Below are 121896 nucleotides of genomic sequence, written 5' to 3' on the forward strand. Positions count from 1 at the left end.
TCCCATGAGGCACAGGGTCAGACTGATTTGCATATGGCCATGTCTGAACTGGGGTGGCTGAGTGAGCTAAAGAACGGTGATGGATTAAACCCAGATCAGTTGACTGGGGGTGAGTGTTTGATTGGCTCAAACGCTCCGTCCATCATCCCCTTTTGTATCGCTTTGTTCGCCCTAAGTTGGCAGGGTATGCTCAGACGTGAGTCCCTTGCTCACTTGGCCACTGGATTCAAGATAGCCTGGCTGATGAGGATTATGAATCCGAAACCGGTCCCAGTATGCTTGTTTCCGGTCCAGGGAAGACATGGCTTAGCAGTTCGGGCTGGACTGTTCCCATGAGGCACAGGGTCAGACTGATTTGCATATGGCCATGTCTGAACTGGGGTGGCTGAGTGAGCTAAAGAACGGTGATGGATTAAACCCAGATCAGTTGACTGGGGGTGAGTGTTTGATTGGCTCAAACGCTCCGTCCATCATCCCCTTTTGTATCGCTTTGTTCGCCCTAAGTTGGCAGGGTATGCTCAGACGTGAGTCCCTTGCTCACTTGGCCACTGGATTCAAGATAGCCTGGCTGATGAGGATTATGAATCCGAAACCGGTCCCAGGATGCTTGTTTCCGGTCCAGGGAAGACATGGCTTGGCAGTTCGAGCTGGACTGTTCCCATGAGGGACAGGGTCAGACTGATTTGCATATGGCCATGTCTGAACTGGGGTGGCTGAGTGAGCTAAAGAACGGTGATGGATTAAACCCAGATCAGTTGACTGGGGGTGAGTGTTTGGCTCAAACGCTCCGTCCATCATCCCCTTTTGTATCGCTTTGTTCGCCCTAAGTTGGCATGGTATGATCAGACGTGAGTCCCTTGCTCACTTGGCCACTGGATTCAAGATAGCCTGGCTGATGAGAATTATGAATCCGAAACCGGCCCAGGATGCTTGTTTCCAGTCCAGGGAAGACATGGCTTGGCAGTTCGGGCTGGACTGTTCCCATGAGGCACAGGGTCAGAATGATTTGCATATGGCCATGTCTGAACTGGGGTGGCTGAGTGAGCTAAAGAACGGTGATGGATTAAACCCAGATCAGTTGACTGGGGGTGAGTGTTTGATTGGCTCAAATGTTCCGTCCATCATCCCCTTTTGTATCGCTCTGTTCGCCCTAAGTTGGCAGGGTATGCTCAGACGTGAGTCCCTTGCTCACTTGGCCACTGGATTCAAGATAGCCTGGTTGATGAGGATTATGAATCCGAAACCGGTCCCAGGATGCTTGTTTCCGGTCCAGGGAAGACATGGCTTGGCAGTTCGGGCTGGACTGTTCCCATGAGGCACAGGGTTAGACTGATTTGCATATGGCCATGTCTGAACTGGGGTGGCTGAGTGAGCTAAAGAACGGTGATGGATTAAACCCAGATCAGTTGACTGGGGGTGAGTGTTTGATTGGCTCAAACGCTCCGTCCATCATCCCCTTTTGTATTGCTTTGTTCGCCCTAAGTTGGCAAGGTATGCTCAGACGTGAGTCCCTTGCTCACTTGGCCACTGGATTCAAGATAGCCTGGCTGATGAGGATTATGAATCCGAAACCGGTCCCAGTATGCTTGTTTCCGGTCCAGGGAAGACATGGCTTGGCAGTTCGGGCTGGACTGTTCCCATGAGGCACAGGGTCAGACTGATTTGCATATGGCCATGTCTGAACTGGGGTGGCTGAGTGAGCTAAAGAACGGTGATGGATTAAACCCAGATAAGTTGACTGGGGGTGAGTGTTTGATTGGCTCAAACGCTCCGTCCATCATCCCCTTTTGTATCGCTTTGTTTGCCCTAAGTTGGCAGGGTATGCTCAGCCGTGAGTCCCTTGCTCACTTGGCCAATGGATTCAAGATAGCCTGGCTGATGAGGATTATGAATCCGAAACCGGTCCCAGGATGCTTGTTTCCGGTCCAGGGAAGACATGGCTTGGCAGTTCGGGCTGGACTGTTCCCATGAGGCACAGGGTCAGACTGATTTGCATATGGCCATGTCTGAACTGGGGTGGCTGAGTGAGCTAAAGAACTGTGATGGATTAAACCCAGATCAGTTGACTGGGGGTGAGTGTTTGATTGGCTCAAATGCTCTGTCCATCATCCCCGTTTGTATCGCTAGGTTAATCAGATGCCTGATTTGGCCTTGCAGCTGTCCAAGGCTCTTCTGTCGGCAAAGCCGGATTTAACAATTCAACATAGGTTCATGGAAGCTCGAGCTGAGGGGCCCTTGTTTAGGTTTTTTGGTCACCAAACTCTAGAACCCCCTTCCACTTCAGGCTTGTCTTAGTCCCGACAAAGCATTGTTCAGGAAAAATCTCAAAACATGTCTCTTTTAGGACTGCGTTAATTTGTACTGGGAAGCCCGGGTTGGTTAGCTATGTGCTTTATAAAGACTAAACATAACTGAGCATACCCCCTCAAAAGGGAAATGAAGAACTGCTGATTTCTGAGACAAATCAGTTTGGTATTCTTTATGGAACAGATTTCTTGTAGCCACTACATTAGCTCCTTTGGATAACGTTGAGGTACAAACCACATCAAATGGAATTCCGCCTGTTTCTCTATAACTTCCAATATTGTAAAGCATTCAGGCCCCTACTGTTTTGCTTTGAATAATTCTTTGAGGGACTGACTCGTATAAGCCATGTACATTCCTGCTCTCATGGCAAGGTGAGCGCCTGCATAACTTTTCTTTTTGTTTTTTAAACATCTTTTTATTGTTTTATAATAAGGTAAACAAAAACAATCGGCAATGGCACAGTCATTTTGAGACAACCCAATGGTGACAGCATCAAAGAAAACTACATGATGCATTGGTGACAAATTATTTTTGAGTTGTGTCAAGGGGATAGCAATTCCTCCTCCGAGGAATGTACAGGCGCTACACAGATTACTCCCCTGTAGTCGTTCCACCCAGCCCACACCGCAGACCACTTTCTGGGGCATCTTCGTGCTACATACACAGTCTTCTCCCTGAGCATACACCAATCGAGACTCTTCTCCCATGAGGCTAGGGTAGATGGAACAGCCGCTTACCACTGCTGGGCTATATCTCGTTTGGCCACCATTGCCCCCAATGTGGCCCAGAGCCTCTCCATACTCGTTAAGTCAGTGGGACCCTACATGTTAAGAAGACATCGTTTAGCCTCAGGGCAAATGGTTTTATGTAGCACCTTCTCCATCACCTTATGTATTGCTCGCCAATACCCTTGTATCTGATCACATTCCCACATTATGTGTATGAAAGTACCCGCTTGCCCACAACGGCGTCTGCAGTCACCCTCTTCACTCCTCCCCATATGGACTAGTTGGGCCCCGTGACATCTGTCCTGTGGAGTATCTTTAGTTGAACTAATCGTAGACGTGCTGAGATCGCCACCTCTCCGGGGGAGGCAACTGCTTCACGCCACTCCTCGTCATCTAACTCTAAGCCATCTCTTGCCCAGCACTCATACAGGTGCCCCAGTGGGTCAGGGGCGTGGTTGAATAGTTTTTTATATGTAAGGATGATCGCTTTTTGGGAAGGGTAGCCGTCCAGCAAACGATCTTCTAATGGTGAGGATTCTGGGGGGGTTGTCCCTCTCTGTAGGGCCGTAGTGATAGCGTGTTTAATCTGCATGTATCGGAATAGTTCTGAGTCTGAAAGTTCGTACTGCTGCTGAAGCGTGGCAAAAGGGACCATAACACCCTTAATCCAAAGATCACCCAGGCGGGATATACCTATCAAGTCCCACTTATCAAACCCTTTCGTAGACCAGAAGTTACCCAACAATTCAGCATCCCACAGCGGTGTAGCCAGTTTGAGCTTCCTGTCCCAACCTAGGCTCTTATTCACGGAGTGCCAGATAGTCACAGAGTGTTTGGTGGGGCCGGTGAGGGGGAGTCTCCGGGGGGTTTGAATACAAGGCTCTATTATAATTCCCTCTGGGCAATAGCTACCTGTCCATAGTAAAAGCAGGGTCATCTGGCTGGCGATATGTACATTGATTATTAGCTGCTAGGTGGGATGCCTAATAACATCTCCGAATATCCGGGAGGCTAATACCCCCGTCATACCAGTTCAGGACCAATTTGTTGAGTGCTATCTGGGGCCTTCCTTCCCACAACAGCTTCCTCTGCAGCCCTTCGAGTTCTCTAAAATACCGTGCCGGGACCGGATCTGGATAGTTTTGCAAGGCATATAGTAGCCGGGGCAGCAACATCATTTCAAATAGCGCCGCTCTGCCCAACAAAGAGAGCGGTAATGTCTTCCAACTGGACACATCCCTCTTAAGGCGCTGCAAGGATGGGACTAGGTTCCGTTCATATCGGAGTTTAGGGTCTGCGGTGATAAAGATCCTGAGGTAACGGAAACCATCCCCCACAGCCTGCATCGGACAATTTTTAGGAAATGAGGGAGCTGAGCTCCTAACACATATATAAGTGTCTTGCTCCAGTTGATCGAATAGCCTGAGTATTTACCAAATACAGTAAATATATCCAGCACACAAATTAAATACTTTTTTGGGGAGGCTAAGTAGAGGAGCACGTCGTCCGCATAGAGCGAGATTCGATCCTCCCAGTCTGCGGACCACTGCAATCCGCAGACCATACAGTCTGAACGGATCCAGGCTGCCAGTGGCTCGAGGGCAAGGGCAAACAGCAGAGGTGACAGAGGGCACCCCTGCCGGGCCCCACAATACAGCTGGAAAGGATCTGATCGCCTATTGTTGACTATTACTCGAGCCATATGTTCCGAGTATAGAAGCCTAAGCCACAATATAAAACCGTCCCGAATCCCAGTTTGGCAAGGACAGCCAGCAGGTATGGCAACTCTATGGTATCAAAGGCCATGGAGGCATCTAGTGACACTATCACCGCAGGCTCATCGACAGTATCCGCTCTCCCCAGGACTCCTTGGAACCTGCGCAAGTTGAAGGCTGTGTTATGGTGGGGCATGAAACCCGACTGATCCGGGTGAACCAAAGTCGTTATCACCCGAGCCAGCCGTGTGGCAAGGAGTTTGGCTAGAATCTTGGGCTCTGCATTCAAGAGGGAGATCGGTCTGTAGGAAGAGCATTTGTTTCTGGGTTTCCCCTCCTTGGGAATGACAACAAGAGAAGCGAGCCTCTGATCAGGGGGAAGGACGCCCACAAGTCTGCTCTCTTCAAATATGGATCGGAGGAACGGGGAAAGGCCATCAGGACGCAGTTTGTAAAGCTCAATAGGTAGGCCATTGGGCCCAAGCGCCTTCCCCGAGCGTAGGCCCCTAATTGTCTGGGCTATTTCATCGTTAGTGATGCTGCTGTCAAGGAATTTAGCGTCGTCCTCAGAGAGAGTGGGCAGACGGATATCACGAAGGAGACCCATAGAGTCCTCCTCAAGGACCGGAGAACTAGATTGGTAGACCCCGTCATAGTGTATCGCAAATTCACAAACTATATCAATGGGATCGGTGTAGACTCCCCTCAGTGTCAGTCGGTTCCGGAACCATCTTGTTAACCCGTTCCTTCTTGTCCAGCCAGGCCAGTAGTTTTCAAGCCTTGTCTCCCCACTCGTATATCCTCCCATCTTTCTCACTCCCCCAACTCTTAGCCCTATCAGTAGCAATACTCTTGTATTCGTCTCTTTTGAGCTGCAGGAGATTAATTGTTTGTGGGTCTAGGTCCCCAGCAGGATTTATTTATTTATTTTATTTTATGATCTTGTATAGCGCTGGAAGTCAACCCTCGAAAGGGTATCTCCGCGCTTTCGTATAACCAAAGAGCCAGAAGCTAGGAATTATACAGTAAGATAAGGGAGAACTAGTGATTATGCAGTGAGATAAGGGGGAACAGACCTAACAGGCAACAAATAAAAAAGTTTTCAGGGACTTCTTGAAAGATTGAAAGTTGGTTGTGTTTTTGAGAACAGAGGGCAATGAGTTCCAAAGGATGGGGCCTTTATAGGACAGGGCTCGCCCTCCCTGCCTGGCTTTTTTTATCCTAGGAACCTGGAGTTGTTGCTGGCTGCTGGATCGCAGAGTTCGACTGGGTATGTAGGGTTTGAATATTTCTTTTAGATATTTAGGTCCATTGCCATACAGACATCTGTGAATTGTGCAGCAGATTTTAAATTTTACACGCTGTCTGATTGGCAACCAATGGAGTTTTGTCAGCAGGGGAAGTGAGGCAGACCTTGGCTGGGCGTTGAGGACTAATCTCGGATTGCTCTCAAAGGAGAGAATATCTTTATCGATGGCCTCAAGATCTTTTTGTTTTTCTTTTTTAACTCCAGCAATTAATGAAAGAGCCTGTCCCCTGATCACGGTCTTAAACGCCTCCCACAAAATAAGGGGGGAGTCAACTAAGTCCTGATTCTCCCAAAAGTAGAGGTCTATTGCAAGCAGAAGACCCTTGCAGACCGCGGGGTTATGGAGGAACCAAGGGTTTATGGGCGCAAGAACACCCACACACATATTTCCTAGGACCAGGCGAGTCCGCACCGGGGAGTGGTCGGAGATTCCCCGAGCTAGATGTTGGATTTCACGGATATGTGTGGCCTGGGCCACGGGAGTCAAGAGATAGTCAATGCGAGAGAAGCTGTGGTGCGCTCCTGAGAAGAATGTATATTAGACGTAGCTAGGGTGGAGCGTACGCCAAACGTCAGATAGGCCAAAAGACTCCAGAAAGTCCGGAAGCCAGCGATGTGAGATGCAAACGTCTTGGGGTGGGGTGGGGGGGGGGGAGGTGACGTTCGAAGGGATCCAGAGCAAACACGGTTGCAATCGCCTCCTAGCAGTAGGAGACTGTCGGGCAGGGAAAGCAACTGAGTTCCCAGGTCAGCATAGGTTTGCGCCTGCAGGCCTGGCGGTACATATATCGACATCAAGGTGAGTGTGTTGCCCACCCACTGGCCCGTCACTGTGGCTTATCTGCCCCATTCGTCGGTGCGTGCTGTGTGCATTTGAAAAGGAAAAGCATTTTTTTTTATTTCAAATCGTTTTTATTTGGAAAAAGAAATAGAAGGAAAACAAAACAATAAAATACAATAAAATACAATAGATACAATAATAAGGCAGACAGAAAAATAAAGAAAGGAAAAACATTTTTGATAAGGATTCCCACCCCCTTAGATCCAGAAGTGAAACCAGAATGAACTACCAGCTTGTAGCCCCACCTGTTCAGTGCCCTAAAGAGTTACCCACGAGGTGCGTCTCCTGAAGAAAGACAATGTCTGGAGAGTGGCGTTTAAGATATTGGAGAACTAAGGTGCGCTTAACCCTGTCGCTAAGCCTGTTGACATTCCAACTCATCAAGGTGAAACTCCTATCCCACTGAGTGTCCATAGGTAGTGTCAAGTGTAGACCTGCCTTTGAAGGCAATCACAATTAGTGCTGCAGAGCGAACAGGAACAAACAAACCCCACACCCACTCCCAAATCCAAGCACCCCCCGCCCTGCTCCCCAACACCTTGGGCCTAAAACTACCCATAAAATGACCTGCAGAGTTCCTGTCGCCCAAACCTAAGGAACTAAGAGTCTAAATGTGGGAAGAGAGGAAGACGCTCCATCCCTCCGCCCAACCACCATTGTCAATGTCAATCAACATCAAACCCCTCATGGGACAGCCCCCAGTGCCCCCTTATAGAAAAAGTGGGCCAGCGAGATGTTAAAAACAGTCAATGTACGTTTTGTCCATTAGGGCCACCCCAGGGGGCCGGCCCAAATCTGCTCCAGATCCTGGACACAGCTCATGTGCGAGACAACACGGGTAAGTCCGTATGTAGTCCCACCAGAGCAAGCTCAATGGGCATTGTGTTCAGCTACGTCTCTCCAGCCTTCCAACCAGTTTGCCACATCTTCAGGATGCTCAAAGAACCACGGTTTATCATTTGCCTCGACCCGCAACCTGGCCAGGAAGAGCATGGCGTATCTAAGACCCTTATCTCTAAGTTTCTTTTTAATGTCAAGGAAGGATCTTCTTTGTTTCTGGACGGCCTGGGTGAAATCCGGAAAGAAGGAAATGACTGCATTGTCGTATTTATGGGGGAAGCTGCCCTGGCGCACTGAAGAATTGTGTCCCGGTCATGGAAGTTAAGCAGCCTAGCCAGGAGGGGACGGGGGGAGCCCCAGGCTTCAGACATCCCCCGGGGACCCTGTGCGCTCGCTCCACCACGAAGAACTTGGACAGGCCCTTGGGGCAAAGATGCTTGAGTATCAGTTCCTCGACAAAGAGGTCAGGCGACTGCCCTTCCGCCCTCTCCGGCACACCGATAATGTGCACATTGTTGCTCCGGGAGCACCCCTCGTAGTCGCCCAGCTTGTCCTCCGCGTACTTACAGAAGGATTGCAAGTTGTGGAGTTCGGTTTGGATCTGCGAGACGTCCTCGACCCGGCTAGACGTGGTCACTTGGAGATGCTGGACCTTCTCCCTCATTTTTGCAAAGTCCGCCCTGATGAGGGTCATCTCCACTTGTATGGCATCCGTTCTCTGCTCCACCGAGGCGCGAACCCCAGCTATCGCCTCCATGACATCCTTCAGGGAGAGGCCAGGAGGGCCATTTTCCACAACTTCTGACTGCTCATCACGGGAGGAGGCCATAGGAACATGCGCTCTGGAGAAGGTGTATTTGTCCAGGCTGCTTTGCTGTGACTGCTTAGTGCCCTTTCCACTCATGTTTACTGTGTATCCACTGTTCCGTGCCTAACAGCCTGTTTGTAGGACGCGCCGGTCCCGCCTCAAACCCGCAAGTGTGACCCAATCTGCAGGTAGTTCAAATCTGGGGCAGCCCTGGCTGGGACAGCGCAAGTCCTCATCCCTTCCACCACACCCCAACCAGTGCTGCGCCCTTCGTAAGCGATTGTAAGAGGGTGGCCACCCATGCACCCACGGATATCAGTGTTATATGTCCAGGTGCAGGGTCCAGCTCTGGGGGGCCGACCCGTATCTCCGCGATCTGTGTACTTGGGTCAAGTCGAAATCCGCTGGGTCCTGAGGTTGTGAGGCCCGAGGCGTTTACTGACGTCCGGGTGTACAACAACCAGGTCTTAGCCTCCACCTCCTCCACAGGCCGAGTGTCCCGTTGGGAGTCCTCGGCCGCAACACACAGGGGCACCAGTTTGCTCACAGCTCTCCTCCCTGGACAGCATCAGCCTCAAATAGGGCAGTTGCGCTCCTCAACGTGATACAGCAGTGTTCAATCACACAGGCGTGGGCCGGGGCAGGGGGGGCGCTCGATGATTCAGCCGCCCCAGATTCACCCCCGAGACAGGTCACAGTCCCCAGTGCAACACTGCCGCAGGCACACCAGGGCAACCATCCCAGCGGGCGCCCGATCGGCGCTACCGGAGGCTCCAACAGCACCAGGGCGCCCTACTCAACTCAGGAGAGTGACAGGAATAAATGTACAGTGAGAGGTGGGGGCACCCGATGACTCTGCCGCTCTCTGGATTGTTGAGGGGGAGGGCGCTGTCACAGCGACACCTCCGACGCCTCTCCCCCAAGATCAGGCCTCAATCCCCTGATTGTCGCACCTCCGCGGACGTTGGTGCTCACAGGACATGCTGGGCCTCGCCGCCACCATAGGCCCAGGATCCACACTGCATGAAGGCTGCCGAGACAGCAACGCGTCTCACCTGTCCCTCGGATCAGGAGCGGCCACCGTGAACTGCCAGCGGAGAACGGAGCACTTCTGAAGGCTGTCCCCGCGATCGGGGCTAGGATAAATGTAACGGATGGTGTGGTTAAGGGTTTTTAAGGACGGAGCTGCTCTGTTACGCAGCCATCTCGCTTCAGCGCAAAGTCACCCCCCCCTGCACAACTTTTCCTGAGGGCTTTGTCGATCTCTTTGATGGTCTAGTCTTTGATTATAATGTCCTCAGTGATGGATGTGCGCCACACCAAGACGGAAACCACTGAATCCATCATAACATCTCAGGAACCTTTATACCCATATCTACTAGTAAATAAAGTCTAGGCATGAATCTTGGGACGGAAATATTTTCTGGATGATTCCACTCTCAACATAACTTCCATGATATGTTGATGAATGGGTAGACCAGGAGAAGGGTTCTTTAGAAACTGCTAAAGAACAGTGTCTGAGGATGTAACATCTGTTTCCTCTACTGGGAAACCCATATTATGTCTAATTCTAGAAAGACTTTCTGACCTAACCTCTTTATCCACATATTTCCCCTGTTGTTCTGCCACAGACTTTTCTAATTCTTTCTCAGAGACACAATCATTAGAGGGAGAATCCTGCTCATTTAGAGAGCATATTTTAATAGTTGAAATTCACCATTATTGTAAGGCGGAGTTGGTACAAAACCATTTAAAGCAATACTTCACATATTAACATTTTTTATCAAGGGAGGAAGGAAAAAACAGTTTTTGGGTGGAATAATCCTTTCCTTTACAATTGCTTGGAAATGTTTCATTCTATGTCTGGACTGGGGGCTCATATTATGCTGGTTAAAAGCTTACCCACCACCAATGTCAGCCATTTCTGAAATCGTTTTGAAGTAGAACTTCATGAAAGTGGAATCCAATGATCAATCCACTGCTCTAAGGATATCCTCAGGTCTATCAACAAGAAATTCCTTTCTGTGTGATTATTCTTTCAGTTGGTGACCATGAGGCCTACACATATAAATCATTAACCTTTGATTTACAGCTGTGACACTGGAAAAATATTATTGCTCCACACTAGAATACGTTTTTTGTTCTCTCAAAATTTATTTCCATAGAATTTTTTTTTTTATATTTAATAAAACCATGTTCAAAAATGCATTCAATATATACTTGAGTGCTCTGGTACAATATTGCACAAACTGTCTAACAATTCCGTATTACGGTATCTACCTCAGAGTCACTCATTAATACTATAAAATCATATAATTTCAAAATCACAAATTAAATAATGAACAGATACATTTCATATACATTTAAAAAGTCCCATTGTCGACGCGTTTCGGTGCGTTGGTTACAATTATAGCACCTTCCTCAGGACGGACAGAGTTAAAAACCAATTTAGTTCTTCTTTCTAAATAAAAGAATGCATACAATTAATGCACTGTCCCTATGGAGAGTTACTTCTAGTTGTGGGCTATTTTAGTTGTGTCACTATTTCGAAATTTTTACAAGAACTACCCTTACTTGTATTGGTAGGGTTGACGTCCTTCTATGAATTGTCAGGACGACTGTATCATCACTAGTAAACTTTGTGATAAAAGCCACTTCAATTGTGGGCCAGAGAAGTATAGAGTTCTAGAATTGACAAAAGCATGGAATTAATTGCCATACTTTTTAAGACTTTTTAGTTTTAAATGTGTCTTACAGAGTACACTTACTATTAAAAGCCAGGGTGACACGTGATCAAAGGTGTCTTCATTCAAGCAGGAGCGTCTTTAAATGTGCGCCGCCTATATTCAATCGTTTGCCGTGCCTGTGAGATACATAGATAGTACCATATAGTCTAGATAGTAATATCCTAGATCTAAAGTCTGTTTTAAGCAAGGCCTGTTTATACGTACTAGTAAGGTTTATGCCTAATGATTAAAGTCAGGCTGTCTACTTCTGTGCCTTTGCTAATGGTATCTTGATGCCTATACAAAATAGACATAACGTGCTGGTTCAGTTAACAAATGTACATAGGCCAGTGGCTAGTAATCCACCTATCTATCACTCCTCCTATTATAGAGGGGTCAATACATACCGGTTAGAGCGTGCGCTGTAACTTGGCAGCCTGAATGTGACAACGCTATCCTCTTTTCTGTAAGTGCTGTGTGCACAATGATGGTAGTGTCGATCTTGGAGTTGTTACAATGTTCTCTTGCCCTGTATCAGTAAAAGGTCTTACTTAATAGATGTTTGTTATTCATCTCACATTTGTAATTTTTGCCCAAAGATACTTATTTATATTTATGTCAGGGCATTATTTTAAAACAGGGTCTTATGCCACATACTTAATTTGCAGGGATTTCTAATGTTAGAATTAAATTTCATAAAGAGGAGAAACACGATGGTCGAACATAGATATAATCTATTCTCTGCCTACACCTTGTTGTTTATTACTGCAGCACGAGAATGAAATTGAAAGTTCATGTCTGCTGCTAGGTTGATTTATAAGCCAAGGGCTTTCCACCACAGAGTATTGCAGCGCTCTTCAGTTTAAAGGAGCGTTGCGTACTACATTGTTGCGGCATCGATGTTGCTAGGGTGAGGTTCACAGGGCTTTGGCGTTAAAGTTTTAAATGGAAGTTCTTAACCTTCCCCCTCCTTAGTTTTAGTGAGACAGGGGCCACATTCAGAATTTAGGCTCTCTGCCACTTTCACTTGCAAGAGTCAGGGTCCCGCTTTCTACCCCGTCCTCCCCAGGCCGCTTCTGAGTACAACAAAAGCCCGAGTCCTTACCTCGAAATTACGGCGAACCCGCTTCTGGCAACGAACTGCTTCCCAAAGGCTGGTGAAGACAGTCATTTCACGTGGACTTTAAATACTCACTCGAATGAGTAGTTAAACGCCAATTAGCACACAATTAATGCTTAAACAGTTTAATTTGGCGCCACGGCTGTGGGCGCCATTTTGGTAGTTTGTTGTTTAGACTTCTGAACTACAGGATCGCGTAATCGATCCCGAGTTTCCATTGCGTGCCGCTTTTGCTTTTAGTACTATTGTAAAGCCGTCATTGTGTCAGTTTATCCAGTATCATGTAAATACTGACACTAATCTCAGGGCATGATTATATTTTTTACAAATACTCGTCATAGTGATATTGATAAATTGAAGAAGGTGCTCACTCTTGCATAAGGCTTATAACACACGCTAAATAAAGTGCAATCTTTCTTTTATCTTGACTGTTGTATTTTTGGCTGTTTGCACTAGGTTAACCAACGCCATTTTAATTGTTCTTGTTACACAGTCCGGGTTTCATGCACATGATTCCAGCATTTCTAATTACATGAACCTGGCAACGCGATCTGTACAATAACAGTTTAATCAAAAAAAAAAAAAAAAAAGGGAAAACAACTAAAATGGCGTCGGTTTTTCTTTCAGCTCCGAGATAGGACTGTGAATTTCACCATAAACCATAATCGAGGTTTCCACCTGTTTAACCTAAAATACAACAGTCAAGATAAAAGAAAGATTGCACTTTATTTAGCGTGATTTTGAAACTATATGATTTTATAGTATTAATGAATGAGTGACTCTGAAGTAGATACCGTAATACGGAATTGTTAGACAGTTATTGCAATATTGTACCAGAGCACCCAAGTATATATTGAATGCATTTTTGAACATGGTTTTATTAAATATAAAAAAAAATTCTATTGAAATAAATTTTTAGAGAACAAAAAACTTATTCTAGCGTGGAGCAATAATATTGTTCCAGTGTCACAGCTGTAAATCAAAGGTTAATGATTTATATGTGTAGGCCACATGGTCACCAACTGAAAGAATAATTACACAGAAAGGAATTTCTTGTTGATAATCATTTGATACCCTGTCCTTTCTGGTCCCTGGGAAACTCTCTTTTTTATGAGATTATCCTTAGGTCTAGCCACCAGGAACATAGTCTTGGGATGCACAGCACTCCTGGTCGAATGGGAACCAAAAGATGAAGGGTTGATCCCCGCTTCTTGCATCCTCTATTTCACCTATCTAGCTAGGTTAGGAGAGGATACTGCTTTGTGAGGTTTCATGATAGAACTAAGAGGTTGATTGACCCCCGGCACCAGGTCACAGGGTCCTGGACACATCCTCATATTCCCTCAGACACCTAACCCACAGAGGTTAGGGTTATCCGGAAAGGCAGGGTAGTGCATTGTGCGTATGTTTTATTTGTGCACCTGACAATAGTAAAGATCCCACCGTATGGTGTGAAACTTTCAAAGCTCTCACAGCTGAAACCCTTTTGCTTGAGACCAGGCACAATAACATAATAAGTTTGCAGAAAGTTGTTTCCGTAAAAGATCGCCATTGTCAGGCCAGTTGATAAAGAGTTGTAACACCATGAAGACATACAAGTCCTGGAGTATCTAGGAGTAGAGGGAAGCAATAACTTGATGCCTCTGAATAGTATACATATGAGGGGATGACAACCTATCGGGTTGTCAGCTTTTGGGTTGTGCCCCACTGAGATAGCTGATCTGAAGAAATTAAAGGTGGAGTATGCTTTGCCTACCACCACCAACTGGGCTAGGAAGCTCACCACCAGGTCAATGTCTGCCCCTACGGGATCCATCTGTCTCTCTACACACCAGCTACACCATGTAGACCAAGTGAATCAGTATTGTTTGTGGGTGCCCATCTCAGCAGAACTGTTGGAAGAAAATGGAAGCCTCCTATGAAAGACCTTGAAAACCCCATTGTTGCCTGAAATGTGCCAGGCCATCAGGTAAAGCTGGTTGTCCATAATAATAGGGTGGAGTCCCAAAGGATCTGAGAGTGGGATTGAAACTGCACCAGAAGGTCGCAAGCCAGTTCCAGAAGCAGTGAGAACCATGGTTGTATAATTCACGTGGGAGTGACCAGAATTATCTCCGCCTGAAGATCCCTGACGTGGTTCGCTATTCTCGCTATCATTGGGAAGGGTGGAAAGGCATAGTTCAGACCATCTCTCCAGTCCTGTAGAAAGGCATCCACTTGCGCCGCTGCTTAGTCTGGCCTCCAGCTGAAGAATAGTAACACTTGTGCATTCAGCCTTGATGCAAACAAAGCTCTGACTGGGACACCATGCCTGCAGCACAACTACTAAAAGGCTTATGGGTGGAGTTGCCACTTCAGGAATCGAGAATTCTAGTCCGCCACCATATTTGATTGACCTGGGAAGGGGATGGTGGTGACCCTCATATCTTGCTGCAGGCAATATTTCCAGAAGTCCCTGGTGAGCTCTGTAAGTAGTCTTGATCTGGTACCCCTAGTTTGTTGACTCACTGGAATGCGTATACATTGTCCATCTTCAGTAAAAATGAAAATCTGACTTTTTCCTCCACCAAATTCATGATGGCAAAAGATCCTGCTAGGAGCTCCAAGCAGTTGATGTGCATGCTCAGTTCTTCTTGCGACCACCGACCTTGTGTGGGAGTATACCTGCAACGCTCCCCAGCGGCTGGCATCAGACTCTATGACTACTTTCGAAGCTGATCTGAAGATGACATGGCTATTCTACCGCTTTATGTGGTCCAACCACCGTGACATCTATGTTTTGGCCTCCTGGGTGAGAGAGACTTCATCCAAATAAGATATCCCCTTCTTTGGTGTGTGATCTTGAGGCGTTGTAAGTCCTTGTAGTGCATGCGTACACGGAAAGATTGCTTGTATCAATGAGGACAGTAGGCCCACCATCCTTGCGACTGCTTGTAAGGATACCGTCTGTCTTGAGATATGTTTGCAAAGTTCAATTTTTATGACACAGATCTTGCGGTTTGAAATTTCTAAGGTGGCACTGATGGAGTCTATTGTGAACCCCAGAAACTCAAATTGTTGTTTGAGTATCACGTCTTACTTCTCTGATTTTATGAGAAACCCTAAGTCCTCTAGAAGGGTAACTGCCATTTCAGCTTGTCGTAGGAGTACCTGAGGTTCATGATGATATCATCCTGATAGATTATTAGCCAATAGTCTTGAGAATGAAGCCAGGCCATCAACGATTTCAGCATTTTAGAAAAACACTGGGGTCCAAAGGACAGGCCAGAAGGGGAGAACCTTGAGCTCCCAGACCTGTCCTTTCCATATTAACTGGAGGAAATGATGATGGGTTGACATATAGGGATGGATAGGAAGGTGTTCTACAGATCCAAGTGGATCATCCAGTCGCTTTTCCTGAGGATATCTCTCAAAAGATGGATGCCTTCTATCTTGAAGTGTCTGTAGACCAGCCATCTGTTGAATTCTCTTAAGTTTTTTGCCGGTCTCAATCCCTAGTCTTTCATGTTGACTACAAACAGATTGCTGATAAAACCCTGCTGGTGTTGAAAGGACTCCTCTATATCCCCTTTGTCTTTCAAGCTCTCAGTCTCCTGATCTATTAGAAAGATAATCTCCTGGGATAATAATATTGGGTTTGGTCTTCAGGGTTGAAACAGGGAACCTCAAAACTCTATATAAAACCCATGAGCTGTCTGGAGAACCCAAGCATCTGATAACCTTTCCTGCCATTTTATCAGGGATGTGGCAGTCCTACCCCTTAGATTTGAGAGGGAAGGAAACCAAACTCCCACCTGCCAAAGTCTGCTTTCCTCTCCTGGAAACTCTTCCTCCATATCCTTATTGGGATTTGTTTCAGGGAGAGAATAACTGGGTATAACCCTCTGGTCAGACCAGTTGGATCTTTTAGTGCCCTTTGCTCTCTGGGGACAACCAGAAAAAGCACAGCCGGACACATGTCCCCTGCCACATTTAGCTCATCCAAAAACCATAGGATATAAGGGAAGACTAGGCCTTGACCAGTGCTGTGAAGCCCTGGACAAACTTGGACAAGTCCTTCACGAAGGTTTCCCTGAAGAGGTTACCCTTCGCTTCTACCCCTGCTTCAGTAGTTGCCAATTTTCCTAGCTTTGCGTTGAGCCACAGGAGTATGGAACATTTCCGCTCTTCTGAAATAACGCAGTTTGCATAGCAAACAGCCCCTTGGGCACAACCCAATAGAATCTCCGGGTCCGCTGGATCTCCAGACTCTTTGGCTGCCTCAAAGAGCTTCATAAGCTTAATAAGGGGACCATCTAAGTCTAGGAGCTTGTCCTGGCAAGCTCGCCAGGAGCGATTAATTCCTCTCTTGGGGATCTTAGTCAGTTTCCCTAGAAAAGTGACCATGGTTGCATCAAACTCTGGGGTTGTGGCCACCTGTCCCTCAATCGCTGGTTTGGGATATTCTACTTTCAAGTGGTTTCACACTGCTTTATCTAGTGGTTGTCTTAGTCTTTTTTTGACATAAAATGCTACCTTGTTGGAGGGTTCCCACTAGGAGGAGCGGGGATGCTTAATATTGTCAGGGTGAAACAGGTCTTTAAGTTGACCCTGGTCTTCAGAGAGTTTGTCATAGTCCCGTTTAGGTTTTTTGGTGACCTCTTATGAGAGATGTCAATCCCTAGATCGTGTGGACTCTGATAAGAGTCATCAGGTGTGGGACGGCATATTTCCCTTGTCAGCTGCCCTGTTGCCCTTATGAATTGGGAAAAGCGATGGCACAGAAGGCAAATGTCCACTAGGACATGGCATTTCTCCAAAATTTTTATCCCACTAGGCCATGTGGGTGAGGTGCTGCAATTTGACGAAGGGATCAGCCTTCTGTGTGGGACCCTGTGGTCCTCTGTACCTGGTGAGGTCCTGACCTGTGCTCAAAGTCTAGATCAAAACTGGACCACTCTGCGAAATCTGAGGGGACGAGGCGGGAGTGTCCAGAATCTGTTGACGAGCCCTTTCCTAGGCAGATTCAGAAGATCAGGAGACTCTAGGTTCAAGTCCTGAGGAAGGAAACTATGATCCTCAGCCATCGGTTGATTATGATTAGGAAAAATATTGATTAGTATTGATTAATCTGGCCTTGTCTATCAAACTGTGCACCTGGAGATATAAGGGGTATGCAATACTATTGGGCTTGGCCATTTCTGCAGGGTCATCCCCAAACGTTTTGCCTTCACCCTCCTGGTTTCTGAACCTGTTTTTGCTGGCTTTTAGGACCCTGTGCACTTTACCACTGCTGACTAGTGCTAAGGTGCATGTGCTCACTCCTTATAACATGGTAACATTGGTTTATCCCCAATTGGCATATTTAAATTACCTATAAGTCCATAGTAAAGTAGAACTATGTTTACCTATGGCCTGGAGATTAAATGCTACTAGTGGGCCTGCATCATTGGATTGTGCCACCCACTTAAGTAGCCCCTTAAACATATCTCAGACCTGCCATTGCAGCCTGTGTGAGTTAGTTTTAAACTAAATGTCGACCTGACCTGGTAAAGAAACCTTTTTGCCAGGCCCACACCTTCCTTTTTTAATATATATAAGTCATCCCTAGGGTAGGCTCAGGACAGCCCCAGAGGCAGGGAGCAGCACATTAAAATCAAGTTGAACGTGTACTTTTAAGTTTTACATGTCCTGGCAGTAAAAAACTCTTACATTTGTTTTTCACTACTGCAAGGCCTACCTCTCCCGTAGGATAACATTGGTGTTACCTTATTACATTTAATGAGCTGTAATTTCCAAATGGGAACAGGTAACCAGTACATGGTTGGTGTAATTGTAATTGTAATGAACAATGTTATCTTATGCTAAAGTCAGAATTTAAATTGGAATTATGAAAATGCCACTTTTAGAAAGTTATAATTTGCCTGCCTTAGCCATTTGGTGCTTGTAGCCTGTCCCTGGGTCACATGACTAAGTTTAACTGACAGCTGGGCTTTGTGTATTCCTCCTGGACAGACACACACAATAACGAGCTTTGGTGTGCCTGGCTAGTCCATCACTATCAAGATGAGAGGGTGGAGCTGGGCACAGTCCTACTTACACTTGAACAGGCTGTGTCCTGCGTACTTACACTTGAATAGGCTGTGTCTTGTCTACACACAAAGGACTGCATACCTCTTGTAGTTAGTCTGAAGCCAGGGCAGGGAAGGCACCTGTGGGCTTCAAAAGGAAACCTCCAAAAGCTGCTCCCACTTCAAACCAGAACTGGGTATAAATATTGGATCTCAGACACCAGCCCTTCAGTACACTTCTGAACCTGTGGACGCTCTGTCAGGAAAATGGACTGCTGTGCTGCTGAAAGGTGTTCCACTTTGCTGGACTGCTGGCCAGTTAGACTACTGCCTTGCTGGACTGCTGTCTAGCTGGGTCAACCTGCTCCCGGGTGAGAAGCACTGGAACTGCATCTGTTGAACCCAGGACCCCGGGGTGTCTCCAAGGGTTCCGGGGCAGAAGGCTCCAACAACCTTGAACCCAGCGCCTGGACTCTGCCATCTGTGAGTTCTACTGTGCCACACCCAAAGTCTTGGACCCTTAGAAATGGGCCTAAAGGTGCTCTACTAGCCCATCTCTGGACCCAGAAGAACTGACGCATCTCCTCTGCTGCGTTGCGCAATCCTGAGCAGAACAGACGCATCGCCTCTTGTGCAAGGGTTCTCTCAAAGCAAGGACTTCACATTGACCTCACAGCCCACAGTGGAACCTCTGCCTGTGCAAAGCTTTTTACCGACGCAGGCCCTCACTTTGCATATCTCTCATCAAAGGCAGTCTCGAAAATGAAGCAGGTTCCCGCATCGCGGCCTCACAGCTCTTCAGAATCAATGCATCACCTCGACTGTGCGATGCATCCTTGATGCCAGACTTCACATCTCAAGTCCTCGTCGACACAGGACCTCGCATCGCAGCTTCGCAACTCCTAAGGAAATTACGCATTGCCTTGGCTGCGTGACACATCCTCGGTGCAGGACCTAGCAACCAGGATTGAAGGTACTCCTGTTCAGCTGGCCTAAGTGGATCCCTGTACCCTGCCCACCCACCATCACGGTTGGCCTGGACTTGTGACTTTGTCCAGATCAGGTGCCACCAGATACCCACTGTTGGCCCTTTGTGGTTTTTTAACACTATTTTCACTGAAATCTTTCAAATTTCCTATCTCAGGTTCTGCCGATTGGATTTGTGTCATTTTGGTAATGTTTTATTTATTTAAAATTACTTTATTTTTCTCATCTGGTGTGGAATCCTTTTATGGTGTATTTTCACTGTGTTACTGTTTGAAGTGTTGCACAAAAACTATACACATTGCTTCTGCCTTAACCATGATTGCTCTGTGCCAAGATATTCGAGGGTTGAGAAGAGGTTGATTTAGGGTTTGCTAGTGATTTCACCCTGACAAAGATTGTGGTTCCTGCTGAGTAGGGTGCACCCCCACAACCAGTAACCCTTACACATACTAACTGCCTAAATGCTATTTAAGTTATGAGGAGCATCAATAAAATGCAACAACTATGAACGTTTCCAAATTACAAAATTTGAATATCATACCTGAGGTCGATCCATGACAGGGAGCACAATGGTCAAAATGCTGAGAAAGTAGCTGCTGTCCTCACCCGAGGATCAAGGCAGAGAGAGGACTAAACGCTTTAGGGGGAAGCGTGCAACTCTTACTGCACCGCCGGTGAGGGATTGGCAAGCATCCTGCGGTCCAAGTGGCCCACATTATCTACTGATAGGAACTGTCATCAGAGGAGTGTAGTTCGAGTGTCTACACTGGCCCGGCTGCAAAAAAGAGCGGTGAGGCCGGACAGCTGGATGCAAGGCGGCAAATCGCTTTTTATTAAACAAGTAAACACCGTACAAATACTCAAGCTGTTTAAACAATTAGCAATCGTTTTTGGTATATGGAAAAAAGCAGCGAAGAAAGAGGAAGAAAGATTGAGACTAGACCATTTATGGGATTAACAGAGCTGTGATTAGATGTCGGGTGTCACATGTTTATTATAGTTAAAGTTTATTGGCTGCTGTGAGTATCTGAAGAGAAAGTTAAGCATAATCTGAGCCTCCGGTCCTGAAAAAGAATAAAAGATTTGCAAGCAGTCGCACCAAGAATTTTCAATTCTATTAAGGACACATAGGAGAGGATTATTGTTTCTCTTTCCTTTACTGCAAAATGTCAGCCACCAATGAAAAACGTTTAAACATTATAACAACGACATATTCCATGATGCCCTGCTGTCCAACCACCTATCACAGTCCCTCATTCCATGTAAGAGTATCTTTCTTTGCACTGAACAGTTCATCAACATCTACAGTGACAAAATCCACAGTGTCTGTGGCCCATCCCAGCGGCCATCCTCCATGTAAGAGCAACAGCTCAGCATTGAACCAGGAAACAAAGTGCCAACATTAACAGGAAACTTGAAATGGGATCACTCTGCCTTTTGATCTGAACCTGAAATGAAAAAAGAACCAGTAATATCAGTGGAATCACCCACTGCACAAGGGGGGGGGGGCAAAATGCATCATAACAATGATTATAAATGACATAATGGGTGGGATAATCCTCGCCTATGTGTCCTTAATAGAATTGAAAATTCTTGCTGCAAATACTAGCAAATCTTCATTCTATAGCAGGAACTGAGGCTCTGATTATTGCTAGTGTAACGCTTATCGAAAACCACAGCATTAATATCACCCCCATGGTTTATAATAAAACTGTTTAAAAGTTGATTCAGAAGACCAATCAGCAGATTTCATTACATCATGAAAAGTAGAACCTAACATATGACTTAGATGCCATCGCTCCTCTGATAGAGTAAGCACCAAACACCTGCGTATCAATACCAGCCTCTGTCGTGACCGATTACAGCCATCTAGCAATTGTGGCAGATGTAACAGATTCAAATGGCTTTTGTAAAGCGATCAACACTCTTGTACAACCTTCAGGTATTAAAGTACGTGTACATTCTTTGTACACCTTTAGGCATTGAACCACACATAATTTATCATTATTAGGAAAAGCATTATACTCAATACAACGTGAAAAGGTTTTAGTTCTACGGGAAATAGTCAACGAGACTACTTCCGGAGTGAGTACTCTACCTGATAAGTTGAGAAGTTTGACATCCGAAGTGCATCGACAAACGGATAAGCATAATAGCATGGCCAGTTTGGTTGACAACTGTTTCCTGGACAACTGAGAATTGTTTGGCCATCTTTCGAATAGAAATAGAGCTAAGACCAAAGATATATCTTCCTTAGCCGTAGGAGGATTCTCTACTCAAATGCCTTTAAGCAGTTTGCAGATTAATGAATGCATACCTACCTGTGTACTGTCAACATGGGCATGCCCTGCAGAAATGGCAGATTGAAAATTATTTACCGACCTGTAAGATAAACCCTTTCAAGCCTTGTGAGAAAGAAAATGTATCACCTGGGATAACTCCGCCTCCACTAGATCCACGTGTCGTTCCAGGGACCAACCTATCCAGCATCACCATGCTGAAGAGTACCGCTTCCTACTGGAAGATGCACAGGCCTGTTGAATGAAGCCTGAAGCCGCTTCCGAAATGCCTGGCAACATCCACTGTTGCCTGAAAGCCTCCAGACCATCAGGGACAACTGCCAAGACGGTATTAGTGGATGCAACTACCCCTGAGGGCCCTGGATCATCATCTGAGACCAAGACAGGAGTAGAGGGTAGTCGCATAACAGCTCCAACAACATCGGAAACCAGGGTTGAGTCGTCCACAGTGAACAACACCACTTCTGCTGATTAGCGAGTGATCTGAGTTGCCACCCTGGTAATAAGAACAAACAGGGAGACGTGTAATTCAGAGTTACAGACCAGTCCTGCGAGAAGGCATCTGTAGCCCTCGATAGAGGGTCCAGCCTCCAGCTGAAGAAAATCTCTAGCTGGCGATACAGTCTGGAGGCGAACAGGTCTGTCATAGAGGACCCCAAATTTAATGAATTATCTGAAAGAGGGATGGATGGAGCTGCCATTCGCTGTAAATTCTGCAGGTCCCTGGAATTCCAGTCCACTACAGTGTTGGACTGACCCAGAATGTACTCCGCTATCACTGAAATCTGGTGACGAAGACAATAGTGCCAAAAATCCTTGGAAATCTCCACCAACAGTGGGGACCTTGTGCCCCTCAACTTGTTGATGTATCTCACTGCTATGTTGTTCATCTGAAGAAGGATGCAACAAGGTACTTTCTTGGGAGAGAGGGTCCAAATTGCAAAGGACCCTGCCAAAAGTTCCAGGCAATTGATGTGATAGGACAGTTCTTGAAGGGACTATCTTCCCCCTGTGGATACATCTCCTTAAACGAGCTCCACGAGCCCCAACGGCTGGCATCTGATTCTATCACTATTTCCGGTTGGGACCTGAAGATAGCCCTGCCGTTCCAGGCATCCATATGTCCCAACCACCAATGGATTTCAGGCATCACATCCTCTGTTGAGGGAAACTGATCCGTGTACAACAAGCCCTTATGAAGATGCTGTATCTTCAGGAGTTGGGGGGCCTGATAATGAAGGGGACCCAGAATAATGTCAGACGGCCAACCAGTCAAGCAATATCCTGCAAGGATACCATCTATTTGGAAAGGGTTCACTTCAGTTCCTTCTTCAAATCGCGCAAATTGGATTTGGGAAGTTTCAGTGGTGCAGATTGAGAGTCGATCAAGAACCCCAGAAATTATATCGACTGGGTGGGACAGAGAACTGACTTGGTTTAATTGATGACAAACCCCATCTCCTGCAGTATGGAAATAGTTATCTGCAAATGAAGGGAGGCCAGAGTGTGTGACGGAGCCATGATAAGAATATCGTCTAGGCAAATTATCAAGCATATGGGGGCGTGGCTTGGTGAGCCATCATGGCTGATGCAGTCTAACCGGGCTCAGCGCGTCCACGCCATAATCCTGCTATAATCCTACCCGAATCCTGCTCAGAGGTGCTCCATCGATACTGTGGTGCCCACGACTGCGAAGTGTGGTGGGATTCCTTGCTGCCCAAGGTGGCTGAGCTGTAGTGGGAGTTCTGCAGGTGGGCACACTCGGCGTGGCACAGGCCAGGCCTCCCTCTTGGTGCCCCAGCCACATTCTGAGAGATCAATGTGGTGCTCGAGGCCAAGTCCCGACTTGCAGGTGAGGGCTGCGGAGGGGTGGAAGGCGGCCGGACACCTGGCACCCCTGTGGGCGGATTGCTGAGGCGAGCTTGGACTTGGCGGCTGACGCTGCCTGCCCCTACCCTCCACCCAGGGCTCCGCCATCTTCTACAGACGCCTGCCGGATGTTGTGGCTGAGGCTCCCCTCAGCAGCAGAGGTGTTGGGTGCCCGAGTTCCTGCCTGCTGTGGAGCTGCTGTGGCTGCTACTGCCCTGCTGGCGACTAGGCCCCGGATCATGGGACTGGCCGAGAGAGAGGCTGTGTGACCTTGCTGAGCTCAGCCGGGACTGGCCTTCGGAGAGTGACGCATCTGGAGGTGCAGAGGCAGGGCTGCGGCCCCTGGAGGTGAGCACTTGGTGGTGTAGATAGCCTACACACTCATCGGCCGTCCTCCCACCCATACTGGCCTGCCGTGGTGTCTCCCCCCTTCCTGGTAGCAGCTGTGCGTAGCCGGATGCTACAGAACTGGAGCCCCCCACAGATTCCCGCACCTGAGTCTCCTGACACAGCCGGCTGAGTCTCACGTAGATCCCGAAGGGAGGGAGCCCAAACTGTGGCATATGCGACCCTGTAGATATCCGAGTTGGTGAGGAGACTCGGCCTGCCCCGAGATCCCGGCTGGTGGAGGCCTGAAGGGGACTCACGGCATGGCTTCCAAACCCAAATGGCTTATGGTCTTTCCGCATGTTGGGATTGCCGGGTGCGCTCACTGAGGCCCTCACTGAGGAGGCGGCGTGATTCTTCGAGGGCTGGCACCTATTGCTAGAGGAGTGAGTGTGCTGTGATAGCTTCTGTGGCTCGTTCCTGGCCGGGCTAGTGCCCCCCCCCCCCCTCCCCCCATTTCTGCAGCATCAGTCCTGCGGCCTGGCTCGAGGCATATCCAGATCCCACAGATTTTCTCCTACACTGTAGCAAAACATCCTGGGGTACATGTACAGGCCTGTGTTACCTTGTGCGGCCGCAACAAATTTAGACTCCCTAAGCGATGGGCAAAAATAAGCCCAGTGCAGCTGGCCCTTAGCACGGCACCTTGGACCAGCACACTACGCCCACTGGGGCCCCACGAGCGGCGAGGGGACAAGTTTGGCACCTGACAATGCAGCCCTCCTAGCAGTGATAAACAGTGCCAGGAACATGCTAGATGCCAAGATTGGAGAAGTGGGGTCGAAGGTCTCATTCCTACATCAAGACCTACCTAAGGCTGTCGATCGCCTCACAGAGGTGGAGACGAGGATCTCGACAGTGGAAGATACGGTTTCCACCCTCCAGAAAAAGGTAAACAAACTCACTGTGGTGTCACAGGAGCTGGCCTCCAGGGTGGAGAATGCAGAGGGTCGAGCGAGATGCAACAACTTACGCTTTGTGGGCCTGCCAGAGGGCTGTGAGGGTGCTTCCATGACAGGTTTAATCACTCGGTGACTCACAGACCTCATGCCAAAGACCTCCTGTCCTTCGTAGTGGTACGTGCCCACAGGGCCTTGATTCAAAAACCTCCTCCAGGAGCAAATCCCAGGCAGGTGATCACCAAAATCCTGAACTACACTGACCGAGATGCAATCTTGCGATATGCCAGGACACATAAGGACATTATCCAACACGAGTCTCGGTCCATCGTGGTGTTTCCGGATTATACGCACCTGGTCCAACAGCAACGCCAGTCTTTCACCTCAGCGAAGCGAAGGCTGCGAGACTTGAATATTCAATACATGCTGCTTTATCCAGCCAGGATGAGAGTGATCTACAACTCCAAGTCGTTCTTTTTCGACACTCTAGAGGCTGTCTTTGCTTGGACAGACGAGCGCCCCCAGCTCCAGTCAGGTTCAGCGCCATTAGTGGATTCGGACTCTTCACGCAGCTCCCAAAGTCATCGGCCACGGCGAACCAAATCAAAGAAACAACCGGGCCCCGGATCGGACAGGATGTCCGCGAGCGGAACGGTCCCCCTGAACTCTTTGGAGAATCGTTGTTCTCATGTTTATTGGGTGGGTAGGGTCCCCTTGGTGTGGGGGCGCGGGGTTTCCCAGTTGGGAGCCTGGTGCGCCTCACACAGCGACAGATACTCCTAGTTTTTGGCAGTGTCGGGTGGGGGGTGGTGGGGTTTTAGGGGAACGTAGATTTAGGTTGTTAGTGTTTTTATGTTATATGCAGACAGACCATTCAGGCTTTGATCTCTTTGCTGTTATTGTCTTCGGGCCAAGAGAAAATGGTGCTGGGTGATGTATCCCCTCTCGGGAACCTTACTGTGGTCTCATGGAATGTCAGGGGCCTATTAAACAAAGTGAAATGGGAGGCTGTTTTGCATCAGGCAAAGAGGTATGGGCAGATATTCTACTTTTACAGGAAACCCACCTCTTAGGTACCAAAGCCCCATGTCTTGCCCGCTTTGGCTTTTATCATGTATATCATGCAGGGTTCACCAGGGGTTCCAGGGTTGTGGCCATCTTAATACATCGCAGGGTTCAGTTTCAACACATAGCACACAAGTCAGATCCCGGAGGTCGATTCCTCTTTGTCACTGGCACGCTGTACGGGGAAAGCATTTACACCCCTCCCCCGCTAGGGACAGCCTTCATTGATAAGATTTCAGGGGTCTGGGGTGATGTGCCTGAGGGTTTGACCCTTCTGGAGGGCGACTGGAATGTTACAATGGGACCACTGGACCATTAACGCAGTACAGATAGCCCACCACTACTGGGCCCTACTAAACTGAACACATTGGTTTCCACCTTGGGTTGCGCTGACGTCTGGCAAGAATACCACTCCACAGTACATAGCTACACATATTTGTCCGCAGTCCATGGGTCACAGTTCCGTTTGGACTATCTTTGCCCCTTGCATATTCCTTCACCGATTCTCACAAGTAACACATTAGCCTCGCGGGCTCTCTGATCACTCCCCGGTCCCTTACAATTTCACACATGCTCCCGTAAACCCCCATTCCATTGGCGCATGTCTTTCTGGCATCTCCGATGCCCGGATTATCAGGATATGCTTCGCACGGCAATCACAACATACCTAGACGACAATGGCCTCTCTGCCCAATCTCGATGTACCCTATGGGAAGCCCTCAAACCTACTGTTCGGGGCACCGAAATTAGCTATCGCACTAAAGAAAAACACGCACGGTGGGAGCAACTGGAGGCCTTAGAGTTGCACCAGACGGCCCTGGCTTCGCAGCTTAACTTGGACCCTAGCCCTATTATACGCTGCAACCTGATACAGGTGCAACAAGAACTGCAGCAATATTTCATGGGTGAGGCCAAGGAGATTTGGGAGGCGTCAATGCATCGGGCTTATCAATGGGGCGACAAGTCCAGCAGAATGCTCCACCAGCTCTGCCAGGTGGCTGCTCCCGGCGATTGTCCCCACTATTCAAGGCGTGGATGGGTCCTCACATACTTCGCCGGAAGGCGTTGCCGGGGAATTTGCGCAACATTTTACAACTCTATATGCACAACATGAACGGATCTCGGCCGAACTAATAGCGGAATTCCTCACAGACATTACGCCGCGGAAGCTCCCCAATCATTTACGCGAGCAATTGGAGGCTCCAATTACAGTGCACGAACTGACTGGTGCCCTCAACGCGATACACCACGGGCGCGCCCCCGGTCCTAATGGATTCCCTACTGAATTCCTACGACCGAACATTAACCTCTTAGGCGCCCATTTGTTGGCGGCAATCCAGGAGGCCACGGAACTAACCATTCTGCCCCAGAATTGGCGACAAGTGGAAATTGTGCTATTTCTTAAGCCTGGCCACCCTCCAGACGATCCCTCCTCCTACCGCCCATCACCCTCATTAACTTTGAACCCAAACTGTTGGAGAAAGTTCTTGCAGATCGCCTACGTGCATGTGTCACAGATCTGATACACCCCGACCAGTCGGGTTTCATGCCTCAAAGAGCCACCGCCACAATATCCGGAGGGTACATAACGCTATGGTAGTGGCCCCAGCGCTCAGTCGTCTGGCCGCCTTGCTCCTGACCGATATTGACAAGGCTTTCGACTTGCTGAGCTGGGTGTACTCCTTCCAATTGCTCGAAGCAATCAATTTAGGGCCGTGTTTTATTGTGTATGTGTGCCTGCGCTACAAAGACCTAACGGCGTCAGTGCCCATCGCGGGGCACCGCTCCCGCCCCTTCCCTATCCAAAGAGGCACTCAACAGGGTTGTACCCTGTACCCGTTATTGTTTGCCCTTGCAGTTGAGCGTGGGTTAGAAGTGACCCGGTGCGCCGTGGTTTTGACTGGTACGAGTCGAGATTGGACTGTATTGCGATATACGCCGACTATGTCCTCTTTTTCATAACTGATCCCTGGTACTCTGGGCCCCGCATACTAGAAATCCTCAGGGTGTTTGGGGGAACTACAGGCTTACACACAACTCCTGTTAAATCTGTGCTGTTTCCTGTGTGCGGTCACCAGGGTCGCGTTACGTGGGCCTCACAACTCTCCCGGGCAACGGATGGTTTCAAATATCCCTGCATTTTTGTGTCCCCGGGCCCCAAAGTCTCCTGGGCACATAGTATAACCCCATTACTAACCAGTCTCACTGGCAAAATGGCAATATGGTTGTCTCTTCCCCTGTCCTTATACGGGCGCTCAGCCATCTTTAAGATTGTGTCACTACCCCGGATACCTACACCAGGCTTACTATACTCTGGCGAATGGCGTTATCCAGTCTCCGAAACGCGTCGACGCATAAAAAAAAGGGCTTAAATTTGGAGTTGTCAACTAATAGTTGGATATAAGAAATGGTTTATTTCCCAATGTTGCCAACAAAGTGTCCGAATTAAGAAACACCAAGGCAAAGTTTAGTGTTTTGGGTTATATTTCTCCTAGTCCACATTAGGTGGTTTTAACATTTATTTTGTTTGATTTTAATGAATTTGTAGATCGATTTATGTTTTATGGAAAATAAAATTGTATATTTTGTATGGTATATATATTTGTTTCTTTCATTGTTAAGCCTTTCCCAAACTTGTTGACAATACAGAATTGAGTGAGAGCTTTCTGACTGAGTGAAGTGAGTGCCTGAATTGGTAAAACTTTGTTTTACCTAACAGTTATCCAGTCCCCTACATGTTTGCGGTGTGACTGGGAGGAGGGTACATTCTTACATATGGTATGGAGCTACACAGCTTTGCATCTCTTTTGGCACAGAATTTGGTCCAGCCTAAATAAGGTACTATTGTGGGTGCTCCCACTTGAACCGCGGCTCTTCCTCTTACATAGCACTGACATTGGGGGGAGCAGGTATAAGCAACATTTACTGTTTCTGGCTCTTACTATTGCCAAGAGGGACATCGCACAACTATGGAAAGCGACATCTCCCCTGACCCTAGGTAAATTTAAAACCAAATTAGATAGATGTATGGGTGCCTAAATAGCTGTATTTTTTCTTTTGGATGCCCTGCAAACCTTCGAAAAATCTGGACCCGATGGGCGACATATGGATGGATAAAACTTCCCCCCTCCCGGAGGAAAACCCCTGAATGATGCCCCATGCTCTCCACTACTCTCTACTACACCTGGACCGTAATTTTCTGCATCGTCGGTATATGAATACTGATGCCAACATGCCCTGTTTTCTTGTCTTGAGATCGAGTATTGTCTGCATTTTGTTTCTTTTGTATCACTTGCATGTTCGCAGGTGTTGGTCAATAGTAGAATGATGGTTATTTGTATGAGGTTAATCCTTTTTCTCCTACAGGTCATTGTAGGGCTATTGCCCATCCTCTCGACGAATAACCCAATACAATTTGTTGTTAAAAAAATTATCACGCGTATTCCCTCCTCCCATAGATGGGCCACTTCTGGCTTCATCAGCTTGGAAGGAAGGACCAAATATTCCAGCCACCTGCCCTTCCACTGGAATTGAAGAAAACACCGGTGCGGTGGAATGATGGGAATGGTCAAGTATGCATCTTTGAGGTCCAACTGGATCATCCAATCCCCTTCCCAATTAAGTCCACTAACAGATGGATGGATACCCTTCATCTTTAAATGCTTGTACGTGACGAAATGGTTGAAGTCTCTCAAATTCAAGAACGGTCTGTGTCCACCTCCCCTCTTCTGCACTAGAAAAACGTTGCTGCAGAAGCCCACTGAGCTATTGTCGCAGTATGCCACTGCGCATTTCTGCAGCAAGTCTCCTATTTCTTCGTCTATAAAAGTGCTGTCTTGTTGGGAAAAATGTAACTGGAGGGGAAGGGACTCCTGATGTGGACTCAGATAAAAATCAAGGTGGATACCCTGAACTGTTTGCCGGATCCATGCGTCCTGTGTAATAGACATCTACTTGTGAAGAAAATATTGGACACAACCCCCAAAAAAATGGAAGAGGTATCGTAAATCCTTACCTGAGTGACCTTGAGACTGAAGCCCGCTCAGTGGCCGCCTCTAATGAAGCTGCGGCAGGAGAATCTCTGTCTGGTGGGGTAGAACATACCATCTCTGGTAGCGTAGCGCCATTCTCCTGTGCCATGCCCATAGACGCCTCTTGGGGGACCTTGATAATAGTAGCTGCCTGGCGAGTGGCCCCTGCCTCGCCCGACCCTACCGAAATGGCCAGCTTGAAAATCTTTCTTGAGATTCGATTGGGCCTTATCAAGGGACATAAAGGTACCCACATACTTAGACACATCTTTTTTTGATTAAATCATTTTTATTGTATTTCAAACAAAGAGGACATGACATCGGTCATACAAGGTGCAGATCGGGAGCACGCCCCCCAGTTGATTTGCAGCCTCCCCCCCCCACAAGAAGCCAAAATCGTTTAGTAAAACATTGTGTCCGTGTGGGCGGGTGTGGGCTGGATGCAGGCCGGTCACGTACCAAACAACCCCCCCAAAGTTCCCTTTCCTCCCCTCAGCCCCGCCAACTCCAACCCTCCCCTTGCCCCCTTCCCTCAATCCCCCCCCCCACGGTGTGGGCAAGTGCTGCAAAGCTGCGTGTCAGTATTTCAGGCCGTGGGGCTAGAAGCGGGGTACCCAGAAGCTGTCCGGAACTCTTCAGCCAGCCTGAGGACCTTGAGGTATTTCAGGCAAGTCAGCTCGTTAAATTCCTCGGCCAGCAAGTCTACCAGTGGCTGCCAGGTTTCGAGGAAGGTGTCTTGTGTCTGGGTTAGGGAGGCCTGTATCCGTTCCATTCCCATCATGTACCACAGCCTATGCAGCCACCCGGTTTGTGTGGGTTTGCGCGAGGAGCCCCACAACGATAGTATATGTTGCGTCGCTGCCCCCATTGCTAATCCCATTTGTTTGCCTCTGGGCGAAGTGGGAAAGTGATTTTGTTCAGCAGGCATAGCAGTGTATATGCTGGGAAACGAGGGATTTCAGTGTCAAAATACTTGTCAATGTCCCTAAGCACGTGGACCCAAAATTCTTGCACCTCTACGCAATCCATAGTATGTGGGTCAGAGTGCCCGGGTGACCACACCCCCTCCAGCAGAAAGGGGTCTCGGCGTGGATTACCCCGATGCAGTTGTGCCAGCTTTAGGTGCCAATAATAAGCTATCTTGACCGCTGACTCTTTGCTAGCGACGTTCTTAACAGTGTGGTGTGCCCTGTAATATATGTCCTGCCACTCCCTGTTAGTGAGTGTGTGCCCCAGTTCCCATTCCCATCTCTTCTGACCCGCCGAGCGCGATGTGGAGGGTATTAGGGGGTGTAACATAGCGTACAGTTCCGTGATCGCCTGCTTTTCCGATTTCTTGGTGTGGAGCCACTTTTCAAAGGGAGTAAGGTGTCTGCTAATCTGTGGTAACATGTCCCTGCTCGTGAGCCAGTGACGAATTTGGAAGTACTCGAAGCGTGGGAGCTGTGGGAGCACGTAGGCATCTAGCAGCATCGGCAGCATCATGAAGCCCTCGAGGTCGAACAGGTGACCCGCAGTTGGACGACCGCCATCGGGGAAAGGATCCATGAACCGTGCCGGGTGTAAAGGCCGGATTGTCGAAGAGGGGCGTCAGGGGTGAGGGGGATGTGGTGAGGCCGCGGGCCACCGCCACTCTGTCCCACACCTGCAAGGTAGTGCGAGTGATGGGTGATTTTTTCATGTATGCGGGCCGATCCTGTCGCCTCAGGAAGGGAATCCTCTACAGTGGCATTTGGGCCATTGCGCGGTCCTGAAAAAGCCATCACTTCTCAGACTCAGGGCGGTTCCATTCCAGGAGGTACCTGAGTTGCGTCGCCTGAAACTATTGGAAGAAATCCGGAACTCCCAGGCCTCCCACCGACGTGGCCTGACTCGTGAGGTCCCTGCGCAGTCGTGGTCGTCTGTCCGCCCAGACGAACTGTCTGACACCGTCCTGGAGTTTTGTGAGTAGGCCTATAGGGGGAGTGACTGGCAGCGTCTGGAATAGATATAGGACCTTCGGTAGGAGAGACATTTTGATTGCTGCCACCCGCCCCAGCCAGGAAAGTGAATGTTGGCGCCATCTCGTGAGGTCGCCCATTACTTGGCTTAGGAGGGCAGAATAGTTCTGCCTCACTGTTTGCGCCGTGGACCGCGTTAGGGAGATGCCCAAGTATGGCACGGACATGCTGGAGGAAAGCCCCCCCAGATTGCGGGGAAGTATGCTAGTCGCCCTGGCATTGTGTCCAAGCCGCAGGAGCAGCAACTTCCCTACGTTCATCTTAAACCTTGACACCTTCCCGAATGTCTCCATTTCCGACAAGAAGACCGGGACCGAATTCAAAGGGTCCTCCAGTGCTGCGAGGACATCATCTGCGTAGAGGCTAATGGTCTGCGCCTCCTCCCCGAACCTGACGCCCGCAATCGCAGGGTTGTCCCTAACCTTCTGTGCGAATGGCTCTATGTAAAGGGCAAAGAGCAACGGGGAGAGGGGGCAGCCCTGTCTCGTCCCTCGTTGAATGGTAAATGGCGTGGAGCACACCCCGTTGACCCTGATAACCGCCTGTGGGGCAGAGTAACATCCAGCCACCCAGGCGCGAAAGCGTCCCCCGAATCCGAAGCGCGTCAGGGTAGCGTCCAGGGAGGCAGGGGCCAAGTCTCGCAGCCAGGATGCCAGTAAAGAACTTTAGGTCGAGATTGAGCAAAGATATGGGCCTGTAGGCTGCGCAGGTGGCAGGATCATTACCAGGCTTCAGTAAAACTATGATATCGGCCTCCAGCATATCGCGGGGGATGGAGCCAAGACCCCAAAAGAATTAAATAATCTGGCCAGGACCGGGGCTAACAGAGGGAAATTTTTTTATAAAAACCCGCAGAGAAGCCGTCTGGTCCCGGGGATTTGAGTGGCTTGAGGCGCGCTATCGCAGATATTACCTTCACCGTCCTGAGCGGCAACTCGATGGAGCATGCGTTTGCCTCGTTAAGGGCTGTGACATCGGCCGTGGTGAGATAGGATTCCGCAGCCCCTCCCACCAGGGTGGTCTCCGCGGCATATAGTGATGCGTAATACGACCGGAACGTCGCGGCTATCTGCTTGTCGCCTGTGTGGTCCTGCCCCGTGCTATCCTGGATAGATGCGATGGTCGAGCGCAAGGCCCTCCCCACGTAATAAGTGTGTCGTAGACGCAGTGCCGCGTATTCAGCTCGATTTAGGTCGAGGCTCGCTAGCTGGGCCCTGGCCGCTTTGAGCTTACGCCATATCCTCGGAGCCCCAGTTCTACTATGGGCTCTTTCGAGTTCAAGCACCTGGTCGGATAGCGTTTGCTTCTTCTCTCGTCGCTCCCGCCCTCGTCCGCCGCGATCGCTATCAGCTCCCTTCGCACCACCGCTTTCAACGCCCCCCACAATGCCGCTAGTGATACGTCTGCTGTGTCGTTCGTGGCCAGGTACTCCGTAATGCGCGCGTTAATTTGGTGCGTCACCCCTTTGTGGTGTAGTAGAGCCTCTTTAAGGCGCCACTTGCCCTTCCGTACTTTTGGTTTGGGGATCTGAACATGTACCGTTAGCGCATCGTGGTCAGATAATGCCGCAAGGATGATCTCGGTGTCCGTGATCAAGGCCGCCACTTCCGCCGATCCCAGAAAATTATCTATCCGGGCATATGTGTGGTGTACATGGGAATAGAACGTATATCCCGGGGTGTTGGGGTACCTTGATCTCTAGACGTCTACGAATCCCCTACTCTCCAGCCATTGCCCCCCCTCTGTGGAGATTGCACCCGAGGAACCGAATCTCTGTCCTGATCTGTCTTTGTGGGTGTCCATTACTAAGTTGATGTCGCCCCCGACGAGCATGGAAGCAATGTTGGGAGCGAGTGTATCTGCTAAGGCCCCGGTGAGAAAGGCTTCCTGCTTGGTGTTGGGTGCATATATGGAACCTATCACGGCTGACCACCCTCCTACCTGTATTTTGTACGCAAGGAGCCTCTCCTTAATGTCCGCAACTTTGTCCCCCACTGTGCCCCTAAAGTGATGCGCAAACAGAATGGCCACCCCCGCCTTCTTCTCAGTGGTGGATGAATAGTGTTGTGTCGGAAATGCCCTAGATCGCATGCGGTGCCAGTCCCTAGGCAATAAGTGTGTTTCTTGTAGGAGACAGACCTCTGCCCCTGAATGCTCCAAAAAGGATAGGACCGCTCTGCGTTTAATGGGATTGTTCAGCCCCTTAACGTTGAGGGAAAGGATCTGCATAGTGGGTTCTGTTGCCCGGAAAGTGTTAGTGTCCATCCCATCCCGCCTAGCCATACTGAGCTGTGTCCCCTCTCCTGCACTACCTGCAATGCACCACACCGGAGCCCTCCCCCCCACCAACCCAACCCCCCTGCCATCCCCCCAACTGCCCCAACCTCCCCAACTCCCGAACTTCCCTCACCCCCTCCCCTGCTCCACCCTCCCCAACAGTAAATCCCCAACAAACGGTCATTGTCCCAGGCCTATACAATCTCAGTCCAGGCCTGTAGTAGAGTTACGAGTTACCAGTGGCAACCCCATAGGCCCCCCGTCCCGCCCCCCCAACCCAGTGCTGAGATGGTGCGTGTTAGTTCCCTCATAGATGCCGCATCAAGTCCTGTTTTTCGTGTCTTTGGAGACCTCCTGTATCGCTGCTGCGTGTTCTTGAGCCATGGTCTTGGGGTCCGGCTTGAGACTACTTTTGGGTGATCGGCGGCGTCCCACTCGCTGCCATCCGTCCCCCGACGTCCGCGGGGATCTCGGCTGGTAATTTTGCGTGGATGAACCCTCCTCCGTAGCGTTTCCCTCATTGGCGATGCCCAACAGTTCCCACGTTTCCCTTAGGGACCTGAGCTGGTGGATGGCTCCCTTCCATTTGAAAATGAGCCTGAAGGGGTGGCCCCAGGAGAATTTTTGGTTGACAAAGTTGAATACTTAGATTATGAAATCTCTGCCTCCCGCACCTTCTGATAAGGTCAAGTTAAGATCCTTATTGGGTCTCATTGAGTATTACTCCAAATTTGTACAAAGATTTTGTGAAAAAACAGATGTTCTCAGATTACTTTCAAGGAAGGGAGCTACTTTGTGTGGGAGGAGCAGCAACAGCTATGTTTTGATAACATCAAAAAAACATTTGTGAGGTTGGCATCCTTACCCCTTTTAACACTAAGCTATAATCTGTCCTCACTGTTGACGCCAGTGCCACAGGCCTCGGAGCAATCCTTGCTCAGGTACATAATAGACATGAAAAGACTGTGGCATGCACATCTAGGATGCTAACTAATTCAGAAACTAATTATTCTGTCATTTAATGAGAGAAGGGGAGTGGATTAAAGAAACAGACTCTGACATTGCAATGCAGGAAGTTAAGCGCTTAGTTCTGCAAGGTAGCAGGAGGGAAAGTACAAGGTCTCCATGTGTTAGACCTTACTTAACAATTTGGGACAAACTGTCTGTATGTGGTGATGTTTTTGTTATGAGAGGGGAACTATTTATTCCTCCTCAAGCTGTGAGGAACAAACTTATTAGACTTTCATATGAGGGGCATTTAGGCCAAACCAGAACCATAAAAAGGTTGCATATGAATTGGTGGTGGCCTAGGATGGATGCAGAGGTGGAGAAGTGTGATGTTTGTAAAGAGGTGAAAAACGTTTGAGAGTGGGAGTACAAGCGGTAATGGGACAAATAGCAGATACAGAGCAACCTTGGCTCACCATCTGCTTAGATTTTATTAGTCCTATGAATTAACTCAAAAGTGATTATAGATTTGCCATGGTGCTGGTAGACGTTTACACTAAAGGGTTAACTGTAAAATGTATGAAAGAAATTACAACAAAGGCATCTGGGAATATCTTGAAGGAGATTTGGTGTGAGGAGGGACTAACCTCAGTGGCTATCACTGACAATGGCACGCACTTCGCTTTACAACCCCCAGGGTAATGGTATGGTTGAGAGAGTGAACCGCTTGGTCAAAGGCACCATTCAGATGGCACTGACTTGTGGAGGTGATGTGGGTTGCATGGTTTCTGACATGTTTTGGGTGTATTGCTCAAGCATATATGGGATGACTGGGAAAACACCTTTTTAAATGATGCGTGGGAGGTTGCCAAATACCAAGCTTGTTCCTACTTGGATGAGGGAAGTTGTACGTAGAAGTAATTTTCCTTGGTCATTTGTGGAAGACAAAACCCCTATACCAGAGACCTGGAGGAACCCCTCCTCGGCACCCAACATTGGCAGAACCATCCCGGATGGCTACAAGATCACCCGCAGGGACAGCACGCACGGAACAGGAGGAGGAATCGCCATCATCCACAGGAACACCCTCAGAATCTCGACCAGCACCGATGACACCCTCAGCGCCGCCGAACACCTGCACTTCCAGATAAACATCGACCCCAACACCACCCTCAGAGGAACCCTCGTCTACAGACCCGCGGCCACACTTCAGCGACTCCATCACCGACTTCGTCAGCACGCACGCTCTTGCATCCACTGACTACATCCTCCTCGGAGATCTGAACTTCCACCTTGAGAACACCAACAACAGCAACTCCATCACCCTGCTCGACAACCTCTGACTCAAACAGATCATCATGACTCCCACCCACTCCGCCGGATACACGCTCGACCCCATCTTCTCCGCCAGCCACCACGTCACCTTCAGCCACACCACTGATCTCCACTGGACCGACCACCGATGCATCCACTTCACCTTTGAGAAACGCACCACACACAACGGACCGTCCCGCCGCAGCTGGAACAAGGTCACCGAAGACCAGCTAATCGCCACCCTAGCCCAAAAGCCACCAACTGACACCGCCGACACTGCCGCCCGCAACCTCTGGCAATGGATCGACGACTGCGCGAACACTCTTACTCCGGTAAGAAACCCTCAAACAGCCGCACCGACAGAAAATCCATCTGGTTCCCGCCAACCTCCAGGCATCCAAGCTGACCTGCCGAAAACTCGAGAAGAAGTGGCACCACGACCAGATACCGGACAGCAATGCAGCCCATAAGAACGCCATCCGCAGACACCACCAACTCATCTGAACCTCAAGGAACGCATCGACAACAATGCTCACAACAGCAAAGATCTCTTCAACATTGTGAAGGAACTCTCCAACCCCAGCTCCAACTCCAACGACATCCTGCCATTGCAAGACCTCTGCGACTTCCTAGCCACCTTCGTCCACCGCAAGATCGCAGACTTCCATGACAGCTTCAACGACCAGTCCCCCCCAACAGCCACTGACACCTCAGAATCACCACACCGACCCCCTGCTCTCCTGGATCCACGTCAATGACATCATCAAAATCATGAACACCATCCACTCCGGCTCACCATCAGACCCCTGCCCGCACCACATCTTCAACAAAGCAAGCCCCACCATTGCACCCCATCTCCGGAAGATCATCAACAACTCCTTCGAGACACCCACTTTCTTGGAGATCTGGAAGCACGGAGAGATCAACGCCTTACTCAAGAAACCCAAGGCGGACCCTAAGGACCTCAAGAACTTCCGGCCCATCTCCCTACTCCAGTTCCCGGCGAAAGTCATCAAGAAGATTGTCAAGAGGCAACTGACCAGCTCCCTCGAGGAGAACAACATCCTGGACCCGTACCAATCCGGATTCTGCAGCAACCGCAGCACCGAAACTGCCCTCATCGCCGCCACCGATGACATCAGGACCCTGCTGGACAACGGAGAAACCGCGACCCTCATCCTCCTGGACCTCTCGGCCGCCTTCGACACCGTCTGCCACCGCACCCTAGGCACACGCCTCCACAACTCAGGGATCCGCGACAAAGCCCTAGACTGGACCACCTCCTTCCTCACCGGCAGAACCCAGAGTGTCCGCCTCCCTCCATTCCGATCTAAAGCCACCAAGATCATCTTCAGCGTAACTCAAGGATCATCCCTCAGCCCGACACTCTTCAACGTCTACATGGCACCGCTCGCCCACATAACCCGATCGCACGACCTCAATATCATATCATACACCAACGACACCCAGCTGATCCTCTCCCTCACCAAGGCCCCCATCACCGCCAAAACCAACCTCCATGAAGGAATGAAGGCCATCGCCGAATGGATGAAGAACAGCCCCTGAAACTTAACTCGGACAAGATGGAGGTCCTCATCCTCGGCACCACCCCCTCCGCCTGGGACGACTCCTAGTGGCCGGCCACACTGGAAGCTGCACCGACCAAGCACGCAACCTGGGGTCATCGCTATAATGACCCAGCAAATCAACGCTGTCTCCTCCTCCTGCTTTAACACCCTACGCATGCTCCGCAAGATCTACAGATGGATCACCACTGGAAACAGAAGGACGATCACCCAGGCCCTCGTCAGCAGCAGACCGGACTACGTCAACATCCTCAACGCGGGAACCTCGGCCAAACTCCAGAAATGACTACAACGCATACAGAAAGCCTCTACACGCCTCATCCTCGACATTCCCTGCCACAGCCACATCACATCCCACCTGAGAAACCTGCACTGGCACCCTGTCAACGAGAGGATCACCTTCAAGCTCCTCACCCACGCTCACAAAGCACTCCACAACGCCGGACCAGCATACCTCAACAAACGACTCACCTTCTACACCCCAAACTGCCAGCTTTGTTCCACTGACCTCACCCTCACCGCCGTCCCCCACATCTGAAGAGCGACTGCCGGCTGCAGATCATTCTCCCACCTCACCACTAAGACTTGGAACATCATCCCCATCCACTTGCAGCAAACCCAGGACCTGCTGACCTTCAGGAGACTCCTCAAGACCTGACTGTTCGAGCCGGCAGTGGCAGCAACCCCCCCCTCCCCCTATTCCCAGCGCCTTGAGACCCTCACGGGTGAGTAGTGCGCTTTACAAATGCATGATTTATTTATTGTTACCCATCTGCTCTGGTGATTGGGTGAAATTGTGTCGCGACAGGTGTGGTGGAGGCTTGTCCAAGTTCAAGGGGCTTTTCAAAGTTACACATACTTTCCCTCATGCAGTGGTACTGGAGAATGGAGACAAATGGAGTGTAGCACTCTATCAGAACGGGAGTGTTGGTGATGGTGTTGTTGAAAACCACTGCGATCAGTCTCTCAGCAATACTTTTATGTTTATGTTTGATTACGATTTGACTCCTTCCTGACAAGTGGGCTTGGGTGCATGTGGAAGCACTCAAGGCAGTGGAGACTCTCCCACTCACTGACTTTGAATGTCTTAATCCTGGTGGAGGGGAGACGAGGCTTAGAAGGGGTCGTCATCCGCCAGTATATCTCAATGATTATATTTGTGCTTAAATGTCTTCTGGTTCATATTTGTATACAATGATTTGTGTTCTAATAATTTCTAGGTTATATTTTTATATCATGATTTTTTTTCCGTGTTAGCAAAGTTATTGTTGACTTACTGCTTATCACTTAGCTGATGACTTTTAAGTTCCAAACATGTCAGTTGGCTGGCCGATGGGCAGTCACGTTTGTACTGCAGGGAATACCCCTTACAATAAAGACGCTTCCTATCTACCTAAGTTGCAGAGAGTCGTCTTTCCAGATTCCAAGAGCTTCCATGAATAGAAAGAAGCACTAGTATAAATTTATCACGACTTTAGATCAGCGTTTTCTAACCGTGAGGTTTCTTTTACTTGACCGTCCTTAAATTCCTTAATTGAAGCGTTTCCAACATATTCAGTTACTGTCAGTAATACTTTTGAGAACCTTTTCCTTAACATTGATAAGAATGAGTGAAATGAGTTCGAAATTATCTGATTCCCATAGTTAATATCAGCAGATTTCTTCCAGAAACGAATGGGAGTGAGCCCCGTTTCAAGATGGTCGACGGGATTCATGGACTGACCGGCTATGTATTGGGGCGCCACAATCCGCCGTCTGCGTCATTACGTTGCTGATTGAATTCATGTGTTTGCCTTTTCGGAAATATAATCTATGCTGCAATTTCTTGTATATTCCGTGAACTTTGTCCCGTTCTAATATGACATTTAAGGTGACTCAGTTAAGATAACCTCTAGTAGTTACGTTTATTGAAATGAAAGACGGCTATCTTCGTCCATTTTCTCCAGTTTCCTCCCGATCTACGATGGCTGGCTTATTAGTCCTCTTTCGTTGGCTGTTGCTGTCTGGCTCGCTCACTCAGCGTTTGCTTGCTTTTCCTATCCGCCGCCCCTCTGGTGCCGAGTCTGGGCTGCTCTGTCTGGGCTGGCGGCGCTCGGTGTGCGGCACTGCTCCCTGGCTGACAATGAATGGCCGCGGCGGCTGGAGCCGGAGGTGGTGCCGCTGAAAGCGGGCGGGAGGCTGGGCCCTGGAGTCGAGCTAGGACGCTCCGGTGGCGGGCCGAGAAAAGGAAGGTGCCTCAGAAGGTTCCAGGGCCCCTTAGGGCCACACAGTCTTGAGTAGTACCCTGGAGTGAAAAAAACAGGGCCCGAGTCCAAAAAGGGGCCCCAAAGGGCCACAACACGACAGCAAGGTCTTTCAGGACTTCGAGTTCTGAAGCCCGGCCATTGAAACCTGTTTACTGTCCAGAAGAGAGAGCAGGGCCCTTGAGGGCCCATACCCGGAAAAGGGCCCAAACAGGTCAGGGTATAAAGGGCAGGCCCCCCGGAGACTAGATCGTGAAAGCAAGAGTTCCTAAAGGCTTTATACCGAAGAAAATACCCCACCTGAGAGCCCTAAGTGAAGGGATACTGAATCCAGACGGCGGAAAAAAGGTAACTTGGTGGCCACACAGCTCGAAAGGGGGACTCCAGACTTTTAATCGAGAGCCGAGACCCCGTCCTGTTTACTAAACTGGGAGCAGATTTCCTGTGAGACACGTTATCAGCGCCCCAGACTTGAGAAGAAGGCTTACGAGGGCCACAAACTTGAAAGAGGGTCACTGAGTGAAGAGCACGAGTCATCGAAGTACAGAAAGTAATAGGATAACTGGATGTCAATAGAGAAACGGGCACCTCTCGAGAGCCCCACAAGCAGGACCTGAATCACTTTGGGCCCCTAGTTGAAGAGCAGTACCCCAGAGAGCCACAGTGCTGAGTCTAGGTTCACGTGGACAAGAGAAGGCCCAAAAGGGCCACACAGTGCCTTACAGGATCGGATATTTACACGGGACTCACAAGAACCACAGAGCTCAGCACACATCCCTTACTGGCTACACTGTTATTGAAGCCTACTGAAATACAGCCCAAACGGGCCCCATCAACGAGAACTGTGCATCCCAGGGCCAAACAGCCCGGCCAAGGGCCCCCAAGAGCTTCAAACATCTGTGAACCAGACAGGTGAGAAACCACGTGTGAATAGGGAATACGCACACCCTACCAGGAAAGCATAGACAACCTTTGTATGCGCTTTGGGGGTTATTGTGTCCCTTACGTACATGTTGAATGGGCAGGCTGTGTGTACAGGAACTGGAGGGACATACCACGCACTGACCCTGGAATGTGAGTGGGTAGTATATACGTATGATGTATGGAAATCTTGGTTTATGTTTTCCAGGGTAGAAGAGACCACTCATTGTCTGTGCTGAAGTGGATGTACATGTTCGGTGTTGTGGGGCGGGTGCCACTTAATTTAGGTGCTCTATTGTTGCAAATGGGATTAGTGGACCACTTATGTATGCACTTCTGTGGAAGATTTTAATGTAGTTCCTGGACTTAAGGAAACGTATATTGCCTTTAATAGTAAGGAGGAGCCTGTATACATTTACTGGTTTGGTAGATCCCGGTTTATATGTCAGCTTTGAGTGAGAGGGCCTCGTTTTGTATACACTGGGAGGAAGGGACTTATGTGTTTGCTGTGAAGCTTGACAATCCTATTTATGTGCACGGAAGTGTCCTGCAAATATATGCTGTAGGGAAATGGTACTTGGTATATCCTTCAATCTTAGTATACGTAGGTGGGAGCCCAGCCGGAATGTACCGCGTTTCGAAACCTAAGTAGGAATGGATTGGGAGGCTCCAGCAGCATTAATGTTTCGGAGAGACCGGTCTTTGAAACCTGTTGACTGTCCAGAATGAAGAGCAGTGCCCATACCCGGAACAGGGCCCAGAAAGGTCGGGGTATAAAGGGCAGCCTCCCCGGAGACTAGATCGTGAAAACAAGGGTCCCTAAAGGCTTCATACCGAACTAAAGACCCCACCTGAGGGCCCTGAGTGAAGAGAAGGGCCACTATCCAGACGGCGAAAAAAATAGTCTTTGTGGCCACACAGCTCGAAAAGGGGACGCCAGTTTCATAGTCAAGAGCCGAGTCCCCAGCCCCTGCCCTGTTAACTAAACTGGCAGCAGATTTCCTGAGAGACAACTCCCCGAATCGGCTCCTCCAGCAGCATTAATGTTTCGGGGAGACCGAGCACCGAGAGGGCGGGTCATGTATGTAGGTGCTACAGAGGGAGAGGCCATGGTATATGTCCTGGAAAGTGAGAGTTGGGTGTGTAGAATTATTTACTGATTATAAAATATTTTTGTTCGGAGTACTCCCCTTTCAGATGTAAGCACATTCGAAAAAATATTTAAAAACTTACGCAAAACGTAGCATTTAGACACAGAAACATATTTCATTTAGGTTCATGTTATACAGGAACTCTTAACTAAAATGGTTGTCAGGGCCCTTAACACAAGGCATTTGTGATAACCAAGACTTGGTAAACCATTGCAAAGAGCAACAAGCATTCACAAAGTCGATAGGTGTGGTATAGGCAAGCTGGTGCAATGGTTCATTTAAAAAAAAAAATGTTTTCATTGCAAGCATAAGCAGTACAAATAATAAGAATTTGATATGATCCTAAACGCGACCGCCATACGATTGCATTAAACATTTGAAAATATATAACCATTGTTTATACTTTTAGTATAACAGTACTGGTGCTTACTAGTAGGCACGGGTACCTATACTAGCAATCGAAACCCTGATTTATTTTCATAGACATCATGATAAAATGAGTCCTGTTGAGGGTGCCCTTGGCTTCGAGTTCCTGAAAGCTGAAGACAAAGTATTAACACACAGGAATGACTATAAAAAAGATAAAGAATGACAAGAAAAGTTCATTAGTAAACTCTTAGCCTTCAGTCATGGGACAGAAGTGCACTCTTCTTTTAGGTGGATGTGCCCGTGTGATCCTCATGTCAACAACACTCACAGTTGCAATAGAGCTAGTGGGTGAAGTGTGCGGCCCCATGGCTTCCACGCTTGGGTGTGTGGAAGCAAAATCTGAAAGCCAATTAGACCAATGGTTTAAGAGTTTTGACACACAAGCCCTCTATGTGTAGATTAAAGTGAATTTTTTTGTTGTAATTCTTTTTATTGAAACATGCATCGGTTCACATAAACAATACAGAGGACACAAATAGTAAAAAGATAATAAAGTGCACATTTCTAATTTGATTCATTTTGATTACACGAGGGTGCCGAGATCTGAATCTGTCTGCACGCCAACATTATACATTCTTAAGCTAGAGCTTAATAAACATTCTAGAGAAATTACTGAGGAAGGGGAAGAAAAAAATGAGCAATAAAGAAATGCAAAACAGTTTAGTTAACTCTTTGGCCAGAAGATTCTTCTGTTAAACTGATCAAACGTATAACTACTGCTTGAACTATATGTAAATTTAGTTCAAAAACTTTTTTTTCTCCAAGTATAACTGCATTGGCTTTCTCCATCAAATCCATACTTCATTTACATCATCACATCTCGGTTGGAATTTTCATCACTGTCCAACTATAATTGTATATAACAACGTGGGATGGCTCGATATGTGGTTTGCCTTGAGGGGTTAATCATATATATTTCAGGGGACTGTCTAGACGATTTGCGCTTCTGTTAAAATTGAAATGTGTTTTTTATAGGAAAGTCCACTTCTGGTTCTCTAATAACTTTGTCCCATGCCTACTAATCTTTTCCCAAATCATACCTATCGTTCCTCTCCCTCCAACTGTAGAGGGGGCACCGTTACAAGGGGACCCCAAAAGTGCCATCTTGCACTACAACAGATATATACTACAGGTTTTTTTCTGAAAAATAGCTAACCGGCAGTGCACCATATTCGGTAGGCACAAGGTAGTTGGATGTATTCGATCCCTTGGGATCCTTTGATATATTTTTATTTAGATGTTAAAGAAAATGGCTGTAATCTCCATGTTATGTATATATATTATACAATAATATATATCTTCTAAAAAAGTTAAATTCTGCTTTGTTTGGTTAACATTTGGTAATGTTAGTCAATAGCTGGATGTGCCGACCAATCTGGACATTGCCGCCAGTTTTTAGTTGGTGGGCGGTTCTTTTTTTCTAAACGGTGATCTTATCGGATCTTGTCTGTGTTTTGGATCATAATTAGTTTGAACTTGATGCGAACCTGTAACGCAGGGACCTGCTTGCTTCTCCTCTTGTGCACACATTTAATATCAATTATTTGCCTTTTTACGGGGGCGTTTGCTATATTAATGATCTTGATCATTGTATGGCTGCCATTAATGATCTTGTTAATTGTATGGCTGCCATTTTGGTTTCTTGATAGCGGCCACTAGCATCAATTGTTTTGTTAACAGTATAAATCGTCATTGGCCTGTGCAACTCCCCCGCCCAGTCTGTGCCCAAATAGGGAATATAAACAGTCTTATTATTAAAGTGTTTGAAGTATATTGAAGTGTAATGGACCACAATCACTGTATTGGGGGCATGTTGAGAGTGCTGGAGGCCAGGAAAACGTCAGAAGTTGGTATGACATCACAAACCCTTTGAAATCCTCTGAAAAACTTAAAACACTTAGGGGAAGATTTATCAAACTTTCAGGCAGCGCAGAACAGCAAGCCAGCTTCCTGCGCTGCGTGAAAGGGCAGGCATGTGCCATATATAACATTATACTGTGCATTCCTGTCTTTTCTTTTTGGTAGCGCACTATGTGCTGTCTAGTGCCAATGCAGGCACCCTTGCACCATGGTGCAAAGGGTGCCTGTGTTGCAGTCAGAATTGTATTTTCTACTGGAAGGGTCACATTCCTGCACAAAAACAATCCTCTGAGGCATTTTCCTCTTTCTTTGTGTGCTGCAGAATGCATTACACATAGCAAGAGAAAAAACAATGAAAAATTAAGATATTTGTTTGTAACGCCTCCCTGGGGATGTATAACATTTTCACACAGTCCCAGGTCCACCAGTAATGGTAAATATGGGAATACGCCATAATTCATAGGTGGATGCGTGGGAACACCCACACTCCACGCATGGAACGCCACCCTCGGGCAGAGTAGCGTAACTCAGCTATTTGTGCTGCTTGCGTTACTCTAGATTTATCAAATCACTCAGAGCCATGCAAGGTGGCCTTGTGTGGCTTGATAAATCTAACTTCAGTGTTGCCTTGCCCTTGCGCCCTTTTGCGTAGTGAAAGGTCAACCCAACACTGATAAATTTGTCCCTAAAATGTTCCATTTGGGTTACCAACAGAACCTTGCCTCCTACCCTCTATAGTACGCATTATGACACCCATGGCGTTGTCTATGACAACTTCGAAGACGTCACTTATATTTACAGAGTGTTGTAAGTATATTATATGTTCAAACCGTTTCAGTGAACAAACACAATGCTTACAATGAGGATCAAACTATATTGCTCAATTTCCTCATCCTTTCATTACTGACTCACTGCTGTTAGTCATCTATCATTTAGACTTGCAACCTCCCTATTCAAACTTGCGTGACCAAGAGGAGCTGAGGTTGCACCAATAAGTTAACATGGCAATTACAGGTGTTTTTAAGCTTTATGACATACACTCCATATCAGTGTAGGTTTGCTCACTGTATTCCGCTTGCCCAATTTGTCTTAATCTAACCTTAAAAAGGCTTCTAATTGAAATATATATTTTGGATTAATATCACATAGGACCTCTGCTCTTTAGAGAGAGGAAACTGTAATGAGTTACTGGAGTAGCAAGGTACTATTGATGTAATGTAGTTAAAGGGCATTGTATATGTGTGGAAGGGTAGGCAATCCTGTATGCGCTACATTGAGGAGCCCTTAATATGTGTGTACTTGAATAGATGGTTAGTGGATTAGATGAGCCCAGCTCTGTATGTAAAGTGATGCACAAACAAATGATGGACGGAATGCTGAATGAATCAAACATTCAACCCAGCCAAGAGATCTGAGTTAAATCCATCGTTCTTTTGCTCGCCATGCCACCCCAGTTTAGACCCAGCCATATGCAAATCAGTTTTGACCCTGCTCCTCATGGGAACAGTCCAGTCCGATCTGCTAAGCCAGGTCCTCCCTGGACCAGAAACAAGCATCCTGGCACCGGTTTCCGAGTTTCAACCCTCATCAGCCAGGCTAGCTTGAATCCAGGGGCTCAACAATCAAGGGACCCACGTCTGGGCATACCCATCCCACTTAGGGCGAAAAGTTTCCGCAAACAAATGAACACAGCATTCCGTCCCATCATTTGATGCTGTAGCACTTTTCGCCCTAAGTGGGATGAGTATGCCCAGACGTGGGTCCCTTGCTCGCTGTGCCCGGGTTCAAGCTAGCCTGGCTGATGAGGGGTGAAACCCCGAAACAGGTCCCAGAATGCTTGTTTTCTGATCCAGTGAGGACCCAGCTTGGCAGTTCAGGCTCGACTGTTCCCATGATGAGCAGGGTCAAGACTGAATTGCATATAGCTGGGTCTAAACTGGAGTGGCATATTAAGCAAAAGAACAATGGATTTAACCCAGATCTCTTGATTGGGGGTGAATGTTTGATTTACTCCGCATTCCGTCCATCATTTGTTGCAGTAGCACAGCTCTGTAGGTATGCACAGTTCCGAAGAGGTCAGAGTATATGTTAGTTTGGATTTGTTGCATTTTGTCACTTTATATTGTCTCACAGCCTTCAAATTGGATAGGAGAAATGGTAAAGGGGACTAAGAACTAGAATAAGAGGACAGAAACAAGGAAATAGCAAAGGCGTTTGTGGACAGAGTGCACTCCCTTAAAACTATTTTCTCACTTGGCGGAGCTATAGTGCAGTGGGGATATATGACTTTCGGTACCTGGCCTGCAGGGATGAAGGAAAAGTAGTAGTGAAAGATGCAAGCTTGATAGCTCCTGAACTATGAGGATGGTTAGGGGAGAAATGTAATCTGAACAGTGACCGTGAGTGGAATGAGTGCCTGATGGAACATTAGAAATGTTACACTGTGAGAGATAGTAAGGCATGCACAGATGGCAATTGAGAGGCAGATGAATATCCTTTCAGTCCCAGTTCACTCCCCTAATGTTTACAGTCTGTTCTCTTATACAGCCTCTCCTAATAGATGCATTTTCCTTTCGGCTTTTGAAAGTAGGATTGGAAGGTTGGGGATCTTAAGTTTCTGAGGTAAGGGGGGCATGACTCTGCCATGGACAGTGAGTGAAGCTCATGCTTGGGGTGTAAGTTGAGGAACTCTGCACTTTTGGTTAGAGTATTTATGAGACAGAAGCAAGAGGGCAGACTTGAAGCACCTGAATTTTGTGTTTAGAACACTGTTTCCAACGAAGTCGGAGAGTCAAAATACTTTAACTTTACTGGCCTAACAAGTCTTGCCAGAGTAAACCTAGGTACATAAAGAGCAAGGTATCTTTACCATGACAGTTGCGTATTAGTGGTATAGAGCAATGCTTGTATCTCAATTGGCAATTCTCTTCCTCGATCATCCTTTATTGGCTTTTGGCTTCATGCGTGGTAATCTTCTACTGTAGAAGTAGTGATACTGTTGATTGGTATGACAGAGAGAGGCATGCGCAAGATATTAAGACTCTCTGTGGTCCAGCAGACTCTAGGCACATGCATCCAGTAGAAATCTGCGTGCAGGATCGTTCCAGCACTGTACATGTGATTACCGTTGATCCTCAAGTTTTTAGTACTATATTGTTACTTGTCTTATAGATGCTCGCGGAATGCCTACCCAATCAGTTTTGTGGTCTCTTTCACCATCTTAGCAGTGACTGGTACTTAGCACTCTCCTGCACCAACCTTCATGTGTGTTTCAAAATTATCTAGAAGTTTGGGGAAGAGGAAGGAGTCTGCACTGTTACTGTACAGGGGTTGGTACTCTCAGAGGAGATGAAGGGGATTTTTGAGCTTGGCTTTGAGAGTATATCTGTGTAGGTAGCATAAGCCTATGCCCTCTTTCCACTACGTTGTGAAAGGTTTTATGGTGCTGCTGGTAACATCTGATTGGTCTTGAGAGAGGTCCTGGGGGAAGCAGCCTAACCATGGAACCTTGCGCCTGGATCTGTGGCATACTGGATAGACTTAAAACGGTCAGTGAAGATTCATCTGTAAAATCTTTTGTAGAGGGCTTGTACAGCACTGTGGCCAGTGCTTCAGGTAGTAAATTCAGGTGGCTGTCTATTGAATCTTGCTGCTTCACTATGTAGTTCCTTGGAGTTCTGCGTGCGCAGACACTTTAAGGAGTAGAGCAGGCAGCTGCTTTGAGCCCAGCTATTGAGTGTTTGAAGGCTCCAACGATTCTAGGAGATCACAGCACTTAAATTATTGTTTTTAGCTAATAAAATCACAGCCAGGCTAAGCAGATACAAAGGAGCATGAAACAGCATTCTCAGCTAAGCCCAGCAATCCAAATTCGTAGGTAGGGTTCGGAGCACCCATCCCTACAGGATGCTGATGGATCACATTTGGGTTTCGTTCTTGGGTAATCCTCATCATGGTAGTAGATATGGGCTCTCTGTGAAACTAATTATTGCCACAGAGACCTTGCATTGGGTACTGAATGAGTTATGCTCACCCAAATTAGTTTTAAAACTCTGAGGAACTACAATTGTAGCCCAGTCAAGCTTCGAGGCTGTCCCTCGATGTATAAAGGTAAGACAACTAAAGTTTTGCCAAACTAATGTGAGTTAAACAAAGTGTAAACTGATTACATTTCAACAATTAAATCACCATTGATTTGTTATAACATTGTGAAACTGTCCTTCATATTGAGTAATTTGAATATCACTGACCAAAATATTTCACTTGTCATACAACACATATGGAATGATTGCAAATGAGATCAGCCTTCTGAATTGACCTACAGATTGTCGTCTCTTGCGAAAGACCTCTTGTCTACAATGCAGCACATCGAATGGGCTTGGGGTCAGCCCCTTGCTCGTGATTAGATGGAATTCTTCTCTTTCAGTTCCATTGTCCTTGTTTGATGGCATTGCTTGGTGTTTTTCTGCTGGTATCACCTCTGAAGCTTCTGCTGGTATCACCTCTGAAGCTTAGCTTGTTTTTGCCATTGTTTTGTTTAGCTCGCTTGTAGCCTTCCAGTAGTGACATAAGTAAACACCTTTTTTATTTTGCTTGTTGCACTCCATGGGAGCGCATTGTGTTCCATGCTCTCTTCGCTGCCCTCAATCTCGGTACTTATTTTATTTATCAACTTTTTAGGTCTGTCCTTTGAGACAATTTTAGCCATTGCTCTAAACTATTGATCTTTCGAAAACGTAGTACGTAATATACATACAAAAATAAGCTTTTAGTACGCAGGCTTTATCCAGTGGTCGAATAAACTGTCATTCACATTTTGCTTCTACCTACCATAGTATATAATATGGAGCAACAGGTGAGCCCAATTAACTGATTGGCTCCCTTCACTTTGATTGACTGCACAAAGCTTGTGCACATTGTTCACAGCCACCTAAAAGTTGTTCCTTTCTCTTCAGTGACCAAGCTGGTTCAAAGTGTGCTATTTATTTTAACATTAAAATCCAGATATGTATTTTGACTGCATTCCTGCTTCCTGTTTAGACGGGATTTGTTTAATTTGTTTAATTTGCTGCTATATAGTGTTTAAATTACATTGTGACATTGCAGCTGGCTGCGATTTGAGGTTTTGAGAGCTTGGTTGGGTTGTGAGTTATTCTTGTATGCATTCCAGACTCATGAGTTTACTTTCAAAATAAAATGTTCACAAATGAATGAAACTAGGTAAAAAAGTTTTGCTAAATTATTTTGAAATTTTAGGTTCCATTTCTTTAAAGCATCAGTAAGTAAAATGTTTTAATACGTGCTAGTATTTACCAAAAATGTCCATAATGGGAAATCTGTGTAATCCGGTTCAACAAGATTATGGGAAACATGAAAATAAACAAGTGTGGCAAAGCCATTAAGTCTGACATTGGTGCTCAGCCTTTTGGTTTTGTCAATCCGTGTCTTGTTCTGGCATGGTTTTTGTAAAACATTGTTGTAGGAGCTGCCTTTCCCTCGCCATTATAGCAAATGGCAAAATGCAAAAATATTTTTGGGTCGGAACAAGCACACATTGCGACTGTTGTTTGTGGCACTTAACAAAATTTGTGTGCTGATATGCTTCTTGTGAAAGAGCAGAATGCTGTCACGATGAAGCCAGCCGATAGATAAAGAAATACACTTTCAATAAAAACAACAGATCTTGGTTAGCACCTGGCCAAATTAGGTGCCTGTTAGCTCCAGACCTAATTAGATGCCCATTTCTCAAATAAAGTCACAAAGGTGCATCCACGGTATATGCCCTTGCATTAGTTCGGATTTACTCCTTTCATTAGTTCCCAAGAATTTACGGAAGTAGGCCAGGGAAACATACTCCTAAAAAATATTTGGGAACTCCATTTTAGCAAAAGCAAATATGCAGGTCTCATGCGGTAATCTTTTGAGCGTTTACAAGTTCACTATCTTGCCAACTTCTTTTTTCCATTAAGTTTTACTTCTGCCCTTGTCCAGGAGTAAATTTCCAACCTTTCTCAGAATGGAAAAAAATTACAGAAGAGTTGGTGAAAACCCCTAAAACATGCTAGTTAGTAGGTTTGCACATACCCAAAGGGTATTCTAACCCTGGAACTATTCTTTACTGCGATCTCCCAATGCCAGTATGCAGATTTGGGGAAAAGTGGCAAAATAAGGGAATTGCAATTATTCAGACTCTAAAATAGTATGAGCCCTGACATAATCGGAGAGGCTATTATCCAATCTCTTACATAATGACATTGCTGCCATAATTTCTTTTCGCACTACATGTCGCCAAAGGGGCAAGTGGATTTTGTTACAGGTCAAGTAGATTTAAGTCCCATGGACAAGTAGATATTTGATTAAATTCCACACCCCTGGGCCCTGCAGCTTACTTTCCCTCCATGTGCATTATTTGTATATATTTTTTTTACGGGACCATGTACCATCTTGGAATTCATTTTTTAAAAGCATAATAAAAAAACAGTCAAAGGTGGCTGCCACACCACATGCGCATGGTGGCATTGCTTTGAGAAAAAAAAATAATCCAAGATGGCCTCAATGTATGTGTGTACACATATGTCAGGGACTTCTTAAAAAATAAACTTATTCTTAATTTTATTCTTAATTTATCTAGATAGCAATGTGCCATCTCGGAATGGTAAAAACAAGCATTGTCAAATCCAGTAGGTTTCTCGAGCAGGAGTTAAAGGCTATAGCAGTGCTGCTTATTATAGCCCTTTCAGAGTCCTCTGTGAAAGAAGGTTTGAGCACACGTGTGGAAACTCACTTTCATAACTTTGCCTCAATGCACATCGGGCTACAGACCGATGTTCATTTAGTTTGGCAAAACAATTGGACGAGTAGGTAAAACTCATTTATTGGAAATGGGTTGCAGATGGGTTGAAGGGATAAATTACAGCCTGTCAAAAAAGCCTCTTTATCAGATTAGGTAATTAGCATATTTTGCATTGTCTTAAGTTTTGAACAGGTGTTTTGCAGGTGTAGGCTAACATGTATATATGATTTGTTGGGGGTTCACAGAATAATACCCGTGGAAAGTGTGTATGTAGTTTCATGGTATTTGTAAGAATAGTTTGTATCTGTGCAGTGTTTATGGGGGGAAGTGTGCACTGGAATTTGAGCTATGTATGCTTAAGCATTCGAGATATGTATTGGTCCTGTGTACGCGTACATTTGGAAGTGAGATGCTACCCTTTTTTTTCAACCCTCAGAAATCTGGGTCACCCTAAGATGGGGGAACCGGTGTGCCACGATTCAAGGGTCTGTAGAAATGTATTCAATGCTATATGAGCTGGTAGGCTTTGTGTGCTTGTGTCAGGCCCTCAATTTCGTTGATTCTTGCAGTGGATTGTCCAGTCTCCTCCCGAGTATAGAGGTTTCGGTGACCTGGCAATGCGGTGTTGGTCACTGCTTAAATAACCACGGGGGTATTGAGGTGCTTTGACAGGGCTATCTATGGTGGCCGCAGTGCTGGAGAAGCAGGTTTGCTGGTAGTCAGGCTGAGTGTGCACTGTCATATTCGTGCTCGTTACGGTACTGGAATAACAGGTGTGCTTCAGGATAGAGCTCGCATGCATTTTAGGGTACAGGTTTGGTTACCATACTGAAAGAACGGGTGTGTTGATAGTTCGGATGGAAGTGTAGTGGCAGTACTGTGTGTATGCGCCACCACTGGAAAAAAATAGGTGTGTTGCAGGTTAGGTGAATGATCCCTGTGCCCAAGTTTCCACTTCGGGTTTTTTGAGAAGCCCTTGTCGGGCGCCTTGATGTTTGCCCCCTGTCGGTGCTGCTCCTATGCCCACTCTGCGCCATGCCGCCGACTGGTGCTCCTGGTCCACAGCCTGTGAGTGAAATCTGGGGCTGGAGCCTCCCGCAGTCTGAGTGTTTGAAGCAGGCGGCTCATTAGCATAACTGCAAAACAAAGGCAGTCTGGCTGGTGCAGCCGAGAGGTGCAGTGTCTGATGGGTGCTGGCGGGGGCGTCTGTCCTCCTTCACCCCCGTTAACCCCTCGCTCTGGAGGCCTGGCGCCTCCCCCCGCCCCTGACCCGCACTGCAGTGTCTCCCTCCCTGTCTCGTGTGTCAGTAGTTCCTTGGTTACCTCCCGAGCTGCCTTTCGGAATACTTAATTCTGCTGCCACTGTTTACTCGGTCTGTGGCACAGCCCTGCCCAGACACACTGCAGCTGCCTGCTTTTGTGTCTGTCTGCTGACTCTGCGAGGAGCGCGCCTCCCCCACTGCTCGCTAGTACACCACTGCACCAATACCCCACAAATATCAGGGTTTTAAGCTTCTCCGCCTGTCTCGGAGGCAGACCCCCACTCCCAAATTAGAGAAAATGTGTAGGTCAAAAAGCCTGGAATGCCTTTTTTATGTTATTTTATCAGTTTTTCAATCCTTGCAAATGCGAGAATAGAGAGGGTCTGCGTACATTTTCCATAGGTGGAAGTTCGTCTATACTCCCTTCAAGGGGCAGGCGCTGTCCCTCTCAGTCCTAATAACAATTGAACTCTTGCGTCAGCGGTCACCAGACCCACATGGAGGTGCATTGGGAGAGCGCTTTGGCGTTACCAGTACGCTGGCCGAGAAACGACGGCTGCACGCCAGAATGCAGACCCATAGCAGGAGCTGCGAGACCTCTGCTTGAACAGCAGGGGGCGCAGCAGGGGTCTGCGTTGGCGGAGCCGAGTGTGACTGCCAATAACTGAATTGCCGAAAGTGCTGTAGGTGCTAATATTGACACAGCTGGCGTTGCTTTTGTGGCCTTTTCTGTGCATCATGGGGAGCAGTTGCTGCTTCTGGGCAGTAAACCTGATAGGGATCGTCGTTTACCACTGGTATCCCACTGACACAACCTTGGAGAAGCAAATGCTTTCCTCCCTTTGGGGACTTGCCTACCTAAAGGTGGGGAGGGCGCCCTTTAAGGGTTCGATGTTGGTCGTCGTAAAGTGTTTGGAACTGAGACACTCGATGACACAAGGAGTTACACTTTAGCGTTGTCCAGACAGAGCTTGAGGCCATAAGCATGAACACATTTTCCCATAGACACAGAATGGGCAAAACCTTTTGATACATCTGGCCCATAGTTTCTTATGGAGATTACTTCCATTTGAATGTAGGAAAGCTGGGTAGCTAAAATCATGGCCAATACAGAAGCCAGAAGACCCTAGCATCTCCAACGGCTGAGGTACAACTGAGAGCCCTGCAATGTGACTAGCCTTGGGCGTTATGCTCGGAGCTAATCCAAGGAGACCTCTGCTATATTTGTGAACATTCGGGTGTAGTAAGACCTGTTTAGCCAGTCAAAATGGGAGACTTGTCAGTCTTGCTGCAGTGTATTATGCTGGCCATGATACAACCCCGCCCGTCCCCTTTCCTAATTTCTTTGCGATTCTCTGTGTAAGGATGGTGGGCCCATAAGGGTCAGTGGTGGTTGTTTAGTGTGCTGAGTGGTACGGTTTTCGTCTACACTGTTTCAAAAGTATACTGTCAAACACAGGAAGACTGCTGGTGCAGGAGTGGGTGTAGGACTGAAATCAGTGGTCGTTAAGATTTTCAGTTGTCACCCCAAGGGAGTGAGGGCACCACCTGGACCTAATGGTTCACCTGTTAGAACGGAAGAACTGGGATCTGTAGTGTAGGACCAGGCACAACTTTAATCACACAAAGGCGATGGGGAGAATTCTTGCAAATAGTCTAACCACTGGCAACTGCTCTGGGTAGCAGTGCAACCCGTCGTTTTAACCCATTGTACCACTCTAGACCGCCTTATGTAAATCAGTACTGATCTTGCTTCTACAGCCTGTCCCGAACTGCCAAATGAACCCCCTCCAGAAAGGACTTGCCAGTCACATACAGCTTGGATCCTATGGCATTGTGAGCAAGGGACCCATCTCTGGGCATACCGGTGGGCACTTGGGGCATGACATCGACCACATAAAGGTTGATGGAAGGAATGCTTGTTAATAGTCTTAACTACTGGAAATTGCTTGGGGTAGAGTTCCAACACATTGTTTTTCGCCCACTGTAGCACTCTAGGCAACGGTACGTGGACAATATATCTGAAACTGGCTAGATACAATATTAAAAAAAGATTCATGATTTAAAGGGTGACCATGTGCAGTCAAAGAACACTGTCGCAAGGCCTGAAATTGAAGGTGAAAGCCACTTGTGTCCATCTGAAGACCCTGCATTATTCCTGACCTGCTCAGTAGATGCCACGTCCTCTTCTTCCAATGTCACCCTTTAAGGCCAGGAGCACTTCCCTTCAAGTCCTCGACCTCGACATATGCTCTTCAGTTTATTCTGTGTTGTTGACTTTCAAGAACCTTGAAGTCCTGGCTGGCTTAATTTGTCAAAAGACTACAGGGAGTTAGGCCTTTTCTTTTGTCCTCCAGACCGAACACCTGCATCTCCTCACACATCTCGTACTGTAGCTTGCAAATCTTTAAAGACTTGTCTCAGCAGCAGGTCTTCCCATGTTCCTAGGCCTGGTCCCTTTTTTTAAAGAGGGAAATGACAACCAGCAGAGTCCTGTCTCTGGTAAATGGTTCTCCGGACTGATAAATAGTCTCGTTTTGAAGTTTACCATCAGTAACCAGTGTTTATCCTCATTTGATTGCAGTGGTGGGAAGCCATGTGCAACCAAAAAGCGAGCCTTGTTCAAAACTCATCCACTCAGAACAGAGTACTTTTTCTGGGTAATTTACGTTGTTTCTGGAAAGACCAAGAAGAGGCTGAAAGCAATTAATCAAGATGAGCTGATTAGCTCTGACAGTAACTAGACTCAGGTAAGCAAGGCACTGCTCAACGTAACACATATGGGGAAGGCAGACTGTGGTTGGCAGACAATATTCTTCCAACCCAGTAGTCAGCAACATGGTCTTGGAGGAAGAATGCAGTGGCAAGAGTGCGTAGGTTGTCATGCCGTAAAGGAAGAACAGAAACAACCTGATCGGCAGTAGTTGTACAAGAAACACACATAAAGTACCCAATACACGCACTTGGCAGGAAGTAGGAGATGGGTGCTGCACAGATTTTGTAGTGAATGGTCCAAAGTTTACTTCTCCTTCGGGGATGGGCAAGTACTGCTATAAACCTTACTCTGCTGATGCTAAACTCCATCCCTCTCGGCATAGCCTGGACAAAGTAGTTGGACTTCAAGAATCTAACGTCGCCACCAGAAAGGGGGAATGGAGATAGATCGAAGGAAGGATTTGGAGGGACCAGAGGGGAAGATTTAGGGGTTGGGAGGCTTAATGGCATTGTTGATACTGTTTACGGAAACTGTGTACAATTTCAGAATGCAATGGTGGATGAGGGGAGGGGATGGGTATGCGCAGTTATGTGTTTGTTTTGGACTATACTTCAGGGACACAGATGTTCACATGATGGATGCACTGTTGATTTCTCGAGGATGCTTTAATTATGATGGCGGAAAGGGTCTTGGATGACGTGATAACCTGTGATAATGCCTCGGCTAGGGCTCCGGTGCCCGCCCTGACTTTGATCTCTTGGAATGTACGAGGTGTGGGGGACAAAATCAAGAGGGGCTTAGTGTTGCAATATGTACGTAGGGCAGCCCCGTCGCTGGTACTGCTTCAGGAGATGCATTTGGTGGGTGTGACATGTAAGGCATTGGATCGGTGGGGATACATGATGGTGATACATTCTAAGTTTTCCTCTGGCTCTAGGGGGGTGGGTATCCTACGTGTGGAAGGATACACTAGGACGATTTGCAGCTATCTCTTGCCTATGGGAAGGTCGGAGCTTTAATGTGGTGTCAGTCTACATTCCACCTGCCTTACACTCAGTCGCCCTCCCCGCACTTAGTGCATTTCTGCTCACATTACCCGAGGGCAAGCTCATACTGGGCGGAGATTTTAACGCGGTTCTTGATGAGGCTCTTGACCGCCACCCCAGCAGGACGACAGGGAGACATAAAGCTCGGCTGATGGGATATATATAGAGGCTATGGGTCTTACGGACGGATGGAGGTATAAACACCCTGGGGATCGAGGATATACCTTCTACTCGGGGGTACACAATAGTCTATCACGTATTGATCATTTTTTACTCTCTGCGGATAGTTTGCCCAATATATAAGAGGTAAAGATAGGCCGAGAGGCATTTCAGACCACTCCCCAATCTCTATGGTATACTCCTCACATGCAAAGGCCCGGAGACGTTTCTTCCCGATTGCACCTCATTATTTGCAGGTTCCCAAAATTAGAAAAGACCTAGTCCTGGCTACTAAGTGCTACTTTCAAGAGAATGTCGCCTCAGTGGATTCTCCTGGGATCCTATGGGAGGGATTCAAAATGGTACTACGGGGCCAAGCGATAGCTTCCATAGCAGGTCATAGGCGGATAGTGCAGGAGGACTTAACAACTCTAGAACTTGACCAAGAATCTTTACAGAACGAACATGATTGAGACCCCAATGAGGAGGTTAAGCGTCAGTTGCACCTAAAACAGACAGAGTTAGCTGAGTATCAGCAAACGCAGGTTTGTCAACGGATTCTGCGCACCCAACATACTATATATGAGATTGGGGATAAGGCAGGAAAGCTTCTGGCATGGCTAGATAAGAAAGATAAGGTCCAAAGGACGATAGCGCAACTTCGCTCCACCAATGGCACGATGCACACTTCCCCCACGGACATAATAGATACGTTAGCTGACCACTACGAAGCAGTTTACACTTCCTCCTCCAACATGACCTCTGTGGAGGCGCAGACGTATATCAAAGATATCCGGATGCCCTCTATTTCGGGGGCTGACGCCAAACTTTTAGAGCCTGACTTCACGGCAGAAGAGGTTATCAGTGCTATCCACTCCTTACAGTCAGGCAAGGCGGTGGGGCCTAATGGGGTCCCAGTAGAATTTTACAAGAACGTGTCAGATCAAGTGGCCCCACATTTACTGCGAATGTTTGACGATAGTTTGGCTAAAGGTGAGCTGCCTAGGGACCAACGCATGGCTACCATTATAGCTATACCAAAACCTGGTAAACCCCCGGACGAATGTACATCATATCGCCCTATTTCGCTACTGAATGCGGAGGCGAAGAAACTGGCTAAGATGATTGCTGTGCGCCTAACACCACGTTTAGAGACCCTGGTGCATCCGGACCAATCCGGATGTATGCCAAATAGGAGCAGTGCTCTGAATTTGAGGCGTGTGCACGCGGTGATGTCGCAGATACCAGTTTTATCGGAACCGGCTGTGATCTTGTCCTTAGATGCGCGAATGGGCTTCGACATGGTCGAATGGCCGTATCTATTCGCGGTACTGCGACATCTAGGTTTTGGGCCAAAGTTCTGTGCCTGGGTCGAACTCCTGTATACTAATCCGCTGGCGCATGTGGTGGCTAACGACCATATTTCTAGAGATTTCAAGCTTAGCCGCGGTACTAGTCAGGGGTGCCCCATCACCTTAACATCGCCCTCACAGACCATCTCTCGCGCACTAACATCCTGGATGATACGCAGAATGGATTCCGAGCCGGCCACAGCACGGAGACAGCCCTCCTATTTATGGTGGAGCATCTTCACGCGGTGCTTGATGCGGGTCAAACGGCGGCGCTTGTTTTATTAGACCTGAGCGCCGCCTTTGACACAGTCTCGCACAGGATTCTTCTGCAGCGCCTGGAGGAAGCGGGCGTGGTTGGCTCCGCTCTTCAGTGGTTCTGCTCGTTCCTGGCTGACCGTTCTTTCTGCGTGGCTGTTCCGCCCCATAGGTCCAAATCACATCCCCTGACTCTTGGGGTCCCGCAGGGATCCTCGCTGAGTCCCACGTTGTTCAATCTTTACGTGAGGCCGCTGGCTGAGGTCGTAAAGCAGTGGGGTATGACCATGGTGTCATACACTGACGACACTCAGCTAGCGGTCACGATCAGCGGGGATTCCGGGGTGGAGGCCCCAAGATTCCGGGATGGACTACGGGCGGTTGCCAGTTGGATGACGTCCAACTGTCTCCAACTTAACGCTAAAAAGACAGAAATTATGGTCTTTGGCAAACAAGCGGAACTTTGGGGCGACGCATGGTGGCCCTCAGAGCTGGGTCCCACCCCTACTCCGGTCTCTGAGATAAAAAACTTAGGGGTGTGGTTGGACCCCACCCGTAGCTTTGTCTGCCACACCAAACGCATTGCGGCCTGCTGCTTTGGCATCCTGCGCAACCTGAGACCTGTACTTAAATTCTTCGACGCCTCGACCAGACAGCTCGTGGTACAGGCAACGGTGATGTCTCGGCTTGATTATGCCAGCTCCCTCTTGATAGGGATAAATCAGGCCGAACTCACCCGTCTCCAACGTGTGCAAAATGCAGCCGCCAGAGCAGTCGTAGGCTTACCCAGGTTCTATTCCGTCTCAAACACCTTGCGCTCTCTTCACTGGTTACCAATCAGGCAGAGGATCCAGTTCAAAGTGCTTTGTATGTCCTACAAGATCCTTAAAGGTTCCCCTGCCCAGATTCTTCAGAACCTTCTGTCTCCCTACATTCCAGGTTGCTCTCTACGTTCATCAGACCTCGAACTAGCAGCAGTTCCACGGTTTAAACGTAGCCGGGCTGGGGGACGCTCTTTTCGTGTACGTGCTGCTGCCCTGTGGAATGCTCTACCATTCGAAATACGGACCCTTGCTGATCTGCTCTCATTTCGCAGGGCGGTTAAGACTTTCCTGTTCCCTTAGTCTTTTCCCTTTTACCTGCCTACTCTTTTAAGTTGTTCAATCTGTACGTGAGACCGCTGGCTGAGGTCGCCAGGCAGTGGGGCCTAACCTTGGTCTCATATGCCGACGACACACAGCTAGCGGTTACTCTCAGCGGGGATGCGGAACAAGATGCCCCCAGGTTTCAGAATGGACTGAAGGCGGTGGCCAGCTGGTTGACGGGGAGGAACTGTCTCCAGCTCAATGCCACTAAGACAGAGGTTATGATTGTCGGAAGGGGAGTGGAACTAAGGGGTGACCAATGGTGGCCGCCAGAGTTGGGACCAACTCCGACTCCGGTGTCGGAGCTGAAAAACCTGGGAGTCTGGCTGGATGCTGGTCTTACCTTCGTAGGACACACCAAAAAAACAGCTGCCTGTTGTTTTGGCCTGCTGAGAGGCTTACGACCTGTCCTCAAATACTTTGACGCCCCAACCAGGCAGCTGGTAATCCAGGCCACTGTCATTTCTCGCCTGGATTACGCTAGCTCTCTCCTGGTCGGGGCAATCAGGCTGAGCTTACCCGCTTGCAACGGGTGCAAAATGCTGCGGCCAGAGCGATTGTCGGCCTGCCCAGATTTTGCTCGGTGTCAAGTGTCCTTCGCTCCTTGCACTGGCTTCCAGTGAGGAAGCGTATCCTCTTCAAGGTCCTTTGTTTGACCTTTAAGATTTTGAGAGGTATAGGCCCTGAAATTATGTCCAGCTTTCTTTATTTCTATGTCCCTACGCGCACCCTCCGTTCCCAAGGCCAGGCCTTTGCTGTGGTTCCTAGATACAGGCTTTGCCATGTGGGGGGACGTTCCTTCAGCGTCAAAGCTGCAACAACTTGGAACTCTCTCCCGGTTGAAATTCGCCTGCTGGAGGACCTCACGGCTTTCCGGAAAGCCATAAAAACCTTTCTGTTTTAGTTAGCCCCCTCATGTTTAGTTCCTGTTATGTTCTACCTTGTCAATGCGCCAGGACGCTCCTTAGCTGGAGTAGCTGTGCGTACAACAAATAACAATAACATAACATAACATGTGGCTTCCTTGTCAGGCGCCGGGACGCTCCTTTGCTGGAGCAGCTGTGCGCGTAATAAACGCTCGTAACATAACATAACATAACCTCTGCTTTTCGCGCTGGCTCTGGAGCCATTGGCGGCATGGATACGGTGGGACCCCATGAAAAAAGGTCTCAATTGGACTGAATCCTGGGAGGATCGTATATCGTTGTATGCCGACTATATTCTCCTCTATCTGACTCACCCCAGGCGTTCTCTTATGGTTCTTCTGGACATCTGTAAGATTTTCGGGCGAGCCTCGGGGTATACCATCAATTGGTCCAAGTCAGTGTTGTTTATCCTTAACGGACCCCTGCCGAATCTCCTAAACGGCTGCCCTCTGACAGTCACTGACAGACCCTTTAAATATCTGGGGGTGTGGGTGACGCTGATTCCGGAGGTATTTCACCAACACAACCTGCAGCCACCACTCGAACGGTTTCGCGCGGATGTGCGGCACTGGCACACTCTACCTTTAACTTTGCTAGGGAAGGCTGCGTTATTTAAAATGATGACGTTACCGCGACTGCTTTACATACTGGAGAACACTCCATTTCTAGTGCCTCCCAGGTACTTCCAGTCCATAAATGCGTTGGTTTCTGGTCTATTATGGGGAGACAAACCGCCACGCATTTCCCAACAGAAGTTAGTAAGAGGATGGTTTAATGGAGGCTTCGCGCTCCCAGATGTTCAGTTGTATTATTGGGCATCACAAATGAAGATTATAAATCACTGGCTCCATGCACCGCAGACGGATCCCGCAAGGGAGTAGGCATAGGAGGACAAGCCCTCTCCTGGCTTGAGAGCTTTCTGTCCGGGCGCTCACAATCCGTCAGTCTGGGACCGTATCGTTCCCCCTCAAGAACACTCACGAAGGGGGTGCCACAGGGCTCATGCCTAAGCCCCACATTGTTTAATGTGTACGTGGCCCCCCTTGCCGAGATTGTGAGAAAATATGGATTCACCCCGGTGTCCTACGCTGACGACACCCAACTCCTCTATCCTTTCCACTCCCTAAACTCCAATGTCAGGGACAATTTCGCGGAAGGCATGAGGGCCATCTCCAACTGGATGGCTGTCAACCGTCTCCAGTGCAACGTCGGAAAGACGGAACTAATGCTATTTGGCAAAGCGTCCATACTATGGTCCCCCGACTGGTGGCCTCTAGATCTGGGCCCAGTACCCACCCCAAAACTCACAGTAAAGAACCTGGGGGTGAAGTTAGATCAAAATCTAACTTTGAAGGAACACGCCAGTGCAGTTGCAGGGGCATGCTTTCACACAATTGGTCTGCTAAGACGAGTCTTTCCATATTTATCTGATATCCACAGAAAGACCCTTGTGCAGACCATGGTGATAAGTAAAATTGATTACTGCAACGGGCTCCTGATACAAGCCAACGAGGATGCTATAAACCGCCTCCAGGTAGTCCAGAACACAGCGGCAAGACTGGTTTTGAACGCCCCCCCCAGAACCCCCTCCAAACCTCTGCTCCGAGAACTCCATTGGTTGCCAATACGACAACGCATCAAATTTAAAATCGGCTGCATTGTTCATAAATGCCTGTTCGGAAAAGCCCCCACTTATCTGACCCAAAAGCTACCCCTCTACAAACCTGACAGAGCATTACGTTCTAGCAATCAATTACTAATAAAAACTCCACTGGTAAAAAAAACCAGACAAGGTGGCAGAGCCTTCTCTCTGATAGGACCCAATCTATGGAACAACCTACCCCCCTGCATCAGACAAACCTCCAACCATTCCTCCTTCAGGAAAAAACTAAAAACTTGCTTGTTCCTGGAAGAATAAATAACTAGCCATCAGTCAACGACTCCACCCTCTGGTAACACCTGCCATACCTCATTGCGAGCAAAAGCGCGGAGATACCCCGTATAGGGTCGATTCTTGCGCTATACAAGAAATTAAATAAATAAATAAATTCAAGGCGGATAGATACGACCTGGGGGATGGAGGAGTGCTGGCTGCACTTTACGATCCTCGAGGCGTGGCGTCACTGCTGGGCCCTACGGCCCACACGGTGAAACTCTGGCACATGGCGTCGGCCCGCCTCAAATGTAAAGACGCAATTACACAGATGACACCACTCTGGGTGTCACGCCTCCTCGCCCGTCTCTGTAAGAGTAAGGGATTTGAGGCCTGGGACCATATTGGCATCTCGACAATTGGAGACCTCTACGGGCGAGGTAAAATCCTCACATTTGACCAACTAGCAGCCCAATTTTCCTTGGCAGAAACGGAACGTTTTTATCTGCAAATCAGTCATGCCCTTAGGTCGGTGCTTCCGGCCGAAGGAAAGCTACCGGAATCCACTCCCCTGGAGGACAGACTACTTACGGAACACATGCTCAACAAGGCGACCTCACTGGTCTACCGTAAGTTGATTAACAACATGCCTGACCCCATGGACAGACTTAAAACTGCTTGGGCTGCGGAACTAGGTGAATTTGAGGAATCACACTGGCAGACTGCGCTTTCGTCACCCCGGGAGGTGGCGGTGTCATCTAGGCTTAGATTGATGCAATTGAAAGTCCTGCATAGAGTCTATTTCACGAGAGTTACACTACACAAGATTGGGAGATCCACGCACCAGTACTGCTTGAGAGGCTGCGGGGAGGCGGGGATGTTCTATCATACTATCTGGGATTGTCCATTGATTGCTGACTACTGGTCCAAGGTTATGAGAACAATATCTCAAGTCGTTAGGGTTTCGCTGCTCCCAGAGCCACGTCATTGTCTACTGAAGATTTGGGAGCCTAATGACTTAAGTAACTCGATGCAGGACTGGACAACGCTAGGTATTGTGTATGCTAAGCGAAACGTGGCCAAGGCCTGGGGGTCCCCCGTGGTACCGGTGCTCAGGGACTGGAGCACGGATATGGACTCGGCGATGGTTGCCGGAAAGGCGGTTTATTTAAATCTGAAATGTCCGAGTAAATGGGGAAAAATCTGGGGAGCCTGAAACGAATACAGGGGATATATTTGCGAGCCACCTCAGATGGAAAGTGGAACTGATTCGGAATGAAGGGGAGGGAGGAGGGGAAGGTCCGGGAAGGGAGGGTTTCAGATTAACAGGCACTGTGGTTGTACTGATGATGCTTTGTTGGGGTCTAATGATGAGTCAACTAAATGTCCTTTTCTAACTGTGAGCGATTGTTGTGTACGATGTAAACCCTGAAACAATGTCCAATGTTTGCTTATCTTAACAATAAAAATTGTTTAAAGAATCTAACGTCGCATGAAGTTATGAGAGAGGTTAGTACAGTGTATAAAATTACACAGCGTTGCTGCCCAGTCAAATTATTGTGGAAACGTGTAACCAGGGCTACAAGGAAAGTAGGGCCAACCACAGACTTGTCACCTAATACAATCTATTTCAGTGAAAACTTGCTTACAGATTCCACTGTAAAGTTATGCTTTACAATGCAAAATTCGAATAAAAATATTTAATAAAAAAGAATGCAGTTAGAAGTATCTTATCCACTAGTCTGCTTACATGTGCACTAACAGTGTTGTGAGTTTCATGCATGGCCCATTGTATTTTTCCCTATGTTAGCCTAATGGTGCTCGTTATAGGCCTCATTTTCTTTTGCACACTTTACTATATAAACAGGCTGTCTTTTGTTCCATATTGTACTTTTACACGGAACCTGCATATGTCTTCGTGTTCTGATCTTTTCCTGGGATTTGGTCTGAACGTCATAGACAAGGTCAAACAACAATGTCCCTTGTTGTTCTTTCTGGCCAGGGTACCTAGACATAATACAGAAATGCAGCTGTTATTTATGTGCACACATGTCTTGTCATATACATGAGCACAGCAGCCAAAAACACACACATGGAATGAGACTTCAGAGGCAAGATTACTGCGTCTGCTGAGATGTAGAGCGTCCCTCTGGTATGCTAAGGGGTCCATCAAAAATACCTGAGATCTTTAATATATAACCATTTATCTTCATTAGCAGGGAAGGAGACTTTAGTAGGTTACTCTGTCCGATATTATGAAAGGCTTTTAATGGTATACGGTTATTAACCATGCTACCAATATTTTTAGTATGCATTTGTTCTCTAATTGTGGCACAAATACTGCATTTCAGAGCATAATAGTTTCAATAAATATTCTAAACTTCCTTTGCATCTCCTGGTTATCTTATTGTGGGCAAATACGAGTGAGAGAGCAAAGGGGTGTGTCTTATTACCGCAATTCCTGAGAGGGTTGAGAGTTGTGTTATTGGGTGCCAATTCACTTGTTTCTCTGGTGAGGTTAGGAGGGCAAGTGTGGCACTATAACTAGCCAGGCTCTGTCTAATGGATCCTGAGGTGGTATGGTGGTTCCGTGTCTACATACTGATGTTCTATGGTCCCAAGTACAGTTCTGTTCCAAACATGATCCCTGCAACAGTACAGTGCCACTGGGACATATAACAGTCATTATGCAAGTAATTTGCTTTGTGGATAGAGGCACCGCTCACAATACATATCATGTGGATTGTGCAGACCTTACTTATTAAAGAGGTGAAATATATCATTTGTGCTAATGCATGTTGTTGCTGCTTGACAATGTAACATGTAGTATGGGTCATGAACATCGCCCTGTAGTAGATAGATAGTATTACAGAATGAGTACATTCTGTTTCTTTTGGTACTGTTAAAAACTATGCTGAGCTGTTAACCACTAGAAACATTTTCTGCAAACGAGGTAGGTGTGATTGATGCCACCTACACTACTGTTCCTAGAGTCATTACATGGCTGTTAACCTATTTACAGATTCTTCTAGGTTCAGCTCTCAGCTTCCACTTCTCAAATATTTTCTGCCATTTGTCCTCTGATTCCCCAATGCCCACCACAACTCACAATTGGCATAGCCTTTCCAGATGTGGTAGTCTGGTATGATATTGTGGGTGGCTACTCTGACTCCTTGAGAAATGTATTTCGCCTTGCTTCACCCAGTGCTTAATTTGATCAAATAAATAAATGCCTATAAGCGACAGGGGCCAAAAGGTTTCTTAGGAGTCCGCTGCTAAATTCTCTGGTCGCAGATTATCAAGTTTGCCTGGTTTTGATTCAACATCAAGCCTCTTTATTTCACCATCATACACTTGCAATCCCTTTTATCTCTTGCGTGTTCTTTCTCATCTCTGATTTCTCAGCTTGTCACTGTTTTCCTTTTATTCTCTTCTTTTCTTCCCATTCTGTTGCACAGGATCAAAGTCTGATGATGGAAATAAGCTCCAGTCTCAGAAACGAGTACCGGTGCCCATCTTCTGCAATTACCAGCATGAAAAAACACACTTGTCTTGACATTCTCTTAAGTAAACATTCCTCCAAGCTACTCTGTTCTGTGATCAGTGGGAAACAAAACAGTGATTTTTGTACGTTTGAGTTCTAGCTGCATATTTTGGCAATCTTCTTCCAAGAGATCTTGAAAGTATTTTCTTCTCTTGGCTCAGCTTCTGTCTAATAGATCAGAAGGTTTGAGAACAAATATTGAGGTTTTTTTCCCCTGAAGCAGCCATTGGGTTCTAAGGAGACATGGGGTTGGTGTAAGTTTCTTCTTATGTGGTAAGGGCATGTCTAATTATTATTCTCTTTCTTTTCCCTTTTCCCTTACCCCTTCCCTCTCCAGCTCCGAGGCTGTCTCTCGTGAGGCCACCATGGCTCAGACACTTCAGATGGAAATACCCAACTTCGGTAACAGCATCCTTGAGTGTCTGAATGAGCAGCGTCTGCAGGGTCTATACTGTGATGTGTCTGTGGTGGTGAAGGGCCATGCCTTCAAGGCCCACCGAGCTGTGTTGGCAGCCAGCAGTTCCTACTTCCGGGACATTTTCAACAGCAGTAAGAGCGCGGTGGTGGAGCTACCAGCCGCAGTGCAGCCTCAGTCCTTCCAGCAGATTTTGACCTTCTGTTACACCGGCCGCCTCAGCATGAATGTTGGGGACCAGTTCCTGCTGATGTACACAGCTGGCTTCCTTCAGATCCAGGAGATCATGGAGAAGGGCACAGAGTTCTTCCTGAAGGTCAGTTCCCCTAGCTGTGACTCCCAGGGATTGCACGGAGAGGAAACTCCCTGTTCAGAGCCACAGAGTCCTGTAGCTCAGACTTCCACACGGACCTCTAGCACTACCCCCTTACCCTTAGTGTCCCGTGTCAAGACTGAGCAGCAGGAGACTTCAGACTCTGTCCAGTGCACACCTGTGGCAAAGCGGCTGTGGGACAGTGGACAGAAGGAGGGCAATGGAAACCGGAAAATGCCCCGCTTTTCCCAGGAGCCGGCCAGTGGAAATCGGCAGACGGTGGCAGCAGCGGCATCTGTGGCTGCCCCAGCAGCTGGCAGTGGGCCAAGCACATCGGATAGGACGAGCCCTGGTACCTCCAGTGCCTACACAAGTGACAGTCCCAGCTCGTACCACAACGAGGAGGATGAGGAGGAAGACATAGCAGAGGAAGGTACAGACGAGCAGTACCGGCAGATCTGTAACATGTACACAATGTACAGTATGATGAACGTGAACCAGGCAGGTAAGGCAAACCGTGCCGGGCACTGGCATGTTACACAGTGGGGACTGTAGGAGGACCAAGCTTATCCCCATTAAGAAGGGTCATTGTGAGTACACTGTGGAATAGTGGGCTTTGTGATTAAATGCTGCTTTGGTGTATGGTTGGAGTTGGGTGAGGGGTGTTGATGGTTTGTGGGACCACTGTTGTGCAGCAAGCACAACTGTTTCTGGATTATTGTCATAAAATATAGTAAGTGCTTGTTCAGAATCGTAAAGTTGTATTTTCAGTTTAGCATTTAAATGTCAGTTATTCAAGAAACTCTGCATGCAGTTACCACTCGAGATATGTTGTATCCTCTCGGTCAGTTCATGCATGGACCCAACTCATCCAATCACCGAAACATGATTATTTCAATGTGGGATGCTACTGGTGTAAGCAAGAAAGAATAATTCCATATGCCCCTTCACCCAAAACATGGCGCATCTGATCACTTGCAAGCCAACATTTGTCTGGACAGATAATCACCATGATCATCATTGATGGTCAGTCGATCCCCCTGCATGCTTCGGCTGGTGCAGTAGCCCAATACATTACCTCTTTTGACATATAATTATAATAAGAGACCAAGTGCATGTGCTCCAGTCTTTTGCGAGTTGACACTTTTGGGTTCTCACCCTGGACGATATGGTTCCACCCACCAACATGTTGGTGCTTTTTAACAAGTCATCCAAGATAATTTGTCAAAGAAATGCTGCATCTTCACCAGTCCTTCAAGACGCATTTCAGATTTTTCCTCCAAAAAGTTCTCCAAGGAGTGATGTACCTCAATAAATGAAGATCTGATGCTTTTGCTTCAATCGCTAGACTTGAAGCAATTGAACTTATCTTTCAAGTTCTGGCATATCTCAACAAATCCCTTAAAAGCTGACGCAACTGTTTTGATAATCAAAGACCAGACCAATCTCCACAAATGATTCACTATTTGAAGGATCTGCTTTAATAATCCAAGACTTGAGGAGTCTCAGTGATTTCTTTTGAGATAGTATGCATCTGCTCTGATAATCAGTGACTGGATGCCTCTCTACACATCTCAATGTATTCAATGCAGCCATATGGGCAAATCTACTAACCTGCAAATAGCTATAAAAACATGGCGTTTAAAACAACATGACAAGAAATATGAAGACCAAACAAAGGTTGCTATTTACCATATTAACTGATTTCACCCAATTCCACAATCAATCCCATGTTCTCAAACCTGCCAGGAGTAGTTTTGAAATGGTAGTTTAACCTAGTATTAAAATATTTGGAAGAAACTGTGGTTGTGTTTGGGAGCTTTTACTTGGTTGGCACTTGTGCCTGTTTTTAATTTTTGTTGTCTTGTTTTAATGTAACCTCTCTGTCATTGATATGACACACCTCATTTCATAATCAAAATCCAACTTGGTACTTGCCTTCCAATATAGCAAACAAATTATCTGATATCCTGACCCTCCAAGACACAATGACACTAATGTAACACTCCAATACTTGGTACATTTGGACAGTTTCCCCCAGACCTAACTCATCTGGTCTGATTGTCCAAGATGTGATGCACCAAGCCAAATCAGCTGCTTAGATCTGATGAAACTCTTCTCTTAATGCAAGGCCTGAAACATTTGTCCAACCACCTTACCTGATATGATTTTTCAAGACATGAAACACCTGCTCTGATGATCCAAGGCAAGATGCTTATGGGTAGAATCTCCAAGAATGGATGCTGCTAGTCGGAGATCAAAAGCATGATGCAGCTTGACGACTTCTGTCGAACTGACACATCCAGGTCCATAAGTCAATGCATTACCTTGTCTGAAATGTAAGGTTCATATAAGATCATTGTAGAAATGTGTTTACCTTTATCATATTCTAGTTTTGCACCCAGATACTCACTCGTTGGCTCTGGGACTGCAGATCACTCCAAGGCATGCCATTTTAACTGTCAGGCAACTTCTACTGATCTCTACTGTTTTCCCATAGTTTTGTTATCCGTGTATTGTTTATTTTACCCGTAGATCCCACTTGTATGACAGCCCCAACAATAGGGATGCTCATCTTTTCTATGCCAGTTTCCTCCAACACTAAGAGTTTTTTTTGGAGTTCTGGTCTTCTGCCTTTTGCGTGACTGTGTGTAGTACACTACATCCCTCCCCTTTCCAAAAGACCTGGCTGCTTGGTTCTACGTTGGCGATAGTTCCTCTCCATTCTCTGACTCTTACGCAGTTCTCTTCACTGCAAGTGCACAACTATACCCCTTTCTGTCATGCAGTTGCAGTACTCCACATCAACCTGATGCCAACTTCAATAAAAAGATCTGTATCCAAAACCTAAACATATTCTGTCTGTATGTGATTTAAGCAATAGATCAGTCAGGAGGTCTAAAGTACTGCTTTCTGCACCACCACTTCTTCAGCCATGGAAGGACACCAAATATAAGTAGATGCTCCTATCGGGCATACTCTGAGATGCAGACCTGGTGCCTGGTGGGTTGGTGTTGGAGGATCTTGCATATGTCTATATTTACATAGATGAAAACCAGATGCAGGCAGATTGCCTGTCAGCTAATGGGTACAATGGTTGATGATTTAGCCTCAATATGGGCACTGCTATGCCAGTGGAGGCATGCAGGCTGAGTGCCCACTGGAGTAGGTGCTCCATGAGGAAAGGGGGTCCTTCCAGTGAAGTGGTGAATAGCAGGGTGGAAAATCAATCTTTTGAGAAAGTTAAAACATTGAAACACGAAAAGTATTATTATTCCACAAGACTAAGTACCAGTATGCATCTTCCTCATGCAGTACAACAATTCAGGGAATGACCCTGAAAGATGGGTAGATGTAGCAGCTCCAAGTTGATCCTAGTAATACATTCCATTCACGATCTTCGCAGGCGTCATGGTCACAAACAGGAGTCCGAGCATTACTCTTGACTGGATTCTAGTTTTGAAGTAATTCGCTGACTGGTTCTGTGTTTCATTGGAGTGGGGTGCATGGAAATAATGTCCCCTTGATAATGCATACCCCATCCCTAATAATCCCTTCTTGTTCTCTTTAACCACAGCAGAGAAAGTGGAGGCCTTGCCAGAGCAGAGTTCCGGTTCTGACTCCAGGAATCGAATACGGGTCCGGCAAGACTTGGCCTCTCTGCCGGCAGAGCTCATTAGCCAGATTGGGAACCGGTGCCACCCGAAACTGTATGAGGAGGGAGATCCTGCTGAGAAACTTGAGCTTGTTATAGGTATGTACCGGATATGTGGCATTACCATTTGGGGCTGGTGGAAACTGGGGTGCAGAGTTAGACTTCTGTTTTTATTAATATATAGCTTATAGATGTGCCAAAAAATGAAAGGGTAAAGAATCTCCTTCTCCTGTCTCACTGAGCTTTACTTAGAAAGTATTTTTGGCTTTCCTCTATAATTGATTGGCCTTAGTTTTTTTTGCCTCTGTTCGTCTTTACCGGCAAAATCCTAGGCACATGTTAATCAAAATATAATGTGTACATACCAACCTCATGATCAAGCACTGCCAAGTTCAGACCACATTGTTTTTTACCTGTCTTTTCTAAAAGCTAACATTGCATATAAAGATAGGGTGCGGCCTCGACAGAAGTTAAACTGCCTTGGTAGGCAGGTCGGGATGCATGGGCAAGAGCGGGGAATACTTCCCAACAGCTGCAAAATGGGTAGCAACAGTGATGGCTAAACACCAACCTCTGCAGACAGCACGAGGCTGGTTTGCCTTGCAGCCAGAGAGCTACAGCACAGGCATCAGAGGTGAAAGCGTCCCTCGTGCACAGTGCATGATGGGTGCAGCACGAGCAGCATCAGTGGAAGGAAACACATGGATACTGCTGATAGGAGGAGTCCAGGTTTACTATGGAACCAGGACCGCTACACTACCAGCATCGCTGATGAAGCTTCGCTTGCACCCAGAACCGGTGCAAAAGGGCAAGCTTCACGTACATCCTGATCTCACACACTTGACATTAGTTCGCTAGTACAGTTCAACCAGAACAGCTACAGCCCAGGAATGAAGGGTAAAAGTTTCACTCCAGCAGAACAGTGCAGTATTGGTAGCTGTGCAAACTGCAGAGGATCAGTCCAGGCTTACCCCGGAACCAAAGTCGCAACATCATTGGGGTGCAGGTGAAACGCCCTTTGTTTATGCCTAAAAGATGCAGCACGAGTAGTAACCTTCACACTGTGCACATGGGCACGCATGCTTGCAGCAGCTCAGGTACACAATACAGCCACAACAGCGACTGCACATGGATCAAAGGCAAAATCTTCACTCTCACCTAGAACAGGTACATCATAGCAGCAGTGCAAGCTTTCTAAAACATGCAGAAACGATGCTTTTGGCTGGAGGAATAGGCTGAATAACTGTATTGATCAGTAACCACCTGCTTATTCCAATAGGTACCAATGTGTTTATCACACGTGCTCAACTGATGAATTGCCATGTCAGCGCAGGAACACGTCACAAGGTGCTCCTGAGGCGACTCCTGGCATCGTTTTTTGATCGGTAGGTATTTTTGGTTCCATTTTTTCCTACCATCCTCATGCAACATGTTCTGTTTGTTCACATGCCTGTTGGAAAAATAACTGTGTTTGTTTCCCATTCTTAGGTCATATCGCTTTGTAGAATTAAAATGCCTTTACCTATCTTTTTCTGTGTGTCCAGAACCTTTTACTAGTGGTAATGACTGACCGCCTCAGGCCTTCTTAGATGGGTACTTCGGTCGGGAAGTTTACATTGAAGGCCAGATTTCATGAAAATAACACTATTCCTCCTTGTTCTGCTGTAATTCATCAGTGTGCCAATGATCAGTAAATGGAGATGTGTATTATGAGTACCGACAACAGTATTTGTTGCAATTCTAGACTGCTACTTGCCATGCCATTGGACATCTGTTTCATTCTCTGTGAATGAATAAGAGTATGTATAGCCCCATTTCCCCACCTGCCAGTGCTTTTATCCCTGTACACACTGCAGGGAAGTGCAGACAGTCGGTCGCGGAGACTGTTGTAAATATTTAGACAAACATGCAGTACTGGGACTCCTAGTAAAATAAATCTCCAGGACTAGCATCATCCTGCCCTTCCTTTTTACCAAGCAGCCGGCTAATTCCCAGAAATGAATCTGTGATTCCCTTCTCGTTAATCTCGCTGCTTCTTCAGAAAAGCCTCTCTTTAATCTCTGCACTGAGCGTAAAAAAACAAAAACATTCTTGTCTCTTTCGTGATACATGCAATTTGGGAATCTCCTCATGCGAATATGCCTAGTTATGGCATGTAATGGTTTTGAGTAACCAAACAATACATTTTTCGTTCATTCATAGTCACGGCACGGGCTACAACCCCCTCACTGAGAGGGAGGAGCTCAGGAATGTTTTGTATGGAGAAAAGGTATACTAAACACCACTATGATGAGTTCAAGGTCAGTGGGGACCGCAGCACAAAGAAATAGTATGCAAGAGTAAAACTAGCTCCAGAGTACGTAATATAGCCATATAGCCTGCCATAGCGGCCTGTACCGGCTATTAAACGCCGCTCCAGTGTTAAAGGGAGTGGGACTTTAATAGCTGGTATAGCCCAGCTACGAAGGGCTATAAGGCGATTAAAAGATTCTGCCACTAGAGGGCAGAATGTTCTAACAAATTAAACAAAGGCCTCTCGGAGCCCAAGGGAATGAAATCCCCTTGGGCTCCGAGAGGCCTTTGTTTAAATAACATTGGAATGTTGCTCTGCAGGCCTTTACCGGCCCGTAGAAGCACAGAGCACTCCACTATCTTCAATGGAGTGCTCCACATTCCAATGTTCTAATATAACTTTATTTGAACGCCTCTGGGCCAGGATTAAAAATAGGGCACTAGCAGGAGGAGCATATACCCGCAGTTAGTGTCAATAGGTGGTGGGCATGTTTCAGCCTAGTCACCCTCACATAGAGATGTAGCAGCTTTCAGCTTCAGGACCAACTAGAGCTTCTGCTCAAGAAAATGTATTATGTTAATAATCAAAAAAGTTACATTTATACAAAACCATCCAGTGCTCCTAAGTCCGTCTTAGATTTTTAGAGGGATTCACTGGTGGTCCCAGTTAGTGGTGGGAAACGAGCCTCACCTCAACTTGGTATGTTGCTCAGGAAAAATCACCGCCCTGTTCTCAGGCAGCCAGGACACAGCGCACTCACCGGGGTGCAGCGTTGCTGGCGGAAGGGACCGCTTGCAGCCAGGAACCAGGAACCAGGAAGGAGCCGCGGCGCTCTCTGCCAACGAGCGCCGCCGCCGTCCAGCTGGGTAAAAACTACATCCCCCAGAGTTCCTAGCGGGAGGAAGGAGCGGACCACGTTTTGGCGCCAGGCGGCGCATAAAGCCCAGGACTTCCCCCGGCAGAGCGGGGGACACAGCGCACTCACCGGGGTGCAGCGTTGCTGGCGGAAGGGACCGCTTGCAGCCAGGAACCAGGAAGGAGCCGCGGCGCTCTCTGCCAACGAGCGCCGCCGCCGTCCAGCTGGGTAAAAACTACATCCCCCAGAGTTCCTAGCGGGAGGAAGGAGCGGACCACGTTTTGGCGCCAGGCGGCGCATAAAGCCCAAGACTTCCCCCCGCGACGCGGGAGCGCGCGGGAGCAGCCCGGGAGAAGGGCGGGACAGTCTACGGCAGTCCACGGCAAGACTAGGCAGGGCTGGGCCACCCACCGTACATTTCCTGCTAATATGGGTAAGCGGAAAAGCGGAGCTACCGCTGATGATGGTGGGAAAAAGGCTAAAGTGGCAAAACAATCTGACTCCATCTTGTCCTACCTTACTTCTGCGGTGGGGGCTTTAACTAAAGAAATCGCCACAGCACAACAAGAACTGGGTATATTAGCTAAGTCCCCTTCCTCATCTTTATTACACGAAGCACAAGCCATTCCTTTGGAGCCTGATGTCATTAGAACGAAACCCACAACTGCCACTGTTTCCACTTTACCACAAGCTTGTGCATCCCAAACTTTGCTTCCCACTGTGATTCCGGACCCATTGGGAAATTCAAAATCGTCCTCGAAAAAACGTAAGAAGAGGGAGGTCCCTCCTCGAGTCAGTCATGGGAGGGATGAGTCCCTGAAGGACCTTATTGAGGCTCTTTTTGAGGAACGGATTGAACCCCTTTTAGTGGGAATTGCAAAGGACATAGTAGATACTATGAACACATGTCTCGAAGGCTTGCTAAAAAAATGTGTGTTGATAGATGATATAGCAAAACAACTTGATAGCTTGTCTTTTGGCGATTAAAAGGTCGTAGAATGTCACAGAACACAGCAGTTACCTTTACCACTTCTTGAGGCCACTCCCGAGCCCATGGAATCAGATACTGTAGGTCTACAGGTCCCCCAACCACCCTTACCTATCACCCGACAGGAGGTCCCCTCAACATCAGGGGAAACTAGTTACTTGGGAAGTAAGATTCATCTAAATCTGCCCCCCGCGGTAGTACCCTATGTAGCTGTTTTCCTAGGGGTGCCCCCGTTAAGGCAAGGCGAGGAGGAGTCAACTCCCGCACTTGTAGGAAAAGCAAAAAAATGGTGCGATGATCTAAGTAGTGGTGATTCAAACACATCCTCTAGCATCATAGCTGCGAGAAGGGTAGGATGGGTGGGAAAACGGGCTAAAAATGTGAAAGGTGACTGTGTGGTGATAAATTTTAATAATGACCATTGCCCGATTACCCTGTTCTGGGATGGATCAGACATTAAGGAAAACGACAGTCTCAGGGCGGTTCCATTAGGTTTCTTTTATTCCCCACAGCCCCACTTCAACTCACATAGGTTGGCCCCCCCAAATATGGTCCCAGCAGCTAATGGGTGGCAAACTGTAACTAGGAAAGCGAGTCGAAATTCATCTACGTACCATAACACAGGTCCTATTATGGACCTGGTTAATCGCTTTAATCCCTTAAGTGATTTGAATATAAACGATTGACTACCTACACCTTTAACATCACCCATAATAGCCAAGCCTGAGAGGGTAACTTCCCTACCATGCACATTCATGACCTGGAATGTTGCAGGAATAAGAGCTAAAAGATCGGACCCTACATGGATACAATACATTTCTAAACATAAGGTTATAGCTCTGCAAGAAACGTGGGACACTTCACTTTCCTTTTCCCTAGATGGCTTCCTAAGTTTCCTAATACCTGCTAGTTCTAGTAACGCGGGGAGAGCAAAAGGGGGGCTTATCACATTTTTTTCCTTAGATTTAGCAGGAACTTTTAATCTATTGAATTCAGGTTCCCCAAACATCCTAGCAATAGAATGGATAGTCTCCCCGAGCTGTATTATATTAGTAATTAATTTTTATAACGCCTGGGGTGGACCAAATGAATTTGAACACTCGCATTGCTTGGTGAACTTGATAAACAAATACAGTCAAAATTCACATACTCCTTTCGAAATTCTTTTAATGGGTGATTTTAATAGCCACAAATGTCAATTGCCCTGTCAACCATTAGACACAGACTACCCTGCTGGAGTCTGTATTCCTCACTTTGAACACACCAAAATGGGGGAGTCACTTGACTTATTGTGTGCCAATTTTAATATATATGAATCATACAAAACTGCTACTAATGAGAAGGTCCCCACCTTTAAAGGTACAACTAAGGGGTCGATAATTGACTACATATTCATGTCCGTAGGCTTAATTTTAAAGACAAGAGACTATAAAGTTACTGTCTCACCCCATAGCGATCATAACCCTCTGTCAACTGAAATACACTGGAGTGACTTATGGCGCAGACAGGTGGACCAACCCCGGGTTTGCGCCATGGCGGTGCCCAGTGATCAGGGCAGACGGCTCAGATGGGGTATGGCCATGGAGGAAAGGTTTATGGAAACCTTACTCCCTAAAATTGAGGGACCGATAGAAACTTGTCTAGATCAAACTGCCTTGAACCTTCAGGTTGTCACTGCTTTTAATTATATTTGTGCACAAACCGCCAGGGATCTTACAAAACCTAAATCCAAGTACCCCACAAAGCCCCACAAATGGTTTGATAGCAAATGCTCAAGGACACATAGAGAATTGAAACTGGCCCTTAAGGCCAAGGATAGGGATAAAGAATTAATTTCTCATCTGAGACGGGCCTATAAAGCCAACGTGAGGGCAAGGAAAAATGAAATTAAAAATAATGCATGGAATGATCTACTTAATGTAGATGTTCTAAAAAATAGTAAACAGTTCTGGGAAATCATTAATCACTCCTTTTTTTCAGGGGAAAACAATCTGAATACAGATTGTGTAATTCCCGACGAGAGATGGGTACGGCATTTTAGCAATATTTATGAGGGTGAACCATCAAACTGCCCAAGTATTACTGAGGTGGTCCACTGTGCAGCCACAGTGGTGTTTACGGAAGAGGAGGTCCTTAAAGCCATTATGGATACCACAAAAAACAAGGCTCCAGGCCCTGATGGTGTCCCGGCAGACTTTTTTAAATATTGCCCAGTACTCTGGAGCAAAGTACTGACCAGAGTGTTTAGAGCAGCAACCGAAGGATCCCTACCTCAAACTTGGGCAACATCCATAATAGTTCCCATCTTCAAGAAGGGAAACCGGGAGGACCCCGGGTGCTATCGCCCAATCTCCCTTATCGACTCCACTTTTAAAATCCTAGGTAGAGTCCTTTTGGTTCAACTAAGGGAAAATTTAGAACTGAACGGGGGACTCTCGAACATTCAATACGGCTTTCGTGAGAATAGGGGGACGTTGGAACAATGCTCCAATCTCCACCTTCTAGTCTCCAAGTACACGGTGGCCGGGGAGGGGTCAGTTTATTTGGCCTTTATGGACCTCTCCTCGGCCTTCGACCTGGTGAACAGGAGTAAGTTATGGACTATTCTACTAGAGCTAGGCATAGAGGAACCCTTGGTGGCATTTATGGCAAGGTTACACCAAGATCTCAACGCAAAAATAAGAGTTACCAGGGATGGAAGGTGCACGGAAAGTTTTAAATCTGAAAAGGGGGTGCGCCAGGGTTGCATCCTGGCCCCCCTTCTTTTTACTATTTATATAAACGGTCTGGGGAAACACCTAGAAACAGGACTGGCTGATGTACCCCGTGTAGGAGGAGCCCAGATTCCAGCCCTCCTATACGCGGACGATGCCGTCCTAATAGCACGAACAGGGATTAGCCTACAGATTCTTCTGGACCGCTTTGGCTCCTTTATGGAGAATCTAGACTTGAAAATCAATGTTTCCAAGTCCCACACTATGATTATCGGTCGTAGAGTAAATATGTTGCAGAAAAAATCTTTTATTTGTAAAGGGGAGATTCTTTCTAGGGTACCAGTTTTTCCTTACCTGGGAGTCCTTTTTGATCAAAGAGGGTCCTGTGTCCCCCAGATTAAAGCAAAGAGCCTTAGCTTAGCACGATCTTCATCAGCCCTGCTGGCCTTTACTAAAAGACTGGGAGCCAAACCAATGGAGGCGGTGATTAAAATATACAACAGTAAGTGCGTACCAATCGCCATGTATGGGTCTGCGATGTGGGGTTACGCAGACACGGCAAAAATACAGAGGGTAGAAAATGGTATCATTAGGAACATTTTATCTGTCCCTGATTCCACACCCACCTTCTCTATCCATGAGGAAATAGGTTTACCATATATCTCTGATAAATTAAAATTAGCCCCCCTCCTGTTCTGGGCCAAAACATGGCTGAACCCCGAGCTAACGCTAAACCATGCCATCCTTAAGGACGTCATTGCAAGGGATAACGCCATGAGAATTCCCTGGCTAAAATATATTAAATCTACATTACTCATGCTGGGGAGACCGGATCTTTTTAACGACCCAACCAACATCAGAAGGGAGGATGTCAGATGGATTAAGCAGATGTTTCTGGAGAGGGCTCGTATGGATAGAGAAGAGTTGGAATTGAGGAAACCCATGGTGAGGGCACATATTGTTTTAACGACTTCGCCCACCATGGAACCATATCTAAAAGTTGTGACTAATCCTCTTCATAGACTCCTACTTACTAAATTCAGGATGAACTTAATCCATTACTCCCTAGGAAATTTCCCGGTGTGGTCAAAACCTGAAGATGGTCCGCCATGCGGATGTGACCAATTTTCAGTTCAAGACACCCTTCACTTTATATTTTTTTTGTGGCTTTTATAGCAGTGAAAGGAAAAAATACCTATTCCCTGTCTTGAAAGCGGCGGGTTTTACTCAAATAAGGCCAGCTTTAATCTCCCTCCAAATGTTAGCTGATACTCACACCATGTTTAGTGTTGCTTGCTGTCTAACCGCTGCATTTAGATCTAGGAAGAAAAGATTACCCCAGATAGACCTGTTTTAACACAAATTTGTTTTTTAAAGGAAAATTTTTAATATTTGTAAATAGATTTGTAAATTTTGGTACTTTTGTGTAACAATCTGATGAAATGAAGTCATTAAGTAGAAAACTTTTGTAATGAGATTAAGTGATGTTTTTAAAAATTGTAATTGTATTTGCATTGTGCCTTTTATGATTTTAACAAAAATCGAATAAAGAGTATTTTGACTGACTGACTGAGTACATTTTCCCTATTGAACACTCCTGATCTGATCTTACCCACTATTTCTCTTGATATTGGGATTCTGTGTATTGGCTTGGCTCACTCAATGCTATTCCTGATTGGATAAGACCTGTCAAATCTCTATAATGTACTAGTGGATTAATTAGTTATTCACAAGATTCATATTTTTGATCTATATAGTTGAATAGCTTTTAATTTCTCAAGTGTACTTTCATTCATTTAGGCCTGTAATCATTGCAGATACACTGCTGAAAAATAGTGAAGCCCTCTTCTAAATATGCTATCTTTCTGCTACCAAGAGGATGGTGACCACCACCCGTTTTTACCTGTATTGAAAAATTGATAAACTTCTGAACGTTTTCTGCAAGACATAAGCAACTAGTAGAAATCTGAGTGGTACCTTTATTGACAATTTTTTAAAGCATTTGTATCGTGACAGATTCTTCCATACAAATTATTTTGTTTTAAAAGAGCCTCTGTTTCTATATCGCTATGGCACTATTGATTGTTATTAAAACTTTTTTCTTTTCCCTTTCATGTGTTTTCTACAGATATATTATTTTGGAAAATGTTGAAATCAATGCTGTTTGTCATGATCTTCTATTGGCGTTCCATATGACGCTGAATCTGAATTGCCTTTCAACAATAAAATTGAGTTGTGGAAAAAAAAACCTTTGTTTCTAAGGCAAAAGAGTTTGACCTATTTAGTAAAATCTACATTAAGGATGTTAATTACGGATATTATCTCTTGTGGCACCTCAGCAACCATAGATGGATTAAAATCTCTGCCCAAATTTCAGCCTCCAGATTCAGTATACAAATTGCTACTAATCTGCCTTAAAGCGATCCGTATTACTGTTTCCAAATTTTACTAAGATGGCTGTATCGCATTTCATTCCAATCGACCTAGCATCATTAAACTATTGACTATCAAGGTTAATATCCACCTGAGGGCCGTCCTCCATTGGTGTTGGATCCCATTTTAGAAAAAAAGAAATTTAACCATTGTTGATGGCTCTTCCACACCAATGTCTATTAGCAATATTATTAGCAATATTATGTTAAATATACCATGAAAACAGATTATCCAATCATAACAGAGGCACAGTATGGTCCAGGGTTGCTCCGAGGCTTACAGATAGCAAATGCCTCATTATAAAGAAATGCCATTGAATCTAATGTCATTGTATATAGATCTTTATATTTCCTATTTTTTTGTCATTAGGCTGGCTACTTACCAACATAAGATCATGCCTTCTACCATGTTAATTGACAATGCACTGTACATTAATTTGAGAAGAAGTCAATCCAAAATGAGATGATCATTTCCCTCTTTGCTTAGTCACACTCTTGTGGTCCTATGTTATTAAAATTAATTTCAGTGTTCAAAATAGCATTTTTAGTAAATATAGAAAATGTTATTTTGGTAACTTCTTGACCATGATAACAGATAAAACTTATCAATTATAAATCATACATTGAAATTTTTCTTGTTCAATCATTTGGCTACAGACATGTAAAATTTTAGACTGAGTTTTTTATGTCTTTAATTTTCCCCCCAGGTTTTTGTTAACCTAAAATTGATAAGAGGTTAGGTCAGGGGTCTCTAACCAGTAGCTTTCCAGTTACCTCGGAGTAGCTCACCTGGGTGCAGCCCGGCTTATTAAATTAGAAGGCTTTTGGTTGGTGAATTATTACACATATAAAAAAAATAAAGATTGTACAACACTAATAATATTAGTATGCCTCAATGCATTTCATTGAACATAAGTAGCTCTCAGTACAGAAAAGGTTGGAGACCCCTGAGTTACTACCTGATATAGAGGACTGGACTTCAGCTTCAGAGCCCTGAAACTTTAGAATCTACTAAAGCAGTTTCTTGAAGATTTTATTTAAAGAGCTTAGGTTGTCTTTGAATTGGGTTACAGGCACAAAACCGAACAGGGGATGAACGAGCATACAAATCTCTGCGGAACAGGATGTTTTGTTTGCTCTCAGAGAACAGTTTTTGCAAGTTATATTTTCATATTTCGTTAAATGGATTTGCATAATAGCGCTTGACTTCTTTTTGTATTATTTGAAGGAAAGATCTTAGTTATTCACATAAACAGTTTTTCATTCCTTGCTTCTGGTGTTGAATGTTTTCTCCCATAGTCCTCTCAACCCCCTTCTGTACTCTGTGTTGCTTCCCACCCCTCGCAGCTTATCTGCAAAAGCACAGAAGTAAGTTAATTTTAGCTGGGGTATGACCAAACAGTAAAGGTTGTATGTACAGACCTTGGCACAAAAAAGCTTTTATGGCGAAGGAAAGAGGTCTCTTCTTCTGGAGGCCCATGCAGCAGGTCCCTGAGCTACTGCAGAGGGTGAAATGGCTGGGGCATGTTTCACTTCATTGAATCCTGTGGTAAATAGATTAGGCAATGGCAAGTATTTTCCTTTAAATTCTAAAACTTTTTTTCATTTTAAATTATGTTCACATTTTCTTTAGTCAAAACTAGTTAAAATATAGCAGGTAATTTATAATTATTGGGAATGTTGGATAATGAGTACATTTTTGTAAAATATTTTAAGATATCTGTTTGCTTCCTCCAGAAACGTTTCATTCACATTTTAAAATAATACGGGTTTTCTCTAGGCAGCGACTGTGTTCTAGATACAAGTAACAAATTATTCCTAGCAAAATACAATCCTAGTTTCCTTCCTTTTTTGTAGTGCAGTGGTAAAGATGTTTTAATTTCTTAAAGATTCATTGAGTAGCTTGGGCCCTGGTCTACAAGCCAAATAAATCTGCTGTCTGTGAAGGAGGCATAAGGGATTAGATTAAAGAATCAGTTACTGACCATCTCAAGTTGAAGTCCCAACAGTAATTGGGCACATACATGACTTTCAAGATACTAGTCACCTGAGTATTAGAAGTCAAGCTCATTAATGAAACGTTCGAGAAAAACTGTGTTCATTAGGTGTTTTTTGCTTAGAATAATTGAATCTGTGTTGTCATAGTAGATATGGTGACTGGTGCTGGATTCCTAGTCTTAATTTCTTCACTTTAGTTGTGATGTGCGTTACTGGCAGCATAGATCTTCCAAGACTCCTTTCATCTGGGGCATGCCAGGGTGTACCTTTAGATCACATCCTGGTTAGAATTGACATCTATCTCAATAGAGAAACTTTGTGTGTTAGGAGTGTGAAGATTGCTTTAACAGTGGTGATAAAATTGTCAGGTTAAATTGTTCAAGCCCTTCCAAGAGGTGTCTAGAAATGTGTTTTTGAGACCATGAAAATGCTTTGCCTAACCTCAGGAACGATGTACTGCTCCGCTTCAATGGGTTTATGTAGCTGTAGACCCCTGTGAAGTATGGAGGAAATGCTACTGGAGATAGTAAGCGGATCACTGGTAATGTAACCCACTCTTAAACATGACTGTGGACGTATGGAGATGACAGGCTGCATCTAATATCAAGGAATCTCTCCATCACGAGATGTGATGAGTATAATTGTAGAGTAAATAAGTTCATTGCTCCTCTCTACTGGGGTTAGGAGAAGCAGTGGATCCTGTCCATTGTTGAGTAATTCCTTCAGTAGAAGAACATGATGTGCATTACTATAACCGCAAATAGTCCAAGGCTACTTTCGGCATGGTTGTTGCCATTAAGCTTCAGAATGTCAAGGTTTGGGTAAGTGATGTTTTAGCCAGTGCTGAATGTTTTTTTTTTCTTCTTTTTGTTCTTTACAGGAACACGCTGGCGAACAGTTGCGGAACTGGTATCCGCTCCTCTACAAATGACCCAAGTCGGAAACCCCTGGATAGTCGGGTCCTACATGCTGTGAAGTGTAAGTATTGAGGAATAGAGTTTGAGAAGGGGAGGGTCTAGCTTACGGTCGTATTTGTTTATGGGCACTTTGTTAGCATATTGTGTAGTAAACTAGATTTTTGATCATGATGGGCGGCTACTGAACATTACTATTTTTCCTAGAGCAATACTACGAACTTCATTGATCTATCATTTTTCTTCCTATTGCCTAACGATAAAATTACCAACCTGAATGATGTCCAGATTTTTCTTTTCGTTATCCTACTGGAACAGTATAAACCTGGATTGTGTCTAGGTTTCCTCCCAATTGTCCTACCACATTTCTGCAAACGTGAATCGTCTGCAGCTTTTCTCTGCTTTGCACGTCTCTAACACTACACACTTCACATCATTATCTCCTGTGCCCTTTCCCTTCCATCTACCTATGCACATCTCAGGTGTATAACTTTTGCATATATGCCTGTAATCTGGTTGCCACAACCCTCCATTTTAGCAATAGACGAATCCAGTAGTGGACTTGTATTTTGCAATTGCAATTTATAAGCTTTATTCGACATTTTGTCATAAAAGCATTCGCCTAACCCTATACAATAAATACTACTTATAAAAATACTTCTAAAAATACATATTAAACGTTTGATGTCGAATAAGACATAATAAAAGGTCATAAAATTACAATCACATTATTACAATTTAAGAAACACATTTCATAGGTTAAAAAACGTACAGTTTGTCGCAATAAAACAATTTATGGATATACATAATTCTATTATAATACAGTAGCCAATAATGATCGGGTACGAATTAGCCACGACCATGCCAGATACTTTGCTACACCAACCACATATAATGTTGTACAATCTGATTCAAGTATCCTGAGGGCTTCGGCTTGGCTTCGGGTTCCCAACTTTAAGCATAGCGGTTTTAACCACTTACGTCTGGGGGCCAAATACAGAGGGCAACAAAACAAAAAATGGGAGATGTGTTCAATTTCCTCTTTACAATGGTGACAATGTTCATCCCATGTCTGGGACCAGTGCTTCTTAAATGCATTTAAGGGTAAAGTGCCAATGCGAAATTGAAAATAAAGTTTTCTATCATACGGTTTTTCAATTAGGTCCCAAAAACATTCGTATGATGGATACATTTTTAAGTTTAAGAAGCGAGAAGTTAGCTTTACACTTGTACTGTCACTAAACATTGCAAGATATATCATCTCCCAGTAAAGGTCTTTTAGCTTTTCCTTAGAGGGGAAGCAAGTTGGGTCTTTGTTGTCCCATAGATGGTCCAATTTCAATTCTGTAAGTAGACCCCGCAACTCCCTTAGCCATGGGATAATGTGGAAACGATCGAATTTGATAACATCCATCAATGCTGCTGCATAGTGGGCTAGCTCTGGGGTTACCATAATTCGCCTCCAGTACAGGAGGGGCCGAAGCCTCGCTATATCCACAATTGATTTTCTGCCCAGGTCTAGTTTTAACGGAATTATTGGGGTACTTTGGGGGACCATTGTGACCCCTCTTAGGAACCTGTTTTCCGCTCGTCCCAGATTGGTCAAGTTTGAAAAACCCCATAATTCAGAACCATATAAACAAGCCCCCAGGACTTTCATAGAATAAATTTCCATGACACAATTCAGAGGCTTTGTCAAAGAGGTACGGTGTTTTAGCGAAATAGCACCTGATAACTGTCTAAATTTTAGAAGGGTTGTGGTTATGTGGTGATTCCAGCTCATGTTTTCTTGCAGAGTGATACCTAGGTATGAAAAAGAGTCCACTCTTTCTAGGGGTGTTCCTTTGTATTTTATTACACCCTTAAAGGAGGACTGTTGATTAAGGCACATGAATTTCGTTTTGGTAGTATTTAATTCTAGGCCCTTATCATCACAGTATACACCAAAGGCATCAACTACTTTTTGTAACCCACTAGGGGTGCGGGAGAGTAATAATGTATCGTCCGCAAACATGAGGACTGGTACACGGGAGCCGGCTATTACAGGGGCGTCGCTAGCAATCTTCTCTAGATGTTCAACAATACCATTTATATAAATGGAGAAGAGGGTTGGCGCTAGGACACACCCTTGTCGCACCCCACGTTCAACCGGAAAGGAATCAGTTACCTCTCCTTGTTTGCCCCATCGTATCTTTGCGAAATTGTTTTCATGTAGGCGAACAAGGAGTGTAAGCAACTCCTGTTTTATTCCTGCATCCGCCAAGGTCTGCCAAAGTTTTTCCCTGGGGACTAAGTCAAAAGCGGCTTTTAGATCTACAAAAACTGCATACAATGTCCCCTTCTTCAAGGTGACATTTCTCCAATAAATCGTTAAAAAATGGAGAACTTGGTCGATGCTACTAGTTAGGGGCCTAAACCCAGCTTGGTAATATGACAGGATGTTATTTGCATCGATCCATTGCTGCAGTTTATTTTGAACTAGTCGACCCATTAACTTCTGAGCTGTGTCGATTAGACTAATGGGTCTATAGTTTTTAGCCAGGGAACGGTCACCTTTTTTGTATATGGGAATTATTTCTGCTCCCTTCCATGAGGCAGGCACTTCCCCTCCCATAGCAACTGCATTGGCCAACATTGTAAAGTAGGTACACCAGGTCTTCCGGTCAGATAGAAAAATATCAGCCGGAATGCCATCCATACCTGGTGCTTTCCCCCCTGCTATGCAGTCTAATACAACACTCACATCCCTCTCAGTAAATAGTGGTGCTTTGTAGTAGACTTGTGGAGGAAGGCTAACATTATTAAACATAAGATTACGGGCATACTGTGGTTGAAAGTATTCTATCCAACTGTTTTTTGCGACATTATTAACAGGCTGGGGTGCTATGCCACCCTTTGCCCATTTTACTGAGGCCCAGAAGCGCTTTGAATCCTTGGAGGCACAAATCTCCTTAAGTTCTTGCCAACAATCCTCGTCCCAACGCTTTTTAGCCAATTTTTGAACCTGCCTATATATATATATGCTGAGCTCGTCATGCAAAAGGGGATTCTAAAAATTTCAGCACAGGAGGGAAATCTGCTTAGCAGCCAAGGTGTTAAACAATGGTAGTTTAATGCTGGCTTACTCTCGCTTTTGGCATCACATGTAGTGGTGTTTGAGGTTAAAATGGAGTCTGACGAGTGGAAGATATTAAGCACAGGAAAAGTGAATTGGCATGTCATGGTTCAAATATGAGCTGCCTGGAGTAGCCTCCTCAACCTCATGGCGGCTGGAGCAGGCACATATGGCCCTATTGGGCAGTGCATTGTATGTTGGGTGAGAGTGCCGATGTTTAGTGCAGCAGTGATGCTTAATGAACTCTAGGAGTACAGGGACATTTAATAATTGGAGGGACCTGGATTTCTCTTAGTTAGGGGTTTACTTTGGTTTGTTGCTGATAACCTAGTGTAGAAATTTGGGACTAAAGTAAAGTATTTGTGATACTTGGAGCCTTGAATGGTATGAGAAGGCCATTCGCAGAAGATGCAATTTATTTTTCTCTAGTTGCTGGTCAACCCAAGAGAAGGAGACCAAGTGGGCTGAGGCTGCTAGCATGTGTTTTAAAAGGAGCACAAGGTGACACAGATAGAATTTTCGTGTAGGCAAAGACTGAGGACTGCTGTCTTCTTGACCCGGTCTATGACTGATAGTCTGAATGAAGAGTTTTCTTCTATCTTGCAAAGGTCGGCTTTTTCAAATATGTTGATGCTATGAAGTTGAATGCAAGAGTATTGTTAGAATTTGAGTCTCTAGTTGGCAGAGGTATGCACTCTGCCCAAGTATGGACCACAGTCCTAGTTAAGATGAGTCACAACACAACCTAAATTATCCTGTGCTCACCCTCTGATAGGTGGCACCGAGCAGGCAAATTTAACTTAGAAGACAATGTGTGATGAATTTGTGTAATAATTCACCCAGTGAAAACACCAGAAAAAGACTCCACAACAGTGCACAAAAAATTAAGTATGACTTTATAAATAAAAAAAGACCAAAACAACAAATGTCAATTGTACAGAACTTAAGATATTGAATTATGAAGAAATAAATGCAGTAAAGCACTTAGAACCACGTAGCGCAAAAAAAGTTACTTTAGGTTGCTCTGGACCAGGGCAAAGACCAAGTCCGGGCGGGCTGTGATTGCGCACACGCCAGCTACAGGACTTACGGAGGCCCTGGTGAACAAAGTACCTTTTCTGGTCGCAAGCAGAGAGATGCATCGATCTTCTACACGGAGTGAAGGCGATGTGTCCGCTCCAAAGACTGGTGCTGGAGTCGAGCAGCACAGCAGTTCTTTTGACAAAGGTTCAGGTGTAGGTCCAGAAGTGTCTGATTGTGTGAGTTATAAATCCATTACTTATACCCAAAAAGTGCCTTTGAGGTGGAGGTGACATCAAAGGCTGGCCTTTGAAGTGCACACAATCCCTTTCAGCCCAGCCCAGCCCTGTCTGCCAGGCTAACCTGGGTAGGTGGGGACGGAGGGTGGCGAAGGGGGTGGCTGGGTAGGTATCAGTGCGGCGCTTTGTGTGTGGACATGGTACTACCTAAGGAAGTGAGTTTAGACAAGATACTACCTATTGAAGTGTCAGCCACTCCCATTCCTTCCTGCCCAGGAATACCCATCAGAATGCAGATGAGTCTCACCTTCCTGTGTTTGTGGTTATCTAGAGGGTATGCACAAAGTGTAGCTGTTTCCAAACCCAAACATGTATTGGAGACAAGCTGTAAGGCACAAAAGACCTAGGAGTAGAGAAATGTCCACTTTCTAAAAGTGTCATTTTTAAAACCGCAATATTAAATCTAACTTAACCAGTAAAGAGGATTTATGAAGCCCATTCCAAACATATGAAATATGAAAAAGCTACTGCTCTCTGATCAGGAATTACAGCTTAAAAGTGTATTAAGGAATTCCCACTAGCTAGCCTATGAATGGGGTTGGCCTCACAGTAGTGAAAAATGAAATAGACTGTCACAACCATGACATGTAAACATAAAAGTACGTGTCCTATATTTTACTTACATAGCACCTTGCCCTCTGGGTTACCATTGGCCTTCCCGAGGAGTGACTTGTATGTAATAAAAGGGTAGTCTAAGGCGTGGCAAGTATTTTTAAATGCCAAGTCGAAGTGGCAGTAAACTGCACACACAGGCCCTGCTATGGCAGGCCTGAGACAAATTTCAAAGGCTACTTGTGTGAGTGGTACTAGCAGCGCTGCAGGTACACTATTGGCATTTAATTTACAGGTCCTGGGTATATGGTGTACCACTTTATGAGGGACTTAAAGGTAAATTAAATATACCAAACTGGTGTAAGTCAATCATAACCTGTTTAATGGCGAGAGCACATGCACTTTAGCACTAGTTATCAGTGGTACAGTGCACAGAGTCCGTAAACTGCAAAAATGAGGTCAGAAAAGAGGAGGGAGGCAGCCGAAAAGACTATCATAAGGCTGCGGCTCAAAAAGCTATGTTGTTAATTTTCCCTCCCACGGAGTTGTACATTTGTAAATCTATATCTTGAGTACTGAGGAGGAGGACATGCACATTGTCCCGCTAAAATATGCTCGGGTGAATAACAAGCATTTGTATGTATTCCTTGCCCCACTGTCTTACTTAGTAGCAAGCCATTTCACAAAAGCTGATGCACCTCGTGGGGATTCATGGGAGCAAAACAGGCCCTACCTCCTCTACACAGGCATGTGTTTTCCTGACTGGGACGTTCCTTGATCGTGTTAGGGGACCTGGATGTTGAATTGCAAATTGTTTATTCACATCTTTAATTTAAAAATAATATACCTATGCTTCTAAAATTCCATTTGTTTTTCAAGGAAAGACCAGTTCAAAATAGAAGGGAAATTGAGTAGCATCTCATTCTCAGAATTGGTTTAGCGTTGAAAGACGACCTAGCAAAGTTGAATATTTAACTTCCGGTAGTTTAAAGCTGTTGGGCGGACTGTCCTTTCTTGTTAGCACTGTGTTCTTTGGGTAAAAGTGTTCTGAAACCTCTTTTCATGCATGATCAGATAAAGTGCGCTGTGAAGGCACCAACAGGTGAATCGGGACGGGTTTATCTTCTATGAACAGGTTGCGATGGAAACCAGAAAACGCTCGAATGACCATGGAATTTATGGAAGAAAACCGACCCCAACGCTCCCAAGAGCAAATAACACGGGCGATTGCAGAGAGCCAGACAGGCCAACTGCACTGATCATAATAGACACGTGGCCACGCGAAAGCACAGCCTGTTCAAAATCCTTGGTCTGGCTGAACTTGTGACAACGAAGAACGCTTTGCAAGCCCTCTCCGTGAAATAAACAAGATTACCTCCTTCAAAGGCATTAACACAATGTTGTCCAAGATTTACTTGAAACAGCCACCTTCCTAGAAAATACAGGCGCGTCTATTTCGATTCAGCACCCAGCTATCTTGTAGGGTCGCTGAAATAATGAAAGCCTGAAAACTCAGTGTAATGTGGCCCATTATTTCAAAACGTTGCGCACCCCAATGGGCTAGCACTTCAGCACCCACACAGCAGGGTAGTAAGCGCTATATAAATGTTATCATACAATATAATATAAACTGCAATCTGTGACCACTTTGTCACTCTTACTGTTGACATCCCATGATCCCAGTGGTTAATAATGCATACTTCAAAAGAGGCAAAGCAACCAGGGCAATAAAGCATGCCATTATAACGCTACTAGGAAAGTAGATCGCAGACTACTTGGAACTGGTGAACTCCCAGTCCATCTCAAATCCAGGGCTTCAATAATCTGTGAAAGCTAAAAACATTCAGCATGATCCACAGTAAAGGCTTTGCACGGACGCCTTCCTGCCTGATGTTTAGGGAGACCTGCCAGCTTTTGCTGTAGGCCAGTTGCATCTGGATTCTCAGCGACTTCTCCACAGTTTGCAACATGGTCGAAAGTAAAATTATTTTGTATTGGAGAACAGAGGGGGCTGGGATCACAGGCAATCATCAAAACTGGTGCAACAGAATGGGTCTTGGGATCACAAGCGTTCATTTAAACTTGAGCAACAGTAGGGGCTGGGATCACGAGCGTTCATCTAAACTTGTGCAACAGAAGGGGCTGGGATCACGAGCGTTCATCTAAACTTGTGCAACAGAAGGGGCTGGGATCACAAGCGTTCATTTAAACGTGTGCAACAGAAGGGGCTGGGATCACAAGCGTTCATCTAAAGTGGTGCAACAGAATGAGTCTTGTGATCACAAGCATTCATCAAAACTGGTGCAGCAGAATGGGTCTTGTGATCACAAGCATTCATCAAAACTGGTGCAGCAGAATGGGTCTTTGGATCACAAGCATTCATCAAAACTGGTGCAACAGAATGGGTCTTGGAATTACAAGCGTGAATCTAAACTGAAGGGGCCTCGGATCACAAGCGTTGATCTAAACTGGTGCAACATAAGGGGCTGGGATCACAAGCATTCATCTAAACCGTTGCAACAGAAGGGGCTTTAATGACAGGCGTTCATCAAAACTGGTGCAACAGAATGGGCCTTGGAATTACAAGCGTTCATCTAAACTTGGCAACAGAAGGGGCTGGGATAACAGGCTTTCATCTAAACTGGTGTGACAGAATGGGTCTTGGAATCACAAGCGTTCATCTAAACTGAAGGGGCCTCGGATCACAAACGTTCATCTAAACTGGTGCAACGGAAGGGGCTGGGATCACAAGCGTTCATCTAAACTTGTGCAACAGAAGGGGCTGGCATCACTAGCGTTCATCTAAACTGGTGCAACAGAAGGGGCTGTTGGAGTTTACAAGCGTTCATCTAAACTTGTGCAACAGAAGGGGCTGGGATCACAAGCGTTCATCTAAACTTGTGCAACAGAAGGGGCTGGGATCACAGGCGTTCATCTAAACTGGTGTGACAGAATGGGTCTTGGAATCACAAGCGTTCATCTAAACTGAAGGGGCCTCGGATCACAAACGTTCATCTAAACTGGTGCAACAGAAGGGGCTGGGATCACAAGGGTTCATCTAAACTTGTGCAACAGAAGGGGCTGGCATCACTAGCGTTCATCTAAACTGGTGCAACAGAAGGTGCTGTTGGAGTTTACAAGCGTTCATCTAAACTTGTGCAACAGAAGGGGCTGGGATCACAAGCGTTCATCTAAACTTGTGCAACAGAAGGGGCTGGGATCACAGGCGTTCATCTAAACTGGTGCAACAGGAGGGGCTGGGATCACAGGCGTTCATCTAAACTGGTGCAACAGAAGGGGCTTTAATGACAGACGTTCATCAAAACTGGTGCAACAGAAGGGGCTGGGTTCACAAGCGTTTATCTAAACTGGTGCAACAGAAGGGGCTGTTGGAGTTTACAAGCGTTCATCTAAACTTGTGCAACAGAAGGGGCTGGGATCACAAGCGTTCATCTAAACTTGTGCAACAGAAGGGGCTGGGATCACAAGCGTTCATCTAAACTTGTGCAACAGAAGGGGCTGGGATCACAGGCGTTCATCTAAACTTGTGCAACAGAAGGGGCAGGGATCACAGGTGTACATCTAAACTGGTGCAACATGAGGGGCTGGGATCAAAAGCGTCCATCTAAACTGGTGCAACGGAATGGGTCTTGGGATCACAAGCATTCATCAAAACTGGTGCAACAGAATGGGTCTTGGGATCACAAGCATTCATCAAAACTGGTGCAACAGAATGGGCCTTGGGATCACAAGCGTTCATTTAAACTTGTGCAACAGAAGGGGCTGGGATCACAAGCGTTCATCTAAACTTGTGCAACAGAAGGGGCTGGGATAACAGGCTTTCGTCTAAACTGGTGTGACAGAATGGGTCTTGGAATCACAAGTTTCCATCTAAACTGAAGGGGCCACGGAACACAAGCGTTCATCTAAACTGGTGCAACAGAAGGGGCTGGGATCACAAGCGTTCATCTAAACTTGTGCAACAGAAGGGGCTGGGATCACAAGCGTTCATCTAAACTGGTGCAACAGAAGGGGCTGTTGGAGTTTACAAGCGTTCATCTAAACTGGTGCAACAGAAGGGGCTGGGATCACAAGCGTTCATCTAAACTGGTGCAACAGAAGGGGCTGGGATCACAAGCATTCATCAAAACTGGTGCAATAGAAGGGGCTGGGATCACAAGCGTTCATCTAAACTGGTGCAACAGAAGGGGATTTAATGAAAGGCGTTCCTCAAAACTGGTGCAACAGAAGGGCCTGGGAACAGAAGCATCCATCTAAACTGGTGCAACGGAATGGGTCTTGGAATCACAAGTGTTCATCTAAACTGAAGGGGCCTCGGATCACAAGCGTTGATCTAAACTGGTGCAACATAAGGGGCTGGGATCACAAGCATTCATCTAAACCGTTGCAACAGAAGGGGCTTTAATGACAGGCGTTCATCAAAACTGGTGCAACAGAATGGGCCTTGGAATTACAAGCGTTCATCTAAACTTGGCAACAGAAGGGGCTGGGATAACAGGCTTTCATCTAAACTGGTGTGACAGAATGGGTCTTGGAATCACAAGCGTTCATCTAAACTGAAGGGGCCTCGGATCACAAACGTTCATCTAAACTGGTGCAACAGAAGGGGCTGGGATCACAAGCGTTCATCTAAACTTGTGCAACAGAAGGGGCTGGCATCACTAGCGTTCATCTAAACTGGTGCAACAGAAGGGGCTGTTGGAGTTTACAAGCGTTCATCTAAACTTGTGCAACAGAAGGGGCTGGGATCACAAGCGTTCATCTAAACTTGTGCAACAGAAGGGGCTGGGATCACAGGCGTTCATCTAAACTGGTGCAACAGGAGGGGCTGGGATCACAGGCGTTCATCTAAACTGGTGCAACAGAAGGGGCTTTAATGACAGGCGTTCATCAAAACTGGTGCAACAGAAGGGGCTGGGTTCACAAGCGTTTATCTAAACTTGTGCAACAGAAGGGGCTGGGATCACAAGCGTTCATCTAAACTTGTGCAACAGAAGGGGCTGGGATCACAAGCGTTCATCTAAACTTGTGCAACAGAAGGGGCTGGGATCACAGGCGTTCATCTAAACTTGTGCAACAGAAGGGGCAGGGATCACAGGTGTACATCTAAACTGGTGCAACATGAGGGGCTGGGATCAAAAGCGTCCATCTAAACTGGTGCAACGGAATGGGTCTTGGGATCACAAGCATTCATCAAAACTGGTGCAACAGAATGGGTCTTGGGATCACAAGCATTCATCAAAACTGGTGCAACAGAATGGGCCTTGGGATCACAAGCGTTCATTTAAACTTGTGCAACAGAAGGGGCTGGGATCACAAGCGTTCATCTAAACTTGTGCAACAGAAGGGGCTGGGATAACAGGCTTTCATCTAAACTGGTGTGACAGAATGGGTCTTGGAATCACAAGTTTTCATCTAAACTGAAGGGGCCACGGAACACAAGCGTTCATCTAAACTGGTGCAACAGAAGGGGCTGGGATCACAAGCGTTCATCTAAACTTGTGCAACAGAAGGGGCTGGGATCACAAGCGTTCATCTAAACTGGTGCAACAGAAGGGGCTGTTGGAGTTTACAAGCGTTCATCTAAACTGGTGCAACAGAAGGGGCTGGGATCACAAGCGTTCATCTAAACTGGTGCAACAGAAGGGGCTGGGATCACAAGCATTCATCAAAACTGGTGCAATAGAAGGGGCTGGGATCACAAGCGTTCATCTAAACTGGTGCAACAGAAGGGGATTTAATGAAAGGCGTTCCTCAAAACTGGTGCAACAGAAGGGCCTGGGAACAGAAGCATCCATCTAAACTGGTGCAACGGAATGGGTCTTGGAATCACAAGTGTTCATCTAAACAGAAGGGGCCACGGATCACAAGCGTTCATCTAAACTGGTGCAACAGAAGGGGCTGGGATCACAAGGGTTGATCTAAACTTGTGCAACAGAATGGGCTGGGATCACAAGTGTTCATCTAAACTGGTGCAACAGAACGGGTCTTGGAATCACAAGCAGTCATCTAAACTGGTGCAACAGGAGGGGCTGGAATCACAAGCGTCCATCTAAACTGGTGCACGCCGTTTTCATTAGTCCAGCCCCATCAAATCATGATCAGCAGGTTCACTTCATTCCTAGGGCTCCCTTCCTTCTCTGCTCTTTTTTTCATTTTCACTAAACTCTTGATTGGCTTAATAGCACAACAGTTTCAGTTCCAAATGTTGGCAGACCATGCCCAATTTCATTATAAGAGTAGTTAACAACAGTCTCTACCGGCAGCTCAGAATGTCAAAGATGCTCATGCTTGGCTGATTAACTGTAGTGCCTGAGTGGCACACATACTGACCTGGTGGTAATTGGGGTCCATATGGAATCAAATGCTTTTTTCCATAATTTAGAAGATTGAGGATTCTCTCTCTTCTCCAAACAGGGATACTAGTTGTGCAGAGTGGTTTCATGCAGAGCGCTCCTCCTTTCCTCAGGCATCACAACTATCATAAAAATATAACGTCTAGCTCATGATGTTGAGGGGGGCCTCCGCTTCTTGTTGGTGAGTTTCTGCTTTGGACTTGCAAGTCCTATCGGGGCTGGATAGTAGTAGCATAGCACTGGGGCCCAAAGCATCAAATCTAGACACCTGGGCAGATTCCAAACCAAGCAGCCAGACTGTTTTTGAATATAACCGCTTACAGTAATTAAATTAATGTATCACCGAAACATAACCCTCTGTTGGCCGTTAAATCATCCTGCCCATCAATATGGCTTCTTAATTTTTATGAGAAATGTCCATTTGTAGACAGTCGAGGCAAGTTTTTCCTGTATCCAGTGGGGAATGAACTGAGTGGGACAGTGTTTCACATATTTTGTTGTTTTGCGATGGGCTTCATGGTAGCGGTTAAATCTTTCATCAGTCTAGACGTCACAAACTTAAAAACTCATTTTAGTAAGAGTGTGTTTTAGCATTGGCAAAGCCAGTGGTTAATTTGTAAAAATATAAGTGCCGGGGCTCTTGCCAGGAAGTAGCTTGCACCAACCCATTTTTTCAGTGCAGCCTAAAACAGAACCAACTACTAACCATGAAAGTGGGGCGAGGATGTGGCATAATGGCCAGAGCTGCAGACTTCATAGCCGGGGAACCAGGTTTGAGTCTGTGTCAGCTCAACATCCTGTGATTTTGGACAAATCACTTAATCTCCCTGTGCCATAAATTAACATGTCCTTAACTGGTGCACATGAGAAGCGCCGGTGTTGATTATTTAGTGCCGGCGCTGAGCACTAGAAACCATTGGCTCAAATTAAGCACTGGGCATAGCTAGCTATTTCTTGTACTTCTGTCATAGTTAAAGTGGCATTGCCTGCAATCTACCTGTGCCCACAGCACCTAGTCTGCCTTACACTCTGCTGGGATAGTGCAGCGTTCCAGGGTTCTTAAAGGGTTGAATTTTCTATGTGTACTGTCTGGGTTATATTGGATCACCATTTCCTGATTTTATTTTGTGTAGCTTAAACTCTAAGTGTTGTTTCTCAGCCACATGTACTGCTGATTTAACATATTGGCTAACTGGGGGAAAACTGTAAATGTTGCCTTTTAGCATGTTTCCTCGTATTTGATTGGTTTGGGAAATAAGAAAATGTCTTTAAAATTGTGTTCCAAGGTTTTCTGTTGGTATCATAAACCACAAGTCGGAAATCAGAGTAGTTTGTAAATGTCACACCATACATGGTACCCGATATGTATGTTTTTTTTAAGTTGCAGATATTTTTAGGGGGGGGGGGCAGGTACTTGGGGTACAAAAACTGTTTTCTTTAAAGTGTAGCTAACAATGGCACTAATAGGGATTAGAATGTTCAGTCTTTGCTGTTCTTGAATAAATCCATACTAATATAATAAAGAGAGAGCCCAAACCTTTGAGGCGGGTAATCTCAGGAACCACAGCACCAATCACAACACCCAATACAGCATTGGAAAGGGCAGTTGCAGCAGAAGGACATAGGCTATGCAGACGCCCACCATATACATTTAAAAGGTAAAAGAACCGTGCCAGCAAAGTAGTCCCTTGTGGACGTGTCTGCGTTGTGCTGTGGGCGTGACAAACGCTGGGGGCGTGTGGTACGTTCCGCCCTTCATGCCATGTCTCATATCGTGTGCTAATCCCACCCTGCTCCCTTTAAATACCCCTGCACCCCATAATCATAACCCACCCTTACTCCTTAAAATACCCCAACACCCTTTAACACTAACCCATCTTAACCCTATAGATATACCCTGTACCCCAAAACCCAAAACTATCCCTAAACCCTAAAAATACCCCTGTACCCCAAAACCCAAACCTAGCCCTGAACCCTATAAATACCCCTGTACCTCAAAACCCAAACCTTCCCCTGAACCCTAAAAATACCCCTGTAACCCAAACCTAGCCCTGAACCCTTAAAATAGCCCTGTACCCCAAAACCCAAACCTACCCCATAACCCTTAAAATAGCCCTGTACCCCAAAACCCAAACCTACCCCTGAACCCTAAAAATACCCCTGAACCCAAAAACCCAAACCTACCCTTGAACCCTAAAAATACCCCTGTACCCCAAAACCCAAACCTAGCCCTGAACCCTAAAAATACCTCCGTACCCCAAAACCCAAACCTAGCCCTGAACCCTTAAAATACCCCTGTACCCACAAACCTACCCCTGAACCCTAAAAATACCCCTATACACCAAAACCCAAACTTAGCCCTGAACCCCAAAAATACCCCTGTACCCCAAAACCCATACCTATCCCTAAACCCTAAAACTACCCATGTACCCCATAACCCAAAACTATATCTGAACCCTTAAAATACCCAAACACCCCAAAACATATACCTCAGTACCCCAAAACATATACCACTATACCCATACTTACCTTATCCAAACATTTTAAAAAAACATGCTTTTACCATTCATGCATTTACAACGAATTTCGTTGTAAATGTATGCGTGGTAAAAGCATATAAAATGTAATGCCATGCGTTTTAATGGCATTGCGGAGTCATGGTGCTTTCGTAATGAAAGTATGCGGAGTGATGGTATGCGGAAAGAAAGTTGCGGAATAAAGGGTGTTTACCCTCCCCCGGTAAGTACATTGGTGGCACAGCGGCCCACATCTCCAGCAACATACTCCTATTTTTTCACCACCCATTTGAAAAATGCACAGGTCTCTCTCATTGATGGCCAGCACCAACATACACTTTTAGACACACCTCCCACCACAAGTTCTAGAATTGCGAATTTTAGAGCTGGAGAGCTACGTTCGAATCTCGGCATCAGCTCAACATCCCGTGATTCCAGGCAAATCGCTTTGTCTCCCCGTGCCTACCACAAATGAATGTGTTCTTCTGTAATGTAAATTGTGCTCATGCCATGTTGTCGAGTTCACACTATATAATATTGCAAGGAAAAATAAAGTAGGGAAACTCGAGTTCACACACTACTGAACGCGCACTAGTGCATCAGCAGTGCACTGTGAATCCGAGCGTTTCACAGGCCTGTCACAGATAAGAAATGCTATCAAACGAAATCCTACAAAACAATATACTACTGGCTGGCAGCAATTTATACCCGGACAACGTCAGGACGGGCTGCTAGTTGTTAATAAAACAATGGGAAAGGGTAGAGGTCAATGAATTTAGGTGATTCGTTGAAGAAAGGGCATACTACATAATTATGGGTTTACTGTATTTGCTACATAGAATGCAGATTGTACAACAAAAGGTTTAGTCTCAAATGGATTTTAAAAAAGCTACTGAGAGATTGTACCTTATTATTTGCATTATAGCCACGTAATTTAGATGACTTTGAAGCATAATTTGGTCTACTGTGCCTCATAGAAATAGTACTGACCGTGTTAAAGCTGCAGGGGAGGTACATGGGAGCTAATATTATGATGATGACACTTATATTACGGGCGGTAATGAATTATTTCCCATATGTTATTGTTCCCTTTGAAATATGAGTTTTATTCCACTGCATTTTGTGCAATACAAACGCCAAAATGTGTAAAATAAAAAATGAAGTACATAAGGATGTTCTGTTTTCAGATTAGTTTCTCTTAACCCATTTACATAGTCGAAGATGTTTTTGACCTTTCCACTATTACTTTCCCATCTCTTCTCCAGTCTATTGCCAGAACTTTGCTCAGAACTTCAAAGAGAGCGAGATGAATGCCATCGCTGCGGATATGTGCACTAATGCGCGGCGCGTGGTGCGCAAGAGCTGGATCCCTAAACTGAAGCTTCTGATGGCCGAGGGTGACACTTACACAAGCTTCATCAACGACACTGGCAAGTTGGAGCCGGACCTCATGGGTGTGGACCACAGCTTTGACGCTGCTGGCTCAGAAGTGGACGCAGCAGCGGCCAATGCTGCTGAAGCCCTGCAGTAATGCGATTTAAAAACAATCACATTGCACAATGCAGTGCTTCCACCCCCTCCACCAGTGTCACACTACTCCATTTATTTTTTGTTTTCTCTCAGTCTGAGAGATGAGCACCATACCTTTCAAAAGAAACAAAAATATGTGGTCTGGGTGTTGCAGGCATTAGAGAGGTGTGTTGGAAACTGAGTGGTGGAGAGAAGATGCTCCCTTCAAATGTGTTGTTTTGGTCGCAGCTCCAGCCCCAACATCCCCTCCAAACCCCCAACCCCTTCCCTGTTCAGTGGACGTTTTGCACTCCGGGAAGTTGGTCATCGGCTGGAAATGTAGACTGCTTTTTGAATGCAAAAGATTTTTTTAATGCGTAAAAAGGAGAAAAAAATGCATTTGCTGGTGGAGTGAAAAAACTGAAATATAAACCCCTTGGGGCAAAAAGCACCAGAGAGCGAGTGAGACCGAAAGGGAAAATGTGAAAATGTTAACATGTGCGTCTTTTAAACTTCTTCCTGAAAAGACTTTGTCTGCCTTCAAAAAAAACGTAAGCAATCGAACTTCTCCCAGAGAGCTGGGTGATAGCTTTTATTTTTGTACCTTTTTGGGGGGGATAGGGAGGGGCAAGAAGGAGCCTTGTTGACTGTTTTTTTTTGTTTGTTTTTTTTAAACTTTTTGCTTGGGTGGGGAGGGGACTTAGAAGTGCGGGAACGTTCTTGCTTTACACTGAATTTCAAGATAAGTTGCTGTTTATGTAGTTGTGACTGAAGTTGGGTTGTGATGCTCTGGTTTTACTAGGGGGTCCTCCGAACGTTTTGTTTTCCTACTAGCACCAAAGTTTTTATTTGGCAAAGAGTTTGCACACTTTGTAAATTCATTCGCTCCTCCCAGTTAACACATTTTTTGGAGTTGTATTATCTGCCCTCATCAACATGAGAAGCGCAGGGGTTATGGTACCTTCTCTCAGGTCATTTACTTTGATGACCTGGAGAGGATGGAGGCGAGATGTTTAGTGGATTAGATATATCTGCTGAACTCCACTAGTTTGAGGGTATTCAAGTGACCTGTATATTGGGCTGACCTGCAGCAAAACGCCCAATGTATTCTTCACTGCAGCTTGGGGAGGTGCGTAAGAAAAGGGACTTTATTTTTAGAGAGAAAAAAGAAAATGTGGTAGAAAAAATAGTAGACTGATAGAGTAGATATATTTTTTACATTCCCTCCAAATAGCTAGTTGGAGATCTTCCGTTGACACCTTTTACTTCCCTGAGTCCCAGTTAACACTTTGACACACTAAATGATGTCCTTAAAGTTCTGGTCCAGAGCGTGCTGTCTTCTTGGCAGACGGGCCATTAAGCTTGGAGGTGAGATATGGGGACACGCTGGTAGCATTGGCAAACAAGCAGACTGTCCCTAGCTCAGGTGCCAACCACCTTAGCACTGAGCCAACTACTTTCCACCCCCTTTTCTGTTGCATTGTCACTTTTTTGTGCCTCCTTTATGTTTTTTTCTTTTTTGTTGCCTCTGTTTTGTTCTGCTGTTGCCCTGTTCCATTTTCTTTTGTCACGTCCCTGGCTCACAAACACCTTGCCCATTCCATGCAGACGTTGCCTAGGCGAAGTTGTCCCTTCGCTCGTCAAGTGCTCCAGGTGTTTCTGCTGTTAATGTTTTTTCTTTACTAACCGCTAGCTCTTTTTACTGCTGAATGTGCTGAGACAACCTGGTGTTTTTATTGTATGAAACCTATTTTTGTCAATTTTAAATGAATTTGCATTTTTGTTTCCAGTCTGATTAAAAGATTTTTAAGATAAGTTTTCTTCCCATCCCTTTCATTTTCACTGCAGCTACATCACTTTAAACCATTTGCAGAAGGATTGTTTTCCCCAAACGAAGTGTGCCCAAATGTCTGCATGTATCTTCCAGCCTAGGTCTGAGTGTGATTCTCATTCCTTTTTAAGGGGCTTTGGTGTCACTGTAGTAGTGCTTTGCCGATCCTCCACAGTGGGCTGTGTAAATTCAGCAGCACTTCCAGAACCAGCCAACAGATGTCGATGCAGGTAATGGACTCCTCTTCCACAAGCTGCTGTTATTTTACAAACGCCAAAAGGCTTGGCCTTCTGGTGTATTTGGCAGAGCAATGCAGAGCTGCCCCTCCCCATAGGCTGGTAATGCAGTAGCATTCCTAGTCCTTTCTATCAGATGTCACTGTAAAGGTTATACTATTTGTCACCCAAGCTTTCGGTAGTGTCATATTTTAGTACTTTCTGTTCATAGCTTCTGGTGTTACCTGTAGCTCCCCATCCCATTAGTGTTACTGTAGCAGCGTCCACAGCGATTGTCACTATAAGAGTAGGGCAATACATACTCTCATCTCAAAAACTCTCTTTTCAGCAGCAATTCCCTGCAATCCTATTATCCCATTAGTTGGAATAATATGCCCTGCTTTCACGAGAGCTGTTTGTGTGGCTGTGATGTTGCTAGCAATTTTGCATTCAGCAGCCAAACATATATCCTGTATGCACCTTCCTTTGCTCACTTACTTTGGATGCATTAAATGTCGTCGCCAGCTCGTTGCGCATTAGCAGCACTCGGTTTCCCTTCCCAAGAAGGTTGCGTTATTTCCGCAGAACTCCAAGAGTCGGCACAAAATCAGTGCATTTCCAGCACTTTAAGCCCCTGATGTCCTTTTTTTTTTATCCACCGGTCCTTGTCCAGTGCCCTTCTAAATGCACCAATTCAGACTCCCAGCGCATATCATCAGGTATCACTTTTGTCTAGATAGAGGGCTGCCCTGCAGAAAGGAAGTGCCTTTCTCCCTGCCCCTAAAAGAGCACAGGATGCATGCATGCATGATTTTCAGCGCCAAGACACCCGTCAAGGTGAGAGTGCTCTCTACAAATCTGCTTACCTCAACATGACAAACTCTCTATCCCACGATAGACGTGCTTAGCTGCAAACACGAGAACCGTCTCAATGCTTAGGGATCACCCTGCGTTTACTGCTGTGATGATAGTCTCCTACAAGGCTAGGCCTTGAAGAAGGTGCTGCTTTACTCTCCCTGGATTCTTGCCTTTTGTTAGTTTTGCTTTGCTTGCTGTTTTGTTTGCATTCATCTTGCAGCAGGTTTTGTGATCGTGCCACTTTTAGTCTGTGAGCCCCCTCAGGTGGTCTCTCCTTCACTCCCATACAATGAACTCCAACTGCATGGCCGGTCGTTTTCCCACTCACAAGGTCCTCTATAGCTGCACCACCTATCACACAGAGGATAGTCTCCCTGGATCCATACTGAGATCCAGTGTGATTTATTTCCACAGACACTCTGTAGGTTTCTGGACTTGGTGAAGTACCTGCCAGTCCTGTGTTTGGTAGACTATTGGGCACCATCTCAGGGTGGCTGAGGCTGTAGATCTACCAGTTTAGTAAAGTTCAGTAGTGCTGCAAACCAAAAACCAAAAATTGTGGTGCCCAGAGGTGAGGTTTTAATCTGATGCTGAGAAATCAGACACCGTAGATTTCTTAAGGCTGTGAGACAAAGGCTGAGATCTAACAGCCGAGATGTCTCTCGGTGGAGTTTTAAAATGAGGCTGTTAAACCAAGGAGTGAGGCTTTAATCTGATGGGGAAGGACCTCAAGTGAGGTGATCTGAGTTTGGAGAGCCAAACTGTAATCCTAAATTCAGGAAGCCTGTGAGACAGTATATCTGAGCTGGGAGGACCAAAAGTGAGGGTGTAATTTAAGACTTGCACCAAAGAGTAAGGCAGCAATTTGAGGCTGAGAGGACCGAGAGTGAGGCTGTAATCAATGGTTGGCCTGGTTGGGGATGTCTTGGATGGAGGATCTGATCTGAGGTTGTAATATGTGCTTGGGTTGACCAGTAGTCAACAGCCTTCTTTTGGGTTAGACTGGGGGGGCCCATGTGTGATGTTGCAGTCAGAGTCTAGGAGACCAAAAATCCAGACTAATCTAAGGTGTGAGAATGATATGTGTGCATGGGAGGCCCTCAACTGAGGTTGTAATATGAGATTAGGAGGCTGTAATCGAAGGGAGGAGGGCCCAGCAATGTGGCTGTAATTTGAGACTGAGAGGTGCAAGCACAAAGTTATCTGAGGTGAGGAAGCCCAAGAGTGATCCACTTGGGACACTGAGGGCCATGAGTGAAGCTGTAATCTAGTCCTGGAAATTTCAGGATCAAGGCTGCATTCTAAAATAGTCAAGACATGGGTCGTGTGCTCAGAGCCATGGGAGTCGAGCTTCATTCTGATGAGGCCCAAACCGGTTTAAACTCATCTGGGGTTGCTGTGTTTCCACTCAGAAGGAACCTGATTTGGCAGTTTGCGCTGGACTATTCCTATTGGAGCAGGACCAAAGTGGAATTTCAAATGTCTGGTTTCTGTCTGGAGTGGCTTTTTGGGCAAAAAAAACTATGAACTGGGTTGTGGACCATAGTATTTACATGCGGCTGAGATTAATTCAAGCAATCCGCCCATCTCTTTATTTTTTTTTGTCCTCATGCAACACTCCCAAGGTTAAGGTCCCAGACTGAGAGATGCTTCTCGCAGGAACAGGAGCAATGCTGTGAATGGATACTGGGCTGGGGCCGGGTTCGGCGTTGGGTTGGGTTGGGTGGGGAGGTGGGGGGTCTTCTAATCTAGCAAAATGGGTCCCATGTTGATAAAGTGGTGGTTGGTTTTAGAAAGAAACAATCTAAGTTGCAGGCTATTGTGAGAGAATGTGTTATTGTTTCTATTTGTAGCTTATGTTGCCTCTCGTGCACCCCCCACCCCCGTTGCTTTTGAAATGTTGCTACTTAAGGTAAAATATGGCCAATGATGTTGCCCCTTTTTAGCCCTTGCCTACAGACCGCTTTAGCGGCATGTTGTTGAAAGATGTATTTGGGACAATACAAATTCTTAGTGTTTTTAGGTCTGCCCATTGGTTGCCTTTTGTGTCAGTCTCTTTTGCTTATTCAATTTCTTTCTCTTTTAGTACTCCTGCGCGTATGTGCTTGTTTTCGTTTACATTTATTAATCCTCCATTGCGCTGCCCTTCCTCCACCCTCCATTCACCCCTTGGTCTTCTTTCTCCAACGTTGCTTTCTGTTCCTCAAACTCCAGTGATGTGTGTATGTGATTGTTATAGTTGCGCAGCCAGCTGCATGGCTTTTGGAGCCATACTACCCTTGCCTACTTTCCCTTCCCTGTTTTTGGTTTTATGCTTTTTTTTTTTTTTTTTTTTTTTTTTTTTGCAAGGGGGCTCAACTGCTCCGCTCAGGTACTGGGACACTTGCTTATCCATATTGCACGGAAAAAAAGCGTGATTACGTTTTTTTAATGCACTAGTCAGTGCCATCTTGAATAGTAAAATATTAATGATCTAAAAAAAACACATGATGGCCACCACATATGTGCGCATGTCTGGTGACCCTCTTTGCATCAATTGTTTTTATAATGGGCATTAGATAAAGCATTTAAAGATGGCCAATGTGTGTACAGCTATGTGGTGTTCATCTTGGAAGATGTGTTTTCTTGTGCTTTTGGAAAGTCATTCAGAGATGGCCGCTGTGTCTTCTGTCTTACCAGTAAAACATATAAGTATATATGCACACACAAATGCATGGGCCCAGCCAGTAGATTTGACTGTGAAACCTATTGGCTGTTCCAATGCTTGTCGTATTCAGGCCTCACAAAAGGACTACTCCACTTGATCCCCTTTATGTAGCATGTGTAACTGAGGGGCACGCTTAGCCTTTAATGGTGCATTTTTGATCCGATTTGCGACAAACCCCTTGGAGCAGGCCAGGGCATGAGCTGGTTTCCTCCACATTTGACCCCAACCTGCGAACATGGACATCTATTTACCTAAAAGAATAATGGCAAGGTTATCCTTAGTACAGTCACATCACACACGCACACCGGTTGGACCCTCTGCAATGTCAGACCTGGCCACATAAACGTACTCGTAGCCGCCCTTCATTGGCTTGTTGCTGTCTTGGGGCTAGGGGGAAAGGACAAGGAGTGCATCCCCTTATTTCTTTTCCCTATAGGTGGTTTTATGACCTGGGGTACAAAGGGCAGTGGCTGTGATACCAAAGAACCAAGCCTTGTATAGCACTCAAGTACTTCTGATTGCAGTCCGCCCAGGAAAATACCCCCAGTTTGCTGGTACGCACACCCCAGCAAATTTAAAATAACAATTGCATCTGATGAATCAGTTATTGCCTCTAGAAGCATGTCCTGGATATAGCTGTGTAACTGGGTATTTGTGGAGTGAAAAAACTGGTTTGTGCCTTCGTATGAGATCCATGCCTTGCGACACCCTTTGGGAAGCAGAATAAGATGCAGAAATGGGGAACACTGGGTGTAGTGCTAGTATTTCACAGTGAAAAGTATTTGAATACAGGAGCAGGAACCTAACGCTGTAATAACTTCTCTGCATATTTTGACTATAGCAACAAAGTGGGAGTGCTTTTAAAAAAAATGTATTTCCTGGGTGGCAAAGTCGTGATTGCAAATGAAACCACAACTTCAGGAAGTATGGTAACAACTGGTGGTAATATTTGATATACTTTTATGTATTGGCTATTCTCTTCTGAGATTGAGAGTGCCGCCTTCTGTAATAGTCATTTGCACCAGTGTTAAGTTATAGCTAACTCTTATGTAAGGCATAAACCCTCTGGTTGGTTTCTTGCCGGTAGCTGTTGTTTGAGACGGGGGCCATGATAGGATTCCAGCCCTAAAAGATTAGTCATTTGTTTGGGATGGATTCCTGCAACTGATGTGATGGAGAGCTCTGCAAAATGGGCTTGGCGGGTATTTTCAGGAGGATGGTGCCAAGATGGAGGCAGCCTGTCCGCTCTCGATTTTATATCTGCAGCAGTATTAGATCAGCGAAATTAAATATCAGAACTGTAGAGTCTTTTCCATAGATGATTGGTGCACATTGTTTAATGTCTTGAAGCAGATGGTGCAAGTTCTAGGCTTTCCATGTATGTAACATGGAACTGAGTAGAGTAGTGTTTGGTCTGGTTTCACTTTCCTTAAATGATGAGACTTATTTCTATAGCAAGCACACGATTTGTTATGAAGAATTTTTGTTTCAGTGAGGACACCTAGTAGACGTAAGCAAATTAAAGAAATACAAAGTACTGTAAAAAGTTGAATTGGAAAATAAATGAATTATAGGTCAATCTTTGAGCACTGTTCCAAACTGAGAGAACCTGATCAAGCGTAGTTTCCACGCCAATTAAAACCTTATGTACAAGTGCTGAAATATTTTGATATATGTGTAAAGCAGGAATAGGTTATTTATGTATGTTTTCTTTTTCTCAAATTCCACCTGGATATGTCGCCGTTTCAGCCCTAACAGTGAGGTCCTTCATCATTTTCAGAGCTCGGATGAGGAGAATGTGTTGAATTTTGCTAGGCCTAGAGGGGTACTCGAAAGAGCGGCAGACGCCCCTTTGATTTGTATGAATGTTCATGACCGGAGAAATGGGAATTAAGTTGAGGATGGAGAAGGAATCAATACATTTTGCCAGTTGCACATACGGAGACGATGCACTGTCTGCTCAGGACCACTGATGTCCAAGGTAGATGTGCTGGATACACCCTCTGCAGCCAGCGTTAGTCTATAAATTTAAACTCAATTGGCAGCCATAACAATAACTGGAGGGCTCGAAGCAGAAGGGTCCTGGGGCCAATTTGTGGGCTCACCCAACACAGTACAGACGAACACACCAGACATCATTAAATACTTGGATATCAAAGAAAGGGCTCGGTTTGAATGCTCAGAAAGAGCAAATAATGGGAGAATATTTGAAACTTGTTTCTAATGTGATAGTCGCAGAAACTGGATGCACCACAGCTGATGGAAAAAACAGTACCTGGTCAAACAATAATTAATACAGACAACCTATGTAATGCACGCAACGGGATTGTAGATTGTATTGCAATATTAAGAAAACTCCATTCTGGGCCACCTTCTAGAGTTAAGTGGGATCCTCTACTCTATGGCTTTAGTTTGCAGTGTGTCATTCATATAATGCTTCATGCAGGGCCCCAAAGAGCCTCCGTGTCATCTGCCTGTGCCTACTACATGTGTTGTGCTTGGTAGAATCAAAGTTTATGGTGTGATCTGTGAAACCTTGTGAAGCCTGCGAGAGATTCGTAGCAGTGCCATGTTCCCCATGATGGGTAAGGCTGGGTTTGTACTTGGCCTGTGTGGTAAACCTTACGTGTCAAGTGTGAGGTTTGGAGATGTATGTCAGCCATTTTGCGGATATCCTGCATCTGTAGTTACAGTGTGTGAGATGAAAAGGACATGTCAGCTAGTCAAGCTTGCGGATACGGTACGTTTTCCTCTCATGTGACCTGTGCACTGTTGGGTTGGGGAACAACCAGGTCTTTCCAGAAGGTGTCCATCAGAATGCTTGCTCATCCGAACATGATGTAGGCGGGCTCTTGGAGGTACATGCAGTCCTTCAGCTGCTCTGTTGTTTGGTTTTCCCATGTTATCGCCATGGTCCAGTACATACATCTGCCACAAAGTGCCCAGATGCTACTACGCGCTGCATTGTAGCACTTTACACATATTGCCCTGCTCGGAGCTTCGCTAAGTAGGGCGTTGAGAAAGCACCGGTCACCTTGAAGTTGGAATTGCAGTGGCAGGACTGGGGAAGTGGCAGAGGAGGCTACTCAATGCCTAAAGTGGTTGGGGGGAGAGGCGGGTTGTAAAAAAAATTCTTATCCTGGCCTCATGATTTGCTGTGAACAAACAAAGGGAGATCGGGCATAATGCCTGCTGCCTGGGAGGGGCAGTTAGTGAAAGTAGCCCTCTTTCGTTTGCCATGTCTGCCCATTGATGTAAGACTCATACCAATTCACTCGATTAAGGCGGGAGAATCCCGTATGAAACACCACAAATAGGTTTATTGCAGCTTTCTCTCGCTAAAATGGACTCCATTTCTGTACAAGTCTTTGGAAAAAACTAAATTACCTGGATTTATTTCCAAAAATCTCCCCCTTTCCTGCCTCCAAATACTACCCTGTTTGGAGCTAGGCAAGTTAATCGGACAGCTATAAACGAGTTAGGTAGAAATCTGGAATTTAGGTCACCGTAGTCATTCTGCTCCTAGCGACCGAATGTTTTGTGGGGAACTTAGTCACTTTCATTCTTTGTGAGCAACATTGAAGATCAATTCGTTTTGTGTTTCTGACGTGTAGGAGGCAAACAAAGGTAGCACCGGTAAATTGCTTGATTTCTGAAATATAGTTGACATTTTTTTTTAGGAGCTCCCTTAAAAGTGTTTTGGCGAACATTTTAAAGTGAAGGATAATCCATTTTAATTTAGAAAATTTAAATTTTTCGGTTTGATGATCCAGGACTCTTTGAGGTCAGGGCTTTTTTGCGCTAGGTCGAATACAAACATTTAAGCAGTGCTTCGAGGGCTAGAAATGCATGTTCGATGCTTGAGTTATTGATTCTACAGAGAATTTTACATTTTATTTAGTAGGTGTCCCCGAGGGCTAAGCATTGAATAATTTTGTTAAATACGTAATCTCAAAGTGCTTTCGCACTAGAGGGTTAAATAATGACATTTTACAATGTACCCCTCTTAAGCGTAGTAGTGCTTTCCCGAGTAGCCGCTAGGTGTCATGATATCCTCATTTAAGAGCAGAGCCCTTGTCCCTTCTTTTCAGAGGCTGGAAGGTGACCACTCCTCAGCAAGTCAATGAAATGCCTAAAGGTTTATGCTACTGAAAGCTCGGTGATGCAGAGTTGACACGGGTCAGCTGTGCGTGCCAGTCTTGCAGAGGGGTGTCTGCCATGTGAGTAAGTGTGCCCCAATGTTACCCGGCGCTTCAGGAGTACATGAGGGTGACGTGATAATTACCCTTCGTGCTTCGTCCTATCAGCTTATAGTATTCATTGAACCGACGTACAATTGGCGCAGCCCAGCTTACTCTGGTAGGGGGGCTATTGGAAGTTTTTTCCTCAACAATTTAGAAGTTTTTATTTTTTAAACGTGGAATCTTCCTGAATTTAATAGCGTTCACAAAGTTTAGTTAAACCTTTAATACAGCGTTCTGTAAATTTAGATGTTATTCTTCTGAAAAGTGGTAAAAAAAACACATGTAGCTATTGTATATTTTTCTCACGAGTACGATTTCCCATTAAATTATTTTTCAATTTTTTTTTAAGTTTCAAAAATTACGTTTATTATGGTTGGACAAAATACAATTAGAAAACGCATTATCATTTATAATGCAAATATAACTGAAAATATAAACATATGACATGAAATAATGAGAAAAATGAAAACATACCATTTTCTTATCTCTTGCGAGGCCTAATAACTTTCTGGGTGGTCTGATCTGTATCTGCGCAGGTTGAATAGTTTATATAGCACCTTTTACCTCCGGCAAACGTCGTGAAATACTCCGGTTTGATGCAGGTTCTTGAGCGCCCATCGGATTGCATTGTGGAAAGGGGTTTGGTTGTAGTGGTGTGTACAGCACGGCTTTAAGTAGGATGCAGAAAGTATGGGGTGGGAGGGTCTCTAAAGGGGGCGTGGCCCGTATTATTACGAGTATGGCTTAAACACATTAACTAAATGTTTGTGATTTCCTCGAGAGTGCCACCGGATCCGCGTTTTGGGACAGGATTAAGTAAAACGAGAAATGTAAACCAGAACTAAATAACTTACCTGGAATATTTAGACTTTTTTTTACATTAATTGATTAAAAAAAAAAACGACCAGTGTTATTAGCCAGTAATGTTAAGGACATGAATATTGGGCTCGATAGGGACTTGTGTCAATGTTTGTTTTGAACTACTAATGGGTGTGAGACCTGGAGGGACCAGGCACACTTCGAACCCTGGCTGTACAGAAGCATTATTACGAGAGCCGTGTAGCAGGAGTGTGCGAGATCGGATCACAGCGTGCATATACTGACCAGCAGTTCTTCTGAGCTTGGCCCAGTTGATGTGTTTCTGGAAGCAACCAGATCCTCATATAGCTTTTCTAAACTTGATGGTTGCTAATCATCCTGTTTTTTTCCAAGCATTTCCCTGAGATTGCAAGTCTGTTCAGAAAGTGAGGGATTATTCTGCGTAGGATTCTGATGGAGAAGAATATGTTCTTGGTCACTAAATTGAAGTGTGGTTTGAGCGAGAGGTTAGAATGCTTATGTCCACCGGTTTCATCTCAGTTTTTTAAGATTCTGGTGACTCTAGCATCCCAGAGACTAATGCCATCAAGAATTGTTGAAGGCCTGACTTGGCTAATAGCCACTGGGCCTATAAGTGGATCTGTTGGTGTCAGAATTGCCGTAACATGTAAGATGAAAAATGTGAGTAGGGACAGGTAGAAAGTAAAACATAAAGGAGCGAACATTGAGCCTTGGGGAACACCTACTCGATAAGTAAATGGTGGGGTGTAGAACAGTGGAACTATAACGATGAGCACTTTTTTTTTTTACCGTATGTACTTTGAGTACCAACAGTTATTGATCCAGAGCACTGGCAGTCAAAGTTAAATGCTCAGGAAAGGTCACTAAGAGAAGGGCACCCATATGGTTGGAATCTACCATAGTCCTCAAATCACCCCAGATTGCAACTAACCCCAATTTATTCTCTCTCTCTTCTGGAGTGGAACTCAACCGGTTTGTCAAAAATAACAGTTTTGTTCAAGAAAATCAGAAATTTGTATGAAGGTTGCTTTGTCATTGAATTTCTTATGAATGGTTCGTTGGTTATTAGCCTGCAGTTTTTTGGGTGAGATTTGTGATCATTAATTCTTAAGTCTTCGCTTAATGTAGGAGTTTTTTTGTATTCTTTCATGGAACTCTCGAGTTAAGAGGGACAGATTAATGATCACTCTGGCCAAGATGAGAGTTTTCATTGAGTTTTTTTTATAGTGGGGTACTTAATCTTAGATGAATATTTCAAAATGTTTGTCGTAGTGTGCCGTATGATTTTGTACTGGTGTACATGTATCCACTTTATTGGTATTACTTGGATCCTTGCAGTTTGCAAGAGTCTTGTGCTGCTATGCGGCTTCGCTGAAGCATCTGTTAAAAAAATAAGCATGTGTGAAATCTGCAGCTCGAATATAGGCTGTGCTAACTGCTGTTCATCCTTCAAAGGTCAGTGAAATAAGAACTATTAGGCTAATAGCCTGAACAGTAATATTGAGTGCTGAGAAACTTGACAAAAGATCATAATATGCCCTATATTAAAAAAAAAGTTTGTTGTGATCCTGGTAGTATCAAGTTCAGCTATATGATGATTCGGCTGAAAACAACTGCCTCTATAGGACGACGGAACCGTGTGTGAAAAGTGCACACCATTGTTATTTCCTTAACACCTGTTGTGCTCATGACGGTAGCGCTGTGCTCTCTCGTCATGACTGTTGCGGAACGCCCATTCGGGGATAATTCCCCTGCTGTGCTGGGCGTTCCATTAAACGGGCGTGGTCATGACAAGCTCAGCTCGTCATGAGCACAGTGCCACCGTACTGCGTGACGAGCTCGTCACAAGCACCGCGACTTTTAGAATTGTCTGTTTCCAAGGGGTGGCTATTTCCAGCCGCTGTTCCTGCCACTGATCTGCATGATGAAAACATTCCTTTTTCAGAACTTTCTTGAAAGGGTAGTAGTTTGCTTGTGCCCTAAGGCTCGGCTTCAGTGAGCTCCACAGTTAGTCTTGCGCAGTTCTTCCTCTGTGTTTATACTGTCTGAAAGCTCGTTAAGAGATGAGATTTGTCTTAGCCGAACACAGGTTTTTGTTGGGCATGTAGCTTGCGGGTGGCCAGTATCCACTGGTATCCTGGGCCTCTGCCCTAGTAAGCCTTACACATGGTGCAAAGAAAATTGAACATTATTCTGGAGTCTACTTGGAGCAAGGGGAGTGCCTTTAAGGCCAATGGTTTGTGGCCATTCATTGATTGACTGCATTACTTTTGAATATACCTGTATGTTGCCAAAGAACACTATAGCTGATGTGTAGCAGCTGCACTTACTCTAGTATTAAAACGAACTGTTTGGGATGTATCTTCCATGGTGGAAGCCACTTCACCTTTGCCTATTAAACTGTGGGGATGTTAATCCCCCAGGCCCACTGCGAAGGCACTTTCCCCTGGCGGAGTAGTTTTCGGTGTGTCTTTAGGGTGGGAAACTACCTGCAAAAATGTTTAATTCCCACTAGTATATAAGTTTATGGACCTCTACTGCATTCTCTAGCCTCATCACATAGGCTTCTGTAATGCCCACTTTCATACGCCCCGTCTTTACCTTACTGACTTCGAAAAACCTGCCATCCCCAAAGAGTTTGTGTCCGAAAATTTCAGTATTCCGGATTCTGTGACTCGATATGTGAAAATATTGCAGCACAATTTGCTTTTTCGCTGCAGCTGTCGCACTAGGACGCTAAACGACCTTTGTGAATTGTCCTAGTGTGTTGTTATGCCTTTTTTGTTAATTGGGCCCTCGTTTAAAAAAAGGAAATGATCCCTTTCAAGTAGAACCTTTAGAGGACATTCCTTATAGTAGCAGCAACTAGAGGTCTAGGTAATAAGCAAAAACTCTGGTTTAACAGCAGGCAGCAGAGTTGCACTTGTTGTGGGCATTACGCCGTGCCGCCCCAATTCAGCATTCATTAGGACTCCTGTTCCCAGTAAGTGTGGACTAATGCATTGCCTTTGCACGGATATTCCGATTTATTCACCTGCCTTCTTGGTAATCCTCTTCCCATGGCATTCGTAGCTGAACTAATTTTCCCTTCTTATGTCTGCGTTGTAATAGTGTATTTTCCTCCACAGACTACTTTTGGTTTTTTGTCTTAGTTTCTTCAGCAGTTTTTGGACTCCAGGGCTCCTGCTCTACTATCACTTACCTTTATAGATATCGGTGATGGGCCAGTCCATTCTGCGGAGGTCCTGTCTGCTCTAGCTCAACAGAACTTACAAGGTATCCAGCTCAATCTTAGCTCCCACGCTTAAGAGAAATCCCATCTGTCTTCCTCAGGCCTCTTTGAATTCGATTTCTGGTTTTGCCCCGAACCTTCATGCCGGGATGGTGTTTGCGCCATCTGTTGTAGGTAACTCGCTGTAACCCCGCCCGCTGTCTACTGTTTGGTTTGAAATACTGCAACTTGGTTTTCTTCATAGTCCTTGTTTCGGTGTCTATCGTGCACAAAGTGACTCATGACCATGCACCCAAAATCCACAATACTTTGTGACGCAGAGTCCACCTTAGATTAGTTATGTACCGCTATTGGGTCCAGAGCTGCTTTGCTGTGCTCCGTGGACTAAGAGCTTTGAACATTTTACATATAAAGTCTAGTGAGCCACAGGAACGGACGTGTGGTTGAAGCATTGGCATGCAAGCTTTTCTGCTGACACCTTGGTTTATTTGCCCTGTAAGGTTCCAGGCTATAAGAGAATAACTTCCAGGGGAGTGGCCTATAGGAAATATGCTGTTTGATTATTATTTTTTTTACATGCTGTACAAAGTTTGCAACTTCTGATTGCCAAAGGCCTGTAATTTATGCTTCTGAGGGAGCACAATGAATCTGAAGTGTTCAGATGTAGTTTTCTTTTTTAAATTGAAGAGAAAAATCTGAAAAGAATAGATCCTGGGTTAATCAAGTCGCAGTTGGCCAAAAAAGGGTTTGTCGAGCCGCAAAGTATTTATGAGGAATTTGATGGGCATTGTGAATTAGGAGGGGAGTTCATCTGGCATAATTGACCTGGTGGAAGAGGATTGACACCAGCCTCCTGGTAACTTTAGGTTCGGAACTTATTTCACCTTAGCTGGAGACCTTATTTCGCCTTGAACCTCGATGCCAGCGCGCAGAGAAACCGTGATGCTATTTAAAAGCAAAGGAAACATCCTATCTGTGATGATCACTTGCATGAGCAAGAAGAGTGACCTCGAAAAGGTTTACCTTAAATTGAAGCTTTCCCTCCAAGGCATCGAGTGGCATCATACAGAGAATAGGCCTGTGTACAAGATTTCCCTCAAAAGGAAAGGCACTATGTAATTTCAGGGACCAAATCAAGCCCTCCCAAATGCATCGCTGCCTGAGAGGCTGTTGTCCGTTTAAGAAAAAAAAATTCTCCTTTAGAGGCAGTAATGGCGGCATAAGAGCTACTGCAGCAAAGATACAGGATACAGCTTCGCCGATCAGAGGGCCTTAAAAGAAAAGGAAGATTTGTTTTGAAGAGGCTTTGCCCAAAAACACAGCCTACAAAATTGCTAAAAAGTAAAAGTCTAAACGGCAGGAGACCACATTAAATCCAGGTTCCAGATCATATTCACAATCACAGCCACAATTGACAGGCTTGCCGGATCAGTATCGGGCAAAGGAATGTGAATTTCTTGCAAACAATACATAACCTTGAGGAATAGTTTGAACTATATTAAGCAAAAGCAATTTATCCAGATGAGAAATCGGTGCATCACTAGGTCATTTAGTGAGTAGCTTTTCAGTATGGATTAACTATGGCAGTACAAGCGGAAGAGGATTATATTCAAATTGTAAGTCCACTGCTGAACATTTCAAAGTACTCTGTGTGGGTATGCCCAGACGTGGATCCCTTGCTCACTGTGCCACTGGATTCAAGCTAGCCTGGCTGATGAAGAGTAATACCCAGAAACCGGTCCCAGGATGCTTGTTTCCGGTCCAGGGAGGACCTGGCTCGGCAGTTCGGCCTGGACTGTTCCCATGAGGCACAGGGTCAAAACTGATTTGCATAGGGCTGGGTCTAAAGTGGGGAGGCATGGTGATCAAAAGAACTATGGTTTTAACATAGATCTCTTGACTGGGGGTGAACGTATGATTTTTTCAGCATTCTGTCCATCATTTGTTTGCGTAGTTCTTTTCACCCTATGTGGGATGGGTATGCCCAGACGTGGGCCCCTTGCTCACTGTGCCACTGGATTCAAGCTAGCCTGGCTGGTGAAGGATAATACCCAGAAACCTGTCCTAGGATGCTTGTTTCCGGTCCAGGGAGAACCTGTCTTGACCCTGTTCCCATGAGGCACAGGGTCAAGACTGATTTGCATATGCCTGGGTCTAAACTGGGGTGGAATGGAGAGCAAAATAACAATGGATTTAACCCAGATCTCTTGACTGAGGGTGAATGTTTGATTTATTCATCATTCCGGCCATTATTTGTTTGTGTAGCACCAATCTTTGATAGCAAGAAAAGTAATACAAATGTTAGATATGGTTAGGGTTTATAAAGCGGGGATTTGCAAGGATGCCTTGTGTATGCCTCCAGCTTCGCGAGACTTTAGCAAGCCAGTGGTGTCAAGTGATTGGGACATGGGAGGATCTAGTTTTGTTGTTGGCCAGGCCAGGCATCAGTAACATTGGTGGAATGTAGAAAATCTGTGAGTGGACAGATATGTTGCTGGATTTCTGCTGCAGCTCACACTCAGATGCCTTAAAGACTGCAGGGCTGCTTGGTCAAGTCTGTCGATTCACAGGGTAGGTGAACTTTATATTGCATCTTAAAGCAGTACTTCTAGCTTACAAAGCATTTCAAACTGTTCGACAACAGGTTTTACCAATGTGCATAGACAATATGGCAACTGTGTATCACATCAATAAGCAGAGTCTTAAACTCCATACAGTTGTCAAAGTTGGCACAACAGATTAGGGGAACACATTTAATCTGCTTGGTGTGGATAATGATTTTGTGGCTCTCTCAAGCAGACCAACATGAAAGACACGAATGGGAGATTAGTGGGAATTGCCACAAGCATTCCTTCAAAGAGTGATCTGTTAATCACCAACAAAAACAAGAAATGTCAAAGTTAAGCCTCCAGCTAGCCACACCCCTTGGGCTTGTATATAGATTTTTTTAAAGGCATTTTTCTAATCTTTTTCACCCCTGCCACTCATGGTATGGAAAATGTGAGTGACACTGATTCTAGTTGCTCCCCTCAAGGCATGATTGAACGAATGCATTAAACTACTGCAGACTTCTTGAGCCAAAGAAAGGGCATGTGTTACACTTCTACTACAGATAAAGCAATAATTTTGGCTCCGGAGACTAGAATTTGGACAATTGTTTTGCCAAAAGAATGTATGGACTTTAAAAAGTGGGTGAGCTGTCCTTTGTCAAGGGCATGTTATGCCACAAAATAAGGTGTGCTTCCTACTGCATGTCGATGGGTGTACTTTCGAAGGCTTCAAAAAAAAGAATATTTTTCGTGATAGAAAAGTCTGGGTTAACAAGAATGCTTCTGGCAGCAGTCTCTGCAAATCTACAGAATAGGGAACGCATATCAATTTTCAACATCTCAGTTGCCAACACCTTTCTCGAAGGCTTAGAGAGTGATTCCTCTGAGAGTGTTACAACCACAGCCGATGGCATTTTAAATGCTGACCTTGTATCTTTAAGGGGTGTACCTTTTTGAATCTCTTCATTCTAGTAAATTGTAGTCATTTACCTGATAGGTGGTTTTCTTCGATACCAGCGACTTCACTGTGTAGAGTTCAATTAGTTAAAGCCTTTGTCAGTAACAAAACCATATATTCAGATGCACAAGGATAGGTGGTCTTGCAAATGCACCCAGGTTTCCATCATGGGTAGTGTCCTCTTGTCATATCAATCAAGCCAGTAAATTACCAATATTTTTTCTCAGTCCACATGGACAGATAGAAAGGTCTCTGCATTCTTGATTTTCTTAGGTAACATTCTTTTCACAGATATTTATGCTATTGTGTGGGTTATAGGATAGAAAGAAAGCACAAGTGGGTCAAACCGTTCTAAAAACTTTAGTCACTGCCTCTGCGTCCCCTTCCGGAACTTTGGCAGATGTGGTACTTCTTAACAGTTTATGCACAGCATGTTCTCTACAGCACCCTGTGCTGCAAACAGAACAAGATCCCTGCAACAGTTGTTTTGTATCCTGTAGTGTTGTAGATTCACATATGACACACCGACCTCACCACTGGCCGCATACTAGTATGATGAGCTCATCACAAGCAGGAATATAGACACTTAAGGATAATGAGGACATGCATATATAATCGAAGGTCAAGTGTGTTCCCCAATACATTGTGGATTTGAGGGGACATGATCAAGAGTTATTCATGCACATGTGCAAATCTAAAAAAAAGTTTGTATAAAGAAATTGCATCATACTAGATAGCAGGTTAGGTACAACAATACTACGCGCTTGTTAGAGGTGCAAACTTGGCAACATTCTGTGACCAAAAATGGAAGGATTTTCAGGTGTCAACGGCTAATGACCATACTATTGACAGCACCAGAAATTACAGACTTCATACATATTCACATAACATGAAATCAAATCTCGATCTGAGGGAATGTTCATGTGGCTTCCGATCCAGCTGACATCACTGAACACAAATTACACGTCATAAGTAAGAGATTTGATTAATGTGGCCTTTCCTACTCTTCCTAATGGTGACTTAGTTGGTGCTGGGTGGCATACAACGAAACTGTTTATTTTGCAGCACATGTGATCTCTGGAGACCATATTATCTGATGTATTCGCAGGCTGCCAGCAGGTATTCAAAAGCTGTAGCAATATGTATGAAAATTGTAGGGTAGGAATTGTCAAAAACCGGTAACTTACTGCTTAAATTGATAGATTGGCAAACATGAAGGTAAACCATCCTCCTTGTATATAATACCTGCTTTCATTATCCCCGAATCCCCCTCCTTTCTTCCCCCAAAAGTCTCATCTCGCAACCCATTGCTCTGGGCACTGCACCTTAACATTTGCTGAGCAGCTGCAGGAATGTATTTCTCCAATTAGATTTACCATAAATAAGCATATGTGGGATATGACCATAAGTATTCATTCCACTTCCTTTAGATTAGAGTTTAGCTGCTAAATTGTACCCATAAATCCCAGCCGCAAAATGTTCAGTCACATGTGCCAGTTTACTCGACTCTAGCTTGCATCTGCCCCAGTGTAATGCCTGTATTTAAGCTCTTACTAATGACGTGGGGCAGTTTGCGGTCATTCTCTGTAATGCCTCCATTTTGTTGGGTAAGTTTAATTTTCGAGCCATATTGGTTTTTTTTTATTTCACAAAGATTTTATTGAGTTTTCCCAAAAAAGCCCCAGTTTTCTGTTGCAGTTATGTCATTCCCTCCCACTCCCTCCTAAGCCTGTTGTCTTGTCCACAGGGGTGCCCAAGAATTTCTCAAGGGTTGAGTAAAGTGTACTATGCCATCTATGGTGGTAGGAAGGAACAGCCATCCAAAGGAGAAAGACAACTAGTTTTTAAAAAGCAAATTAGGTTAGGAAATTCAAGGTTGCTGCTCAAGTACTGTGATGAGGAAGATGGTGAAGGTAATGGTTCTGTTTGTGGGGAACCAACTCGCCTATTGAACGCTTTATCACATCCTTCCATGTCAGTTAAACAGTAACATAGCGTGTGGTTCAATTAACATGCCTGTTGGTTTGGGAGCCAAGAAGTATTACATTACATTAAAACCTATTCTATTTGGGGGTGGTGGTGTGGACATTATTAATGGTGTGAAAAATGAACTAGACCGAGATGGACATAGTCGGCTTGACTGGGGTGAGAGTGAAGATTGCTGGAGTAAGGCAACATACTAAACAAGAAAGGGCATTTGGAGGCGTGCACTGCACTGAACTATACTCCTGGCCAATGGAATTATGTAATTCTGCGGGTGTGACGTTTTTCCCCATAATTAATTGTTTGCCACATAATCAATCATTTGCTGCATAATTTGCAGATTTTACCAAAACAAAATCAGTTTCTAGCGCAAATGGATCAAAAGTTACTAAAAGTGCTGCAACATGTGTTTCTGCGTAGAAGAAAGCTCTTCGTAAAAGGTTGGCTGGTAATCTTTCAACTGCTTATTGCTATATTTGGGTCTTAAACTGGTACTAATAAGGTTAAATTTTGGCCCAGACAGTGTTACCATCTGTAAAAATGGCAAAATAATGAAGGAACACCGTGGCAAAATGTGCTGCATAATTTAGCTTTTCTTGCCCAAAATTTAATCGAACCTGCTGCATAATTTGGACCTCTGCTTTCGTATAATTCCAGTGGCCCGGCTGTATTCGCATTTAAATTTGGGGCATACAGTCACTTGGGTTTTTTTGTTGTTTTTTGTTGTTTTTAATTACATTTTTTTAAATTATTTAGCTTGGTGTGGATTAAGCTAGTTCATTCGCTGTCATGTAACTTGCGGTTCAAAGTTAGTAGTGGGGTCAGCTTAGATTTTCAGTTTCCTGAGATGAAGAAAGACTGTCATGTTGGTGGGTAAGAATGCCGATTCCAGCTGCATTACTATACATTTCTGTACATCGTTATTTTTCAGCAGCTCAAATGCAGCAACCACAGTTTTAAGACTCCCCCATCACTGCTGTAGAAGAGCTGGCTCACACTGACCGCAGAATACAGCCTTGGTTTGTGAGAATTTTTAAACCAGTATACACAAGGAGAGGTAGCACAGGCAAGTTAAAGTGTTGATTCAGAGACCCCAAAGAGGGGCTGTGCCTTACTGAGAAAGCTGATGCTGTTCTTCAGCTCAAATGTGTTTGGGAAGAAGACATTTCATTTGGTTTTGTAGTTTGGGAGGAATGAATTTAGGGTGGATGGATATGAGTTGCCTGGCTGTGGATACCTGTTTTGACCATGCAATGGAAGCTTTTACTTATCCTCTTTGCTGGGGGCTGGGCAAGTTTTAAGTAGGTATGCACTTTTGATCTGGAGCTGCGTGTGTGCACTTCAATTGTGAAGTAGGAAAGTGTATATTTCTGTCTTTGATCCTGGTCATCGGTTCCATGCCAAAGCCAGGAGTAGTCCTTGCAGAATTAGAAGCACAGGATTCTGCGCAGTGCCATGCAAAGGCTGGCGGTGTGCAGTTACATGTAGGTGTTGGGAATTAATCTGCACTTTAATCCAATGCACTTCAATGTGTTTGATGCTGGACGAGTCTTCTGTACTGTCCGGGCGCTGTAGGGAAACCATGTGCAATCATATGGAAATGGACTTTCTAGGAGGACCAAGAGATGGTTTTGTGCCTACCATTCCTATACAGCAAGTATATACTGGAAGTCTTTTCTCAATTTAGCCAAAAGATGTCCAACATAGTTCCAGATGGGCCAGATCTGTGCCAGATTTCTTGGATTAATGTGCGCACAATGAATCTAAAGGGAGATCATTTACACAATTTCTATCTGGAGGACCATTGCACCTTGGCCACATGTTGTCTTCAATTTTCTTGGTGTCTCCCATCGCTTGTTTCCTGTCCTTAAAATGCTACAATCAGCTCATGAGGGACACAGACAATATAATCTTGGTGACAATAGATAACATTTCATCTTTTTAAATAATAAAATGGAGGGGAGGATTTAGTTGGCTGGCAGACACTAGCATGAGTATTGCCGGGTGTTCCTTTTTTTTGGTTAATCCTAACGCTGTGTGCAGTATGTTCCTACTGTATATTTTGTTGATTTTTTTGAACTATGATCAAGCACTAGTGAAGTTCTGATGTTCTTCCTGCCGTCAGCATGGGCCGGCGCTGCTGCTTACAACCCACGCACTAGCTTCTACTTTTATAATAGGCAGCATTGCCTACCCCCACCCATAAATAAATGCACCAATTACAAAGACTACAACCTTCCCCTGTTCGTGCTGCAACCCCGGGTATATGGCCGTGTTCATTCTTCTATGTTATAAGTGCCAAGACCTTTGTGAAATTTTAACCCTAAGCAGAAATAGGGACCTTGCACATTGATTGCAGAGAAGACCTGAAGTATCTAGAAAATGTTAATAAAATAAGAGATTTGTAAAATAAAACACGTGGTGTGATTTTTCTTTTGTGGTCTACGTCATGGGTAATGTTCTTTCAAAATTGTATAATGTGTAATGACCATTCTATTTTAACAGTCCAGGAAGAAAGAATGCAACCAATACTACGTACTTACATTTGTTTAATGTGCAGCACGCATATAGTAGTTGTATCAACATGTTTCGGTCAGGATGATTTTTAGCTGATCAGAATGTTGTCCTGCAAAAGTTAAGTTGTTCTTGCATGTCTCTGAAGATTTTCTCATATCTGGCCAACACACTGTTGAAATGCATTTCTCTGTGGTTCTTGGCACATGTCTATCAACATCCTTTCTTGTGAACTGGCTCCCATTCTATTTTCTAGCACCTTGGACCCGCTGCAACCCGTCCCGCTAGGTTCATGAATGGTAGGTGGGGATATGTTTATCACATGCTGAGATACCTACTGTATGGAACTTACTTTGGTAATTTTCAGTTGTCTGAATTCTTAAGATGTACATACTAATCCTATGATTCCTCCCCTTTAAGCTGCCTGTGTCTGTTAACCATTTAAATGCTTTGCATAAATCCACTATCTAGTGTTTGAACTTGGAAACCGCAACCCATACCCTCTAAAATCAAAAACAGTATGCCGACTTTAGGGTGTCTAGAATAGCTCATTGTGATAGTGTCCCAAAGCACACAGTGCCCCATGCATTGATGCCATTTTTAGGTTGAGTTTTTTTGTTTACCACCCAGTTCAGATGTACTGTGACATAAGTGAAAGAGAGGAATGAAAAAGAACAGTTAAGATATGAGCAATATAACATTTTGAGTCAGTAATTTGCAACTGGAAAGGAGCAAGTGGTGTGAGAATAGCTTAGAAACAAGCCCACTTTGAGGTCTTTCTTCGAGTTCATTGATTCCAGCAAGTGAGAACATACCATTTAAGTTTTGACCAAATTGTAAGAAATGGTTTCCCTGGATATCTTTACGTAAGGTGCCTCAGGGCGATACTTGTGCTGGACGATGAGCACAGCTTTCGGTTTAATGCGTATATTCCCTCAAGATACCTAGAGGTTTTTTTATTAAATGGCTGGGCATACAGAATGGTGTTGGAGTGTAAGGTGGATAGGGATGTTTCTGGGGAAGCAGTTCAAGGTAAACCTTGTTTGGGTCTGAAATGTGGCTCTCCGATGTCGAACTCCCAAACAGATGTATGACAGTGAAGATGCAGATGTTTGGTGGATTCATCCTCAACGTTATAAAATAAAGTTCCATTGTCCATCTTAATTTAAATAAAGCCTACAAAGTCCGAAAAACACATAACACCCATCGTAGGTTCATGATCGCATTCCCTAAAGAAACATTAAAAGGCAGAGGTGACATTGGCCACGAGGCATCCTACATTTTTGTTGTTCACTTGTTTTGATGTTTGATCAGGTTTTTGATCTAAAGCACACCATAGATATTTGTTAAATGCAAATTTTACAAAATGTTTATAGCATCATTTAACATATAGAAAAATGTGCCCTCCTGGCCTCAAAAAAGCACATTGACTTGAAAATCATGCCAAACAGGCTTTGAAGGTGTGAATTCGAAGCTTTGCCCCTGAAACTTCCAATGTCAATAGACAGAAATGCTCAAGAAATCTTCTTAAATTCGAGTCCAGGTTCTCCTCATGACAGTCCTCCCTGCATGACTTTGCGCCTTACATGCACAATAGAAGATTCTGAAGCATCCCACCTACTCCCTACTTTTTCAGAAACTTTCACTTCTAAATGTGAACTCTGGCCATTTTAGGTTGCATGCAGTGCTCTGTGACGCATGCTTTAATCTAGACTGTGGCTTGAAGCACCTCATCTTTTGCATTCGTTCCTGTTAATGCTCTTCATAAATGCATGCTTTTTGTTGGTAAGTATTCTTCATTAGTCCTGCCTCTTCATGTTTTAAACCCTTCCTGGAGACTGCCTGTGTTGCACGTGGTATTACGCTTTTTTAAGGCTCGCCTAGGCAGCACTTGCGCTGTCTCTTCGAGACATGTTGTATTCAGGATATTCGTATGAAGTTCCGCCTAGCTTTTTAATTGGCTGCTGTCACTCCTTTGTAAACAGTGTTTTTTCATTTGTCAATGGTCTTAGTAGTCCCTCATTAGTACCGCCTATTTTTATTCTTGTAACCTCCCATGAGGACACCCCTGTTACATGTGTTGTTACTCTGTAGCTTTTAATTATATCCCCTAACCACTCTTTTCTTAAATGTTACCAGCAGGCCGGTCACGCTCTCCCGCAATGCTTTAAAAATAAAAAAAATTATTTAGGCAGCGCGGCATGCAGCACCTTGTTT

General features: G+C 45.6%; 1 protein-coding gene across 1 annotated transcript; it reads left to right on the forward strand.

The window, feature by feature from the left end:
• The first annotated feature begins 40182 nt into the window (after positions 1-40182).
• Positions 40183-99563, forward strand: NACC1 (nucleus accumbens associated 1). The gene is made up of 6 exons (XM_086961894.1): positions 40183-41262; positions 66120-67015; positions 70088-70264; positions 71445-71550; positions 82327-82424; positions 97505-99563. Exons 2-6 carry the CDS (start codon positions 66148-66150, stop codon positions 97768-97770), a joined length of 1515 nt encoding a protein of 504 aa, XP_086818020.1. The 5' UTR covers positions 40183-41262; positions 66120-66147; the 3' UTR covers positions 97771-99563.
• The last annotated feature ends 22333 nt before the right edge of the window (positions 99564-121896 follow it).

The sequence above is a fragment of the Lissotriton vulgaris genome, chromosome 1_1, assembly GCF_964263255.1.
Source record: "Lissotriton vulgaris chromosome 1_1, aLisVul1.2, whole genome shotgun sequence".
NCBI classification, from domain to species: Eukaryota; Metazoa; Chordata; class Amphibia; order Caudata; family Salamandridae; genus Lissotriton; species Lissotriton vulgaris.

Coding starts and splice junctions, on each gene's coding strand:
- NACC1 (XM_086961894.1), top strand. CDS start 66,148: ATGGCTCAGACACTTCAGATGGAAATACCCAACTTCGGTAACAGCATC. Junction 67,016..70,087: donor GATGAACGTGAACCAGGCAG/GTAAGGCAAACC, acceptor CTTTAACCACAG/CAGAGAAAGTGGAGGCCTTG. Junction 82,425..97,504: donor GGTCCTACATGCTGTGAAGT/GTAAGTATTGAG, acceptor TCTCTTCTCCAG/TCTATTGCCAGAACTTTGCT.